We start from the raw sequence: 144,179 nt of genomic DNA on the forward strand, positions 1-144,179 counted from the left end.
AAAGAAACAACTCAATTATTTATGTTAATAACATAGAATTTCAAGAGAACACACTGGTCATAGCAAACGCCCTCTTCCAACAACACAAGAGAAGACTCTACATGTGGACATCACCAGATGGCCAACACTGAAATCAGATTGATTATATTCTTTGCAGCCAAAGATGGAGAAGCTCTATACAGCCAGCAAAAACAAGACCGGGAGCTGACTGTGGCTCAGATTATGAACTCCTTATTGCCAAATTCAGACTAAAATTGAAGACATTGGGGAAAACCACTAGACCATTCAGTTCACTTCAGTTCAGTCACTCAGTCGTGCCTGACTCTTTGCAACCCCATGAATAGCAGCACGCCAGGCCTCCCTGTCCATCACCAACTCCCAGAGTTCACTCAAACTCATGTCCCTCAAGTCGGTGATGCCATCTAGCCATCTAATTTTCTGTTGTCCCTTTCTCCTCCTGCCCCCAATCCCTCCCAGCATCAGGGTCTTTTCCAATGAGTCAACTCTTCGCATAAGGTGGCCAAAGTATTGGAATTTCAGCCTCAGAATCAGTCCTTCCAATGAACACCTGGGACTGATATCCTTTAGAATGGACTGGTTGGATCTCCTTGCAGTCCAAGGGACTCTCAAGAGTCTTCTGCAACACCACAGTTCAAAAGCATAAATTCTTTGGTGCTCAGCCTTCTTCATAGTCCAACTCTCACATCCATACATGACCACTGGAAAAACCATAGCCTTTACTAGATGGACCTTTGTTGGCAAAGTAATGTCTCTGCTTTTGAATATGCTATCTAGATTGGTCATAACTTTCCTTTGAAGGAGTCGATGTCTTTTAATTTCATGGCTGCAATCACCATCTGCAGTGATTTTGGAGCCCCCAAAAATAAAGTCTGACACTGTTTCCACTGTTTAGCCATCTATTTAATGAAAGAGAGGCCATTCATGTATGACCTAAATCAAATCCCTTATGATTATACAGTGAAAGTGAGAAATAGATTTAAGGGACTAGATCTGATAGAGAGAGTGCCTGATGAACTATGAATGGAGGTTCATGACATTCTACAGGAGACAGGGATCAAGACCATCCTCAAGAAAAAGAAATGCAAAAAGACAAAATGGCTGTCTCAGGAGGCCTTACTAATAGCTGTGAAAAGATGAGAAGGGAAAAGCAAAGGAGAAAAGAAAAGATATAAGCATCTGAATGCAGAGTTCCAAGGAATAGCAAGGAGAGATAAGAAAGCCTTCCTTAGCAATCAATGCAAAGAAATAGAGGAAAACAATAGAATGGGAAAGACTAAAGATCTCTTCAAAAAAATTAGAGATACCAAGGGAACATTTCATGCAAAAATGGGCTCAATAAAGGACAGAAATGGTATGGACCTAACAGAAGCAGAAGATATTAAGAAGAGGTGGCAAGAATACACAGAACTGTACAAAAACGATCTTCACGACCCAGATAATGATGATGGTGTGATCACTTAACTAGAGCCAGACATCCTGGAATGTGAAGTCAAGTGGGCCTTAGGATGCATCACTATGAACAAGGCTAGTGGAGGCGATGGTATTCCAGTTGAGCTATTTCAAATCCTAAAAGATGATGCTGGGAAAGTGCTGCACTCAATATGCCAGCAAATTTGGAAAACTCAGCAGTGGCCACAGTACTGGAAAAGGTCAGTTTTCATTCCAATCCCAAAGAAAGGCAATGTCAAAGAATGCTCAAACTACCGCACAATTGTGCTCATCTCACTCGCTAGTAAAGTGAAAGTGAAAGTGAGGTCGCTCAGTCGTGTCCGACTCTTTGCGACCCCATGGACTGCAGCCTACCAGGCTCCTTCGTCCATGGGATTTTCCAGGCAAGAGTACTGGAGTGGGTTGCCATTGCCTTCTGCGGAACACAGTAGTAAAGTAATGCTCAAAATTCTCCAAGCCAGGCTTCAGCAGTATGTGAACTGTGAACTGTGAACTTCCAGATGTTCAAGCTGGTTTTAGAAAAGGCAGAGGAACCAGAGATCAAATTGCCAACATCTGCTGGATCATCAAAAAAGGAAGAGAATTCCAGAAAAACACCTATTTCTGCTTTATTGACTATGCCAACGCCTTTGACTGTGTAGATCACAATAAAGTGTGGAAAATTCTGAAAGAGATGGGAATACCAGACCACCTGACCTGCCTCTTGAGAAATCTGTATGCAGGTCAGGAAGCAACAGTTAGAACTGGACATGAAACTGCAGAGTGGTTCCAAATAGGAAAATAACTACCTCAAGGCTGTATATTGTCATCCTGCTTATTTAACTTGTATGCAGAGTACATCATGAGAAATGCTGGGCTCAGTGAAGCACAAGCTGGAATCAAGATTTCTGGGAGATATATCAATAACCTCAGATATGCAGATGACACCACCTTTATGGAAGAAAGCAAAGAACTGAAGAGCCTTTTGATGAAAATGAAAGAGGAGAGTGAAAAAGCTGGCTTAAAACTCATCATTCATAAAACTAAGATCATGGCATCTGGTCCCATCACTTCATGGCAAATAGATGGGGAAACAGTGGAAACAGTGGCTGACTTAATTTTTCTGGGCTCCAAAATCTCTGCAGATGGTGACTGCAGCCATGAAATTAAAAGACACTTGCTCCTCAGAAGAAAAGTTATGACCAACCTAGACAGCATATTAAAAAGCAGAGACATTACTTTGCCAACAAAGGTCTGTCTAGTCAAAGCTATGGTTTTTACAGTAGTCGTGTATGGATGTGAGAGTTGGACCATAAAGAAAGCTGAGCACCGAAGAATTGATGCTTTTGAACTGTGGTGTTGGAGAAGACTCTTGAGAGTCCCTTGGACTGCAAGGAGATCCAACCAGTCCATCCTAAAGGAATCAGTCCTGAATATCCATTGGCAGGACTGATGCTGAAGCTGAAACTCCAATACTTTGGCCACCTGATGCAAAGAACTAACTCATTTGAGAAGACCCTGAGGCTGGGAAAGATTGAAGATGGGAGGAAAAGGGGACGACAGAGGATGAGATGGTTGGATGGCATCACCAACTTCATGGACATGAGTTTGAGTAAACTCTGGTAGTTGGCAATGGAGAGGGAGGCCTGGCGTGCTGCAGTCCATGGGGTCGCAAAGAGTCATACATGACTGAGCCACCAAACTGAGGAGGTATGGGTTCAATCCCTGGGTCAAGAAGTTCCCCTGGAGGAGATTATGGCAACCCACTCCAGTATTCTTGCCTGGAGAATCCCAGGGACAGAGGAGCCTGGTGGTCTATGGTCCATGAGGTTACAACGAACTGGACATGAGTCAACCGACAGCATGCATACATGCACACTCCTTAGTGTTTAACACTCAGTAGAGGAGGCAAAGCCTTATTCAGATTCTATTTTATTAAGGGGCTGTGTACATGTATGTACTTAATACTTCCCCAAACTAGGTCTCAAGCCAGCCAAATATTAGGCTGTGTTTATAAAGTTGGTGATATAAGTATGTGAAGTTCTCTAGCTCATGAAAAGTTTTGCAGCTAATTTAATGATTACACCGGCAATGCTCAGGTTGTCATTTGTGGGCATAAATCTTTCCTGGAATCAGATGCCTTTTTCTCCCTCTTCTTCCAACATGTTACTGAAGAGAAGCCATGGGTAGTAGAGATGAGGGAATCAGTCTCTACATCGATCATGTCTTGCTTTCTGGGAACTTGTTCCTGTTAGGCAGGTGAAGCATCTTCAAGTCCCAGCTTCTGGCAAATTTGGAGGGAGGGCAAATGACTTGTTCTACTTGTTCTACTATTTTTCTACTTCTAGAATTTTCTAAGTCTACCTCTTTGATAATGTCACCCTGCTTCTTCTCCCCTTTTTTTATGCTTGAAGTATTCAAGGAACTCTCCACATAAAACATAAGTTGCTAGCTAGTCCTACATCTGCCTCTGCACGGATATTCTCCATGTGCATCCTTCAACCTCAAAATCTCTTCCCCTTCCTCCCTGCTCCCTCCATTACCTGTGATGTGATCGCATCTCTCCCCCCTGTTCTCTGCTTCATCTTCTGTGCTCTCCTCCTTCTACATGTCTTCAATGTCCTTAGTTTCAAGCAATTTCCCCCTTTTGTTTTAACTGCAGGCAAACTCTTTATTCTCCCCCATCCCCAATTTCTCTTTTGTCTCTATTACTCCCTTGAATACTAAATTTTGTTGTCTATTTCTCTGAAAGAACAGGCTGGTCTTAAAACACACTTGCCCTTTAGTCATTTGCTACGTAAAATCTCACACTATCTGCTGCCTGCCCCATAATTCCATGGAAACTCTCATGGAAAAGTCATCTGAAGACCTCCTAATTTGTTGCCGTTCAGTCACTTAGTCCTGTCTGTCTCTTTGCAACCCCATGAACTGCAGCACACCCCATGGAGATTTGACCTCCTAATAGAGAAACCCAGGAACCTATTTCAGCCTTCATCTTCTTAGACACACCTGTGTGATTATCCCCTATAGACAAGTCTCTCCTCTGCAGGATAACTATCTGGGCTTTGTTACAGTGGAGCTTTACTGACCTAGTTCCCACTCTCATCAGCTCCTTCTGCGCCTTTCTTGCTTTCTTTTGGCATCTAGCCTTGGAAAAGAGGGAGCTCCTTCAGGCACTGCACTGAGAATGTCTATTTTGGTGCCCCACACTCCTTCTGTTTGCCTTTTCATTCATTCCCTGGTGTTAGCTTTATACATGTGAACTCCCAACATTTGTTACATGAGACATGAGGTCTCAAAGAGGGCCCTTGGGTTGTATCTGTTGACTCTTAAATCATTTATTTATTCATTCACTCAACAAGATGATGGTTGCATGGTGTTTTGTTTGTGTTTGTATGTTTGGTATTAAGCTGGAATGTTTTTAGTTTTAGGTATCTAAGAACAGTGGCCATGCATATTTAGCTAACTTTCCACTATTTGGTAATGATATTTGTGATTTGAAAGCTTCATCTTTCTTACTTAAGTCTCACAATAACATCTCAAATGGCCCTATTCCCTCATGATCCCAGCTTTTCACCAATGACTTGGTTTCTGGATGTAAGGGTAGCATGTGGGAAACTAGTCAAAAAGAAACAGTGCTTCTAAAGCCATGTGTGAATCAGCAACCAAAGTTTGCATTTTTGAAATAGTTTTGGCAGTTGGGAGAATGATCCTGAGCCCGTTAGGACTGTTATCTCTGAGTGGAAAGAAGGAGTCATCTGAGGGTGAGGTGGAGCAGAATGAAATCAGTGGAGAAGAGATAGCAATTAGACAAACTCAACAGCAACGTGGGAAAGGTTAGAAACAAATATTCCACTGAAGTTGAATGTGATTTAAAGCCAGAAAATTCCTGGGAAACCACATAAGGCAAACCTCTCATTTCACAGTTCAGGGACCCAGTCAGTTCAGTTCAGTTGCTCAGTCGTGTCCAACTCTTTGCGACCCCATGAACTGCAGCATGCCAGGCTTCCCTGTCCATCACCAACTCCCGGAGTTCACCCAAACTCATGTCCGTTGAGTCAGTGATGCCATCCAACCATCTCATCCTCTGTTGACCCCTTCTCCTCCTGCCTTCAATCTTTCCCCACATCAGGGTCTTTTCCAATGAGTCAGCTCTTCTCTTCAGGTGGCCAAAATATTGGAGTTTCAGCTTCAAAATCAGTCCTTCCAATGAACACCCAGGACTGATCTCCTTTAGGATGGACTGGTTGGATCTCCTTGCTGTCCAAGGGACTCATGAGAGTCTTCTCCATCATAGTTCAAAAGCATCAGTTCTTTGGCCCTCAGCTTTCTTTATAGTTCAACTCTCACATCCATACATGACCCACTGGAAAAACCATAGCCTTGACTAGATGGACCTTTGTTGGCAAAGTAATGTCTCTGCTTTTGAATATGCTGTCTAGGTTAGTCATAACTTTCCTTCCAAGGAGTAAGCCTCTTTTAATTTCACAGCTGCACTCACCACCTGCAGTGATTTTGGAGCCCAGAAAAATAAAGTCAGCCACTGTTTCCACTGTTTCCCCATCTATTTCCCATGAAGTGATGGGACCAGATGCCATGATCTTCGTTTTCTGAATGTTGAGCTTTAAGCCGGCTTTTTCACTTTCCTCTTTCACTTTCATCAAGAGGCTCTTTAGTTCTTCCTCACTTTCTGCTATAAGGGTGGTGTCATCTGCATATCTGAGGTTATTGATATTTCTCCCAGCAATCTTGATTCCAGCTTATGCTTCCTCCAGCCCAGCGTTTCTCATGATATGCTCTGCATATAAGTTAAATGAGCAGGGTGACAATATACATCCTTGACGTACTCCAGGGACCCAGAGAGGCTGTTATTTAGTCAGTTACACGAGTAAGTCATCAGCAGAACCACACCAGGATCCAGTGCTCAGGTCCTGCTGCCTTGAGATGCTACCAGATCACAGGCTTCCCAGTGCTGGCCTGATGGCCTCTCTGGTGGGCCTTTTACACTCAGAAAGTCTTTTTAAAATTTTCTTTGTATCTGTTTTTATTTTTGGCTATGCTGGGTCTTTGTTGCTCCATGGACATTTCTCTTGTTGCAGCAAGTGAGGGCTACTCTCTAGTGGCCATGCACAGGTTTCTTATCGTGGTGGCTTCTGGTACCGCAGAGCACAAGGTCTGGGGCATGCAGGCTCAGGAGTCGCGGCTCCCAGGCCCTAGAGCACAGGCTGTGGTTGTGGCGCATAGGCTTAGTTGCCCCAAGACACGTGTGATCGTCCTGGAGCAGGGCTCAAATTGTGTCTCCTGCATTGGCAGGCAGATTCTTTACCTCTGAGTCAACAGGGAAACCCCATCTCAGGATTTTTTAAAAGCATAACCAGTAACAATTTAGCAATACTTTCACAGAAAATCGAAGAAAGCAACAACTTTGCGGGAGCTAAGTTGTCCACATTCCATGTAGCTTTTTTCTTCCTCCAGAGTCTTTCTATCACCCAAGATGAGATGACCCATGTGTTGTCTCAGCCATCATCCCGCCTTGTGGTTTCTAGACCTTAGACTTCATTCCTACACGTCAGTCAACTCCCAGGCCCATAGTCCAGATATTGCCACTGCCAGTAAAACTTCACTCTCCAACATCCCTTTCCAGTTCTTCCACTGCTCAAACTAGTTATGTCTGTTCTGTGAATCTTCTAGACCCACTCTGCCTCCCTATCCTCCCACACTGCTCTTGGCCTCAATTTTCTCATCCAGCTTGGACCACATAGTCAGTCATTTCAACCACATCTTTGCCAGAATCTATGAGTCCCTCACCCTCATAGTCTCTGAGTGCTGGGGTCAACAATTCATAACCCTCACTTAACTCCATTTCATCTATTTGCTGTTCATGAACTGCTGAATTCAGTTTAAAAAAAATAACAAAGCTTTAAAAAATTAGTCACTGGAGCATATTTATCATTTGCACTCTCACTTGGGCCCTAATTTTAGCAAATGAGCCTTTTTATCCTCTTCAGCCTCTTTCTATCTCCCAGATTGTGGAGTTCTCACTTCAGCTCCTTCATTTCCATGGCATGACCCTCAGAGATGAACTCATCTCCTAAAGTACTAGAAACGGACCCAGTGATGTACTGCCTTCAAATTTTACCTTCCCACCTCCAAATAAATGCATCTTTACCCGCCCTAACCTTCTTCATTCATCTCTCAAAAAAGCTATTTAGATACAAACACTTACGCTTACTCCATTTCAATAATGAGGGAATCCTCCTTATTGCACAGAGATGTTAAAAATCACCATTGCACTGGGAGAAGTTAAGGCTTTTGCTTTGCCTCTTTTCACTTCTGATCGACTGTCTAGGTCTATTTTTTTCTAAGTTTTACAAACACACACATATGTGCGTGAATTTAAGAACTGTGTATAAACCAGTAAAATGAGTGTCTTTGGTTAGTAGTGGGTTTTCTTTACAGAGCTCAGGTGAATGTTGGCACATGTGAGGTCTGAGCATTGTGTTCCCACAAAGTCTAGGGGTGAGTCACACTAGTTCCACCAGTAACGAAATGCTGACTCTCAGCAGTTAACACACATGGTCAGCCTACTGACGTCACATGAAACGGGAGTTTTTCATAATCCTAATCTTTTTATTTTCAAAGTCTCTAAATTAACAATTCAGCTCTCGGGTCACTTTACAAGATATTCTGGGTACCTATGAGCTCCAGGTATGTTTCAAGAATTTATTTTAACCAAGCAGCAACTATACTCGTGGTATTTTCCCATGAACACCATTTCCACTGGGAGAAATTACTTAGCCATCTGCACATCAGGAAGATGGACATTTTGATGGCCTAGAATCCTGGCAAAAAAACCACAGTCTATATTTCACATAGAAAGACTGAGAAAAAATACAAAGGTATGATATCCCCTAAATTAATCTCAGTATTTGTCTCTCCTTATCAAATAAACACAAGAGATCATTTGAATGTTCCTTGAATTATATCTAGATTGCCATTAGACCAAAAAAAAAAAATTGAAAACAAAACTGTATATATTAGAAGGAGATCTTATGTATGTAATTTCTTTGACTAGATCCCATTTTCAGTTTAGTTATTTTCAAACTCCAGGCTGATGGCCATAGCAATGCTCTGTCTTTCATAAATCTGGGGAAGATACACACTCAGACTTCCTAAGGCTTCTCCTAGGCAGTTGATCCTGACCTTGGGGGCCCTTAATCCACAGAGGGGGATGGAATGGAGAGACTAAGCCATCTGTTACTGTGTTTTATCATGAGTTGTTCATAACCTACTTATTACACTTGGCGTATGACATGATGTCCACAGCTATACTTCTTTCCTGAATTTGTTTGGAGTTGATGGATGATGGCCCCTGAGCCAGCCCCCATGAATGGCGCTTTTTCGCAAAACTATTTTGCTCAGTGTCAGAAATAACTTTGCTTAACTTATTACATTTCTTTATTGAGTCTAAATAAAGATGCGTGTCATCTGATAGTTTATGAAGTAATGCACACATGCTCTTAATATGGCAAGCAATGCATAGAACTTGGGGGAATTTAAACATTCAATCTCTCACCTTCTCTCTCTGTTTCACACCAAAAAAAAAAAAAAAAAGAAGAAGAAGAAGAGGGAAACTTATCTTATTTGGGAGTTAATAGGAAACTCTAACAATTTCAAGTAGGGTTTAAGGGTTTTGTGTGCTCTATCTTTTAAGAATAGCCATAAAATGAAAATCTCTGGGAAAGTTTAAGCAAGTTTGGGCTTCCCTGGTGGCTCAGATGGTACAGAATCTGCCCATACTGCAGGAGACCCAGGTTTGATCCCTGGGTTGGGAAGATTCCTTGGAGGAGGGCATGGCAACCCACTCCAGTGTTCTTGCCTGGAAAATCCCATGAACAGAGGAGCCTGGTGGGCTACAGTCCATGGGGTTACAAAGAGTTGGACAGGTCTGAGCGACTAACACTAACTAAGCAAGTTTAGAACTTATGAATCTTTAGTTCCTACAGCATTTTGGAGATTCTCAGAAAGAATAGGAATCTCTTCTTTTGTGCTTGCTTTCAGGGTTTCCACTCATTTTGCTGTGATCCTGAGCACTTCTGTACACCAGATCTCAGGACAATAAAGGAAACAAATTAAATGTGGCTCCAGTGGTTTTGGACTGAACCAGTAAGTTATCTTTATTAACACATGCAGAGGAGAAGTTCTCATTTTCATTGCATTGCTTCCTTGATGACAAAGGCCGTAACAGCACTGAACCAGCACCAAAGAAATCTCCAGCCTTCGGCAGCAGCTTCATTTCCCCGTGTGCTCGGTGCTGTGATGACTTGGCACCATCCAGCTCACCCACTCCTGGCTTCCAAAAGCAGCCCCATCCCCCTTTTCTAATGCTGCCTCTCTTTGCTCACCCTGACATTTTCTTGGCTTTAGCTGAAATTTTGACACATAAATCCCACTTGTCAAATGATATTGTAAAACAAGCATCCAAGTGTCAGCACATGGCCCTATAGTCTGGGGACCAGAGAGTAGAGCGAGGAACACCTCGACAGCAGCTTTCATCTGCCTCCAGCCATCTGCAAGTAATTTGAAACCAGTTTCCAATGCAGCTAGGTTTTTTTTTTTTTTTTTTTTGGCCTAGTAACACATGCATAGCAAAAAGAAAGGGCCGGAGTCATCAGAACCTGTTAACTCTGTAATGAGCGGATAAAACTGTATATTTTTAAAACCTGCATCAGACCCATCCAGTAGCATTCAGCAATTGGTCTAAAGTCTCTTTTTACTTACAGTCTCATCAAACAACTCTAGCCCATTAAGATACCACATTTGCAAAACACTCCCATCTCCTGGCCCCACATCTCTGAACCTCAGCATGGCTGAGACCCTGATAGGACTTCTGTGAACCTTCTGAGTCTGGGACACTTCCCTGTCACTTAAGGATAAAAATAGAGAGTTGCAGTCAAGATGTGGAAATACTTTATAAAAAAGTACTTTCTTTTTCTAACCCAGTTCTTAAAATATCTGTGATTATTCTTTATTCTTAGCAAGCTTATGGGAATTTTGGTATGGTTTGCAAGAACGATGAAAAAAAACTCCTGCAAAGCAATGAGGAGAAACTCAAGAAAGAGAGGGTATAAGGAGGGAGTGATGGCAAGGAAATGCCAGTCAATCCCAGGTCCTTGCCTGGGCCAATTCAACCTCATTGAATATCAGTTTCTTTATCTGTAAAATGGGAACACTAATAGGTACCTCATAAAAATGGCTAAATCGAATCAGAAAATTTATCTAAATTGCTCAGCAAATGCTATTATTATTTTCTTTCTTGCACTTCTCCCTCAGTAGTAAGGAAGAAGTACAGAAACCAACCAGAGGTAGTTACTGAATTCATTTGTATGGACCCTGCAGGAGCCACAACCTGGCCAAAGATCTCTGCCTTGCTTGTAGGGTGGGGGGTGGGGGTGGGGGTTGTTCTTTTTCTGTTGGGGTTTAAGTAGCCAAATATTGAAATGGAAACTGAGATCAATACAGCACAAGCTTTACTTAGTGTCCAAAAAATGAAGAAGTGGAAACTAAGTTCCCAGATCAACCTCTTGCCCACCTACTAAGGGATTTAATTTTAAAGAGTAAATATGAGGAGGAGTGAGGTTAATGATGGGGAGGTGAGGCGTGTGCCTTAGTCGACCAGGGAAGAGGCAGGGCTTTTTCAAGAAAGTGGACTGTTGCCCCTTTTCACCCTTTTCTGGTCCTTATTGTCTGGTCCTGGTCACTGGTAGGTGTGTCATTTAATATGCTAATGTAGTCAAATCAGCATATAATGAGATTCAGGGCCCACTGCAGGTGAGATTCCTCACCATCTTGGTTGTAGTTGGCCGCATCTGGTGTTTTTGGTTTGTATTTTCCTTTATTATTTCTGACCCCTTTAACAAAGATTTATGTTAACCCCTCATGATATATAAATGATGACCACCCAAACACATACTGACACAGCAGGACGCAACTTCTCTCCCTCCTGCCCATCATCACCAGTATGTTCAGATCCTTTGAACTTTTAAAAATCAAACTTGCAAACCAACCTAAATTTTGTAAAATGGTATTAAACAACTTTTGCATATGAAAAAAGAAAAGATTTATGTTAACTCCTGCTAAAGGTGGGTGTTAGTGGGTTTTCAGCAAAGACCTGGAGGAGCTCCGGCAACAGTTTTGCTGTGAATCTAAAGAAGCTTAAGCGTCATGGCCTGTCTCACCTGGACCTTCATATATCAATAGACTTGTAAAATTTTAAAAGGTAAAATATGTTATTGTTATTTTAAAATAAAATATTATTTTAAAAAGTGAAAAGTAAAATTGGTAACAAACCAGCTTTTAAAAGTCACCAATTCAAAAAGAATTTAAGCTCAATCTTTGCACAAGTTTGAAATAACCTAAAATCTACAATTTTAATATAAAAGAGACAATAGAAAATTTTCCAACTTTGACAAGAATCCTCAATTTTTACATAACAATACTATTAACAAGTTGTAAAGTGGAAAGAATGTTATGAAACAATAATTAAACATTCTGAACATCCATGCTGAAAGAAATATTAAGTTATTTTCTTTTCTCTTAGTAAAAGACCATCAAACAAAAGCATTATCATAAAAAGGAATAATTAAAGAGTATTATTAAGAGCTGGGCATACACACTGAGGAAACCAGAGGGGAAAGAGACACGTGTACCCCAATGTTCATCGCAGCACTGTTTATAATAGCCAGGACATGGAAGCAACCTAGATGTCCATCAGCAGATGAATGGATAAGAAAGCTGTGGTACATATACACAATGGAGTATTACTCAGCCATTAAAAAGAATACATTTGAATCAGTTCTAATGAGGTGGATGAAACTGGAGCCTATTATACAGAGTGAAGTAAGCCAGAAAGAAAAACACCAATACAGTATACTAACACATATATATGGAATTTAGAAAGATGGTAACAACAACCCTGTGTACGAGACAGCAAAAGAGACACTGATGTATAGAACAGTCTTATGGACTCTGTGAGAGAGGGAGAGGGTGGGAAGATTTGGGAGAATGGCATTAAAACATGTAAAATATAATGTATGAAACGAGTTGCCAGTCCAGGTTCGACGCACGATACTGGATGCTTGGGGCTGGTGCACTGGGACGACCCAGAGGGATGGAATGGGGAGGGAGGAGGGAGGAGGGTTCAGGATGGGGAACACATGTATACCTGTGGCGGATTCATTTTGATATTTGGCAAAACTAATACAATTATGTAAAGTTTAAAAATAAAATTAAATTAAAAAAAAAGAGTAAATAATTAAAGACCAAAAATGTAGGGAAAACATTATTTTAAAGGTGTGTCATGAGGTTAATTAATGAAAATATATTAAATTTTTGGAGCTTGTAATGAGGTAATCATTGTTTTCAAATATTGTAATTTGTTTTGGTTGGTCATACTGATGCCAGCTTCTATACGCTGACATCAAATTAAAACTCAAGGACAAAGTTTTGGGTAAAGTTGAAAAGAACAGTTTTATTGCTTTGCCAGCAAAGGGGGTCACAAACCTGTATGTCCTAACCTGGAGGAGGTAGTGAGGAGTTTCATAGTAATAATTCAAAAAGGGTGTGATCAGCTCGTGGACAATCTTCTGACTGGTTGGAGTTGAGGTAAGTGGGAGTCAGCATTATCAATATTCTGGTTCCAGCTGGTCTGGGGTCTACTTGCTTGTGGGCAACATCCAGTTAACTTCTCCAACCTGATGAAGATTTCAGTGTCTGCAAAAGAGCTCAAAGATACTGTTGTTGGCACCCCTTGAGGGGTCCAGGGCCCTGTCCAGCGGCTGCACTGTCGTTTCCTGACTGTGCCTCACTTGTCTCAGCATCCCCTCCCTCCCTGATTGGCAACTGTTTGAACCTGCCCGTTGGAACTCAGGAGAGGTCATGGAGGCTGAACAAGACTATTTCCTGTCATCAAGAAATGGCGAGCAGGTGCCCCGCAGGATCCTGCTCAGTTTCATCATTATAAATTAATACTCACTTCCATATCAAGCTTTTTCATAATTTTTATTCTTTTCTTCAAAGAAGACTTTCAAACTGTACAAGCTTCTGGCCTCAGGACCCCCAAGGGGCCAAGGAACGAACTACACTCCTGTGAACACAGGCCGCCCAGGCAGACACTTGGGAAAGCGTCCTCTAGTTTATTTCTGGACACAGCTACCCCTGCGGCCCTCACATCTAATCCTGGCCTCCTCCTCCCCTCTGTGGTCTGGCCCTCCTCCTTCAGGGTCACCCCCAGGAAGGCCAGAAGCCAACACTGTCCTCTGCACCCTGCTTCCCCTCTTTGCCACTCTGCCACGGGCAGGATTCACCTGTGCAAACTCACCCTCTGGGACCTTGCTGAAGTCCAAACCAGAAAGCCCATCAGAGTTTACTATGTGACAACCAATTAGCTGACTAAATGCTAGACTCTAAATGAGCCATGCAATTATGTTGTTACCAAGTTTCCCAAAAGTCTCAACAGTCCGTCTAAAAGAAAGAACACCAATGCTCGGAGGCCTCAGGACGGGAGGCACTTCTGGGCCCCTCAGCACCAGAGCTTCTTTTTAAGCTGGCTGGCAGTTAGTTGGAGATCTTTCCAGAATTTAACATACTGTAGCTGGTCCAGAGGAGTCTTTAAAGACAATAACTCCTTGTTTTGTTTCTGTTTTTCAGAACTTTTCACAGACTATTACCAAGATGTTTAGATAATGTAGTCATCCCAGAGAACAAACCCATGGGCTTCAGTTTACAAAATTCTGTACAGTCCCCACTATACTCTGGGACCAGAAGGAAAACCATCCCCGCAGGTTTTTTCTACTGCCAGACCATCCCCTTAGCAGCCCCACCCCCAGCTGTGTAGTGTTCCATCACTCACCATTAGGACTATCACAGTTTAGTCACCAGTCACCTTTTCAACCTCACTGCCACCCACACGGACGTCCATCTGATTCAGTAGTCCCCAAACTCGGCTGATGAGCGGAGTCGCAGGCGAGCATGTGACCCGCTCAGCACCTGGGCCTCACTGTGAACTCACAGAGTCAGGGTCTCAGGGATGTGAGGCTGGGGATGTGTGCCAGGCCCCCAGGGAATGTCAATGATTCATTTATTCTTCATTCTCAGATATATTTCCCATGCTAGTTGCTGGCCAGTCTCCCCCATGCCTTTTTACCAGCTTTACCATTTGGTCGCCCTTCTTCCATAACCTCAGTCTTCCATCCTGCTTGAAGAAACTCCACTCCTCTGTGTTTAAGGACCAGAATATTCATTCAGCAAGTCCCCATCACTGTCCATGTTGCCTGGAACAATCTACAGACCAAAGGTCTTTCTGGGTCACATGACAACCAAATTGATCTTTGCAACATACAGATCCACGTACACCACTGGGAGCCTATCCTGGGCCTTGCCTGTTGCAGCCTTTCCTGGTTCCAGGTCCCCTTTGGCACCATCTTCCACCTCCATCTCACAGGACCCTCCAACCCACACCTCCTCAATTCTGCAAATGGGCCATGTTATTGCCCTTGTCCCGTGGCATTTGCACGTGCTGTTCCCCTCATACTTATTGCCCAGTCAGGGGACTAAGCATCTTCTTAAAACCAATGATGTCTCAGCAACCAGAATGTGAACAGAAAACATTTTGAGTGTATTCAGAAATTAAAAAGAAAGCACTAAAATAGTTATCACAGGAAAAGAGCACAGCTTTGTTGGCCTTCCTACATTGTTTGAATGATCAGTGAAGTCTTTATTTTTAAACATATGCTGTAAGGAGGCTGCTGGGAAGGAAAGCTCCAGCATTTTGTTCTGGGCCCCATTCCCAGAGTTTCTCATTCAGCAGATCTGGGATGGACGTGAGAATCCATCCCAGAATTGTATGTTTAACAATTTCCCAGGTGCTGCTGGCATCGATCATCCAATATTTACAACTCTGAATACACAACAGAGTCACTAGCTGAGCTCCTAAAAATACAGTTGCCTGGGCTCACCCCAGACCAATTAACTAGGAATCTCTGGGGACAGAGTCCAGGTACTTTTATGTTAAGCTTCACAGGTGATAGTATTACACAGTCAAAATGGAAGACCACTAGTCTAGGAGTTACAGTCTTAATTTAGGCAGAGGATTCCTACTTATAGAACATTTCTCTCCTTCAGCTAGTTAACTTTTACCTAATTTTTAGATGTCAACTCATGTCACTTCCTTTCTTATAAGCCCTAAGGTACCTGTGTCTCTTTCTTTGGGAGGCTGTCTCAGATTGTAACAGCAGGTCATTGATATGATGGTGTCTAATGAAGTGCATAGCACATCACAGCTCTTCAATAAATATTTATCAAATGAATAAACCATAAATTACCTAGTTGCTACTCATTTCTTTTGCATCTTGTGAGACCAGTTCTAAGAAACATGTAGAAAGAACTTTGCAACTTAGCTGGCAGCTCAGTACGTAGGAGGCAGATCCATCTCATCCCACAGGGCAGCAAGCATGCAGGTGCGTAAGGCTCAGGGCCTTGAACCAGTACCCACATTATGGACAGGAAAACCCCCTGGTCCAAGAAAGAGCAAGGAAGGTTCCTTCCTTCTGTAAGTTGGTGCCCAAAAAGTCATCCATGAGAAATCAAAAACCCAGATTTGCCCATGTGTTGGTAAGAAGCCCAAACTGACAGTTCTATAACACCAAGCTGAAAAATTTGTGGTTGGGAACAAGTGTGACGTACAGGGTGGGGGGCGGGAATTTTTCAAGACCTTTTCACAATAAAAAATTTTTTACAAAACTCTTGAGAATACAAACCATTATGTTTAGAAACTTGGTGCGGAAGAATAAGCAACACCAAAGGCTAGAAGGACAGTAAAGACAGATTTTAAATGAATATGCTTTAAAAAGACTAAAGATATAAATTAACAAGTTAACACTTTAATAAAAGAAGAAGACATGAATAAAGGGGCATTTAGAGCAGCTGCAGTGTTGAGTGCATTGAGGCTCAAGAGACATCTCAGTGAACCAGAAAGGCCTCCAAGAACCCCAGGAACCCCAACCCTAGGGCCTCCCCAGCCCCAAAGGGGCAGAGTACATAGTAGAGAGGGGGACAGTCCTAAACGGAGGTTTGTTGCTAAGAAACAGGAAACAGAGGTGAAACCTTGCATGGCTGGAGGCCCGTGGAGGCAGAGGAAGGACCGTGGTCCCTGGGCAAACGTGCAGGAGCAAAGGCTGATGCTGATGCTGAGATGCACTGGGCCAGGGAGGGCCAGGCACCACCATCTGACCAGAGCCTGTCTCCTTACCCCAGGGAGAAAATAAAGTCATCCCGGCGCAGAAAGGGAAGAAAGCAGCATGGGGAGAATGGAGATTGGCTGAGTATTTACTCAAAGGGGCTAATTCAGAAGCGACTGACTACCTTCAATTGTGAAGTTTGTTATGTGCCATCGAGGGAGATGGGAACTGAGTTAACAGACATAAAGTTTCTACAGAAATACAGTTACTGTACAGTCGTGGCTGACTTTGCTTTTTGTAACTCAAATTTTTATCTAGATACAAGAGGGCTTTTGCTGTTTTGCAATGAGAGGAATCTTGCCACCATGGGAATCACATCACCCTTGGATTTGTCATTTTGCAAGGAAGATACTGGTCTCCTTGTAAATATTGTGCTGTCATGATACAAAGGACAGTGCCTTGCCAGGATGGGGACATAAATCTCTACAAAAGATTTTCTCATTCCTTGCCTGCCTCCCCAGCAGCAGGATGTGGGGGACATACATGCACCCTAACTCCTACTGCCTTATGGACATAGCAGCAGGCTCTGGGCAGGTACAATTTCACTGCAGATGGACATGGTGGCATGGCGCTCATACAGTCAGCCTTGAGACCCAGTGATGCCAGGCTGTCTTTATTTTAGTTTTTATAAATTTATTCATTTTAATTGGAGGCTAGTTACTTTACAATACTGTAGTGGTTTTGCCATACATTGACATGAATCAGCCACGGGTGTACATGTGTTCCCCATCCTGGAGTTCTGCTCTCTCTTTATGCTGAGGAATCCTGTGTCAGAGTCTGCTAAGCTGAAGGTCAAACTTCAGGCCCTAGAGAATTCACACTACGGAGCCCCTTAGCACCAGTTTTTCCCCTCAGTGCCACTTGCTCATCCCACCCCACACCCATACCTCTGCTGGTCCTGCCTGGACCACCTCCTGTTTGTACATCTATGTGCAAATAACCTCTTGAACTACAACCACTAGGTCAGCACCTGATGCCTATGTGCCTCCTGGATTTCTGAAAAACTCTGATAATCTTTCAGTTTGATCTGTGCCCCGTGCACCATGACGAATATTGCAGGTGTTGGATACTAGGGGTCCTCTGAGTCACTGGAGAAAGAGGGGGATCTCAGATGTAATTCACCTAAACCAGAAGTGCTTCATCAGTGTATCCATGAGCTGACTGTAAGACTGCTCGGCAGCAGCAGATGGGGTGAGCCCAGGGGATGCGCTAGCCCCATTTTCTCCACAGGCAGCCTTCCAGGCGGACCATGGCGCCATCATCCCCTTTCCACTTGCTGTCACCGGATTTCTTGACTAGGTAGAACATAAGGCTCTCCCCTCGCTTTAATCCTGCCTGGTAGCCCATTTCTGTTCATAGTTGGACCCATATGAGGTGCCAACAAAGGAGAATAAGATGAACTCAGGGGCTTCTAATCTTTATTAGTAACATTTTCCTAAATAAACACTTTTTAAAATGTCATCACTGAAGCCTCAAAGAGAAAGAGAAACTTTAAAATATGCCTAAAAGACATATAAGTAGATTTGAACAAATAAAAAGATACACGTGCTCTCGGAAAGTGTGTGTCAAAGTCATAAAAATGTCACTTCTGTCCAAGATTATTCCCATTCTTGTTAAGTTTACTCTAAAATATTCATATTTTTGGGTGCCTCTTATGGCTTTTATTGATGATGCGGGGTTTTCTAATGCAAATTCGTATCAGAATAGAACTGGAGTCTCCCTTTCTCTTGAAGTTTCAATGATGATATTTTTAAAAGTCCCTATTTAGGAGGATTTCTGTTCTTTAAAAACACCTATGAAGCATAAGACATACATTTGGAGAAAATATTTGCAAAAACACATGGCTGATATAGAACAGGTATTGAGAACATATAAATAACTCTCCAATCTCAACAGTAAGAAGCGAAACAATCCAATTTTTAATTATTGGGAAAAAATATTTGAACAGATTCTTCACCAAAGAAGATATACAGTTGGCAAAAAAGACATGTAAAGATACTTGATAGTATTTATTCTGTGAGAAATGAAATTAAAACCACAGTGAAGTACTACTTTATAACTGTCATAATGGCAAAAAGAGAGAGCATGAAAAAAAGTGGAAAGAAGGAAAGAAGGCAGGCAGAAGGGAGGCAGGGTGGGAGGAAGGAAGGAAGAAAAAAAAGTAAAAGAAATGTTGATAATGTGTTGATGAGGACGCAGGACGTGTGGAGCCACCAGAACTGGAACTCTCTCACTTTGCTACAAGGAATGCAAATTGCTACAGAAACTCTGGGAAAAGTCTAAAAGTCTCATAAAGTTAAAAACACACTTAGAGAATCAACAATTTCACACCTAGCTATTCATCTAAAAGAAACAAAAATCTATGTCCATACAAAGGTTTTGTTCAAAATCATGCCAATGTCTAAATGCTAAATGGATTTTTTTATATGTGTGGTATATCAATACAATGAAATATTACTCATCCATAAGCAGGAACCATTAAAGGATCTGCTAATTTCTACAGCATGGATTAAGATACACTCTAATAAGTGAAAGAAGCCAGATCCAACACTCCATGACGAGTGAGTCCACCTCAACAACATTCTGGAAAAGGCTGAACATAGAGAAAGCAAGGTTACTGGCTGCCAGGGGCTGAGAGCTGTAGGGGTGGATGAATATACAGGAGGATGAGGAAACGTAGCAGGTGAAGGAAATGCTGTGCAATTCGGTCGTCCTGTGGCTACATGACTATATACAGTTGGGAAACCCTCAGAGAACTCTGCCAGGGAGAATTTTACTGTGTATAAAATAAAGTCCACTTAAAAACTGCAAACATAATCAAACAGAGAAATCAATTGAATTTATCTTGGAAACTATTTCTATGATTTTTACATCCTCTGAAGATATATTCAAGGGTAGAAAGAACTGAATGAAATTTTTAAATTGGTATGCTTAATATCTGCAGTAAAATTGGTATTTTAATTATGAAATTGTTTTATATACAGTGCAGGATAGCACAATTAAGTAAATATATTAATATTATTAGGAACTAATATTGGAACAAAAGAGAAAAGAAGTATTAATATTAAATTAAAGAAATTAAAAATTTTATAGTTTTCATTTTTAATTGAAATTAATATGAATTTACAACTTATATTCTTTCTGGTGTTGTCTGCCCAAAGATGGAGAAGGCAATGGCAACCCACTCCAGTACCCTTGCCTGGAGAATCCCATGGACGGAGGAGCCTGGTAGGCTATAGTCCATGGGGTTGCTAAGAGTCAGACACGACTGCGCGACTTCACTTTCACTTTTCACTTTCGTGCATTGGAGAAGGAAATGGCAACCCACTCCAGTGTTCTTGCCTGGAGAATCCTAGGGGAGGGGGAGCCTGGTGGGCTGCCGTCTATGGGGTCGCAAAGAGTCAGACACGACTGACGCAACTTAGCAGCAGCAGCAGCCACCCAAAGAAGCTAGAAATAATGACACCCTGACAGAAATGAGCAGAGTTAGTGCTTAGCTATTGATTTCTAAAGATCATTCCACATTATGCAGTGATTTTCATAGTGATAGCTAATTCAGGGTCTGAGGCAAGGAAAATACAGCGGACAGTGTACATTAAGAAACAACAAAATGTTCAAACACTAATGGCACCAAATCAAAGAAACATGGGAGCCTTCTTGAATTAACTTCTATTAACCAAATTTGGAACATCTGAATGTCAAAAAGAACAGTGATAGCAACAAATTATAATGAGCTGAATTTTTTAATGAGTTCATTATGATATTGGAGAAGGAGCAAGATTGAGAAATAAGAAAATCTCCTTTTTATAGAAGTATAACCAGCCAATATAGGAAGAAGGAATAATAGAATTGGAAAAATTACCATTTTGCAGTCACCAAGTAATAATTATAACAGGCAAGAATTATTGATAGAACAAGACAGTATAAGATGAAATTGATCAAACACATCATTCATAGTCAAGTCAACAATCCCCATAGATTGTTTACTAATCCTGAAGGGGAAATGTACCTCTCTATGAAGAGAGTACTCTGGTCACTACTTTAAGCGATCAAACTTAGGGCCACTGGCAGTGGGACAGTCTGACATCATGTACCTCCTGATGTAAAGCGTTAAGAAATTCACAACACCGACATAATGTTATTGCCAAAGCATTTGAATCGAATAATGAAAAATCATTCAGGTGAACTCACAAGGTTGAAGATGCCATAAGAAGACTAGCCTGGAATCCTCAGAAAAGTCACCGTCATGAAAAGAAAGAAACAGAAATGTGAGGGACCTGTTCTAGATTAAAAGAGACTGAAAATGCAGCCAAATGCAACATATCAATCATTGAATTTTATATCAGTAATTTAATAAATACAATAAAAGACATTTGGAAGCTAATTGGGGGAATTTTAATGTGGACTTCATATCCAATTATAGACATGACTGATGTGGAGATGTATGATAATGGTGCTGTGGTTATGTCCTAATGCTTAGGAAATGCATGATAAGGTCCACAGATGTGAAGTGGCGTAGTGTCCGCTCCTTGTGTGTTAGTTTTTCAGTCGTGTCCGACTCTTTGCTACCCCACGGACTGTAGCCTGCCACGTTCCTCTGGCCATGGAGTTCTCCAGGCAGGAATACTGGAGTGGGTAGCCATTCCCTTCTCCAGAAGATCTTCCTGACTTAGAGGTCGAACCCAGGTCTCCTGCATTTCAGGCAGATTCTTTACCATCCAAACCACCAGGGACCACCATCTGCTCCTTACCTGCAAATAATTCAGTAAAAATACACAAATAAGTAAAAAAGAAAAGTGTGAATAATGAATAAATCTAGATGTAAGGTATACGGATCTCTTTATTTTAATAGTCTCTATCTTCTACATAATTTAGAAATTTTCAAAATAAAAAATTTGGAAGAAAAAAAATAACTGTCTCAATCAACGAAGCAAAGGCCTGAAGAAATGCATTTGCCACATATTGAACAATGCCTTCCATATTGTGGTTTGGAGAAAGAGGTTAGCGTCTGAAGTTACTGACCTGTGGAGGGCTTTGGTGCTGTTGGGAAAACCTGAGGCCCTGATTCCAGGCCAAGGGTTTCACTACCTAAGGCCAGAGAAATGCAGACTTTGCATTTTCCCAACTGAGAATCTGGAAGGTGCACTCAGTACTGAACAGCAGAGGTCTGTGCTTCCCAGAATTTTAAGCAAAGGCACTGGGCCAAAAACTTATTAGTTTTCATTTTAGCTAAACCACTGGCAAAAAATGGATGGCTCCCCTCAAATTCCTTGGGAATGGATGGAAAGTACAGGCTTCCTTGGAAACCTGCAGCAGGATTTCTGTGGGATTGCTTTGAGAAATGATTCTCATTAATTAATTTAACAAACATAATTTGTCATCACTCATTTTTACCTATTCATTCACATCACGTTTAATCAAATTTAGAGACAAGAGGAGAAAAGTTTTGGTATGAAATTATACTTTTTTTTTTCCTTTGACAAGCATTTGTGAAAGTATGGGCTTTTTGTTTTCTGGTGTTTTTTTTTTTCCCCTCTTCTTTTAGATGTTTTATGGAGAGCTAGATGTTCTTCAAAGAATATTGTGGGGAGAGAGGGCCCTGGCTGGACAGTGAGATGAAAAAGCAAGTTTTCCAATGAAACAAATGGAGAAAGTTCTCCAAACCGTGCATATACCAAGGGCCCATCCCAAACAAAGATCTCAATCCACTCACTCTGCTCCAATTGTAAGAAGATGCCTTCAATGTTCAATTTTAATACAAGTCAAGCCAAGCTTCTGGTTGCTCAATCTTTTTAACCAGGTGCCAAAAACTTGGCAAAATGTATGGAAATGGATTTCTCTTGTATGAATGACCACAAGAACTTTGATGTTTATGCCAAGTCAAAAGAATCTAGGTTGATTACCCTCTCTTCCGAAAGACCATCCCTTTTTTGGTAAAGAGCATTCTTCTTGATTTATTCAGTTTGGAAGAACACCATGAACTTGGCACTCCAAACCTACTTATTAAAAATTCCTTCACTTTTTTATCAACCTTAAAAACCAGAAATTCCCACACAATAAATTAATTAACTTTTGCAATTTTTTTCCTGAAAAAAATCTGTTTTTAAGATAACCCAAATGTAATGCATATTGGCATTTTCAGTGTACTGTTTCTTTTTAAAAAGCCATAAAATTAAAACAAGCCCTTTGATACTAGATTTCATAATTTGAAAAATAAGTTTGCCTTGTGCTTCCCAACCCACCTGAGGTTTCTTCTGACAAACTCTTGCACAATGTACCGCCTGTTATTCTTAAGACTTCTTTGTATAATGTAAAAATATGACTAACTAGATATTCCAATGAAAATTCATATAAATACCTTGGAACATAACATTTTAATGAGTTACTATTAATACACCTAGCACCTCATCCCCTTAGCATTCATTACACACATCTTGTCTTAATTCAACAGCTCACATTTTTTTTAGACTTTGAGCACTTAATTAATTTCTGAATCTCAGCTGACGTTGTCCTGAAAGGGTGAAAGAATTAAGTACTTTGATGTCACTCCAGATAAGACAAGAACATGTTTTAAAATATCTGTCTGACATGTGGGATTGGAATTTAAGACATTTTTTATATAAAATTCCTACACAGCAATTGGGAAGTTCGTCATGGACCCAGACACTAGAAAAACATCTTTGTTTTTTGATACCTCTGCAAGGTAAATTTCATTATTTCCTCATTAAGAATTATATAGGGTTGTTACACAGCACCTATTATCATCACATGTAAAGAAAAAGCTGGAGGCATTGTTTATTGCAGGCATAGATACAGCCAATGAAACATGCTAAACCACTTAAAGCAGTTCATTGACACTGGCAAGGAGCAGCAATTTAGAAGAGCAAATGACGTAGGTTGTATATTGTACAGTTCTCAAGGTTTCTCTCACCCCGCCCTCTACTTTTCTTTAGAACAGATTTCTACATTGAAAACATGTCAAGAATTGGAAGCAACAGTTTGGTTTTTTTGTTTGTTTTTTTTTTTCCTCAGTTCAGTTCAGTTGCTCAGTCCTGAGTCTTTGTGACCCCATGGGCTGCAGCACGCCACGCTTCCCTGTCCATCACCAGCTCCTGGAGCTTGCTCACACTCATGTCTGTCACATCAGTTTGGTTACATGCCCATCTCAAAGTGGACTTTTCAAATTTAACCAGTTCAACTTATTCAAAATGTGAAGGTCTATCCAACAATGATTACATATAGGTTTTGGTTACATCTTTTGAGCCTGAACAGTAAGCAAAAATCAAGCTAAACATTTGCAAAGAGCAATTCTATCATCACCAAATTCCAATATGAAAAAATAGTGCTATATCATTCACATATTTAGTGTTCAGTTCAGTTCAGTTCGGTCGCTCAGTCGTGTCCGACTCTTTGCGACCCCATGAATCGCAGCATGCCAGGCCTCCCTGTCCATCACCAACTCCCGGAGTTCACTCAGACTCACGTCCATCGAGTCAGTGATGCCATCCAACAATCTCATCCTCTGTCGTCCCCTTCTCCTCCTGCCCCCAATCCCTCCCAGCATCAGAGTCTTTTCCAATGAGTCAACTCTTCACATGAGGTGGCCAAAGTACTGCAGTTTCAGCTTTAGCATCATTCCTTCCAAAGAAATCCCAGGGCTGATCTCCTTCAGAATGGACTGATTGGATCTCCTTGCAGTCCAAGGGACTCTCAAGAGTCTTCTCCAACACCACAGTTCTAAAGCATCAATTCTTAGGTGCTCAGCCTTCTTCACAGTCCAACTCTCACATCCGTACATGACCATAGGAAAAACCATAGCCTTGACTAGATGAACCTTTGTTGGCAAAGTAATGTCTCTGCTTTTGAATATGCTATCTAGGTTGGTCATAACTTTTCTTCCAAGGAGTAAGCATCTTTTAATTTCATGGCTGCAGTCACCATCTGCAGTGATTTGGGAGCCCCCCCAAAATAAAGCCTGACACTGTTTCCACTGTTTCCCCATCTATTTCCCATGAAGTGATGGGACCGGAAGCCATGATCTTAGTTTCCTGAATGTTGAGCTTTAAGCCAACTTTTTCACTCTCCACTTTCACCTTCATCAAGAGGCTTTTGAGTTCCTCTTCACTTTCTGCCATAAGGGTGGTGTCATCTGCATATCTGAGGTTATTGATATTTCTCCCAGCAATCATGATTCCAGCTTGTGTTTCTTCCAGTCCAGCGTTTCTCATGATGTACTCTGCATATAAGTTAAATAAGCAGGGTGACAATACACAGCCTTGACGTACTCCTTTTCCTATTTGGAACCAGTCTGTTGTTCCATGTCCAGTTCTAACTGTTGCTTCCTGACCTGCATACAAATTTCTCAAGAGGCAGATCAGGTGTTCTGGTATTCCCATCTCTTTCAGAATTTTCCACAGTTTATTGTGATCCACACAGTCAAAGGCTTTGGCATAGTCAATAAAGCAGAAATAGATGCTTTTCTGGAACTCTCTTGCTTTTTCCATGATCCAGCGGATGTTGGCAATTTGATCTCTGGTTCCTCTGCCTTTTCTAAAACCAGCTTGAACATCTGGAAGTTCACAGTTCACATATTGCTGAAGCCTGTTAGTTTTGACCAAATACTACCGTTAATTTTATGTTCTAGGTTAAAAAGTAAAATTCACAAGCACTCAATGAATAGATTTCCTTTAAAAGATATAAGTCTTAGGATATGGATTTTAGCAGAGCAGAGCACTGTGTAATGTGATGATCATCATGTATCATTACTGAATCAGCAGGTCTCACAGGGTAACATTTCATCACATAGTGGATGAGAGCAAGACCAAACTGGATTTTGTCCTAACATTTATCGTTCTGTGACTTTGGGCAAGTTAATTAGCCTCCTTCTGCCTTAGTTTCCTCATCTGCAAAATGGAGATAATAATACCTTCTCTTAAGTGGACTATATGAAGATTCGAATGAGAAAATGTCTGTAATATCATTAGCTTGGCTATCACAAAATGAACAGTTTCTAGAAGACCTCTTCTAGATTAGTACTCAATTTGGTTCACATAACAAATACGTCAAATCATTCTAATTCATCCACAGACACTTCCTTGAGAAACCTTGATTTCTTTCTGACCTCATCTGACTCCTGTCTAGCCTGCTGAGGCTTCTTCATTCCCAAAGAGAAAGGCAGTATTTGCATGCCAAGTGCTTTACATTTGGAAGCTCATCATTTCTCCCATTAATCATGAGGCAGGAACCATGATTATTCCCATTTTACAGATGAAGAAACTGAGGCTAAGGACTTCCCTAAGTTTACACAAGCAGTTAAGTAGTGGGGGCAGCATTAAGATGTGTGAAATCTGACATTAGATAATAATCACCAATTTAAAATCTGCTTGGCCTATGTTATTTAAATTATGTGGTAGAGGAGAAAACAATATTTAGAACGTGGAGAAGAGGAACTGACTGCTGGGTCTGAAACTAGGAAGTGAGGCTTGGAGTTCACATTTTAGCACCTGCAGGACAACAGAAGCATCTTGTGATTCAAGAGCACGGGGTCTCTTGGCTGAGAATGGTAGTGAGTGCTCTGCTCACACGGCCCACATTTGAATCACTTTCCAAGTCTGCTGTTGATTCTGCCTCTGGTCCTGAAGTGTGGAAACAAAATCCAGATTCATGTAGCTAATTTATTGTGCTCCAGGTTAGAGATAGATTGTAATACGGAGAGGACAGTGAGATTAAACCTTTAGCATTTCTACCTCAACAAACAGAGCTACCTCGAGATTTTTGACCAAATGGCAGAAACTGCTCTGGGTCTCATCATTGTGCAGTTTGCACTTGATGGACTGTGGAGAAGTCCTGGTGCTTTGTGTTTATTAACTCATATAATCTTCACAAGAATCCTAGATGAGGAAATTGAGGTGGGAGAGCCTTGAACAACCTGCTTCACTTTGCAAAGCCCACAAATGGCATGGGCAGGGTTGAAGCCAGTGATGTAAGAGCACTGCCTCGTCTCCGGAGCCCCACCGATGTCGTGCCTGGAAAGGAAAACGCCCAGCACCCGTGGCTCACTACACACACTCACACACCATTACACTTTGCCTTCAACTCAAGGTTTGGGGTACCTTTAGCTTTGAAAAAAATAAAAGCAATTGGTTGCCAGGGACTGTGGGGAGAGGAGAATGGGGAGTCAGTGTTTAATAGAAATGAGGCTTTAGTTTGAGAAGGTGACAAGTTCTGAAGATGGATGACCACTCTCCACCCAACAAGGTGAATGTACTTAATGCCACTGAATTCTTCACTTTATTACAAATTGAGTATGCATTGAGTACTCATTACATTTGTAAAATATATGTTATTGTTGTTCAGTCGCTCAGTTCTGTTTGACTCTTTGCAACCCCATGGACTGAAGCATGCCAGACTTCCTGGTCCTTCATTATCTCCCAGAGCGTGCTCAAACTCATGTCCATTGAGTCAGTGATGCCAGCCCACCATCTCATCCTCTGTTGTCTCCTTCTCTTCCTACCCTCAATCTTTCCCAGCATCAGGGTCTTTTCTAATGAGTCAGCTTTTTGCATCAGATGTGTTGGAGTTTCAGCTTCAGCATTAGTCTGTCCAGTGAATATTCAGAGTTGATTTCCTTTAGGATCAACTGGTTTGATCTCCTTGCAGTCCGAGGGACTCCCAAGAGTCTTCTCCAACACCACAATTTGAAGGCATCAATTCTTTGCACTCAGCCTTTTTTATTGTGGAGATCTCACATCCGTACATGACTACTGGAAAAACCACAGCTTTGACTATACAGACTTTTGTCAGTCAAGTAATATCTCTGCTTTTTAATATGCTGCTATGATTTTCATAGCTTTTCTTCCAAAGAGCAAGTGTCTTTTAATTTCATGACAATCTAGAGGGATGGAATGGGGAGGGAGGAGGGAGGAAGGCTCAAGAGGGAGGGGACAAATGTATACTGAGAGCTGATTCATGTTGATGTAATGACAGAAACCAACACAATATTGTAAAGCAATTACCCTCCAATTGAAAATCAATTAATTTAAAATTATTGTGATGGTATATTTTGTGTTATGTATAAATTTCATACACATAATTTAAAAAAAAAAGCAGGAGCCAAAGGAGAAAACTTACAAGAGGGTAATCTAGCCAGAAGTATCAATTGTGCCAAGGCGTCTTGGGCCATAGGAGAGATGACAAGTGAGCTACAGTTTCTGCTTTACTGGGTATTGATAGGACTGGTCTTAAGAATGTGAATGTTTGCTGTCCACTCTTTCCCAAAGGAAATACAGGACAAAGGTTTGTTAAACCCCTGGGAAATGAAGCAGGTTCTAATGAAAGAGGACTTATTTCAGTAGCTGAGAATAGAGTTTTCATAGAAAAATGATGGTCATTGTCCAAAGTGGCTTTGGGACTTAGGTGGCCTTATCATCTCTCACTGTTGTTTTGGAGAAAAAGTGATGAATCTCTAATATTGTCCCTGCTCGTTCATTCAAAATTATAGAAGACACTTCAAGTGAAAACAGCTTTTCAGATTTAGAAGATCATTTTTGCCCACTAATCGAAAAGATAGTAAAGGCGAAGAAAACCTCTGGAGAGGGCTAAAATGCAAATCTGTGGCACCTAGGCCTTTTGCCCATAAGGATCCCATCCCTCAAAGAATCAACTCCTTACCTTTGAAGATCGAGGTTTTCATGCCAACCAAGATAAATAAAACTACAATTTTTTTTTTTCAGAATGTCTGTTAGAAATAAAATTCCAAATACCCGCTGGTTTTTTAAAAAATCCAGTCTTAAAAATGTAAAATAAAATGTAATACCATGTTATTACTTACAGTTGTCATTGGCAAAGCTTCTAGCTGCCTTCTGAATTTTCAAGCACCACCCAGAATTGTTTTTCTTTCAGAAAAGACTTTTTTCCCCCACAAGATTTTATGACGATCTCTAAGTAGAATTGCATGCAACCTTGTGAAGGGTATATTTTATTCATTTTTACTTCCAGTTTGATTTTTTAAATGCTAAATTTGTAAATTTCCAGAAAGAAAAAGCTGTGTATAGTGCAACACTTGCATTAGGCTGAAGGATTTACACTGTGTGTATTAGTGTGGCCCTGTGATCTGGCAATCATATCTAAATCCCTCATCCCTCCTGGCTTCAATGGGAACTTTATCTTTGGAACATAAGTGCTGGAAAATCTTTTGTAATACTTTAGCTTTTATTGTGTAAGTCTGTTGATGGTGATAGAGATATTCAAGAAAGGGTGAAACAGGGTTTACATTGACACTTTTTGTAAGACCTGCACTCTTTCCTTGAACCTTCCTCTCATCTGTCTATTCAACAAACACACTGAACATCGTTCATGGGCCAGACTGTTTCAGGCAATGTCAAGACAAAGGGGAACAAAAACAGATTTGGTTCTAACTCTGTGAAAAAGAGTTTTTAGTAAGGGGGTTAGGCCTGATAGTACTGTTAGGTAGGAGATTAGGTGTGAGAAGAGAGGGGTGGCCTCACTGAAAAGGATTCAAGCTGATCCCAGGAGAGCTCTCAGGTATGCTACAAAAATAATCACAGAGACTTTTTGCACTCCTACAGGTGCACCCTAGGCACACAGTGAATACAAACTAACCAGAGGGGCTTCTCCAAGTAACCTTAGGCAGCTAGGGGCCCATTAAGGGCTCATAAATATTCTACCTCTGATTATAGCAGACTGAATTATGGGAGGGCATAAACAATAGAGCCGGCTGTTGTATAACTTGCAACTGTCAGTGGCCTTGAGCATGAGCCCATTTGCACTCCCTTCCATTGACTGGTGATAGATACAAGCGCTACTTTGCACAAGGCATAATGAAAAGTAGGAGACTGGACGTATAAAAAGGGGGAAGCCAAGAGAGGGAAAAGGAAGAAGATGACTCCTTTGGGGTCAGCCTACTCCCATGTGTTGTGAGTGTCTGTCTAATAAAAGATCTCTCTGCTCGAGCTGAACTGAGCTGTAACTTGTCTGTTGTTTTAAACCCTTTAGCCTGTCGTCCCAAATTTTTGTTGCAGTGAGACAAGAACCAAGGAAAAGAAATAAATGGAAATGTATCAATTAAACAATAATTCATTAAACTATGGATTACTTAATTATCATTTTAAATGCTCCAAAGAGAACTAGAGAGTGTTGTGAAAGTTTGAGTGGAGAATCCGGCGTTGTTGGAACGTTGCGGGGAAGCCTTCTTCAAGAAAGGAAGGCATGTGCTCCGTATATCCTGCAGGTCTATGTCAGAGCCCCCAGTACCACCCTTGAGAAGTGCCCGTGGGCCTGTTCCCAACCACGCTCAGGGTGTTCTGAACTGCAGAAGCCCTGTATGAAGCCCCTCAAGCCTGATTCTAAGGTCCTTGCAGCTCTCTGGGCCTTCCATCCCATGGCAGCTGTAAGCAAGTGTGTCCACCCCCCAGGTTTCAGGGGGACCAGGAGGGGCACAGTGTGAGTGTGCATGGACCTTGACATGCCCACAAGGATGCTCACAAATCCTTTCATGATGTGCAAAGGAGCCAAGGGTGGGGAAAGAGGGGAGCAGCATCTAGGTCACCAGTCAGGAGCCAGAGTCATCTGCAAGTGGAACTCGGTAATGCTGACCCTGTTTGTGACACCAACTGTCTCAGTGTATCTCACTCACTGTATCTCACTGTGCGCACTGTTTATTGAATCCAGAGTAGACAAGGTGCAAACAGGGAAGCTGGGAGAAAACTCAAGGAACCATAGGAACTGCAGATGCATTTATTCTCTCCCAGCTGGCGCAGCAGCCATAGCAGTAGACACGCGGTATTCTCTCCTCTCGTGGCTGACCCAATGCACGATGAGCAGTAATGCCACAGCTTTTGGGGATGGAGCTCATACAACCACTCAGCACACAGTAACCCATGACCAAGCAAGCACCCCAGGACATGCACGCACAGGGCTGTAAGTGATCTCTCATCACTCGGAGTCATGACCTCAAGGACTGCTACATAGTCATTTACAAAACGTGGTGCAACAGAGCCTGACCACACCATCTTGGCTAATTTGCTCTCTCCCCATATTCTACACCTTCAGGATCTCTTGTCCCACACATTATGCAGATTCTGCCCTCTGCAGCATCCCCTGAGGGCCCAACACCTCCACTTGACCCCAGATGCTGCCACAATAGTAGAGGCTACAACAAATAGTTACATCCTCAATGCACAGCAAAACCCAACGCCAGGTGTCACCTGGAACTCATGTTGCAGTCCTTGCCCTCGCGGGGTTAGAAGGGCCACCCACCGCATGTGGAGTGCCTTTATGTTCCATGGCCAAGTCCAATCCACCATCTGTCTTTGTGAGATTGCAGGAAAGCCTCCACAGGGGCAACTCTACCCCTGTAGGGCTTTTATTAAGGACCCGCAAAAGCCCCACAGGTGCTGGGTCCACTTCAAAGACGGTATCTCTTGCAGCAGTCACAGTCCCCCCACGTGATTACACTTTTCAAAATCTGAGGACACAGCCTTTACAATATACTGTCTACATCATAGAACAGCCTTTACAAAGTGGTGTCTTGCATTCCATCCCTCTACTTCTCCCAGTAAGGACCCACCAAACTCCCATATGTGCCAGGCCCACACCTGTGCCCCAGAGTCGCAAGAGCCAAGCTGCCAAGGCTTCCCTTTGATTTTGCCAAAACTGCTTACCCAGTCAACCAACCCTGCCTGAGTGAATTCAGTCACACTGGGGGCCGTTGAGGGTGCCCCCCTGAGTCACAGGCTGCTCAGGCTTCACTTTCTGCTGCACAACAGGCCTCACTGCCCAGCAGGGACCCACAGTCTCATAATGTTCATCCTCATCATCACTTACCACCTCACTGTCAGAGAGGCTGTGTTCTTCAGGGCTGCGGGGTTGTTGCTCTAATGTCAGTATACGTTCCTCTAGTTCTTCCAAGCGTCTCTGTACGTTGTGCACTGGCACAGCATCACGGAGAGTACCATCCATGTTTGTCTTCAAGGCAATCAAGAAAACCCACCCCACCATGCCAGTGGCAGTCCCTGCCGCCTTGTTCAGCAAATGGGAACTCACTACCCGTAGCATCTTTTCAAGGCTCTCCTGCCCACCTCCCAGTCTTCCACTGGAGCCCACACTGAGAGGATCGCAGCCACGTGGTAGCACATGCTATCTGGGGGCCACGGCTTCCTCCATCCAGCGGAGCCTCAGGCTGCCCTGCCTGTGGTGTGTCCTGCTGACGACGCCCGCTGTCTCACTGTGTCTCACCATGAACACTGTGCACACCCATGGTAGACAAGGTGCGAGCATGGAAGCTGGAAGAAAACTCAAGGAGCCATAGGAACTTGAGATGAATTTGTTCTCTCCTGGCTGGAGCAGCAGACACACTGTATTCCCTCCTCTCGTGGCTGACCCAACAGACGCAGCCATGACACAGCAGTAATGCACTGCTTTGGTGGGTGGAGCTCATGCATCCACACAGCACAGAGGAATCCATGGCCAAGCGAGTGCCTCATGATGTGTATATGCAGCGCTGTAAGTGATCTCAGTTGTTACACAGTCATTATTTGCAAAAGGTGGGGTGATAGAGCCTGAACACTTAGCCATCTTAGCTAATTTGCTCTCTCCCCACAAACTCCAAGGAGTCTGAGAGTCCAAATCCCATCTATGATGTCCATCTTTACTCTTGCCTTGAGCCCTGAAAACGTTAGAGGTGGTCCCATTTTACCTGGGCTTTGCAAGTTGAATTGGGATTTACAGGCAAGGAGACGAGGAATGATGCAGGCCGAGGGGACCACATGGGAGCCGACTGCGCAGTAGGAAAAGATGATGTTGTGTGTGAGGAACTGAGAGGAAACCGCCACATCTGGGAATCACAGTGTCCTGGTAGCCTGACTGCAGAGCTGTCCAGAGCAATGAGCATCCTCGCAAAACAGCAAGATTCTAAAACCGCAGAGAGGAATTGATTCATTCTACCTGTAGAACAGGATACTGTTTCACAGAAGAGGAGATGTTTAATCAGGAAGATTTCAATAAGCCCAGAAGGGAAAAGATAGCTATTCTGCTTGACGAAAGGAAGGAAGGCATAGACTAGAGGACAGTGTGGAGGGAGAGCAGGCCCCCAGTGTAGCAAAGGATGGATGGGTCTAGCGTGGAGAGTTGAGCCTGGTGACACTCAGAGCTGAGTCAGATTAAAAGGGATTTATGGCATCTGCTGAGAAGTTGGCCCTGTACTTGGTAGTATGGTATTTCTCAAAGAGTGGCCTTGGACATCAGAATCCCCTGGTCTTTGTTAAAAATAAGGGTCCTGGGCCCACTCCAGACTTAATGAATTGGAATACAAACCTTCCAGGAGATTCCTGTTTATGTTCATGATTGAGATACTATGAAGCACTAAAGGAAATTTCTCAAGCATATAATTTATACAAAGAGCTTTCTCTTAGACAAGTGCCTGGCTACATCCATACTGTTGAGAAAACCAAGAAGATTCTCTTTCAGAAATTCAGAGATATGAGTTTCTTGGGGGAAAAATTGGTATCACACATTTATTGGGTATATATATTAAGTTAGTAGGGATCAGTCCCAGAGCAAATATATTTTTGTTTGTATTATACTCACTGTTTCTTAGGATCCTGATATACAAGAGGCAAAAGATACAAATTCTCCTCAAAATAATGACATTAGTTTTTCTCCATTATGTTGTATCTATTAGAAAACTCCTAACCTAAAGTAGCCTCAAGTTTTGTGAAACACTATTTAGATAATAATGTAAATCACAAAACAATGACTGGTGTGAAAATCGCTAAGACTTCCAATTTCTATTAATAACGGTCAATGAAATACAATACTTTCAAACTTTCTTGCTTAAGATGCATCATCTTAAAATGTTATGTGTTGCTCAGTACAAGGTCCATGGGTTTAAAATTTTACAGCTTTACAACTCCCTTTTCAATAAGCTTGTGTTTAATAAAGATAATAAACAGATTTTGCCAAAATTGAAACACATTGCACAGTCCCATTTTGTTGCTTATTATGCTTCATACTATTTATGGAACATAACACCTTCAAAGAACATTTCACAACATGGGAGAATTCTTTTAACATGACATAAGAGGAGGAAAACATACTATATCAATATACAGACACACCCATACATAAATAGGATATATACATATATATACAGTCATTGTGTGTGTGTGTGTTCAGTCATGTCTGAATCTTTGCAACCCCATGGACTATATAACCCACCAGACTCCTCTGTCCATGAAATTTTTCAAGAAAGAATACTGGAGTGGGTTGCCACTTCCTTCTTCAGGAGATCTTCCTGACCAAGGGATTGAACCCATGTCCCTTGTTCTCTGGCATTGCAGGCAGATTCTTTACCTACTGAGCCACCAGGGAAGCCCATATTTAGTCTTCAGTTCACTAAAACTATCCCTAAGTGTAGATAAAAGGTTAGAAGAATATAAACTAGCAGATAACTCTGAATTCAGGGATGGTGGCATTATTAGTGATTTCTGGTTCCTTCTTTGTGCTTTTTTGTAATTTTGAAAACCTCTAAAATGAACTTGCCTTAGTTAAAGGTGAGTTCAAAGCCCAAAGTGTGTGCAGGGCTTCCCCGGTGGCTCAGATGGTAAAGAATCTACCTGCAGTGCAGAGTCCTGGGTTCAATCCCTGGGTGGGGAAGATTCCTCCAAAGGAGGGAATGGCAACCCACTCCAGTATTCTTGCCTGGAGAATTCCATGAGCAGAGGAGCCTGGCAGGCTACAGTCCATGAGATTCCAAAGAGTCAGACATGACTGAGCGACTAACACACACACACACACACACACACACACACACACACAGTGTGTGCATGATGATGAAGTTTGATAGTGCAAGCAGCAGGAGTGACACAGCAGTAGGTGATGACCACCTTGGGCTGTGAGAATGATGAGACTACCCCTTGCCCAAAGCAGAACTAACTTCTTTTGTGCCCCCTTCTGTATCTCCTCCACTAACAGCGAATTTCATGAACTCATACCTCTAAGGTGGCACCTAAGGCAGAGTCTGGCTCAGAGATGTTCAATGGTGACTTCAATGAATGACTAGTCTTAAGTTCTACAGAAACTTGTACTGATATCCCAGACAACAGAACCAGACTCTGGGTTCTGTGATTGGGAGGTACCCTCCTCACTTTGGGAACTGAGCCTCAGCTCAGGATGGATGAATGGAAATGATGATTTTGTGTTCCTTCCCGGAGAGCTGTGGACAGAGCCAGGTGGCAGGTGCTAGAGTCTGAGGAGAGGGATCCCTGTTTTAAAATAACCATACTAACTCCTGGCATTTTACCATCATGGCTTCATTCCTTGAGGTCTAAATTCTTATAACAGTCCCTTATTAAATTTCATATGCCTCTGGGGGGGTGTGTTTAAGCCACTGTCCCCAAGATTTCCAGGTCCCAAGATTTCCAGGGCTGGAGCTGGTTAACGAGAACGGATTGGGGTTCTCCTTTGTCATAAAGCACTCCAATTAAGTGGTAGGGAGGGCTCTGGGTCCTGTGTCTCTTGGACTTGAGAAGCAAGGTGAAGACCCAGGTGGGGCATACAGCAGGTAGGCTGCTCTGGACCTCAGCGCTTCCAACCACATAGGTAGGTGGTTCCACTTTCTCATCCATTTCCATTGCACCTAGAACTAGGAATACAAACTTACTGATAAAGTTTTTGGGGGTTGATTTTCCCTGGTATGACTTGATTATTTGTTTTACTTGTTTGATTTGTTGGGCTTGTTTTTTTTTTTAAATAAGATTGGTTGTGACTTTTTTGCCTCCTAAGCATAAATGTTCAGTATTTGGGCCTCAATTATGCATGTTAGCATTTAAGTTATTCGTGTAGTAGCTATTTTTTTCCTTCAGTTCAGTCACTCAATCATGCCCAACTCTTTGCGACCCCAGGCACTCCAGACCTCTCTGTCGATTACCAACTCCCAGAGTTTACTCAAACTCATGTCCATTGAGTCAGTGATGCCATCCAGCCATCTCATCCTCTGTCATCCCCTTCTCCTCCCATCCTCAATTTTTCCCAACATCAGGGTCTTTCAAATGAGTCAGTTCTTCACATCAGGTGGCCAAAATATTGGAGTTTCAGCTTTATCATCAGTTCTTCCACTGGACACCCAGGACTGATCTCCTTTGGGATGGACTGGTTGGATCTCCTTGCAGTCTAAGGGACTCTCAAGAGTCTTCTGCAACACCACAGTTCAAAAGCATCAATTCTTCGGTGCTCAGCCTTCTTTATAGTCCAACTCTCACATCCATACACGACTACTGGAAAAACCATAGCTTTGACTAGATGGACCTTTGTTGACAAAGTAATGTCTCTGCTTTTTAATATGCTGTCTAGGTTGGTCATAACTTTTCTTCCAAGGAGCAAATGTCTTTTAATTTCATGGCTGCAGTCACCATCTGCTATGATTTTGGAGCCCAAAAAATAGTCTGTCACTGTTTCCACTGTTTCCCCATCTATTTGCCATGAAGTGTTAGGACCAGATGCCTTCATCTTTCATTAATTAACTCTTCTTTCATTAATTCATCTTTCATTAATTAATTCGCACATATTTAATTCCTGTAATGTCACTTCAAATTTCAAGATCTTCATATCTGAAGTATTTTTAAAACTGCTCTCTGAAAGGCCTCTTGTCAACCTGTGTCTTTCTGGAAATGCCATGGCTAGAGAAATACCCCAAATTTTCCCACTTTTGTATGTATTATTTGTCACCATGGAAGAGCTAAATGGTGTTCTGGGTTGAGTAAGATTGCCTGAACAGTTTTCAAATATTTGGGGTTCAGAAAAACCCAAAGTGTGTTTTGCCAAAGCATTTTCTTTCCTTTTCATTTTTAAAAACCCATGTTTATTTCAAGGAGCATTTATTCCATGTGTTTTTAATGTATTACACTCAGTTCATTAAAATGCTACTCTATAACAGTTCCTTGGCAAGGGGTCCACAGAGCCCTTCTGCTTTGAAAGGGTAGGTGTGTGTTCCTGCTCCACCCGCGGCTGGAAGAGCTCAGCTGCTTCTTGGAGCCTGCAGGGTCCAGGGTCACAGGGCCTGGAACGGGGCACTTGCTCCCGAGGCCCTGGTACCCGGGTGCCCTGACAAGTTCTACTGTGTACTTGGGCCAGTTAGTGATAAGGAAGGTCCTTGACATCTTAGTACTCTGGTCAGAATTTAAGTATTTAGGAATTCTTTCCTGTCCTGCCTTCATGAATCTTGGGACTGCTGAGGATTCAAGGCCCAGGCTGCAGCACCCCCAACCTTCTTAAATGTCAGAACTGAGACTGAAGGGGCATTAGAAGCTGAGAAGCACTGTAGTGGTGAGGTGTGACCCAACCCCCTAGAAAAGTTCATACAGATCTGGTGAATTGAAGTTGCTTAGTAAGTAGCAACTCCTGGACTTATTCTGGATGCATTGTCCTACTCTGAATGTCACTGGGTTTCTAAGAGGAGGGGGGATGCTGAGACAGTCCTAAAAAGAAGAGTAGTTGACTGCCTGACTTTGATGCCTAGTAGACTAGCTTCCAGTAGAATGTTTCCAAATATAAATGCTTCCAAAATAAAATATCTCTATATACGGCCAGCTATTCTTCATTAACACAGTCTTACCATGTGCGAAAAAGCAAGAGAGTTCCAGAAAAACATCTATTTCTGCTTTATTGATTATGCCAAAGCCTTTGACTGTGTGGATCACAATAAACTGTGGAAAATTCTGAAAGTGATGGGAATACCAGACCACCTGACCTGCCTCTTGAGAAACCTGTATGCAGATCAGGAAACAACAGTTAGAACTGGACATGGAACAACAGACTGGTTCCAAATAGGAAAAGGAGTACATCAAGGCTGTATATTGTCACCCCGCTTATTTAATTTATATGCAGAGTACATCATGAGAAACACTGGACTGGAAGAAGCACAAGCTGGACTCAAGATTGCCAGGAGAAATATCAATAACCTCAGATATGCAGATGACACCACCCTTATGGTGGAAAGTGAAGAGGAACTAAAAAGCCTCTTGGTAAAAATGAAAGAGGAGAGTGAAAAAGTTGGCTTAAAGCTCAACATTCAGAAAACGAAGATCATGGCATCTGGTCCCATCACTTCATGGCAAATAGATAGGGAAACAGTGGAAACAGTGTCAGACTTTATTTTGGGGGGCTCCAAAATTACTGCAGATGGTGATTGCAGCCATGAAATTAAAAGATGCTTCCTCCTTGGAAGGAAAGGTATGACCAACCTAGATAGCATATTCAAAAGCAGAGACATTACTTTGCCAACAAAGGTCTGTCTAGTCAAGGCTATGGTTTTTTCCAGTGGCCATGTATGGATGTGAGAGCTGGACTGTCATGAAAACTGGCACCAAAGAATTGATGCTTTTGAACTGTGGTGCTGGAGAAGACTCTTGAGAGTCCCTTGGACTGCAAGGAGATCCAACCAGTCCATCCTAAAGAAGACCAGTCCTGGGTGTACATTGGAAGGGTTGAAACTCCAATACTTTGTCCACCTTATGCGAAGAATTGACTCATTGGAAAAGACCCTGATGCTGGGAGGGATTGAGGGCAGGAGGAGAAGGGGACGACAGAGGATGAGATAGTTTGATGGCATCACCGACTTGATGCACATGAGTTTGGGTGAACTCCGGGAGTTGGTGATGGACAGGGAGGCATGGCATGCTGCGATTCATGGGGTCACAGAGTCGGACACGACTCAGTGACTGAACTGAACTGAACTGAACCATGTGTCAAGCACTGGGCCCCACTTTGTAGATGAGCAAAATGAAGTGCTGAAAAAACCAACTTGCCTCAGGTCAAAAGGACAGTGGGTTTGTTTTGCCCTCAGACGTGCTATGTTGTTCCATAGGAGGGTCCAGGCCAGCCAGTCCCTCCATCAGAGGAAACACCCAAGGAGATGAGCCCTGGAGGATAGAAAAGCAAGGATTTTGATAGGACTTGAGAAGACAGCAGGGCTGGGGAGAAAGGGAATTTCCAAGGAGACTATTCTGTCCATCTTTTCTCAACTCTTCTCTGTCAAAGGAAAAAAAATGTGTTCTAGTTCTCATTTTCCCTCTTAAAGTACAAGTCACAGAATGGAACACAATACTGAGGGTGTGGTCTGGGCACCACCAAAAGGCAGGGCTGCCTGGCACCCTGCTTCTGACACCCAATTAACAAAGTCCCATCTTTCTCCTTCCCAAGCCCCACCCACTGTGCAGTTATATCCTTGTGTTCTTGCCTCCTATTCAGCTATCAATTAATAAACAACATTTATCCTTTTATAATTTACTAACTTATTTACTTATTTTTCCCATTTCCAAGCCCCCACCTCAGTTACAGTAAAAGTGGCCCACACACTTCCTCCTGCTCCTGAGTTTCCAGTGATCTCATCTCACTGGGTGTGTTTACTCATTTCAGGTTCTTCCTCTTTCATAGGAAATGTGAACAAGGCCGGAGTGCAGGGGTTCTATTTTCTGAGCTTATCTATCTGTTTACTGCTCTGTTGTTCCTGTTCAGAACCCCAAGCTTTCTTTTTCTTCTCATTCAGTGAATATTTTGAAGAATATCTCTTTTCAATGTCTCCTATATTTTTAGAAATGACAGCTCATTCTGATGCTGTGTCTGTCTAGCATTTTGTCTTAGACTGGCCCATGATTTTTTCCCATCACTTCATGGCAAATAGATGAGGAAACAATGGAAACAATGAAAGACTTTATTTTTCTGGGCTCCAAAATCACTACAGATGGTGACTACAGCCATGAAATTAAAAGATGCTTGCTCCTTGGAAGAAAAGCTATGACAAACCTAGATGGCATATTAAAAAGCAGAGACATTACTTTGCCAGCAAAGGTCATTCTAGTCAAAGCTATGTTTTTTCCAATAGTCATGTATGGACGTGAGAGTTGGACCATAAAGAAAGCTGAGCACCAAAGAATTGATGCTTTTGAACTGTGGTGTTGGAAAAGACTCTTGAGAGTCCCTTGGGCTGCAAGGAGATCCAACCAGTCCATCCTAAAGGAGATTGGTCCTGAATATTCATTGGAAGGACTGATGCTGAAGCTGAATCTCCAATGCTTTGGCCACATGATGCAAAGAACTGACTCATTGGAAAAGGCCCTGATGCTGGGAAAGATTGAAGGCAGGAGGAGAAGGGGATAACAGAAGATGAGATGGCTGGATGGCATCACCAACTTGATGGACGTGAGTTTGAGTGAACTCTGGGAGTTGGTGATGGACAGGGAGGCGTGGCATGCTGCAATTCATGGGGTCACAAAGAGTTGGACACGACTGAGCGACTGAACTGAACTGAACTGAACAATTCCATTTATTGCTTCCTTTGAGTGCTGAGGAAAATAGCAAATCAAATGAAGGCTCTACAATGAGCAAAATGAGCTATTATGTAAACTTCAAAACAAATGAAATCTTCTATCTCTATCACATGGTGCTTCTGTGATGGTTTTGTAATCCACAGGAGGAAAGAGTTACCCATTTATTGGAGGTGACAGGGTGCTCAAATTTACTTCCTTAGCTATGTCTTTCTGATTACTTTCTTTTCATTGTCTCCCAAGTTCTTTCTACTGTCTTTCCATATAAAATTTCACAGAATCATAACTTCTTGTGTTTACAAAAATGGTCCAGAGTTTGGAGTAGAAGACCCTGATGTATAAACACTCTTGCCAGTCCTGTATATTCATATTATGGATGTAAGTACTTTCCTCACAGGGCTGTTGGGAGAATTAAGCATAGCAATGTTTGGGTGAGGGGGTATGCATGCTAGAAAGCACAGTTGAAATGTTTGCAATTATTTTTACTGAATTATTATTACTCTCCCTCTCCAATGAAACATGTCTGTGGAATGAGATATACCTCTCCTTTACAGAATTCAAAACTTGAGTCTTATTCTGTGACACTTCTGAAAACCATATTTACCTCCAGGGTCTCTTTAAGAAAAAAAAAATACTTCTTGAAGACGAGAATCTTTAATTTTGGAGCACCAGGCACCAAGTGTATACTAGGATCAGGGTTTAGGTGTTTGGGGAATATAGCTTTTCCTTCTTCAACTTGTATTTTTTTCCTAAAAAATGAAGCCCTCCATGAGAAGGAGAACTAACTATAGAAAACTGGCCACCTGTATTTAGAAAAAATAATACATTTGTTTTATTATCAACTAAACAAAGAGAAACAGAAAGAGAAAATAAATCATTGCAGTAGTATACAACTTAGATTTCCAAAGTTAAAACCATAATATTTATTTCTAAATATCTTTATTAGATGTAATTCACATACCATAGAAATCACCCATTTAAAGTATACACTTCTATGGCTTTACTATATCCAGAGATATGTACGCCATCACCATAGCCTAAATTTAGAACATTTTCATCACCCCAAAAGAATGAAGAAGTGCATCACCCTGTACTCACTAGCAACTACTCCCCACTTCCCCCAACTCCATATCTGTACAGCCCTTGTTCATTGTTGTTTAATCACTTAGTTGTGGTCTGACTTTGCCACCCCATGGACTGCAGCACGCCAGGCTTCTGTGTCCTTCACTGTCTCCTGGAGTTTGTTCAAACTCATGGCCGTTGAGTCAGTGATGCCATCCAACCATCACATCCTCTGTTGTCTCCTTCTTCCGCCCTCAATCTTTCCCAGCATCAGGGTCTTTTCCAATGAGTCAGCTCTTTGCATCAGGTGGCCAAAGTACGGAGCTTCAGCTTCGACATCAGTCCTTCCAATGAATATTCAGGACTGATTTCTTTTAGGATTGACTGGTTGGACCTCCTTGCAGTCCAAGGGACTCTCAAGTTCCAACACCACAGTTCAAAAAAATCAATTCTTTGGCACTTAGCCTTCTTTATGTTCCAATTCTCATATCCATACATAACTACTGGAAAACCATAGCTTTGACTATATGGACCTTTGTTGGCAGAGTAATGCCTGCTTTTTAATATGCTGTCTAGGTTGGTCATAGCTTTTTGTCCAAGGAGCAAGGGTTTTTTAATTTAAGCTTTTCTTCCAGGGAGCAAGGGCCTTGTAATTCTACAGCCTTAGGCAACCACTAACCTGTACTTTGTCTATACTTAAGCTTGACAATAGTAGTGATTTCATATTAATGAAATCAGTATGTGGCTTTTTGTGTGTGACTGGATTCTTTCATTTAGTATAATGTTTTTAAGCTTCATCCATATTGTAACTTGTCATTATGTTGTTGTTTTTAAATTACAGGATAATATCCCATTGGGTATCATACTTTATTTATGCATATGTCAGTTTGAGGTAGTCCCAGTTTTTCACTAACATGGATAATGTCACAGTGAACAATCCTGTACAGGGTTTTGTGTTTCCACAAATGGAAAATATGGGCATGGTATTTCCCTTTCTAGGAATATGTTTAACTTTGATGAACTGCCAAACTGTTTCCCTGAATGTCCATACCATGCTACAGTCCTGTCAATTTGTCTACATCCTTGTCAATACTTTTCTTTTCTGCCCTTTTACAGCCATCCCTAGAGAGGGTGAAGTGGTATCTCACTATAGCTTTGATTTGTGCTTATCAAATGACTTGTGATATTAAAACCTTTTTCATTTCCTTTTGCCACTTATATACCTTTTTTGGAGAAAAGTCTATTCAAATCCTTTGCCAATTATATGAGTTGTCTTTTATTATTATTTTTAAAAATACTTTTTCAGAGTGAGTGATGTAAGCCAGAAAGAAAAATACCAAAACAGTATACTAACGCATATATATGGAATTTAGAAAGATGGTAACTATAATCCTGTATGCAAGACAGCAAAAGAGACACAGATGTATAGAACAGTCTTTTGGACTCTTTGAGAGACGGCGAGGGCAGGATGATATGGGAGAAGGGCATTGAAACATGTAAATTATCATATGTGAAATGAATCACCAGTCCAGGTTCAATGCATGATACAGGATGCTTGGGGCTGATGCACTGGGATGACCCAGAGGGATGGGATGGGGAGGGAGGTGGGAGGGGGGTTCAGGATGGGGAACACATGTACACCCGTGGTGGATTCATGTTGATATATGGCAAAACCAATACAATATTGTACAGTAAAATAAATAAACAGAAAACAAATACTTTTTCATTATTTATTTTTTAAATTTTGTAAGTTGGATTTTCACTTTTCTTGATCATTTTCAATGCAACTTTTTTCATGATGTGGTTCAATTTACTTATTATTGTTTTGGTTGCTTATGCTTTTGGTATAGTAAGAAACTATTTCCTTAACCTATATCATCAGGAATTATTCCTATATTTTCTTCTAAAAGTCTTATTGTTTTACCTCTTCAATTTTTGTCTATAATCCATTTTGAGTAAATTTTTGCACATGGTGTAAGAAAGTAGTTGAGCTTCATTTGCATGGGCATATACAGTTGTCCCAAAACCATTTGTTGAAAAGACTATTTCCTTCTGATAAATTGCCATAGTACCCTTGTTGAAAATCAGTTGACCATTAATGTAAGAGCTTATTTTTAGACCCTCAATTTCCTTCCATTGATTTATGTTTAACCTAATGCAATTATCATGCTCTCTTATTACTGTAGATTTGTAGTAAGTTTTGAAATTGAGACTGTGAGTCTTCCAGCTTTGTTCTTTTACTTGATTTGGCTATTCTGGATCCCTTCCATTCCCATATGAATTTTATGATCAAAGGGCTTTCTGCAAAAAAGGACATTGGTATTTTGCTAAGGATCGTATTGAATCTTCAGATAAATTTGGAAAATATTGCTATCTTAACAAGATCAATGTTCTGATCCATGTAGATGAGATTTTTTTAATTTATTTAGGTCTTTTAAAATTTCTTTCAATAATGTATTCAATATACAAGTATTGTACTTCTCTTGTTAAGTTTATTCCTAAATGTATTATTCTTTTTCATGTTATTCTAAATAGAATTGTTTTCTTAATTTCTTTTTTTTTATTTTTTAATTTTTTTTACTTTACAATATTGTGTTGGTTCTGCCACACATCAACATGAATCCGCCATGGGCATACGCGTGTTCCCCATCCTGAATCCCCCTCCTACCTCCCTCCCCGTACCATCCCTCTGAGTCATACCAGTGCACCAGCCCCAAGCATCCTGTATTGAACCTGGACTGGCAATTCTTTTCTTATATGATAATATATATGTTTCAGTGCCATTTCCCCAAATCGTCCCACCCTCTCTTCATTTCTTTTTCAAAATTGCTAGTACATAGATACACAGATAATTTTTATACATTGATCTTGTATCCTAAAACTTTCTGACTTTGTCAGTTTATGTAGTTCTTTTGTAATTTTCTAGGATTTATCATATATAAGATCATGTCATCTGTAAATAAAGATAGTTTACTTCTTCTTTTCCAATGTCATCCTTTTGATTTATTTTTCTTGTCCAAATGCCCTAGTTTAAAGCTCCAATATAATGCTGAGTGGAAGTGGCAAGAACAGATATTCTTGTCTTGTACCTGATCTTAGAGCAAAAGAATCTAGTCTTTCACCATTAAGTATGATAGTAGCTGAGGGTTTTTCATAGATGACCTTTATCAAGTTGAGGAAGCTTCTATCTGTTCCAAGTTTGATCAGTAGTCTTATCATGAAAGATATTGGATTTTGTCAAATACTTCTTCTGCATCTATTGAGATAATCATATGAGCTTTTCTCTCCTTTATTCTGTTAGCATAGTTTACTACACTGATTGCATTATTTCAATAAATTCCACTCGGCTGTGGTATATAATCTTTTTATATGTTTCTGGCTTTGGCTTAGTAGTATTTTTTTGAGGATTTTTGTGTCTATATTTACAGGAGATACTGGTCTGTAGTTTCTTTTTTGTACTTTTTGTCTGATTTTGATATTTTTATCATAAAATGAGTTGAGAAGTGTTCATTCCCCTTGATTTTTTGAAGTCCTTTGTAAAAGATTATATTAGCTCTTCTTTTGATAGAATTCACCAATGAAGCCATCTGAGCCTGAGCTTTTCTTTGTGTGAAGTTTTTATTAGGTTGGTAGAAAAGTAATTGTGGTTTTACATTGTAGAAATTTGCTGTTTGATATTGGGATACATACTTAAGTAAATGTGGTTCTGTTATACATCTTTTTAATACACACTCCTTGTTCTATGTTTTTTGCCAATGACTTATTACTTGTTGTTCATTTTATATTTATTTTAGACTATAGAAATGATGCTAGACCAAAAGTAAATTTGAGCGATTTTTTTATTCCAGTTCAAAATGGATCATAAAGACAACTAGCAACCCCTTTGGCCCAGGAACTGCTAACAGATATACAGTGCAGCTCTGGATCAAGAAGTTTTGCAAAGGAGATTGAGAGCCTTGAAGATGAGGAGCTTAGTGGCCAGCCGTCAGAAGTTGACAATGACCAACTGAGAGCAATCAGCAAAGCAGCTCCTCTTACAACTACGCAAAAAGTTGCCAAAGAACTCAATGTCGACCATTCTATGATCATTTGGCATTTGAAGCAAATTGGAAACATGAAAAAGCTGAACCTCCTCAGCGCTTCACAAAACCAAACTAGTACTGAAAAAATGGCCATGGTCACTGTTTGTTGGTCTGCTGTTGGTTTGATCCACGACAGCTTTCTGAATCCCAGCAAAACCACTACATCTGAGAAGTATGCTCAATAAACTGATGAGATGCACTGAAAACTGCAACACCTGCAGCCATCATTGGTCAACAGAAATGGCCCAATTCTTCTCCACACCAACACCTGACCACACATTACACAACCAACGGGTCAAAAGTTGAACAAATTGGGCTACAAAGCTTTGCTTCATCCACCATATTCACCTGACTTCTCGCCAGCCAATTACCACTTCTTCAAGCATCTGATAACTTTTTATAGACAGCATATTAAAAAGCAGAGACATTACTTTGCCAAAAAAGGTCCATCTGGTCAAAGCAATGGTTTTTCCAGTAGTCATGTATGGATGTGAGAGTTGAGTGCCAAAGAACAGATGCTTTTGAACTGTGGTATTGGAGAAGACTCTTGAGAGTCCCTTGGACTGCAAGGAGATCCAACCAGTCCATCCTAAAGGAGATCAGTCCTGAATATTCTTTGGAAGGACTGATGCTGAAGCTGAATCTCCAATGCTTTGGCCGCTTGATTCAAAGAATTGACTCATTAGAGAAGACCCTGATGCTGGAAAAGAGTGAAGGCTGGAGGAGAAGGGTATGACAGGATAAGATTGGGTGGCATCACCAACTCGATGGCCATGAGTTTGAGCAAGCTCCAAGAGTTGGTAATGGACAGGGAAGCCTGGTGTGCTACAGTCCCATGGGGTCGCAAAGAGTCAGGCATGACTGAGCAACTGAACTGAACTTATCTCACCTAATGTATTTTCCTCTTCACTTATGAAGAAAAATCTCCTGGCCAAAAGAAAATATGATACAGATTTGGGTTTTACAGAGGAGTCTTTCCATTTCATTCTACTAGGTCTTGTTCATTTTCAGTACAACATTAAGCAACTGATTGATCAGAAGTTGAAATAGAAGTGTCTGACTGGCTGCCTACAGCTACTGTACGCCCTCTCCTTTCCTATTAAATCTACTAGGCAAACTTCTTTTGGTGGAATTCTCAAGCCAATATCCCTCCATTTTGAAAGAAAATATTTTGACACATTCCAGAAAACAAAAATGAAGCTTGCATGGGAAGCCTCATGAGCAATTTGAGTGGAAGAATCCAAGGTCCTTCTTCACAAGATTGGAGATAAATATTTGCCCAAAGTGATTACTCTCAATTGCACTACTTACGAGCTCAATCTCTATCCCAACTATGCCATTAAATCCTTGCCCTCAATGGAAAGCGGTGCCATGACCTCAAGTCCTGCACTTGTCACCCCATAAGACATTCAGCTTCTATTTCCTCTCTTGCCATGTAGGAGGGCATTCCATCTGCTCCTGGGACATGGATGCCTTGCCTTGTTCTGATCATGCGCCCTCTGTAGATATACTCTATGACTGCCCCAGAATCAGCATCACCTGAAAATTTATTAGAAATGCAGAATCTCAGCTCAACTCAGGTCTACTGAATCTGAATTTGTATTTTTATTTAACAAAATTATATTTTTATTTAGCAGAATTACCTGGTGATTCCCATGCACCTTAAAAGCTGAGAGGAAATGTTCTAAAGCAGTGGTTTCCAAACTTTAGTGTGCACCAGAATCCTCTAGTGGGCAACAAAAATTGTGGGCTCCTTTCCCAGGGTTTCTGATTCAGTGGGTCTTGAATGGAGCTTGAGAATTTGCCTTAAAAAGTTTCCAGGTGATGTTGGTTCTGTTGATCTGGGAACCCTACTTTGAGAAACACTTCCCTAGAGGTCTCCCACACCACCAGTGACTAGACCTGTAGAGGAGGCTTTAGAATCTAAAAGGATATGATCTGCAGCTGATTATAAACAACTCATAATATGAGTGGCACTGCTTCCTTGTTTTTCTCTGCTTTGCCACATTCTCCTGCCACCTGCTGGAAATCTGGTGGTCTGGTTTTCCTCTACCATCTCCCAGTTTGCATCAGCGCATCCTGCCCTCCCTCACCTCCATGCTGTAACACTGCAGGGGTCTGCCAGGTTCTGTCTGACCTGATGTTGATGGGAGAGACTTCTTTCCTGACCTTCCTTGGGTCACCGCCCAGTGAGTGAGCCCCAAGACTGCACACTGCTGCCCTCCCGTCCTGGCTCTGCCATTTGCCACTTTCCTCCATGCGGAGTGATTTTAAAATCCTGAGGAGGAAGTCAGCTCAGGCTCTGCAGCCATGGATCTCTAAACTTCATGCACCTCACTCCCTGTGTTTCTCTTTAGCATAGTCAGTTGTACTATTTTCAAGAGATTTCTATCTCTGGCATTGGGAAAGCTCTAACACAATTTTGGCAATTACAGGTTTGACAGAAAGGACCCACAGCTAAAGTTGGACATTACTGGGAATGCTGACTGGCATGGCCTTAGACTCTGGGATAGAGTAGGGCTGGAGAGCCAGTGTGGTCTATTCCCTACAGGCAAGGAAATTTTGAAAGTGTGCCTGTTTCCCTGAGGAAGAACCTAACACCCTCAAATCCATTGGAAAAGTGGTCTTGTCATGTGCATGCTTTTGGGCCAATTTTTCAAGCCACAGCTTAAATCCATCAAAAATGTTTAGCTAAAAAACGTTCAAAGTGTGGTTTATAGGAGTCCCACTTCAGCCTCGTTCAGCAATGGACTAAGGCTGAGATAGTCTAGAGAGCACTTCCAAATCTATTTTTTAGAGCAATTTCTTCTTCCAAGGCAAGGAAGACTATTTTCTTTATATAAAAGCAATACCCCTTTACCCTTGCCCCCAAAAGCAGTTTCATGTAAAGCTCTCCCATTTGCCTGAATGAGAAAAACATCTTTAATACCATAGTACAAATGTGATTTCCTCACTGGTGAATATGACATTTTTGTGGGTTCACAAAAAATAAAACTCCTTTTCCTTTTGGCTGAAAACTGCTTATGAAAAGGAAAGGCGGTTTTGGGTTTTGGTGCTTTCTTTCCCAAGCAGGACATGGGTTGTAGTTGTTTTTGTTTTGTTTTGCTTTTTTCCCCGGTGGTGAGAAACCACCTCTATGTTACATACACACAGTCAATTTTCACCTGTAATTGGTTTCACACTAAATTTCCCATCTGGATGATAAAACCATAGTTTACCTGGTGAACTGGTAACATGTTATTCTGGACCAAACTTTTCAGCACCTATAAAACTGTCATTCTCAGAGGCATTTTCCCCACAAGCCAGGAACCATGTGGACCTTTTGCAAAGAAACGAAGTGAAAAATCACTCAAATCACTCAAAGTCAAAATAAAAGCAAATGATGGCCTCTTGGGGCCCAGTTGCCCCCGGTGGTTGGGCTTCACAGGCTTTCCTCCCCACCCCCAGCATAGCACTTTGTCTCCTCCACCTCACCCAATGCTTAAGAAACCCACAGCTAAGAGGAAGGGCAGTGAGTCCTGTACTTATCAGGGGAAATGGTCCTTTACAGATTATGGATTTAGCAGACATTTCATGTCTTTTACACTGGATTTTTGTTTTCTGGGTTTTGGTAAATTCCTTTTCTTGTGGGCACCTTCATTCATTGAGATGCGGAAGGGGGAGAGGGGCCCTGACATCAGTGAAATGCTCTCAACACTCCGCTGTTGAGAATGAGGCTGCTTCCTGAGTGCTGTCATCTTGCAGTGAGGTAGGACCAGAAGTGGTGAAGTGGGGCAGGAAGTCAGTGGCCTGAACCTGTGGGCATGTCAGAATCTGGTGCACTCGGTGACCTGGTATCTCTCTGGAGTCAGTTTTACCCTCTAAAGTGAGGAAAACACAGTGGAGTTGCTTCTAAGATGGCAAGAAAGTCAGGTTCCAAATTCTGTACTTAGGTGAAACAGATGTACAATCAAATTTGCACTTGAAAATCTCCAGCTTGGAGCAGCTGTTTCTTTGAGCTTACATTCATTTCAGTTCAGTCACTCAGTCATGTCCAACTCTTTGTGACCCCATGAATCACAGCACACCAGGCCTCCCTGTCCATCACCAACTCCCGGAGGCCATTCAAACCCATGTCCATTGAGTCAGTGATACCATCCAACCATCCCATCCTCTGTTGTCCCCTTCTCCTCCTGCCCTCAATCTTTCCCAACATCAGGGTCTTTTCAAATGAGTCAGCTTTTCGCATCACGTGGCCAAAGTATTGGAGTTTCAGCTTCAACATCAGTCCTTCCAATGAACACCCAGGACTGATCTCCTTTAGAATGCACTGGTTGGATCTCCTTGCAGACCAAGGGACTCTCAAGAGTCTTCTCCAACACCACAGTTCGAAAGCATCAATTCTTTGGTGCTCAGCTTTCTTCACAGTTCAACTCTCACATCCATACATGACCACTGGAAAAACCATAGCCTTGATTAGATGAAACTTTGTGGACAAAGTAATGTCTCTGCTTTTCAGTATGCTATCTAGGTTGGTCATAACTTTCCTTCCAAGGAGTAAGCGTCTTTTAATTTCATGGCTGCAATCACCAGCACACAAAAAAATCATTGCTCCAGAGATACAAGGGAATTTAGGAGCTCTCTATCAGGAACTTAAGATAAGAATCAAATATATATATATATATGTGATACCATAATATGACAGGAAATTTACAAAATAAATTACAATGAATCCATGAAATAGAATGCAAGTACTGACATTAAAAATTAATATTGCAGAAGGCCATTTATTGCTATGGGAAAAAGGTCATGATTACAGAATAAAGAGTATGCTGTCTAGCATACAGTTGGACCTCGACATCCATGGGTGGGCTCCACATCTGCAGATTCAGCCAAACATGGATTTTAAATATCTGGGGAAAAAATCCAGAGAGTTCCAAAAAGCAAATTTTGAATTTGTCATGCACTAGTCCATGGGGTCGCAAAGAGTCGGACATGACTGAGTGACTTCACTTTCACTTTCATGCATTGGAGAAGGAAATGGCAACCCACTCCAGTGTTCTTGCCTGGAGAATCTCAGGGACAGGGGAACCTGGTGGGCTGCCATCTATGGGGTTGCACAGAGTCGGACACGACTGAAGCGACTTAGCAGCAGCAGCAACTATATGCATAGCATTTACAACTATTCATGTAGCAGTTACAATGTATTAGCCATTATAAGTAACTCAGAGATGATTTAAAGTACAGTGGAGAATGTGTGTAGGTTATACACTAATCTATGCCATTTTATATAAAAGACCTGGAACCAATCCCCAAAGGATGCAAAGGGATGATTGTATAAATTTTTCAAAAGTAGTTATGGTGTGTGTGTGCATGCCAAAAAAAAAGGTCTAGATGGGTTACCCCCAGAAAACTATTTTTGTTTGTCCTTTTCTGTGTTTCTCAAATTTCCTACATAGAGGGTGTGTTAGCCTTGAAATTGAGGGAGAAGCATTTTTAAACAGTAAAACCAATCATTTTAGTTGCATAAATCTTTTAGGTAATTTGTGCAAGTGAAAGAAAAGGAAAAAAACGTTTTGCTCACCATCCAATTCTGTAAAGATTAACCTGCTGTGGTTGTTAACCAACCGTGCACTCAGTGCTTCGGACAGAAGAGATTAGGAGACAACAGGATGCTCTGTGCTTTGGAGAGAATTAGACGTACCTTAGAGAATTAGACGTACCTCTTGAGCCTGGCCTCCCCCACATTGAAGGAGTCTTTCCCTTCCAACTTCTTTACACAGGTTAGATTTTCCTCTTGCAAAAGAACATATTAAAGTTTCCATACTACTAATATACCTATTTTCATTTTACATCTTTGTTCTCTGGTAAGGTAAACTGTGCATGTAAAAAATGAAGGACTAAAACATTTGAAAATTCTGGAAGAATGTAAAATTATGTACTATTCGTGCTTGTGGGTTCGTGTGGAATTGGAGAGTGGTGGTCGCAAGGAAGTCGACTTACCTGGACAAGTGGCTGTCGGTCCTCACTGCGAATGGGTCACCCACTGCTCAGTTAGTTCAGCGTCAGTGTCAGTTGCTCAGTTGTGTCCAATTCTTTGCAGCCCCATGGACTGTAGCCCGCCTCTCTCCGTGGGATTTTCCAGGCAAGAATACTGGAGTAGGTTGCCATTTCCTTCTCTGGGGCATATTCCTGATCCAGGAATCAAACCTGGGTCTCTTGCATTGCAGGCAGATTCTTTACTGTTTGAGCCACCAGGGAAGCCTCTATTTAATGGTAATCTAAGTATAAAATGTCATGATTTATATATATATATATATATATATATATGAATTGAGGAAGTACAAAACCCCATAAGCATCTAGTTTGAATTTTTAATAGCTCTTTAAAAAATAACTTGTAATATTTGTTATTTGAACTTACAACTTAAATAGTTCTAGCAAAATAATGTGGGTTTTCTTTTTTTTTATTATGGTTTTTTTTAATTGAAGGATAATTGCTTTACAGAATTTTGTTGTTTTCTGTCAAACCTCAACATGAATCAGCCATAGATGTACATATATCCTCTCCCTTTTGAACTTCCCTCCCATGTCCCTCCCCTTCCTACCCCTCTAGGTTGATACAGAGCCCCTATTTAAGTTTCCTGAGCCATACAGCAAATTCCTGATGACTATCTATTTTACATATAGGAATGTAAGTTTCCATGTTACACTTTCCATACATCTCAACCTCTCCTCCCCTCTCCCAATGTCCATAAGTCTATTCTCTATGTCTGTTTCTCCATTGCTGCCCTGTACATAAATTCTTCAGTACCATTTTTCTAGATTCCGTATATATGCATTAGAATACGGTATTTATCTTTCTCTTTCTGACTTACTTCACTCTTTATAATAGGTTCTAGATGCATCTACCTCATTAGAGTGGACTCAAATATGTCCCCTTTTATGGCTAAGTAACAAGGCTATGGTTTTTCCAGTGGTCATGTATGAATGTGAGAGTTGGACTGTGAAGAAAGCTGAGTGCCGAAGATTTGATTCTTTTGAACTGTGGTGTTGGAGAAGACTCTTGAGAGTCCCTTGGACGGCAAGGAGATCCATCCAGTCCATCCTAAAGGAGATCAGTCCTGGGTGTTCACTGGAAGAACTGATGCTGAAGGTGAAACTCCAATACTTTGGCCACCTCATGCGAAGAGTGGACTCATTGGAAAACACCCTGATGCTGGGAGGGATTGGGGGCAGGAGGAGAAGGGGACAACAGAGGATGAGATGGTTGGATGACATCACCGACTCAATGGACATGAGTTTGGGTGAACTCCGGGAGTTGGTGATGGACAGGGAGGCCTGGCGTGCTGCGATTCATGGGGTCGCAAAGAGTCGGACACAACCGAGCAACTGAACTAAACTGAACTGAACTGAATATTTCATTGTATATTTGTACCACAACTTCTTTATCCATTCATCTGTCGATGGACATCTAGGTTGCTTCCATGTTCTAGCTATTGTAAATAGTGCTGCAATGAACAATGGGATACATGTGTCTTTTTCAATTTTGGTTTCCTCAAGGTATATGTCTAGGAGTGGGACTGCTGGGTCATATGGTGGTTTTATTCCTAGTTTTTTAAGGAATCTCCATATAAGGTGGGTTTTCATATTCAATGAAACCTAGAACATTCTTTTTTTGTTTTTTGTTTTTAGAAATCATCACAATCCTTTCTCCAGGGAAGAAAATCTGTGGTGTGGCCTTCTAAATGTTTGTGGGTTTTTTGGCCTGCTTTTTATTTTTAATTGGAAGATAATTGCTTCACAATGTTGTGTTGGTTTCTGCTGTACAACATGAATCAGCTATAAGTATACAATATATCCCTCCCTCTTGAGACTCAAATCCCACTCCTGCCCTAAATGTTTCTTAGATGAAGTTGAATTCCAGAAGTTTCATATTAAATTTCATGTTTCAATCTGTCCAGATTCCTTAGCTGGTAAAAAGAAATGCTTCACTTCTGGCAATTTTGTCTCTCTCAAGACTTTGCAGTGTTCATTGATAAATGATTTAAAATGCATTTTATCTTTAAAAGAAACGTATGGAAGATGAATCTTTTAAATATATATTAAATCTCTTTTTGCCTCAACCAAAAGCTTGTACACTTCCAAGGAATAGCAATTTCAATCTGAGGAACATTGTGGAAATTTTTCTCAAAGCTTATTGCAGTTATTTTCATCCATTCTTGCCATTTAAAGTCTCATTAAATTCAAAGGTAGCTACGAACTACCACTTACTAGAGTACCATGATGGATCCTAGGGATGGTGCTGAGAAGCAACCAGCAGATCCAAGGCAGTGAAACTTCATAATTCTACCTCGCTCCCTGCTACACAAAGTTGTACCTTTCTAGGTAAAACACGCCTAGTCTCTCACTGTCCAGGTTGATTCCACATGGACTTAGAAAAGACAATGCTCATACGTAAATGTGATGTAAAATATGAAAGCAATTAAACACTATATCTTGGTTTTAAATTCTTGTGCTGAAACAAAAGCAACACCCCATCCCACTAGTGAACTTACCTTTTTTTTTTTTCCTTCCCTAAAATGCAAAATAAAAACTGCTGAAGAGAGGAAGTTAGGAAGCAGAACTAAGAGGTAACTGTCTTTGTAGTGTGAGTTAAGGGAATCTCTAAATTTTCCCAAGCCAGAATATCTTCTGAACTGGAGGAGCTTCATCTAGCTTAGATGCTGCCAGAACCCAGGTATCTACTAGCCCCTTATCTGGGAAGATGGGTACAGGGAGTGAGAGATGACAACACATTCTAGGAGAACAGTAGCTTTTCTTTTCTTTTTAAATAGTTTATATATATATATATATATATATATACACACACACACACACACACACACACACACATAGCATTATAAAATAACAAATGCCAGTTACATATTTAAACATAAATATGAGAAGTTATAAAAAATTATGAAAAATCTCACTACATTAACAGAAGTAAAATGAATATTTTGGGGTGTCTTTCACATTATTCTATAGCCATCTGTCCCTCTGTCCATCTGATTTCACTTGCTTCACTAACATCAGATATGAACACAATTGTATGTCTTTTATCTTTCAAATTATTCTTATATATGAAAAAATCTTGAATAAACCAAGAACACTGGCATTCCCTCAGTCTGAGAACTTAGTCTTTCCCTGCAGCCTTATCCATTCACAAATAAATGGGTTTAACTCCTGGTACACAGAGTCGCAGCTGGACACTGTCGCTCCTCCCCCTAGTCCAGTGGACTTACAAGTCACCGCTACTGCCATGCCCTCGATAGCTTAGATCCCTACACAGTCAGCTGCAGTAACGATCAGCTGGTCTCCAAGGTTTCAATTCTTCCAGGTTTTACTCACAAGTCCAGCTTTTTACACTGTTTCAGGATGACTGGACCTGGCATCTTCTGAGTCAGATTCAGTTTTCATTCAAGAACTCTTGGGGTCTGATGTGAGCTTCATCTGTTTAATGATTGCTGAATATTCTGCTATACACATGCAACCATTTAATTAGACTTTCTCCTCTTATTGGATATTTTAGGCTTTTATTTCTGATTTTCTGAATATTATTTAAAAAAAACATACTAAACATCTTTGTTCATATGCTTTTGAACACATCTCTGATTACTTTCTAAAGATAGAATTGAAATTGACCAGGACCCAGTGGAGCCTTCCCAAATACAAAAGCCTTTTTTTGTACCTGATTTTTGTTTGTAAGAAAAAGTCTTCAGCCTTCTTGACTTTCCCTGTCTTCCAAATGGCAAATTCAAACAGTTAACCAGTTATTGAAGGAAGGGAATGCAGAAACATAGGAAAAGCAGTCAAGCAATAGTGCAGCAATGGGGCAGGGTCCTGGTTCCTTCTTGGGGGATGTGCACAGCAATCTGATGCATATCTCTGGGTTCTACAGGAGGTGAGGCCCTCACCAGGTGCCGGATGGTAACTTCGGGCTGAGCAAAAGCACGTGGATCTCAGAAGATAGATGAATGTGATTCCTGGAGCACCAACCTGTTCAGTTTAGTTCAGTTCAGTCGCTCAGTCGTGTCTGACTTTTTGAGACCCTATGAATTGCACCATGCCAGGCCTCCCTGTCTATCACCAACTCCTGGAGTTCACCCAAACTCATGTCCATCAAGTCAGTGATGCCATCCAGCTATCTCATCTGTTGTTCCCTTCTCCTCCTGCCCCCAATCCCTCCCAGCATCAGAGTCTTTTCCAATGAGTCAATTCTTTGCATGAGGTGGCCAAAGTATTGGAGTTTCAGCTTCAGCATCAGTCCTTCCAATGAACACCCAGGACTGCTCTCCTTTAGAATGCACTGGTTGGCTCTCCTTGTAGTCCAAGGTACTCTCAAGAGTCTTCTCCAACACCACAGTTCAAAAGCATCAATTCTTTGGTGCTCAGCTTTCTTCACAGTCCAACTCACATCCATACATGACCACTGGAAAAACCATAGCCTTGACTAGATGGACCTTTGTTGGCAAAGTAATGTCTCTGCTTTTGAATATGCTATCTAGGTTGGTCATAACTTTCCTTCCAAGGAGTAAGCGTCTTTTAATTTCATGGCTGCAGTCACCATCTGCAGTGATTTTGGAGCCCCCAAAAATAAAGTCTGACACTGTTTGCAGTGTTTCCCCACCTATTTGCCATGAAGTGATGGGACCAGATGCCATGATCTTAGCTTTCTGAATGTTGAGCTTTAAGCCAACTTTTCCACTCTCCTCTTTCACTTTCATCAAGAGGCTTTTTAGTTCCTCTTCACTTTCTGCCATAAGGGTGGTGTCATCTGCATAGCTGAGGTTATTGATATTTCTTCTGGCAATCTTGATCCCAGCTTGTGCTTCTTCCAGCCCAGCGTTTCTCATGATGTACTCTGCATATAAGTTAAATAAGCAGGGTGACAGTATACAGCCTTGACGTCCTCCTTTTCCTATTTGGAACCAGTGTGTTGTTCCATGTCCAGTTCTAACTGTTGCTTCCTGGCCTGCATATAGGTTTCTCAAGAGGCAGGTTAGGTGGTCTGGTATTCCCATCTCTTTCATCATTTTCCACAGTTTATTGTGATCCACACAGTCAAAGGCTTTGGCATAGTCAATAAAGCAGAAATAAATGTTTTTCTGGAACCGTCTTCCTTTTTCCATGATCCAGTGGATGCACCACTAACCAATCAGAAGATAAGACATAAACTCTACAGGCCTCACCCAAAATTTGCCATTAAAACTCTTTCCTGAAACCCACTGGCTAGCACAAGCCACTTCCTCTCCTTACTTGGCCCTGCAGTAAAGCTTTCTCTTCTCCAGACTCCAACGTTTTGGTTTGTTTGGCTTCGCTGGGCATCAGACACAAGAACTTGGGTTCAACAAAAGAATTCCTACATCTTTATGTATGAACTTTTTAATGTTGTTTTATAAATATTGTAAAATTGCTTAGTAGAATCTTCCAATCAAAACACTGAAACATGTAAAATATCATGTATGAAACGAGTTGCCAGTCCAGGTTCGATGCACGATACTGGATGCTTGGGGCTGGTGCACTGGGACGACCCAGAGGGATGGAATGGGGAGGGAGGAGGGAGGAGGGTTCAGGATGGGGAACACATGTATACCTGTGGCAGATTCATTTTGATATTTGGCAAAACTAATACAGTTATGTAAAGTTTAAAAATAAAATAAAATTAAAAAAAAAAAAAACCACAGTGAGAAGTCACTTCACACTTGTTTTAATGACTATCTTTAAAGCAATAAGAGATAACCAGTTTTGGAGATATGTGGAGGAAAGGGAACATTTGTGGACACTATTGTAAATTGATGCAGCAACCATGGAAAACAGATTGGAGGTGTCTCAAAATATTAAAAGTAGAACTGCCATATCATCCAGCAACTCAACTTCAGGGTATTTATCTGAAGGAAACAAAATTAGTATCTCAAAAAGATATCTCATCCCTGTGTTTACTGCAGCATTATTTACAAGACATGGAAACAACCTTAGTGTCCATCATGGGAATAATATATATCTATATATATATATATACACACACACACATACATTTTTCTTTGTATATATATATTATATTATTCAGCCATAAACATAAGGAAATCTTGCTATTTGTATTCATAACAACATGAACAGACCTTGAGGGCCCTGTGCTAATGAAATAAGTCAGTTAGAGAAAAACAAATATTGTATAATAGCATTTATATGTGGAGCCTTAAAAACAAACAAACAAACTCATAGAAAACAGATTGATGCCTACAAGAGGCACAGGGTGTGGGGTGGACAAAATGTATGAAAGTGGTCAGAAGAAACAAATTTCCAGTTATAAGATAATAAATCCTGAAGATATGATGTACAGCATGCTGACTGTACTTAACAATGCTGAACTGTGTATTTAAAAGTTTTAAGAGAGTAAATCTTAAAAGTTCTCATCATAAAAAATCTGTAATTATATGTGATGATGGATATTAACTAAAGTCATTTATGAATCATTTCAGAATACATGCAATATCAAATCATTATGTTATACACCTAAAACCAATACAAGGCTATATATTAATTATAGCTCAACTAAAAGTAAGTTAAGATAAAATACAAGAGTAACAGCAAAACGAAATAGTTAACAACAAAAGGAAATTGGAACATAAATAAAGTAGAATGAATGAATGAAAAATCACACAAGTGGAAGCAAAAAAATCAAATGCAAAAGCAGTGATGCCTTCTTCTCCACATGCGAGGCTGATGTGACCAAATGAATCGATGAAAGAAATGCATCACAGTTAGGTTTTATATTATGTGTAGGTATTCATCTAATAACTGATATTATTTTTAAAGGAATTTAATATAATAGAAATTTGATTGAAGTAATCTCAAAAAAAGTACTCCTGGCAGCAGTGTATAAGACCTCTTAATAGGGTTCAGTGTTATCATAAAAAAAAAACCTTGTTAATCGGATATATGAAAATTGGTGGCTTATTATTCCAATTCTCATTCTTAAATTGTGAACATAAAAAGTACATTTGTCAGCTCTTGTATGCCCTTTTTCTGACTACTGTGTTTCAGAGAGAAGGCAAAGTTTTTTGTGTCCTATAGAATCAGGGATCATCTGCTTTACTTGTGCACCCCAGTCAGCACTCAGAAAAGTCGAGGATACTAGGTGTTCTGGGGAAGCAGTGAGCCGATTTCACATCTCCATCAACTGACTGAGCTATTATTTTGCTTTGGATTGCAAAAAAGAAGGTATTTTTGAAATTCTTACCTAAGAATCCTGGTTTTCCAATCATTTTTTCATTTTTTTAATCCCCTATTTTATTTCTTTAATATTTTGCCTTCTGATAGAAATAAATGGCTAAGAGTTAGTACCAGCACAAGATAATAAAGCTAGCAATTCACGCAAGGAATTAGAAAATTTAGCCTTTTAAATTAATCGCAGCTCATGTGGCTTCACCAAATGCTATGACATGAAAAACTGATACCTCACCTGATGCCATCAAAATAGGTACAGTCCACCTATGACTATTTTGATCCTGGCCTTTTTGTAAATGCTCATGTAAAACTGTTCTGAGACAAATTCTTCTGGGGACTTACTCTGATGTGATTCATAGACCATTTTCATGGCGTTTTTATTAGAAAAATGACAGAGGCCAGTTAAGAGGATTTTAGTAACAATTAAGATCTTGTTTTGTAATTAAAGAACATTCCCAAACTCTGGGACATTTTCCTAGACATTGCTATGTCCAAACGAAAAGTCAATATTCCAGAAGAAAATGTGTTCCACCTTTAGAAGAGTGTTTTAAATCTTAAGCCTAAGTTTTATTTTATTGTTTTGTTTTTTTGAGGCTTAAACTTTTCAGGCATGTAAAATGAAGAGAGACTCTTCAGAACCCTGAGAAACTCACACACTCAAAGATGGTCACTTTTTTATTTGGAAGATTCATTACTTGGATTTTCCAGTTTTAGTTCAACTAGACCTTCCATTTATAAACTTCAAAGTCCATTCTTTTGTTGTTGTTGTTGTTGTTTATTGACAATGTCTCTTCTGCCACAAACATTGTCCATGACCCAATTCCAAGCACCCCCCTTAAAAACGGCACTTAATTAAACCAACAAAAAAACTAGCAGGGTAAAGAATTATAGGGTCAGAAACACGGGGTCCCAGCATTATAAACAACATGGAGATAGATCATAGAATTCTGTCAAGTATCCCAAATCTAATTTATGTGGTCAATAATATAATTCTTTCCATCTCTGTGAGAAACTTATCCACCACACTCTTGTGAATATATAGTTTGAGTACAATTTCTCCTCTAACCACGCCCCCATTAAAATGTAACACATGTCTATAGCAAGCATTAAATCAAAAAACAAAGTACAGGAAATTGTTTTCATGTGTTGCCTGTGCTTTAAAAGAATGGAATAGAGGAAACTTTGCAATTAATGCTATTGTAATGCTTTATGGCTCAGTATGAAGAACTGTGCCCATTTCTGACCTACTCTCTGCTCCTCTCAAGAAATGATGCAATCTCAATCATTCCTGCTCCCAGGTGAGCCATGACGTTTGCATTTGGTGAGTGGTATCTAAACAGACTTTCTTACATGAACTAAAAGTCAAGAATATTTATGTGCACATTTTTCCCATGAATGTTATTATAACCAGACACAAAATCTAAAGTGCTACTACAAGTTATAGCTGCCTGTACCAATTTCTCAATAAAAGCAGGAAGCTCCTAAAAGAGCAGCAGTATTCTGGAAGGTGCTAAGCGTGCTCCAAGAAGAAAGAAGGAAAGGCACAATTGCTTGTAAAACCAGCGTTGAGTGTCAGCCTCTGACTCTCAAGCGAGCTGTGTCAGACTCCTGGCAATGAACAAGAGCTAGGGCCGTTCCCCACTCCTGCCTAGCCAGGAGGCACAGCCTGGCGCTGGCGACATCATGGTCAAGACACTGTCTCCTGCAGCTGGGACAACTTAAGACACTGAACAGTATCTCTGTCAGATGGGCGTCCAGTTGACCTAAATAGAAGGCAGAGGCATGGAGTCTGGTCTAGCTTTTAGAGAAGGGGCATATATGCATCGCTAGTTTGGTTTGTTTGTTTGTTTTTCTCTAATGCTCACTTGTGATAAAAGCAAAATTCCCACTTACTTAGATAATCTATGAATTGAAAAAACTATTGATTTTTTTGTTCCCTCCGTGTATGCAATCCAATTAGATGTGCTGCTCATGAGATAAATATATGTGACACAGAAGCTCCTTTACTTACAAAATGGCTAGTTTCTGGAAAGTTTTGTCAAATTCAGCTGTTTGTAGCACCAAAGTGATTTTCATAGAAGGGACAGTTATCCCCATTTGGTGGCAATGGACAGACATGGTTCTTATGCTCTGGCTCCTATCTTCTGTAACCATGAAAATGTGCAAGTTGAAAGCTTGTAAGAGGTAAGTTCCCTAGGGCTGGCTGCTGTTACAAATTACCACAAACTGGGTGCCTTAAAACAACGGAAATGTATTCTCTCACCTTTCTGGAGGCTACAAGTCTCTGAAATTCAGGTGTTGGCAGGGTTGGTTGTTTCTGGAGGCTCTGAAAGACGATCTGCTCCAAGCCTCTCTCCTCAGTCCTGCTGGTTGCTGGCGTCCTTTGGTGTTCTTTGGCTTGTAAATGTGTCCCTTCAGTCTCTGCCTCCATCTTCCCATGGTGTCCTCCCTGTGTATCTGTGCCACTCTGTCCAAATATCTGCTTGCTAGAGCATTAGTCATTGGACTAGGCCCAGCCTAATCCAGTATGACCTCTTTTTAACCTGATTACATCTGCAAAGACCCTATTTCCTCATAAGATCACACTCATAGGCAAAAGGGGTTAAGACTTCATTGCATCTTTCTTGGGGACACAATTTAATCCATAATACCCATCATCTCCCAAATATAGTGTTTACATTCAACTAAAATTGTTAAAGTTGTCTTTGTGTAAATGAATGAACAAATGTTGAAAACTTATTACTTATGTCTTACAATCTACTGGTATCTTAACATACAAATCTACTTAATTTGAGAAACATGCATATTCTACTGTGGACATAATAGTAAAGCTTTGTGTACATATACATTTTCAAATTTGCTTATTGAAGTGTCATTGATTTACAATGCTGTGTTAGTTTTAGGTGTATAGCAAAGGAATTCAGTTTTATATATATGTTTTATTCTCTTTCAGATTCTTTTCCATTATCAGTTATTTCAAGATATTGAGTAGAGGTTCCTGTATTATACAGTAAGTCCTTGTTGTTTATCAATTTTATATACAGTCATATACATCCATTAATCCCAAACTCCTAATTTATCCTTCACTCCTATGTACACATACATTGTTTGTGGAGATAAATATGAACACACTCATTCCACCCACAGAAGCACACACAGACACAACCTTTTTATACTACACCCTGCATGAGAACTGATGACGCTTTACCGGGGTGCTTCTCGTGCTACACACACATTCACATCTACATGCTAGGCGTATCTAAGAAGGCTCAGTTATCTTTGAGCACATTCCACAATTCCGTATCTGGCACTGATAAAGGACATTTTTCCATTAATCAGATTCATAGTACAAGCTTATTGAAAAGTGGTGGAAAGGGTCATCAAACAGCATATTTCAACTTATACTCCTTTTTGTTTCTTTAATCAGATGTTCATGGATATCATGGCTAACTATTCACCAAGCCTGTTTCTTCATCTTGTGCACATACCTAGATGATATTTTTTTAGCCAGGTGAATGTGACTGTAGACCTGACTTCTACTCCATGGATGTATGCAGAAGGAATGTGTGCCATCCCAGGCGTGGCTCATAAAAGCCTCCTGCACATAGTCTCCCTTCCTTTGGCTTGAGTCAGACAGGCAAAGCAAACCTGGAAGCTCTATGTTGCAGGGGAAAGAACCACAAGATGAAAGAAGCCTGCATTTCTGAATCACTTCTTGGTGATCATGAATTTTCATTCTGCATGAAGCCCATGCAGCTGATGACTTCCATTGAATTGCTGGATTCTGCACGTGTTAATAGTTTCCTTCCTATGTGCCTGCTGCCATGTGTATTTCTCTCTTATTTAAAGTCTTAGTCTTATCTCCTTGACTAAATGGTAAACATGTTGAGGACTTTTGCTTTGTTTCTTACAACTCCTTGTTTAGAGTCCAGCACTACTGAAATGCTCAGTATGTTTATTGATCTGTGGGTGAGCTGATTCCTAAGAAAACCAAGGGCAAATTTTATCAGATAAATAAGTTTGGGTGTGAAAAAAAAAAAGTGAAAATGTTAGTTGCTCCGTTGTGTCCAACTCTTTGTGACCCCATGGACTGTAGTCTGCTAGGCACCTCAACACAGAGATCAAACCCAGGTCTCCTGCATTGTGGTCAGTTTCTTTACCACCTGAGCCACCAGGGAAGACCCAAAATGTTAGTCGCTTGGTCATGTCTGACTGTTTGTGACCCCATGGACTGTAGCTCTCCAGGCATGGAATTCTCCAGGAAAAAATACTTAATAACTTTCAAACTGGTTTCAAGGCCATAAATGAATACAAAGTGCATATACATACATATATATATTTAAAGTATAAACATTAAGAACCATAAATGCTGTGAAAATCTATTTACATGTGTTGCTCTCTTTATCCAAGAAGATGAAAGAGGTTTTATTGAATTTCTTTCAGAGTATTTTGAGAGAAGGCAGGACATTCTTAGATACAAATTTATTTTGAGCTGAAACTTTCAATGTATTTGCTGCCATACCTCTGCTAATTTATCAAATTACGGTTAAAATTAAAGGTGAAAAAAAACTCACCCTATTTTTCAGATTTAATCACAGTAAATAGGCTCACAAACTAAATTCAGGCCATCTGTAATTACTTCTTATCCCTGTGTAAATTCTGTTTTCCAACTGGGTATTATACTAATGAAAATATAACTTAAGTCCAAGTCAGATTGGCTTCAGTTAGTTTAAAGGGCCTCTGTGAGGACCGAAAAGCTGTCTTGTAATACAAGGAGATGAATGGAAAGACAAAAACTAATAGATGGTGAGGATTCATCCCTTTAATGGCTAGTGTCTTTTTCAGAACAGCTTTTCTTCATTTTCTAGTAACATGATTTACCCCTTTGGGTTGATGAGAAGTCAGAAAACCTGGACTTGATCCACTATAGTGTCCTCCTGTCCTCAGACTTTCTGGAAGCCAAGATGACAAGTGATGATCACGGGATCCAAACACATCTGTTCTGAAATTGTTCCACCTGAGGCTGATGGGACAGACTTCTTTACTTTTCTGGTGGCAGAGTTGTTGGGCTGACTTGAAGGATGACTTTTCCCTTCACATGGAGACAGAGGATGAGGCCAATGTAGATTACAAAAAAAAAGCAGAGATGACAAACAGAAATAGAGAAAAACATAGTCTTAGCAGCACTGATGGAATGCCTTGATAGGATTCAGAGATGATGTTGAGTAATTCCTGAGGCCAGTATTATCCTTTGTCCTGAGGCTGATTTTGTAAGCCTATGAACCCCCATTACTGAGTGAAAGCTAGTTTGTGCTGTACTTTTATCACTTGAAACTAAAAATGGTTTCCGTATTAGTGGTCCTCAGAGCTGAAGTTTTCTTTTCACTCTGGCATGGCATACTGATTTCTGCTAGTTTAGTTTTCTTCTGCCCTTAGTAATCTCACTTTTCACCATTGCTCTGACTATTTTTCCAAACTGTTTTCCAACAAAATCTTAAAGGGTGTACCTTGCACTATATATTCATGATGAATGTTCTGGAAGGTTAAGAATAATATATCTTTGTATTACAGAAATCTTAGAAATGTTTGTGTATACTCTTCATAAAATTCTGGATTTTCTACCTTATGGCACCCCACTTCACAAGGCACTCCATTTAACAAGCTAGAAAATGGCTTGCAAAGTAGACTCACTGGAATTATATCGCTCCAGGAGACATCTTTATTGTTTTAGTAAAAGAATGTTTGGCTGGAACATAAAACAACTTTTAATGTTCTTTCTAGCATCCTGTAAGGATTGAGATTCTGGGAAAGTAATACAATAAAAATAACAAAAATCACATTTTCCAGGATTCATAAGTATTAATAGTTGAGAGCCAATCATACGGTAAAAGATTACTCACTGAATTTAGAATTAGAAGACATCTGAGACATATTTGATAATAGTGAAAGGCGCATAACCCTAAGGGTCTCAAACAAGTTTAATAACCATTAGATTGAAACTAAAATTGATGATATGAATGGCTAAGTCAGCATTGGAAAAGACTCTGATGCTGGGAGGGATTAGGGGCAGGAGGAGAAGGGGACGACAGAGGACGAGATGGCTGGATGGCATCACTGACTCAATGGATGTGAGTCTGAGTGAACTCCGGGAGTCGGTGATGGACAGGGAGGCCTGGCGTGCTGCGATTCATGGGGTCGCAAAGAGTCGGACACGACTGAGCGACTGATCTGATCTGATCTGATGTTATATATTGTTATAAATATATATATAAGTTATAAATATTTATATTGTTATAAATATTCATTTCCAATGCTTATGACTAAGAATTTGAGAAGAACCAATAGCATAACATTAAAATATTTACTAATCAACTTTCTGTTAACATTCAGTTCAGTTCAGTCGCTCAGTTGTGTCCAGCTCTTTGCGACCCCATGAACCTCAGCACGCCAGGCCTCCCTGTCCATCACCAACTCCCAGAGTCCACTCAAACTCATATCTATTGAGTCGGTGATGCCATCCAACCATCTCATCCTTTGTTGTCCTTTTCTCCTCCTGCCTTCAATCTTTCCCAGCATCAAGATTTTTTCAAAGGAGGAAGTTCTTCACATCAGGTGGCCAACGTATTGGAGTTTCACCTTCAGCATCAGTCCTTCCAATGAACACCCAGGACTGATTTCCTTTAGAATGGACTGGTTGGATCCTTTGCAGTCCAAGGGACTCTCAAGAGTCTCCTCCAACACCACAGTTCAAAAGCATCAATTCTGCTGTGCTCAGCTTTCTTTATAATCCAACTCTCACATCCATACAAGACAACTGGATTAGTCCCCACCAAAACATCCCAGTCAACTTCACACTGGCATTATCTTCTTTGTCTGGTCCTGATGATTTCCAGTTGCAACATGAAATTGCAAGTCTTGCCAAAAAATTTTACAAAGGTGAGGAAAGGTTTTTGAGAGAGTTGTTGAATTCCATTGAAAGCTGTTAAAAAGGAGACTCTAGCAGATTTAAATGCATTAGCAATCAAACAAGACAAAAATTAATAAATATAGGAATGCAAAATAAAATGATTTGAATATTAAAATAAAGTGACATTGATGAAACTCTTTTCTGTTTTTTTAAAAAATAAATTATCTGTGTACTATTATCCTTCTGCCATAATGTCACTGTCACCAAAATCCTATTTTTATCCATTCTTTGCATTTCCTAAGAATTTCAATATAGATAAACTTAAGTGATAATCTAAATTTTGCTTAATAAATAAAAATTATTTTCATATTTTTAGTTTTATTTTTTTAAGAATAGTTCTCAAACAAACATCACTTGTCTAATTCACTTAGAAAAGCTGGTCTGCATTTTAAATGAATTCATTTTGAGTGGCCCTTTCTTGGTTCCAATTTTCTTCTGGTAATAAGAACCCTTGTGTCTCTCTGACAACACTTATCACATTGTTGATGCTTATGTTTTCCATACCAAACTGTGAACTCTTTAAAGTCTGGTAACTTCTTTAATTCATGCTTGATTTCTCTAATGCTTAACTGAGTACCCACTCATAGTGCTGGTGGAATAAATGAATAGATGAGCAGATGAATCTAACATGCATCAGCCAATGGCCCTGGCATTTCCATTTAAGATTGATGTCCTGGGTCCTGGAGGTCTTATAGTCTATTTCTAGAGGCAGAGACCTGCACAAAATAATTTCTTGAATCCCTTAAAATTTATCAATCTCTAAACTATTTTGCATTTGGACCCCTTTGAAAATATAATCTTGAAGTGGACTTAAACATAGATAATCATAACTCACATGAAAAATGTTTCCAATATATCCAAGGGATATCTCACAAAACTATTTCTTGTCACTAAGAAGGGCCAACTTTTAGATGAGAAATCTACATGCACATCTTCCAAGAGTTATGATACCTGTTTGAGAATGGTCTCATGTAGATTCAAGGAGCCAGTGGCATGATAAACTTCTGCCCAAAAGGTCTTGGGACAGCCCAGAAAGTGGCTCAGAAGCTGGCTGGACTTAGAATGAGGTTGGCCCCAGAAGGGTTTGCACACTCAGCCCACAGTTACTGACATGCTTCTTTGATTCACCTAATGGAAAGTAACCCTAAAGGGGGCCCTCTCTGGCTGGCCTGAAACTATATGGCTCAGACTAAACATATTAAATTCATTACAGCAAATTGGTCTTTGGCCCCTGGTAGTTGCAGGGCTACAGGGAGGACAAAAATCTTTGCTGCTGTCAGGACATTGGAAATCTGCCACTAGAGATACAGATGGAGGTAGGGATGGACTTTCCACAGATTCAAAAATGGGACTCATTATCCAATTAAAACAGATTGATTTAATGGCTTAGAGGATGATATAATGTGTCCAGGAGGGACCCATAAAAGGCTTTGTGAGCTCAAACAAGCACTCTGAAAAAGCACCCTGGGAGTTTCATGCAATGCTATATGGCCCTGCATTTGGAGGCAACTGAATGCCACACACACAGGTCAATATTAGTATGAATACTTTACATAATTTCTTTACCCTAAAGAGAGACCAATGAGGGCTGATACAATACAACTCAATTTACTGATCACCTACTATGTCCCAGGTGTTTTTCTAGTCACTGCTCTATCAACATGTCTTAAAAGCACTCTAACGTCTGAAACAGGTTTCTAAAAAAGGCCAAGGGAGGAAGTCTACAGTATTTGGATAACTCTGGTTTAGTTGACTCCTAAACTAGCTGTCCATCCAATTTAGATGTTTCTTTGGATTAGGAGGCAGTGACCATAAAAACTGTAATAGGCCCAGGAGGAGCTGGAAAGAGCAAAGTGTATTTAGAGTTGTGCGACCATCACTGCTGCAGAAAGGTAGAGGAACCAGAGATCAAATTGCCAACATCCACTGGATCATCAAAAAAACAAGCGAGTTCCAGAAAAACATCTACTTCTGCTTTATTGACTACGCCAAAGCCATTTACTGTGTGAATCACAACAAACTGTGGAAAATTCTTCAAGAGATGGGAATACCAGACCACCTTACCTGCCTCCTGAGAAATCTGTATACAGGTCAAGAAGCAACAGCTAGAACTGTACATGGAGCAACAGACTGGTTTCAAAATGGGAAAGGAGTATTCAAGGTTGTATATTGTCACACTGCTTATTTAACTTATATGCAGAGTACATCATGCAAAACTCCAGGCTGGATGAAGCACAAGTTGGAATCAAGATTGCCAGGAGAAATACCAATAACCTTAGATATGCAGATGACACCACCCTTATGGAAGAAAGTGAAGAAGAATTTAAAAGCCTTTTGATGAAAATGAAAGAGGAGAGTGAAAAATTCGGCTTAAAGCTCAACATTCAGAAAACTAAGATCATGGCATCTGGTCCCATCACTTCATGGCAAATAGATGGGGAAACAATGGAAACAGCGACAGATTTAATTTTCTTGGGCTTCAACATCACTGCAGTTGGTGACTGCCACCATGAAATTAAAAGATGCTTCCTCCTTGGAAGAAAAGTTATGACCAACCTAGACAGCATATTAAAAAGTAAAGAGATTACTTTGCCAACAAAGGTCCATCTAGTCAAAGCTATGGTTTTTCCAGTAGTCATGTATGGATGTGAGAGTTGGACTAAAAACAAAACTGAGTGCCAAAGAATTGATGTTTTTGAACTGTGGAGTTGGAGAAGACTCTTGAGAGTCCCTTGGACTGCAAGGAGATCAAACCAGTCAATCCTAAAGGAAATCAGTCCTGAATATTCTTTGAAAGGACTGATGCTGAAGCTGAAACTCCAATACTTTGGCCACTTGATGCAAAGAGCTGACTCATTTGAAAAGACCCTGATGCTGGGAAAGATTGAAGGTAGGAGGAGAAGGGGATGACAGAGGATGAGATGGTTGGATGACATCACTGACTCAGTGGACTTGAGTTTGAGTAAGCTCTGGGAGTTGGTGATAGACAAGAAAGCCTGGCATGCTGCAGTCCATGGGGTCACAAAGAGCTGGACATGACTTGAGCACCTGAACTGAACTGAACCATCACTGTAATCAAATTTAGAACATTTTTCAGTTCAGTTCAGTTCGGTTCAGTCTCTCAGTCGTGTCCAACTCTTCGCGACCCCATGAATCGCAGCACGCCAGGCCTCCCTGTCCATCACCAATTCCCGGAGTTCACTCAGACTCACATCCATTGAATCAGTGATGCCATCCAGCCATCTCATCCTCTGTCGTCCCCTTCTCCTCCTGCCCCCAATCCCTCCCAGCATCAAAGTCTTTTCCAATGAGTCAATTCTTCACATGAGGTGGCTAAAGTACTGGAGTTTCAGCTTCAGCATCATTCCCTCCAAAGAAATCCCAGGGCTGATCTCCTTCAGAATGGACTGGTTGGATCTCCTTGCAGTCCAAGGGACTCTCAAGAGTCTTTTCCAACACCATAGTTCAAAAGCATCAATTCTTCAGCGCTCAGCCTTCTTCACAGTCCAACTCTCACATCCATACATGACCACAGGAAAAACCATAGCCTTGACTAGACGGACTGACCCTCAAAGAAATCCCATGTTGGAGAACTGATGTCATCAAGATGGTGATATAGGTTGTTCCGTCCTTCAGTCTCCTTCACAAGAGGGCCAGCCAACAACTATCTGTAGACAAGACACCACTGTGAAAACCCCAGAACCTGAGAAGGGGAGGCTGAAGCACCCTCTGGACCCCAGAGACCAAGAAAGGCTACATTAGAAGGGTAGAGGAGTACACTGACAGCATTCCCCAGGCCCGTGGTGTCACCTGTGAGAAAAGAAAATCTGAGGTGGACATCCAGTCCCCCGGGGTAGTGAAACACTTCCCAGGAGGTACACTAGGGTCTTCCTTCATAGGGGTCACTGCGGAAATCTGCAGGGCTTGACCAATGAAGAGCAGACAGAGATGAAGAGCAAAGTTTACAGCAACTGTGCTCGGATCCTGGAGACAATGTTACTGCTTTCAGCTGCATCTGAGGAGATTGCCCAGCTATTGGTTCTGCCCATCTGTAGAGCTAAGTCATGACCCTGTCTGTCCAAAGAACTTAGTTGGTAGTTTTGCCTGATTTGGGTCCCTAGTCAATGGGCAATATCATCCATGGAATTACTTCTGTGGCCCTGCCTGGGCAGAGAAGCAAGTTTGAAGACCTGCCCAGTGGCAGAGGGTAACCCTAAGTCCCAACCCACAAGAAAGTTGCTCAAGGAATCTGGGCAGCTGCAGAGCCCATCTATAGCCAGCAGCCTTGCCACTAGCCTTGCCCAACTGCTGAGTATAAGCCTCTAGTCCCATAAAACCAGAGAACCTAAACAGTGACCATGGGCTTCAGAGACTAGCCTACCATACTGCCCAGCCCTGAAGCATAGCTTAAAACACCATTCAGGAGCAGAGTCCAGCATTAGGGCCAGTCCAATTACTAAACACAGTCTTTGGCCTCCCTCAGTCAGGGAGCCCAGCCAGTGACCTCACCCAAACTTGATGCACAGCTTACAAGAACTCAGACCGAAACCATGCCAAACTACAGAGCACAGTTCTGAACCCCTCTCGACTGCAGGATACAGTGGGAAGCCCTGTCTGACAAGAAACACAGCCAGTGTCTGAACCCAAAAGCAGAGCACAGCAAGAGATCTAGCTGATCACAAAGCCCAGCCTGCAGCCCTGCCTGGTGGGAGGGCACAGCTTGAGTCTCCACCTCACCAAGAGCCACTCGGGAGCCCAATGAAGCCTTGCCCTATCAAAGCCCAACCAGTGGCACTGCCCTGCCGTGGAACAAAGACCACAAACTTGCCTGACCCAGATAATGGTCTCAACTGGCCACAGAGAAGAGTCAGCAGCCCCATCCAACAAAGGAGCTCACCCAGCAGCCATTCTTGCATAGAGAGCCAAGGCACCAGTCACATCCAGCTTTCAGAGATAGAAGCACCTTGCCCCAACTTCACAGTATGAACAGCGCTTTTGCCCAATTACACATCCCACTAGCCTACCTACAGGAATAACTAGATGACCCAACTAGTACACCATGCTGAACCTACTGGTGAAGCTCTTTCCCTGCCAAAGCAAACTTGTAAACTCTAGCAAAAAGGTCTACTTACACAAATATGGAGATACCAACATGACTATATAAGGATAATAAGGAATCATGAAACAGAAATCAATAAAGCTCCAATCAGATCAGCTCAGTTTAGTTACTCACTCATGTCTGACCCTTTGTGACCCCATAGACTGAGCACACAAGGTTTCCCTGTCCATCACCAACTCCCAGAGCTTGCTCAAACTCATGTCCCTTGAGTCAGTGATGCCATCCAACAATCTCACAGTCTGCCAGCCCCTTCTCCTCCTGCCTTCAATCTTTCCCAGCATCAGGGTCTTTTTTAATAAGTCAGTTCTTCGCATCAGGTGGCCAAAGTATTAGAGTTTCAGCTTCAGCATCAGTCCTTCCAGTGAATATTTAGGTTTGATTTCCTTTAGGATTGAGTGGTTGGATCTCCTTGCAGTCCAAGCGACTCTCAAGAGTCTTCTCCAACACCACAGTTCAAAAGCATCAATTATTCGATGCTCAGCCTTCTTTATGGTCCAACTCTCACATCCATACATGACTACTGGAAAAACCATAGATTTGACTGGATGGACCTTTGTTGGCAAAGCAATGTCTCTGCTTTTTAATATGCTGTCTGGGTTTGTCATAACTTTTCTTCCAAGGAGCAAGTATCTTTTAATTTCTTGGCTGCAGTCACCACCTGCAGTGATTTTGGAGCCCAAGAAAATTAAGTCTGTCACTGTTTCCATTGCTTCCCCATCTATTTGCCATGAAATGATGGGACTGGATGCCATGAATTTTGCTTTTTGAATGTTGAGTTTTAAGCCAGATTTTTCACTCTCCTCTTTCACTTTCATCTAGAGACTTTTTAGTTCCTCTTCACCTTCTGCCCTAAGGGAGGTATCATTTGCATATCTGAGATTATTGATATTTCTCCCAGCAATCTTGATTCCAACTTGTGCTTCATCCAGCCCAACAGTACATCACATGATGTACTCTGCATATAAGTTAAATAAGTAGGGTAACATATACAGCTTTGATATACTCCTTTTCCAATTTGGAACCAGTCAATTGCTCCATGTCCGGTTCTAACTGTTGCTTCTTGACTAACATACAAATTTCTCAGGAGGCAGGTAAGGTGTTCTGGTATTCCCATCTCTTGAAGAATTTCCCACAGTTTGTTGTGATTCACACAGTCAAGGCTTTAGTGTAGTCAATGAAGCAAAAGTAGATTTTTTTCTGGAATTCTCTTGCTCAGAAAGAATGAAGATGCTAAGCCAAAGTGAAAAAAGCATCCAGTTGTAGATGTGGCTAGTGATGGAAGTAAGGCCCAATGCTGTAAAGAACAATATTGCATAGGAATCTGGAATGTTAGGTTCGTGAATTAAGGTAAATTGGAAGTGGTCAAACAGGAGATGGCAAGAGTGAACATCGACATTCTAGGAATCAGTGAACTAAAATGGACTGGAATGGGCTGATTTAATTCAGATGACCATTATATCTACTACTTTGTGCAAGAATCTCTTAGAAGAAGTGGATAGCCCTCATAATCAACAAGAGTCTGAAATGCAGTACTTGGGTGCAATCTCAAAAATGACAGAATGGCCTCTGTTCATTTCCAAGGCAACCATTCAATATCACAGTAATCCGAGTCTATACCCCAACCACCAATGTCAAAGAAGCTGAAGTTAAACAGTTCTATGATGACCTAAAAGACCTTCTAGAAATAACACCAAAAAAAAAAAAAAAAAAGATGGTCTTTGCATTGTAGGGAAATGGAATGCAAAAGTACAAAGTCAAGAGATACCTGGAGTAAAAGGCAAGTTTGGCCTTGGAGTATAAAATGAAGCAGGGAAAAGGCTAACAGAGTTTTGTCAAGAGAATGCACTGGTCACAGCAAATGCCCTCTTCCAACAACACAAGAGACAACTCTACACCTGGACATCACCGGATGGTCAATACTGAAATCAGATTGATTATATTCTTTGCAGCCGAAATTGGAGAAGCTCTATATAGTCAGCAAAAACAAGACTGGGAGCTGACTGTGGATCAGATCATGAACTCCTTATTGCAAAGCTCCAATAACTGACCCTAAAAAAAAAAATCTATGAACTGTTTGACAAAGAATTAAGAATAATCTTCTTAAAGAAATGCTGAAGAGAGTTCTTTGAGCTGAAATGAATAGACAATTATAACAAGGAAACATAAAAACATAAAACATGCTTGTAGAGGTAAGAATATAGTCAAATTCAGAATATTCTAATATTGTAATACAGTGGTGTGTTAATCACTTAAATCTAGTTCAAAGTTTAAAGGGCAGAAATGTTAAGAATAGGAATAGCTATCATAATTTGTTAATTGGATACACAATATAAAAGGAGACAAACTATGACATTGAAAACACAAATTATAGAGTGAGGAGTAAGTATAGAGGTTTTATATGTAATAAAATTAAGCTGCCATCAGCATAAAATACTGTTTATCTATAAGATGTTTTATGTAAACCTCATGGTAATGACAAAGAAAAAGCCTACAGTAAATGCATAAAAGATAAAAGAAAGGAATCAAAGCATATTGCTGTGGAAAATGATCAACCCACAAAGAAAGACAGGAAAAGAAAAAGAAAGGAATAAAGGAACTACAAAACAGCCAGGAAACAATAATATAGCTACAGTAAGTCTTCAGTTCAGTTCAGTTCAGTTGCTCAGTCATGTCCAACTCTTTGCGACCCCATGAATCGCAGCACGCCAGGCCTCCCTGTCCATCACCAACTCCCAGAGCCTACCCAAATTCATGTCCATCGAGTCTGTGATGCCATCCAACCATCTCATCCCCTTTCATCCTTTTCTCCTCCTGCCATCAATCTTTCCCAATATCAGGGTCTTTTCAAATGAGTCAGTTCTTCGCATCAGGTGGCCAAAGTATTAGAGTTTCAGCTTCAACATCAGTCCTTCCAATGAAAATCCAGGACTGGTCTCCTTTAGGAAGGACTGGTTGGATCTCCTTGCAGTCCAAGGGACTCTCAAGAGTCTTCAACACCACAATTCAAAAGTATCAATTCTTCGGCACTCAGCTTTCTTTATAGTCCAACTCTCACATCCATACATGACCACCGGAAAAACCATACCCTTGACTAGACGGACCTTTGTTGGCAAAGTAATGTCTCTGCTTACCTATCAATAATTACCTTAAATTTAAGTGGATTAAATTCTCCAATCAAAAGACATAGAATGGCTGAATGGATTAAAACAAAAATATTCAATAATATCCTGCCTATACGAGATTCACTTTGGCTTTAAGGACCTACATAGGTCCTTAAAGCTAAGCCTTCATAAGGCTGAGACTAAACAAAAGGAAAAAGATATTTCAAGCAAATGGTAACCAAAATAGAAAGTGATAATGAGTTTACCTATATCAAACAGAACAGAGTTTAAGCTAAAAATGGTCACCAGAGACAGAGGTCATTATATAATTACAAAGGAGTCAATTCATCACTAAGATATAACAATAGTGATTATTTTTGCAAACAACATTGGAACAGCCAAGTGTATAAATAAAATACCAAGGTCAGGGGCGGCAGCTGAGAGGAGCAACCCCACATCCAAGGAGTAGTGGAAGCGGGCGCAGGAGGGTGGAAAGGAGCTACTCCACATTCAAGATCAGGAGGGGTGACCTCATCCAAGGTAAGGAGCAGTGGCTGCGCTTTGCTGGAACAGCCATGAAGAGATACCCTACATCCAACATAAAAGAAACCCAAGTAAGATGGTAGGTGTTGCGAGAGAGCATCAGAGGGCAGACACACTGAAACCATAATCACAGAAAACTAGCCAATCTGATCACATGCTAGCCAATCTGATCACATGGACCACAGCCTTGTCTAACTCAATGAAACTAAGCCATGCCATCTGGGGTCACCCAAGACAGACGGGTCATGGTGGAGAGGTCTGACAGAATGTGGTCCACTGGAGAAGGGAATGGCAAACCACTTCAGTATTCTTGCCTTGAGAACCCCATGAACAGTATGAAAAGGCAAAATGATAGGATACTGAAAGAGGAACTCCCCAGGTCGGTAGCTGCCCAATATGCTACTGGAGATCAGTGGAGAAATAACTCCAGAAAGCATGAAGGGAGCCAAAGCAAAAACAATACCCAGTTGTGGATGTGACTGGTGATAGAAACAAGGTCCGATGCTGTAAAGAACAATATTGCATAGGAACCTGGAATGTTAGGTCCATGAATCAAGGCAAATTGGAAGTGGTCAAACAGGAGATGGCATGAGTGAACATCGACATTCTAGGAATCAGTGAACTAAAATGGACTGGAATGGGTGAATTTAACTCAGATGACCAAATACCTACTAAAGTGGACAGGAATCCCTTAGAAGAAATGGAGTAGCCATCATGGTCAACAAAAGAGTCCAAAATGCTGTACTTGGATGCAATCTCAAAAATGACAAAATGATCTCTATTCGTTTCCAAGGCAAACCATTCAATATCACGGTAATCCAAGCCTATGCCCCAACCAGTAACACGGAAGAAGCTGAAGTTAAATGGTTCTATGAAGACCTACAAGACCTTTTAGAACTAACACCCAAAAAAGATTTGCTTTTCATTATAGTGGACTGGAATGCAAAAGTAGGATCAAGAAACACCTGGAGTAACAGGCAAATTTGGCCCTGGAAAACAGAATGAAGCAGGGCAAAGGCTAATAGAGTTTTGCCAAGAGAACACACTGGTCATAGCAAACACCCTCTTCCAACAACACAGAGAAGACTCTACACATGGACATCACCAGACGGTCAAAACCGAAATCAGATTGATTATATTCTTTGCAACCAAAGCTGGAGGAGCTTTATACAGTCAGCAAAAAAAGACTGGGAGCTGACCGTGGCTCAGATCATGAACTCCTTATTGCCAAATTCAGACTGAAATTGAAGAAAGTAGGGAAAACCACTAGACCATTCAGGTATGACCTAAATCAAATCCCTTATGATTATACAGTGGAAGTGAGAAATAGATTTAAGGGACTAGATCGGATAGAGTGCCTGATGAACTCTGGACTGAAGTTCATGACATTGTACAGGAGACAGGGATCAAGATCATCCCAGTGGAAAAGAAATGCAAAAAAGCAAAATGGCTGTCTGAGGAGGTCTTACAAATAGTTATGAAAAGAAAAGAAGCAAAAAGCAAAGGAGAAGAGGAAAGATACTCCCATTTGAATGCAGAGTTCCAAAGAATAGCAAGGAGAGATAAGAAAGTCTTCATCATCAATCAATGCAAGCAAATAGAGGAAAACAGCAGAATGGGGAAGACTAGAGATCTCTTCAGGAAAATTAAAGATACCAAGGGAAAATTTCATGCAAAGATGGGCTCGATAAAGGACAGAAATGGTATGGACCTAACAGAAGCATAAGATATTAAGAACAGCTGGCAAGAATACACAGAAGAACTATAGAAAAAAGATCCTCACGACCCAGATAATTACTCACCTAGAGCCAGACATCTGGGAATGTAAAGTCAAGTGGGCCTTAGAAAGCATCACTATGAACAAAGCTAGTGGAGGTGATGGAATTTCAGTTGAGCTATTTCAAATCCTGAAAGATGATGCTGTGAAAGTCCTGCACTCAATATGCCAGCAAATTTGGAAAACTCGGCAGTGGCCACAGGAGTGGAAAAGGTCAGTTTTCATTCCAATCCCAAAGAAAGGTAATGCCAAAAAATGCTCAAACTACCACACAATTGCACTCATCTCACACACTAGTAAAGTAATGCTCAAAATTCTCCAAGCCAGGCTTCAGCAATATGCGAACCATGAACTTCCAGATGTTCAAGCTGGTTTTAGAAAAGGCAGAGGAACCAGAGATCAAATTGCCATCATCTGCTGAATCATGGAAAAAGCAGGAGAGTTCCAGAAAAACATCTATTTCTGCTTTATTGACAATGCAAAGCCTTTGACTGTGTGGATCACAATAAACTGTGGAAAATTCTGAAAGAGATGGGAATACCAGACCACCTGTTCTGCCTCTTGAGAAACCTATATGAAAGTCAGGAAGCAACAGTTAGAACTGGACATGGAACAACACACTGGTTCCAAATAGGAAAAGGAGTACATCAAGGCTGTATATTGTCACCCTGCTAATTTAATTTATATGCAGAGTACATCATGAGAAATGCTGGGCTGGAAGAAGCAGAAGCTGGAATCAAGATTGCTGGGAGAAATATCAATAACCTCAGCTATGCAGATGACACCAACCTTATGGCAGAAAGTGAAGAGGAACTAAAAAGCCTCTTGATGAAAGTGAAAGAGGAGAGTGGAAAAGTTGGCTTAAAGCTCAACATTCAGAAAACTAAGCTCATGGCATCTGGTCTCATCACTTCATGGCAAAGAGATGGGGAAACAGTGGAAACAGTCTCAGACTTTATTTTTGGGGGCTCCAAAATCACTGCAGATGGTGACTGCAGCCATGAAATTAAAAGATGCTTACTCCTTGGAGGGAAAGTTATGACCAAACTAGACAGCATATTAAAAAGCAGAGATATTACTTTGCCAACAAAGATCCATCTAGTCAAGGCTATGGTGTTTCCAGTGGTCACGTATGGATGTGAGAGTTGGACTGTGAAGAAAGGTGAGTGCCGAAGAATTGATGCTTTAGAACTATGGTGTTGGAGAAGACTCTTGAGAGTCCCTTGGACTGCAAGGTGATCCAACCAGTTCATCCTAAAGGAGACCAGTCTTAGGTGTTCATTTGAAGGACTGATTCTGAGGCTGAAACTCCAATACTTTGGCCACCTCATGTGAAGAGTTGACTCATTGGAAAAGACCTTGATGCTGGGAAGGATTGGGGGCAGGAGGAGAAGGGGATGACAGAGGATGAGATGGCTGGATGGCATCACCGACTCGATGGACATGAGTTTGGGTGGACTCCGGGAGTTGGTGATGGACAGGGAGGCCTGGCGTGCTGTGATTCATTGGGTTGCAAAGAGTCGGACACGACTGAGTGACTAAACTGAACTAAACTGAACAGAATAAAAAGGAAAAATAAACAGCAATAAAATGATAGTTGAGGATTTTAATGCTCCATTCTCCAGGTAGTCAATAAGGAAATAAACAATTTGAACAACACTCTTGACCAATGGACCAAACAGATGTACATAGAACATTCTATCCAACAGCAGCAAAGTATACATTATTCTTCAACACCTACAGAACATTTTCTAAGATAGATCATAGGTTCGACCACAAAATAAGTCACAAAAATCCAAGAACATAGAAATTATATCAAATATCTTTTCTTATCATAAATGATATGAAACTATAAATCAACAGCCAGAGGAAAGTTAGAAAATTTAACAATAAAGAAAATTAAGAAACACACTCTTTAAAGTGTTGCTAAAGAAAAAAAAATTTTAAAGCTTAAGATAAAAAAAAATTTAAACAACTTACCAAAACGTATGGCATGCAGGAAAAGCAGTTCTGAGATAAAAAATTTATAACTAGAAACTCATATTTTTTTTAAGTCTTAAATAAACAACCTAACTTTAAACCTCAAAGAACTAGAAGAATAAACTTAACCCAAATTTATCAGGAGGATGGAAATAAAGATTACAGCATAAATAAATGAAGTAGAGAATAGGAAAACAATAGATAATATAAACAAGTTAACTCTTTGGAAAGAAAATAAACTGATAAACCTGTAGCTAGACAAACCATTAAACTTAAAGGACTCAAATAAAATTATAAATTAAAGAGCAGAAATTACAACTGATACCACAGAAACACAAAGGCTCATAAGAGACTACTACAAACAATTACACATCAACAAATTAGACAACCTAGAGTAAATGGATAAATTCCTAGAAATATACAACTTGCCATGACTAAATCTTGAAAAAATAGAAAATTTGAACAGATTGATACTGAAAAAGGGTATTTCCTGGTAGTCAAAAACCTCCTAAAAAAGGACCTGATGGTTTCACTGGCGAATTACACTAAACATTTAAAGAATTGACATTAATTCTTCTCAAATTTTTCCAAAAAATTCAAGTGAACACTTCCAAGCTCATTTTAAAAGGACGTTATTAGTCAAATTCATCTACCATAGCCAGATAAGGATGCTAGAAGAAAATAAAATTATAGGCCAATATCCCTAATGAGTAACATGCAAAAATTCTCAACAAAATTCTAGCAAACTGAATTCAACAGCACATTACAAGGATCATAAACCATAATTAAGTGGGATTCATCTCTAAGATGTAAGAATGGTTCAAAATATGCAAATCAATAAATGTGTTACATTACATTAATAGAATAAAAGGTAAAAATCATGATCATATTGATAGATGCAGAAAAACACTTTGACAAAATTCAACATGATTTTATGATATAAACTTAGAACAAATTAGATTGATAAGGAATCTACTTCAACATAATAAAGACCATATATAGTGAGCCTGCAGCTAACATAGTTTAAAAGGTAAAAGGTTGAAAACTTTTCTTTAAGACCAGGAACATAACAAGAATTTTCATTCTTACCACACCATTCTATATAGTACTGGAATTCTAGCCAGAGCAATCAAGTAAGAAAAATAATTAAAATTTATTTAAATCAGAAAGAAAGAAGGAAGACAGTACATGTTTACAGATGACATAATCTTATATATAGAAAACCTTAAAGGTTCTACCAAAAAAAAAAAAACTGTTGGAACTAATAAATGAATTCAGTAAAGTTGCAAGATACAAAACCAACATACAAAAATCAGTCACATTTCAAAATATTAACAATGAACTATTTTTAAAAGACAAGCAACTCCTATAGCTCAATTCCAGAAAAATAAATGACCCAATCAAAAAATGGGCCAAAGAACTAAATAGACATTTCTCCAAAGAAGACATACAGATGGCTAACAAACACATGAAAAGATGCTCAACATCACTCATTATCAGAGAAATGCAAATCAAAACCACAATGAGGTACCATTTCACACCAGTCAGAATGGCTGCAGTCCAAAAGTCTACAAGTAATAAATGCTGGAGAGGGTGTGGAGAAAAGGGAACCCTCTTACACTGTTGGTGGGAATGCAAACTAGTACAGCCACTATGGAGAACAGTGTGGAGATTCCTTAAAAAACTGGAAATAGAACTGCCTTATGACCCAGCAATCCCACTGCTGGGCATACACACTGAGCAAACCAGAATTGAAAGAGACACGTGTACCCCAATATTCATCGCAGCACTGTTTATAATAGCCAGGACATGGAAGCAACCTAGATGTCCATCAGCAGATGAATGGATAAGAAAGCTTTGGTACATATACACAATGGAGTATTACTCAGCCATTAAAAAGAATACATTTGCATCAGTTCTAATGAGGTGGATGAAACTGGAGCCTATTATACAGAGTGAAGTAAGCCAGAAAGAAAAACACCAATACAGTATACTAACGCATATATATGGAATTTAGAAAGATGGTAACAATAACCCTGTATACGAGACAGCAAAAGAGACACTGATGTATAGAACAGTCTTTTGGACTCTGTGGGAGAGGGAGAGGGTGGGAAGATTTGGGAGAATGGCATTGAAACATGTAAAATATCATGTATGAAACGAGTTGCCAGTCCAGGTTCGATGCACGATACTGGATGCTTGGGGCTAGTGCACCGGGACGACCCAGAGGGATGGTATGGGGAGGGAGGAGGGAGGAGGGTTCAGGATGGGGAACACATGTATACCTGTGGCGGATTCATTTTGATATTTGGCAAAACTAATACAATTTTGTAAAGTATAAAAATAAAATAAAATTAAAAAAATAAATATAAAAGCAAAAAAAAAGAAAGAAAGAAAAAAAAAGATAAACAATCCCTTTCACAATAGGATCAAAAACAATAAAATACTTAGTAATAAATTTAACTAAGGACATGAAAGATTTATACACTGAAAACTGTAAAGCACTGTTGAAAGAAATTGAAGAAGATGCAAATAAATGGAAAGATACCCTTTGTTTATGGATTGGAAGAATCAATATTGCTAAAATGTCCATACTACTCAACGTCATTTTTAGATTCAATGCAATCTTTATTAAGATTCCAATGATAATTTTTAAAGAAATAGAAAAAATAGTTCAAAAATTCATATGGAACCAAAAAGACCTAGAACAGCCAAAGCAATCTTGAGAAAGAAAAACAAAGTTGGCGGCATCACATTTCCAGATTTCAATCTGTGTATAAGCATATGGTAATCAAAACAATATGGTACTGGCATAAAAGCAGAAACATAGATCAATACAACATGATAGAGAAATGAACCCACATGTATATGGTCAACTAATATTAATATTTGATGAAGGGACTGAGAATATCCAATGGGAAAAAGAGAATCTTTTCCATAAATGGTGCTGGAAAAATTGGATATTCACATGCAGAAAAATAAAACTGAACTCCTATCTTAAGTCACCGAAAGCAGGGGAAATTGGCGACGGTGGGGATACAAACTTGTAGTTATAAGATGAATAAGTTCTAGATAGGTAATGTACGCAATGGTGACTATAGTTAACAATAATGTGTACTTAAAATGGCACCCCACTCCAGTACTCTTGCCTGGAAAATCCCATGGATGGAAGAGCCTGGTAGGCTACAGTCTGTGGGGTCGCAAAGAGTTGGACACGACTGAGCGACTTCACCTTACCTTACCTTAAAAGTTCTTAAACGAGTAGGTCTTAAGAAACTAATACATTGTAAATCAACTATATTCTAATTTAAAATTTTTTAAAAAGATTTCATGTCAGACACACACACAAATGGTAACTATTTGAGGTAATAAGTGTGTTAACTAACCTTATCGTGGTAATCATTTCTCAGTATAAACATACATCAAATCATCATGTTATACACCCAAGCTTACACAATATTGTATGTCAATTATATTACAGTAAAGTCTGGGGGGAAAGTGCTCCAAAGGTTACAAAAAGGGGTATTTGGTCAGAATGCCAACTATGCGCCCTGAACACAAAGAAATTATACTGAAATGAAATATAAGGATTTAGGTAAAACACTACTTGTCTTTAAAGCTAATTGGAACAGGCTACCACCAATATTTTTAAAACCTCACACTTATAGATTAGTTGGGCAGATCCATCTTGAAAATTTTGTGTTTAGATTTGGAAACTGCTCATCAAGATTTCTGGGGTCTTTCTCCATCTCTTGAAGCTAGTTCTGCTCAAGAGGAAAATTTAGAAGATTTTGTTGCTTTGAATGTCGCTTTCATGAGGTTATGGATAAGGTGCAATTTCAGGTTGAGCATTTAACCTAGAATGGGAGATGAATGAGTTCAGGACTGTTTCTGTTGAAAGAGCTACTGAAAACCTTGGCTGTGCGAGCTGTAAAACATAACATCTATTACTGTATTAAATATTCATAATTTTTCTCTTTAAAACAAAATTTTGTGTTGCTTTAAAAAAAAAAGAATCTATAAAAGATTAGTAAAATAGAAACACAAGTTTATAAATATATAAAAAGCAAGATTGCTAAGAGTCTGCACTCCAAATGCAGGGAGCCCAGATTCAGTCCCTGGTTAGGGAGCTAGATACCACATGTCTCAACTAATAGTTTATGTTCCACAACTAAAGATTCATGTTAAGGAAATTAAATGGAAGTGTTCTTGTTCAGGCTTCAGAGCCAAGAGAGCAGAGTGGGCCTCTGACCTCACTTCTGACCTGCCTGGACACTGCCCCAACTACATGCCTGCTTGTGAGTGCACTGATTGTTACCAGTAATATGAACGGTAATATAGATAAGACACGGAGTGGGTCTTGGAATTCTTGAGCCCCTGGTGGAGGTCTGGCCAACCACACCCAGGGCTTAACAAAATCCTGTGACTGGCAAGATAAACAACATTGTAAAGAAGATTAATGTGAAACCAGAGCTGCATTTTGCTCACATGATGATACCAGTTTGTGTCCTGGGATTATAAGTAGGAACTCCCCAAATCTGCAATTTTGAAGTCTCACCCATGGAACAGACACACTACCCAGGACCTTTTCCCAGTTGGGAGTGCAGCACGGGAGTTCCCAGTGCTGCTTGAGCCTGGATGCTAGTCACCTCAATTAGTTGATATATGTGCTGGTACTCTCCTCCACTGTTGCTGTTTCTTTTCTCTTAATGATTGTATATTGAAAGTAAGTTAAATAATTCTCCATTAAGTATTGAAATTATTTATTTGTATATAATGCATGGTTTCTTTTGTTCATGAATCCTTTGAACCTGAAACAAAAATTAAAATTTTGGCAAAACAATTCCATGTACCACGATGAAGATCAAAGCTCTTGTGTGCCGCAACTAAGACCTAGTGTGGCCACATGAATAAATAAATAAATAAAATATTTTTTGAAAAATGATAGATTGCACATACACTACTTCAAAAGTGTAAGCTAAAAATTTGCCTACAAACTTCCTTGTAATCAAACCAAAAAGGGCACAATAATTTACATTACTCTCATTTTGGAAAGGCAGACTCAAACCAATTTTTTAAAAAAGAATAAAAAAGTCTTCTAGATGCTAGAAGAAATTTCTCACATGGAACATTGTCCAGAAAGCATTAAGTGATGTAATAAACAATACTCATATCTTTTTTGTACAACAAATTAAAAAATGAATGCCATCTGTTTGTTTCTTGTAGAAAATTTTGCTAAAAGCTAAAAGAATACTATTAAAGCAAAACTTGGAGTGGATAAAATATGCTGCATTCCAATAGCCTAATTTGAGCCAAGATTAGAACTTAGAGAAATAAATAGATCCTTCAAAAGTAAGTGGATAGTTTAACTCTTCATTTTAGAGATATCACACTTTTTCCTCTCTTCCCTCAGTATTTATAATTCTAACAATAATATCTCCTACAAGACAGTAATTTTCAGATAAATTGGACAAAGGCAATGGAAAGGCACTAACATATATTCTGAAAGACTGATCTTCAAGGACTAGGCCTGTCCAACCACTTGAGAATTTCTGGCTCAGATAACTTCCCTATATACAGTTGCTCTCATTTTTATTTCTGATGGGGGCACAGAAGACTTTTTGAAATTATTTTCTTAGATGGGAGTCTGGGTACCAATTGCAAGAACATCATATAAAGAAGGTCCGATTGCCAGGAGAACATTGATAGTTCCACCAGGGTTCTCCCTAGAAGGCAGATTTCAGGAGCATATGTGAGCAAAGTAAGGAGTTTCCTGATGAATATCCACTCTGGCATTTAAAAAAAAATCCAATTCAGGCTCCAAAATCTCTCATTCTAGAAAAGGCAGAAATGGTACTGGCCTCAATGGTCATCAAAGTGTAGAACTGACTTCCAAGAAAACCCCCAATAATGCTCCTGCAGAACCTGCAAGGATGATGCCATTTCTCTAAAGGAGTGAACTCCACTCTTTACATCTGTTCTGCATCTCAAGCTGCATGGGGCAACAAAGGTAGATGATTTCTGCTGGACAAGACTTGACTAGGGAAGAAAGATATGAACCCAAGTGGTATTCCCTTTCAACCCAGGAAAATGATGACTAGAGAAAGAGGAAAAAAGGCCTTCAGAACTTTCTATAGAAGCAGCAAAATGACATGAAGCCACTGCACCAAGAGACTTCTCACTTTCCCCACTTGTATCCTTTGGATCAAATTGATGGCAGGCATCTAGAAATTATTGTTTAATAAACATGATGTCTAAGACATTGAGTGGGAATTAATTAAAGGAAGGCCACTTCTTTTGAGCTTGGAATATTAAACAAACCAACTGAATAAATAAAGGTATATTAAGGTATTTCCTTTGTCATCCACCTGGAAAGCATATGCATAGGACAATCTTCAGTGATCTTTTTTAAATGTGCTCAGCCCATTAAATTTATGATGTGGAAAAATGGAGATAAAAGAGCAGAGACTCAAGTCATGGTGATTGAATTTGACCATAATGTGAAAAATAGTTTAGGCCATGAAAACTACTATTTAGCTCAAGAGATCTGCCATCTTCCTACTAATTACTTCTCTCTTTATTTTGCTTCTATGTGCATGAAACTAAGAATCTAAGTTTCTTACTGTGGAGGAGGCAATCCTGAGCAGCACACAAGCACAGAGGTGCTCAGCACACCAGGTGGAAATGGATGTCTGGTAGAGACACTTGCAGTATTTCACTCAACTCTCACTTCCACTGAACAACTCCATGTGACTTGGCCTCTTCAGTACCTCATCTCCATCAAGTCTCTTTTTTCAATGCACTGGCTGTGGCCTCAGCCACTGTCTTCACTTCCCTGGCTACTGTAATTGCCTCCCAACTGATCTTCTGGCTTCCTCTCCAAGCTCTTTTTCACTTCATTCCCCATAACAGGACTCCAAATCTGAGCATGACATTTACCTGGTTAGAAACCTTCAATTGCTTTCCATTATGCTTAGGACCAAAGCACACACACAGATAACAAACAATCAAAAGAATCTCAGGGTTAGGGGCCTATATGAAGCCCTCTCCTTCCTGCTCTATACTGGGCTTCCTTCAGGTTTTCAAACACACTCTACTTCCTGCCCCAAAGGGGTCACATGCATTGTTGCTTCCACCTGCCAACTCCCTTTGCCTGAGTTACACATCCTCCAGGTCTCAGCTGAAATATGATTTCCTCTTTGACTCCGGTCTTCACAGACTTCCTACACAAATTAGGATTCTCTTTATCAATTTTCATAGTCTTTCTCCATCAGAACTCAGAGCACTTGAATTACTTATTCAATTGTCTTCTCCAATAATCAAAAGCTTCATGAGAGAAGCCACGAAGTCCTTTCTTCAAATTTGTAACTACAAAATCTAACATAGAAACAAATATTATTATTTCTATTTAAGAGATTAAAATAACTGAAGAATTGAAAGTTGAAATTATTTGTCCAGGGTCTTTAAGCTAGTAAGCAGAACTGAGCATTTAATCTTTATCCATTAAACTCAAACATTTATATTTCTATTTCACTTGCCTCCTTTGTTTTATGAACAAAGAAATATTTTATTCTTTGAATAAAATATAAAATATTTTGAATAAAATATATAAGAATAAAATACTTAGGAATATATCTACCTAAAGAAACTAAAGACCTATATATAGAAAACTATAAAACACTGATGAAAGAAATCAAAGAGGACACTAATAGATGGAGAAATATACCATGTTCATGGATCGGAAGAATCAATATAGTGAAAATGAGTATACTACCCAAAGCAATCTATAGATTCAATGCAATCCCTATCAAACTGCCAACAGTATTTTTCACAGAGCTAGAACAAACAATTTCACAGTTTGTATGGAAATACAAAAAACCTCAAATAGCCAAAGCAATCTTGAGAAAGAAGAATGGAACTGGAGGAATCAACCTGCCTGATTTCAGGCTCTACTACAAAGCCACAGTCATCAAGACAGTATAGTATTGGCACAAAGACAGAAATATGAACAAAGAAATAGAGAAATGCAAGAAATGAGTATTGAATGTGTAGTATGTTCTAGATTTAGGCTGCTTTCATTAATCCTCACTACCCCATGTGCTATTCTGACCTGTCTCCATGACTAAATGTAAATCTCTTAAGATCAGAGACTGTATGTTCTTTTTTTGTTTTTCTTCTGTATACTTAGCATGTAGCATTTGGTTCTAAACACAAGAGGAGAATTCTGTGCCAAGTGATTGTGAGTATTTACTAACTGAAGAGTGATAGTTTGGAAAACGAATTTTTGAAAGTGAGAGGTTGGGAGGGTCTGTAGGAGAGAAGTCTGATGAGGATGATAAGGTAGTTCATGTCCAAAGACATACACACATACATCCTCTGCATGGAAATATAGCAACAATAGATAAAATAAAGAGAAACTATAAGACCATAGTTGGGATAAAAATAAATGAGGCAATCCATTGCCCAGAAATTGATCATAAAGGCACACTGATGAGTGGGGCTGCTGGACCTGGGACTGGAAGATGGGAAGTAGCAGTGGGTGCTCAACAGAAAACTGACTCCTATGGAGTGACTCTGGCTAAAAATATTTGCTAGTAAAGTGAAGCTAAGAAAGAGAAATCAATAACAGGGATATGAATTTACCCAAGATGAAGTTAATCATATAGAAGAGTGTACGGTCAGGCTACTCAAGGTGGCTATTCTCCTGCTCTCTGCACATCACCTGCCTGACCAGGACCTGCTTCCCCAACACCCGGCTTACAGGGCTGACCTTCCTACATACTTGCCCCAGGCCTCAGCTAGTGACTGTTCTTATCAAAGTGTGGTGAGGAACTTGCTCCTCTTCTGGCTTCCCTGGTAACCAATGAATCACTCTGACGTCAGCACCCCCTATAACTGATCATTTTACAGTCCTCCCCTGGAGTGAAACCTGCTGCAGCCTTGTCTTGCCCTCCATCCAGTGCACACAGTGGGTTGTTTCTCCAGCACCTTGCTTCTGACACATAAGCCCCCCCATCCATTAAACCACTGGTGTCTCTATTGCTGACAGATTAGCTATTTCTTTGGTCTTAAAGATGAGCCAGTACAGGCTCAGGAGGCTGCAGCCCACCAAATAATCTGATAAAATATTAATAGACATATGTTTAGAAACTCAAAGAGATAGGAAATAAGAAAAAAACTAAGATAAAAGATATAGAGAATAAGAAATAATACAACGAACTAATCTTTAACCTTAAACCTTTAACCATATGAAATGAAAATGTAATAGATTGCACATATACTAGACAAAAAATAGTTGAGAGATTTAGAAAATTACCTAATGATTTAAGTGCTTAATGGTTTAAGGAATAGTGAATTCAGAAGCACTGAAATCAAGACCATGAGAGAGAAATCCACTATCATTATAAGAAATTTTGACACAGCTCAGTAAGACAGTGATAGATTAAGCAAAGAAAAAAGTAAGAAGGACTTAAAGCCTGAACAAGAAAGCTAAAAAGCTGAGTTAATAGATGCATTTATAGAATCAACCACATTCTAGGGCACAAAATATATCAACAAATCTTAAAAATTCAGCATTAAATAGCTCATATTATCCAATCATAAAATGATTAAATTACAATCAAATAAAAATATTATTTTAAACATTCACATTAGAAATTTAAAATCCAAATCTTAGCTTACTCTTGATGTAAAGAGAAATCACAGTTATTTAGAATAAGATGTTAATAAAATTAATTCACATAAACTTTATAGGAAGCAGCAAAATGGTACTTGTATTAAATCTTTAAATAATAAAAGTTGAAAATAAATACACGAACTAAAAACCTAGGAAAAAATGAAACTAAAATAAGCCTGTAAAATGTAGAAGAAAGAAAAAATAAAGATGAGAGTGAATATTTAAAAATAAAATATTTTTTAAAGTATTAAGAAAATCAAAAGCTATTCTTTGGAAAAATCTAATAAAATACACAAATCTCTAGAAAACCAATAAATTACATAGTGGGAATATGCACAAATAAATATTATCGTAAAAAAGGGAACATAATTATGGAAACAGTAGAAAGTTTTAAAACTCATAAATAAATATTAAATACAACATCAATTCAAATTCATTCTTTAAAACAGACAGTATCCTATAAAAATATCATTTATTAAAATAGTCTCAGACTTCCCTGGTGGGTCAGTGGTTAAGACTCCATGCATCCAATGCAAGGGGCATGGCTTTGATCCTTGATCAGGGAACTAAGATCCCATCTGTTGTTCAGCACAGCCAAAAAATAAATGAACAAATAAAATAGTCTCAGGGAATAACAGAAAATCTGAAAAAATCAATAACCATTAAAGAAATTGCCTAAGTAATCAATTCTTCCATTAGTAAGAGTGATGGTGGGGTAGAAAGACAGAAGGAAATTGTTTTGGAAGTAAGATGTAATGAATCTACAGGAATGAATCTATAGATAACTTGCATTTTGTAAAGACTGTTTCAGAGAACTGAATTAAATAAAGTTGTTCAATCCTTCTAGAAGGCTAGCTGGACCCAAAATGAAAAGGGACAATACAATTACAGCTTAAGAATTGTGAGTATTATGAATAGAGATGCAAAAGTCAGCTGAATTTAGCAAAATTTTCAATATGACCAAGTTTAGTTCCAGGATATAAGAATGGTTGAATACCAGAAAACCTACTAATATTTTATGTGATATTAGCAGATAAAAGGAAAATTTTTCTATGATGCAAAAATTTGATAAATTTCAGAATTTACTCATTCAAGATGGAAATTCTTGCTTGATAAGCTAGGCCTAAAGGGAAAGTTCTTTAACCTAAAAGGAATTTCTGTTAAAAACTTGCATCAGACAGCACACTCAGCTGTAAACTGCAATTCCATCACAATTAAATAAGGAATAAGATAGATTTAATTGCCATTTGCTTTTCAGTCTTATGCTGAGGATACCATCCAATGCAACTAACCAAGACAAGAGAGGAAAACCTTAGGAAGTAGAAAGATTGAATCAAAACACTACCCTCCTTTTCAGTTTCCCTCTGTTCATCCAACCCCATCCATAGTAGATTTTCTGATATTCATGCTTGAACTAAACTCTACTTGGTCATAATGAAAATTCTGCTAAGTTCAACTAACTTCTGCATCTCTATTCATAATATTCATAATTCTTAGACTATAATTGCATTGTCCCTTTTCATTTGGGGTCCAACTAACCTTCTGGATAGAAGGCTAATTTTCTTTCATTTTCAACTTTCTTCACAGGTACCCTTACTTCTTCTAGGGAATCAAGTCTCCACTCCATTCTGCTCTGAATCAAAGACACCCTCTCCTCTAAGTGTCACACAGACAGAAAAGTGGTTAACTTGCCATTCTGTGGGTTGGGGAAGAAGAGATATCAGAGAGGTTTTCATTCTGATTTATAAGTTTGATTTTTCTATAAGCAGCTGAAAATTTCAGATAACTTCTGACAGGGTGGAAATTAACTTTCTCCTGAAATCCTTCATCAAATTAAAAATGAGATTTTTTTTTCTCAGTTATATAACTTTGTCATTACTGTCATTTGTCCTTTATCTGGGCTCAATTACAAGGCAAACCTTGGCAAAGAAGACGTCCATAGTAATCACCTTAACCCAATTCTTATGACTTTTTCCTGTCTAGGAGACAGGGGTGTGTGTGTGTGTGTGTGTGTGTGTGTGTGTGTGTGTGTGTTAGTAGCTCAGTTGTGTCTGACTCTTTGCAACTCCATGGATTTTAGCCTGCCAGACTCTGTCTATGGAATTCTCCAGGCAAGAATACAGGAGTGGATTGCCTTTTCCTTCCCCCAGGGAATCTTCCTGACCCAGGGATCAAACCTGGATCTCCCACATTGCAGGCAGATTCTTTACCATCTGAGCCACCAGGGAACCTTTGTATCAACATCTGTCCTTGAAAAGCATAGTTGTTCTTTGACTCAGCAATCATACTCTTAGGAATTTACTCCAAGGAAACTATCAGATGTAATACAAGGATATTTGTCCCAGCATCACCTATAATAGAAAATATTTTCAATTAATATAAATTTACAATATAGAAATCAGTAAATTATAGGCCATTAATCTCATAAAATGTTTTTCAGCCAATAAAGAAAAAATGATGCTGTAGGAAAATATTTATCAACATGAGAAAAATATTCTTGATATCTTGCTAAGTTAAAAAGCAGCTTGTACAATTTTGTTTGATAAATGTTATTATTTACATAGTCACCTGTGTGGGAAATTATTGAGATGATCTATAACCAAAACTTTGCTTATCTCAGAATGGTATGATTACAATTATTTCTGTTTTATTTGTTTGTTGTTTTTCATTGCGTTTTTTCATGTGTTCCAAATAAGAAAGTAAAAAAAATTAGCCCCTGATAGCTGTCAGTTGGGAGCTGGACTGCCTCTAATAGCCAGATCTTAGTGTTCTACTGAGGAACATAAACCGTTTCACACCTTCATCTGTGACCATGATACAGCAAGACAAAGACAAAACTATTCTCTAAACATGCCTGAGTACAGACAAAAACAAAAACACTGCAAACCACAAACAGCCAAACACAGGGACTGTGACTTCTTTGCCATTTATAACATTAGCCCCATCTGCTCCTTCCTAGATAAAAGCTATTAAGAACCCCAGTCAAAAATTTTCCCTTTTTCCACTTCTTAACAGCATCAATTCACAGCAAACCTACAAAGTCCTTGAACCCTACCCCAAATCACCTAGCACAGCTTAATTTCATAACAAGCCCTGAAGCACAGCCCTGGGGTGCTTCCCAGAGGCCTCCTTGGCCACGAGCAGATCAGTCTAACTGCTTTCCTACAGTTCTGTTTCTGCTGGCCTTTGGCCAAAGGTGGTCTTTGGCAAAGATGTATGCACAGAGTACGTATCCTTTTGTAATTAAAATTATACATATTTTAAAATCAAAATTAAATAATCTCCAGGTGACTTTTGACCTCTTACCAAGAGGTATACCCTCAATTTTCCCTGGGTTCTTGAGTTTACAACCAGCCAGCCCTCTGGCCCAGCACAGGAGGTATCCATAGGTATCATCATAGGAGCTCTATAGGTATCATCAGCCAGGCTTGGAGTTGGTTCTCTGTCTCTGTGGTCACAGAGATCATCATTCTTGCCCTACCTACCTCATGACAACAGTGTAAAGAGGTGACACTGTTTGTAAGTTATAAGCAAACTTGAAAGTAGCTAAAGCGATAACCATTTAATCAATACAGATTTGTCAAGTGACTTCAGCATATATATATAATAATGTTCTGCTGCTGCTGCTAAGTCGCTTCAGTCGTGTCCGACTCTGTGCGACCCCATAGACGGCAGCCCACCAGGCTCCCCCGTCCCTGGGATTCTCCAGGCAAGAACACTGGAGTGGGTTGCCATTTCCTTCTCCAATGCATGAAAGTGAAAAGTGAAAGTGAAGTTGCTCAGTTGTGTCCGACTCTTAGCGACCCCATGGACTGCAGCCCACCAGGGTCCTCCATCCATGGGGTTTTCCAGGCAAGAGTACTGGAGTGGGGTGCCATTGCCTTCTCCAATATAATATCAAAGAGCTCCAACTGAAAAGGAACTGAATCCTAAGTCTGTCTCTAAGAAAACAGGGAAATAACAGAATGGCATTGTGGGAAAATTAACAAGATGGCACCAGTCAAGCCCTCTGGCCCCCTGTTCTGTAAACAATGATTTTGCAAGGTTATGTAACAGCTGAGATCACTTATAGCAATGCACATGCGTGTCACAAGGTACTCACTTGGTCATGGGTTACTCTGCGGTATGCCTGTGTAAGCTTTACCCGGAAAAGCCCGGAAGGGTTGTATGCAGTTATGTTGTGTTATGTCTGCTGCTACGGCATCAGCCAGTAGAGAATAAACATGTCTGCGGTTCCTACAGCTCCTCGCATTTTTTTCCAGCCTTGTAGCTCACACCTTGCCTACCCTGGGTTCAGTGAACAGTGCATACAATGTAAACAATAAGACAGTTGGTGACATACAGAGGATCGGCAACATGGGCATTCAGTTCAGTTCAGTCACTCAGTCGTGTCCAAATCTTTGCGACCCCATGGCCTGCAGCACACCAGGCTTCCCTGTCCATTACCTCTCAGAGCTTGCTCAAACTCATGTCCATCGAGTCAGTGATGACATCCAACCATCTCATCCTCTGCCATCCCCTTCTCCTCCAGCCTTCAATCTTTCTCAGCTTCAGGGTCTTTTTCAATGAGTCAGTTCTTCGCATCAGGTGGCCAAAGTATTGGAGTTTCAGTTTCAGCATCAGTCCTTCCAATGAATATTCAGGACTGATTTCCTTTAGCATTGACTGATTGGATCAAGGATCATTTAAAATAATAGAAAACATCAACAATGATTCCCTCAGAAATCATCAAACAGGATAAATTCATTTATTTTGGACTTCCCTAATTCAGCTTAATAGGGAAAATCAATTTAAATCTAAGAAATTTAAAAATAAAATTATTTGTCCCAATAGCAATTTTTCATACAGTTTTCTAAACCTTGGCATCAATTTTCATGCAGAACTATGAGTCAACTACCTCTGACTCAATTGACTGTTTTATTAAATCTGTAAAAGAAGGGAAGAAAATAAGAGAAACAACACAATGTGTTAATATGTACTTCTATGCTAGAAACAATCATTTCTTAACTTCTAAGAGGGTAAGAATAATAGGGCAATGATCAGAAATGAAGAAATGCAGGGGTCAAAAAATAATAACTTGGATAGCTTTTAAGAGCAACTAAACCAAAATGAATAGATACCTCAATGCTAGTGGCATAGTTTACTATGTGAGCTGTTTCAAACATTTTAAGAAGGTATTCTAAATGAGGTTAACATTGGAGTATTAATGAAACTAAGGATTTCTCATAATGTTTTCTTTCTAAACATGATGAGTTTTATTTTTCTTTTCTGTTTTCTTAAAAATAGAAATCAGCTGTTTTCATTTATAAATATTTTATTGAAAATGCATTATGAGGGACTTTTAAACCAGCTCTTAAACAAACAAATGGAATCCTTGACCTTCTTTGCAAAAAATCAGATGTTTCTTATCTCACTTTTTAAAATGTAAAAAGGGGACTAGTCTGTGGTCATAAATAAGGTTTCACAGAACTAAGATGCCAAGATTAAAATCTTTCTCCTACATGGCTATTTAATGCATTAATTGCTAAGGGAAAAATAAGTTCAAAACCAGACTCCAAGAATTGATAAGGGGTTACATTTAAGCTATGTAAAAGACTACAGGGATCCCCTGGTCCCAGCAGGTAACTGTTTGAGTTTTCAGGCTTCTTGTTTCCACTGTAGATGATTAAAAATGCTTTGGTGGGCAGATGGGCCATCTGATGCAGACGTGATGCAGCCACTCACAGAGCTGACAGTGGCACCATGCTGGTTTCCAGACCAGCGCACCGCCTCAGCACCCCCCACCACCCAGAGCTGTGCGTCTCATAGAAACACCCTCTGTGCAGGAGCCTAGTACCATGCTTTGTTTTTTCCCTCCTCTTACATTCCCTGTTTAAGGTCCTCGTTTTTCCACTTATAAGTATCTGGCAAAGATTACAAAATAAATGAAATAAAGAGGAAAATAGTGTCATATTTCAAGATACAGGATAGGTTTGTAAGGGGACAAAAATCTCATCATGTGATATTTGTATCTAAGTAGAAAGCATCACATAATAATCTATCTTCTGCATCTTTTTTTTTAATAAAACACTCCTGTTTGCAGACAAATCTTTTTGGTCAGTGTTGTACACAATAGGTTGTATCTTCCTTTGGCAAGTTGTCCTTGACACCTGTGATACCAGGACACTATAATTGGGGATTGTTTTCAAAGTAGATACATGTCAGTGTTTATGTCAATTTTTAAATTGAAGATGATGAAAAGTGAGGAAATACGTGGTGACAGTCACAGCCTGAGTCAATTCATGTTTAGAGATTCACACACTCTATTTCCTTTTGCACTGTGTCATGACGCTGGAGGCGTGAGGTATTAGGATACATGTAAAAGATGTGTATCCTCATCACCAGAATGACTAAATAATGGAGGGCACAGACAATGCCTTCTCCTCTTCCAGAAGTTAGCAAATATATGAGTCTTGTGTACCTGGAAAAATGTCACTTCCTGTTATCGAATTAAGTCATATGGGCCCTGTTTGGGCCATAGCTCAGCCCAGGCAGGGGATGGTTCTCCTTCTGTTGGGGTTTGAGTAGTCAAATAACAAAACTCAAGCTGAGATTGATGTGGCCAATGGCCAAGGAATGAAAAAGTAGGAACTAAGTTCATAATCAACCTCTTGCTCATCTGGTGAGGGATTTAATTTCAAAGAATAAAGGTAAAGATGAAAAGAGGAGGGGTGAAATGCAGAGGTGTGTACATTAGTCTACCTTGGAAGGAGAAGAAATTCTTTGAGGGAATGGGGTGCCACACCCTTTTTTTTTTTTTTTAATTTTATTTTATTTTTAAACTTTACATAACTGTATTAGATTTGCCAAACATCAAAATGAATCCACCACAGGTATACATGTGTTCCCCATCCTGAACCCTCCTCCCTCCTCCCTCCCCATTCCATCCCTCTGGGTCGTCCCAGTGCACCAGCCCCAAGCATCCAGTATCGTGCATCGAACCTGGACTGGCATCTCATTTCATACATGATATTTTACATGTTTCAATGCCATTGTATTGGTTTTGCCATATATCAAAATGAATCCGCCACAGGTATACATGTGTTCCCCATCCTGAACCCTCCTCCCTCCTCCCTCCCCATACCATCCCTCTGGGTTGTCCCATTGTACCAGCCCCAAGCATCCAGTATCGTGCATCGAACCTGGACTGGTGACTCGTTTCATACATGATAGTATACATGTTTCAATGCCATTCTCTCAAATCATCCCACCCTCTCCCTCTCCCTCTCCCACAGAATCCAAAAGACTGTTCTATACATCAGTGTCTCTTTTGCTGTCTCGTATACAGGGTTATTGTTATCATCTTTCTAAATTCCATATATATGAGTTAGTATACTGTATTGGTGTTTTTCTTTCTGGCTGACTTCACTCTGTATAATAGGCTCCAGTTTCATCCACCTCATTAGAACTGATTCAAATGTATTCTTTTTAATGGCTGAGTAATACTCCATTGTGTATATGTATCACTGCTTTCTTATCCATTCATCTGCTGATGGACATCTAGGTTGCTTCCATGTCCTGGCTATTATAAACAGTGCTGCGATGAACATTGGGGTACACGTGTCTCTTTCCCTTCTGGTTTCCTCAGTGTGTATGCCCAGCAGTAGGATTGCTGGGTCATAAGGCAGTTCTATTTCCAGTTTTTTAAGGAATCTCCACACTGTTCTCCATAGAGGCTGTACTAGTTTGCATTCCCACCAACAGTGTAAGAGGGTTCCTTTTCTCCACACCCTCTCCAGCATTTATTGCTTGTAGACTTTTGGATCGCAGCCATTCTGACTGGCATGAAATGGTACCTCATTGTGGTTTTGATTTGCATTTCTCTGATAATGAGTGATGTTGAGCATCTTTTCATGTGTTTGTTAGCCATCTGTATGTCTTCTTTGGAGAAATGTCTATTTAGTTCTTTGGCCCATTTTTTGATTGGGTCATTTATTTTTCTGGAATTGAGCTTTGGAGTTGCTTGTATATTTTTGAGATTAGTTGTTTGTCATTTGCTTCATTTGCCATTATTTTCTCCCATCCTGAAGGCTGTCTTTTCACCTTGCTTATAGTTTCCTTTGTTGTGCAGAAGCTTTTAAGTTTAATTAGGTCCCATTTGTTTATTTTTGCTTTTATTTCCAATATTCTGGGAGGTGGGTCATAGAGGATCCTGCTGTGATGTATGTCAGAGAGTGTTTTGCCTATGTTCTCCTCTAGGAGTTTTATAGTTTCTGGTCTTACATTTAGATCTTTAATCCACTTTGAGTTTATTTTTGTGTATGGTGTTAGAAAGTGGTCTAGTTTCATTCTTTTACAAGTGGTTGACCAGTTTTCCCAGCACTACTTGTTAAAGAGATTGTCTTTAATCCATTGTATATTCTTGCCTCCTTTGTCAAAGATAAGGTGTCCATATGTGCGTGGATTTATCTCTGGGTTTTCTATTTTGTTCCATTGATCTATATTTCTGTCTTTGTGCCAGTACCATACTGTCTTGATGACTGTGGCTTTGTAGTATAGTCTGAAGTCAGGCAGGTTGATTCCTCCAGTTCCATTCTTCTTTCTCATGATAGCTTTGGCTATTCGAGGTTTTTTGTATTTCCATACAAATTGTGAAATTATTTGTTCCAGCTCTGTGAAGAATACCGTTGGTAGCTTGATAGGGATTGCATTGAATCTATAAATTGCTTTGGGTAGTATACTCATTTTCACTATATTGATTCTTTCAAGCCATGAACATGGTATATTTCTCCATCTATTAGTGTCCTCTTTGATTTCTTTGACCAGTGTTTTATAGTTTTCTATATATAGGTCTTTAGTTTTTTAGGTAGATATATTCCTAAGTCTTTTATTCTTTTCATTGCAATGGTGAATGGAATTGATTCCTTAATTTCTCTATTTTCTCATTATTAGTGTATAGGAATGCAAGGGATTTCTGTGTGTTGATTTATATCCTGCAACTTTACTATAATCATTGATTAGTTCTAGTAATTTTCTGGTGGAGTCTTTAGGGTTTTCTATGTAGAGAATCATGTCATCTGCACACAGTGAGAGCTTTACTTCTTCTTTTCCAATTTGGATTCCTTTTATTTATTTCTTTTTCTGCTCTGATTGCTGTGGCCAAAACTTCCAAAACTATGTTGAATAGTAATGGTGAAAGTGGGCACCCTTGTCTTGTTCCTGACTTTAGAGGAAATGCTTTCAATTTTTCACCATTGAGGATAATGTTTGCTGTGGGTTTGTCATATATAGCTTTGATTATGTTGAGGTATATTCCTTCTTTTCCTGCTTTCTGGAGAGTTTTTATCATAAATGGATATTGAATTTTGTCAAAGGCTTTCTCTGCATCTATTGAGATAATCATATGGTTTTTATTTTTCAATTTGTTATTGTGGTGATTTCATTGATTGATTTATGGATATTGAAGAATCCTTGCATCCCTGGGATAAAGCCCACTTGGTCATGATGTATGATCTTTTTAATGTGTTGTTGGATTCTGATTGCTAGAATTTTGTTAAGGATTTTTGCATCTATGTTCATCAGTGATATTGGCCTGTAGTTTTTTGTTTGTTTGTTTGTTTGTTTGGCATCTTTTTCAGGTTTTGGTATTAGGGTGATGGTGGCCTCATAGAATGAGTTTGGAAGTTTACCTTCCTCTGCAATTTTCTGGAAGAGTGAGTAGGATAGGTGTTAGCTCTTCTCTAAATTTTTGGTAGAATTCAGCTGTGAAGCCATCTGGACCTGGGCTTTTGTTTGCTGGAAGATTTTTGATTACAGTTTCAATTTCTGTGCTTGTGATGGGTCTGTTAAGATTTTCTATTTCTTCTTGGTCCAGTTTTGGAAAATTGTACTTTTCTAAGAATTTGTCCATTTCTTCCACGTTGTCCATTTTATTGGCATATAATTGCTGATAGTAGTCTCTTATGATCCTTTGTATTTCTGTGTTGTCTGTTGTGATCTCTCCATTTTCATTTCTAAGTTTATTGATTTGATTTTTCTCCCTTTGTTTCTTGATGAGTCTGGCTAATAGTTTGTCAATTTTATTCATCCTTTCAAAGAACCAGCTTTTGGCTTTGTTGATTTTTGCTATGGTCTCTTTTGTTTCTTTTGCATTTATTTCTGCCCTAATTTTTAAGATTTCTTTCCTTCTACTAACCCTGGGGTTCTTCATTTCTTCCTTTTCTAGTTGCTTTAGGTGTAGAGTTAGGTTATTTATTTGACTTTTTTCTTGTTTCTTGAGGTATGCCCGTATTGCTATGAACTTTCCCCTTAGGACTGCTTTTACCGTGTCCCACAGGTTTTGGGTTGTTGTGTTTTCATTTTCATTAGTTTCTATGCAAATTTTAATTTCTTTTTTGATTTCTTCTGTGATTTGTTGGTTATTCAGCAGCATGTTGTTCAGCCTCCATATGTTGGAATTTTTAATAGCTTTTCTCCTGTAATTGAGATCTAATCTTACTGCATTGTGGTCAGAAAAGATGCTTGGAATGATTTCAATTTTTTTAATTTACCAAGGCTAGATGTATGGCCCACGCTGTGATCTATCCTGGAGAAGGTTCCATGTGCGCTTGAGAAAAAGGTGAAATTCATTGTTTTGGGATGAAATGTCCTATAGATATCAATTAGGTCTAACTGGTCTATTGTAGCATTTAAAGTTTGTGTTTCCTTGTTAATTTTCTGTTTAGTTGATCTATCCATAGGTGTGAGTGGGGTATTAAAGTCTCCCACTATTATTGTGTTATTGTTGATTTCTCCGTTCATACTTGTTAGCATTTGTCTTACATATTGCGGTGCTCCCATGTTGGGTGCATATATATTTATAATTGTTATATCTTCTTCTTCGATTGATCCTTTGATCATTATGTAGTGACCATCTTTGTCTCTTTTCACAGCCTTTGTTTTAAAGTCTATTTTATCTGATATGAGTATTGCTACTCCTGCTTTCTTTTGGTCCCTATTTGCATGGAAAATCTTTTTCCAGCCCTTCACTTTCAGTCTGTATGTGTCCCCTGTTTTGAGGTGGGTCTCTTGTAGACAACATATGTAGGGGTCTTGTTTTTGCATCCATTCAGCCAGTCTTCGTCTTTTGGTTGGGGCATTCAACCCATTTACGTTTAAGGTAATTATTGATAAGTATGATCCCGTTGCCATTTACTTTATTGTTTTGGGTTCGAATTTATACACCTTTTTTGTGTTTCCTACCTAGAGAATATCCTTTAGTATTTGTTGGAGAGCTGGTTTGGTGTTGCTGAATTCTCTCAGCTTTTGCTTGTCTGAAAAGCTTTTGATTTCTCCTTCATATTTGAATGAGATCCTTGCTGGGTACAATAATCTGGGCTGTAGGTTATTTTCTTTCATCACTTTAAGTATGTCTTGCTATTCCCTCCTGGCTTGAAGAGTTTCTATTGAAAGATCAGCTGTTATCCTTATGGGAATTCCCTTGTGTGTTATTTGTTGTTTTTCCCTTGCTGCTTTTAATATTTGTTCTTTGTGTTTGATCTTTGTTAATTTGATTAATATGTGTCTTGGGGTGTTTCGCCTTGGGTTTATCCTGTTTGGGACTCTCTGGGTTTCTTGGGCTTGAGTGATTATTTCCTTCCCCATTTTAGGAAAGTTTTCAACTATTATCTCCTCAAGTATTTTCTCATGGTCTTTCTTTTTGTCTTCTTCTTCTGGGAACCCTATGATTCGAATGTTGTAGCGTTTAATATTGTCCTGGAGGTCTCTGAGATTGTCCTCATTTCTTTTAATTCGTTTTTCTTTTTTCATCTCTGATTCATTTATTTCTACCATTCTATCTTCTACCTCACTAATCCTATCTTCTGCTTCTGTTATTCTACTATTTGTTGCCTCCAGAGTGTTTTTTATCTCATTTATTGCATTATTCATATATATTGACTTTTTTTTATTCCTTCTAGGTCCTTGTTAAACCTTTCTTGCATCTTCTCAATCCTTGTCTCCAGGCTATTTATCTGTGATTCCATTTTGATTTCAAGATTTTGGATCAATTTCACTATCATTATTCGGAATTCTTTATCAGGTAGATTCCCTATCTCTTCCTCTTTTGTTTGGTTTGGTGGGCATTTATCCTGTTCCTTTACCTGCTGTGTATTCCTCTGTCTCTTCATCTTGTTTAAATTGCTGAGTTTGGGCTGTCCTTTATGTATTCTGGCAGTTTGTGGAGTTCTCTTTATTGTGGCATTTCCTCGCTGTGCGTGGGTTTGTACAGGTGGCTTGTCAAGGTTTCTTGGTTAGGGAAGCTTGTGTCGGTGTTCTGGTGGATGGAGCTGTATTTCTTCTCTCTGGAGTGCAATGAAGTGTCCAGTAATGAGTTATGAGATGTCTATGGTTTGGGAGTGACTTTGGGCAGCCTGTATCTTGGAGCTCAGGGCTGTGTTCTTGTGTTGCTGGAGAATTTCCTTGGTATGTCTTGCCCTGGAACTTGTTGGCCCTTGTGTGGTGCTTGGTTTCAGTGTAGGTATGGAGGCGTTTGATGAGCTCCTGTCAATTAATGTTCCCTGGAGTCAGGAGTTCCCTGGAGTCAGGGTTTGGACTTAAGCCTCCTGCTTCCAGTTATCAGTCTTATTTTTACAGTAGTTTCAAAACTTCTCCTTCTATACAGCACCATTGATAAAACATCTAGGTTAAAGATGAAAAGTTTCTCCACCATGAGGGTCACCCAGAGAGGTTCACAGCATTACATGGAGAAGAGAAGAGGGAGGAGGAAGCTAGAGGTGACCCGAATGAGATGAGGTGGAATCAATAGAGGAGAGAGTGGGCTAGCCAGTAATCACTCCCTTATGTGCACTCCACAAGTGGACTGCTCATATATGTTCAAGGAGTTATACAGAGAAGAGAAGAAGGAGGAAGGAGACAGAGGTGGCCAGGAGGATAAAAGGGGGAAATGAAAAGGAGGGAGACAGATCCAGCCAGTAATCAGTTCCCTAAGTGTTCTCCACTGTCTGGAACACACAGAAATTCACGGAGTTGGGTAGAGTAGAGAGGGGTTAGGGAGGAGACACAGGCAACCTGGTGGAGAAAAAGGAGAGTCCAAAGTGGGAGAGAGCAGTCAAGACAGTAATCTTGCTCCCTAGTAAAAAATGGGTACTGAAGATTGGGTTCTTAAAGGTCAAAATTGGTAACAAATACATAAAAGCAAAAATTAAAAATCTAGAGTAGAGTTTGGAATTTCAAAAATACAATGTTAAAGAAAAGAAGAAGAAAGAGAGAAAAACAAAACAAACAAACAAAGTCGCAAAAGTTATACAGAAAATATAGGTACAAAATTGATAACAAATACCAAAAAGCATAAATTAAACGTCTAGAGTAGAGTTTGGAATTTCAGATATACAATGTTAAAGAAAAGAAGAAGAGAAAGAAAGAGAAGAAAAAAAAGTCACAAAAAATAGAAAAAAAAAATAGGTACAAAATTGATAACAAATACCAAAAAGCTAAAATTAAAAATCTAGAGTAGAGTTCGGAATTTCAAAAATGCAATGTTAAAGAAAAGAAGAAAAAAAAAAAAAACAAGGTCACAAAATTTATAAAAAATATATATATATGAAGCTTGCTTTAAAAAAAAAATAGGGTGTTTTTTTGTTTTGTTTTTTTTTTTGCAAAGTACTAGTAGGTTATAAAAGTGAAAATTAAAGGAGTAATAGAGGACTTAAAATTTTTTAAAAAATTAAAAAAAAAAGAAAGGAAGAATGATCGTAAAAATAGTAAAAATATATCTAGGACTTTCTCTGGTGTTATTGTGGGTATTGTGGGGTCAGTTCATTTTCGGCTAGTTCCTTGGTCCGGCTTATATTTCTCAAGATCTATAGGCCCCTTCCTATGTAGTCAGTACTAACCACAGGGTTTTAATCTATTGCCTGTAGCTTCCAAGGCGGTTCCCTCTGTTATAGCTTCTTCTGTTTGCTGGTCTCTTCAGTGTCTGATTTCCTCCCTGACACAAAGGGGATGGTGGTGGACACTTTTTTTTTTTTTTTTTTTTTTTTTAGGCTCACTTGTTCAGTTGCGCTGTGGGGAGGGAGGGACACTGCAAACAAATAACACTGGCATGTGCTCGCAGTGCCTTAGCCACACTGGGCCTGCCCCCACTCATGGCACGTGTAGCCTGCCTGCCTACACTGCTCAGCCTCTAGGTTGCCCCGCCAGGAACCATCCACGGCTGGCCCTGGGCTGCTTGCACCTCCCAGGTCTAAGCCACTCAGGTTCAAGCACTCGGTAGCCCTCAGAAGCACAGACTCAGTTGGGCCTGCGTTTTGTGCCCTTCCCAGGTCTGAGCAGCTCAGGTGATGAGGTGTTTGGTGAGCGTGGTTGCTGCGACTTATCGCCTCCCCGCCGCTCGGTTATCTGGGTGTACAACCGGCACACCTTCTCAGGCGGATGTTGACCATCCAGAACCCCAAGAAGTTTTAGTTAGCAAAGAAGCCTGCTTAAAGTTTTGTAGATAATGTCTCTCTGGGGCTGCGATTGCCCCCTTCCGGCTCTGGCTGCCTGTCACCGGAGGGGGAAGGTCTGCAGCCGGCTATCTCTGTTCAGTCCTTTGTTCTGTGCGCGGGCCTGGCGGTGTCTTAGGTTAGGGCTGGCTTTTCGCATGGTAGATATCCCACAGTCTGGTTTGCTAGCCCAAATTATTTTGTTCAGATAGTGCTCGGGGTATTCAGGCCAGATCCTTACTCTAAGCGCTGCAGCCTGTGCCACGCCTCCCTGCCCAGCCCCGCTTGCTAGTGCCACACCCTTTTTATCCTTTTATGGCTCTTACTGTCTGGTTCTTGCTGCTGGCAGGGGTGTCATTTTGTTAGGGGAAGCACACTGATTGAAACCGCCCACCCTGGTCAGGCACCATAGTAACCATTTGCGTGAGTTGTTTTATGACAGGTGATCCCGATAAGGAATACGGAACCAATAAGCCACCACCAACCAGAAGAGTTTGGGAAAGGTGGAAAGGAGACACCACGTATCTGTCCATTTCCCAGAATCCCTCTCCCTAGCATCCATCTTGGCTGGGCGATGTGGATTCAAGAAAGACTCTGAATTAGAATGATTGGCCAAAGACCACCGGGAAACTAATCCCATCACCATAAAACCTGAGACTGCAAGCACACAGCAAAGTAGTTCTCCTGGGTTCCCTTACCCTACTGCTCTCCACCCGGGTACGCTTTCCCAATAACATCTCTTGCTTTGTCAGCACATGTGTCTCCTCGGACAATTCATTTCCTAGTGTTAGACGAGAGCCTGCCAATGATGACTGCTGTACAACCCTAGGGGACTGGCTTGGGAATCTCCCTCTAAATTAGAGGCCCTGGGAAGCTCTAGGGGGCAGAGCCCATTCAGTGCTGCACAATCTGAATTCCTGGGCTGACCTGAGACAGCAGCCATAGGCCCTCTAGCTGTTTCCACTGAGCTTATTATATGCAGATTGCTATGAGACTTTAGGGGTAGAAAGACAAAGAGGAGTTCTTACCTTATTTATCTCTATGGCTTATTGTCTGTCTCAAGCACTAGTGATTTTCATGTGTTGTTAACCACTCTGCCCAGTTCCTGGAGGTGGTCCTCAGGAAATAGTTTGAATGAGTAAATGTTTGAAATACTGGAGACTCCATCATCTCTAGGTAGCAGTTTTCTTAGTTCTTTAATGCATTGCCCCCATAATATTTCCTAAACTACCCAATGGCCAACTTTGTTTCTAGCCCTGTTTTGCCTTTATTATGATTTGTTAAAATCCTTTAAGCTAGACTCCAGCAGTATGTGAATTGAGAAGTTCCAGATGCATAAGATGGGTTTAGAAAAGGCAGAGGAACCAGAGATCAAATTGCCAGCATTCATTGGATCATAGAAAAGCAAAGGAATTCCAAAAAAAAATCGACTTCTGTTTCATTGACTACATTAAAGCCTTTGACTGTGTGGATCACTACAAACTGGAAAATTCTTAAAGAGATGGGAATACCAGACCACCTTACCTGTTTCCTGAGAAACCTGTAGATGGGTCAAGAAGCAACAGTTAAAACCTTAATAAACACCACACTGGTTCAAAATTGGGAAAGGAATATGTCAAGGATGTATTAATGTCACCTTGCTTATTTAACTTCTATGCAGAGTACATCCTGTGTAATATCAGGCTGGATGAATCACAAGCTGGAATCAAGATTGCCAGGAGAAATATCAAGAACCTCACATTTGCAGATGATACCACTATAATAGCAGAAAGTGAAGAGGAACTAAAGAGCTGCTTGATGAGTGTGAAAGAGGAGAGCGAAAAATCTGTCTTAAAACTCAAGACTAAGACCACGGCATCCAGTCCCATCACTTCATGGCAAATAGAAGGGGGAAAAGTGGAAGCAGTGACAGATTTCTTTTCTTAGCCTCCAAAATCACTGTGGAGAGTGACTGCAGACATGAAATTAAAATATGCTTGCTTCTCACAAGGAAAACTATGACAAACCTAGACAGCATATTAAAAAGAAGAGATATCACTTTGCTGACAAAGGTCTGTATAGTCTAAGCTATGGCTTTTCCAGTAGTTATGTATGAATGTAATAGTCAGACTATAAAGAAGGCTGAGCACCAAAGAATTGATGCTTTCAAGCTGTGGTGTTGGAGAAGACTCCTGAGAGTCCCTTAGAGAGCAAGGAAATCAACCCTAAATATTCATTGGAAGGACCGATACTGAAGTTGAAGCTCCAATACATCGGCTACCTGATGTGAAGAGCTGACTCATTGGAAAAGTCCCTGATGCTGGGAAAGATTGAAAGTAAAATGAGAAGGGGGCAGCAAAGGATGAGATAGTTAGATAACATCACCAATTCAATGGACATGAATTTAAGCAAACTCAGGGAGATAGTGAAGGAAAGGGGAGCCTGGCGTGCTGCAGTCCAGGGGGTTGCAAAGAATCAGACACAACTTAGCAACTGAAAAACAACAACAACAATGATTTGTTAAACATGTTTCTCTTCCATCATTGAAACCATCATTTCAGTTTTATGGTTAATATAGAGACAAGAGAGAACAATCTTGTCTTTTGTTGTTTATTTCAATTAAAAAAAAACACAAACATGAATATACCAAAGGGGGAAAAAAATGTAAGACTCTTCTCAATGGGCATGCTATGCTCCATTTTTCTTATCATGTATTGGTCTCTGGAGATCAACTTCTTCCAGAGGAGACTGAGGATGGGAGCTCCATGTAACAAAGCTTTGAAACAGTGTGAGATGAAGAGATGTGCCTTTGGCCTAGTAGGAATGGAGCTTTCCAAATTTGTGGTTCAACTTTACAATGAGACAGAACTGATGTCTGTTAGGAAAGTGGTTTATTTTCTCTAGAGGTTATATTGAAATGTTCACTGGCATTTCATTTAGTGATAATGAAAATGGCAAAAATAAATGTGCATTAGTCTATTTTATTTGAGATGGGCTCAAAGATCTCTCCAACATGCTGGACACACCATGGCCTTACCAGCCAAGAGGGGGATGACTAAATAGGAATCTGTTGCAAATACTCAATAAGTACATATGATCTGAATTTCAGAAACAGAATTTCCAATCCCTGTAATTCTACTGCACACCATTATTGGTGGAGGTTGCCAAACTGAGAAAAATTAAAGTACAAAGCAGTTGAACACACCCTTACATAATACATAGCTTTTATTCTGCCAGCAATAAAACATTCTCAGAGGACCCAGAGACCTACATTCCTAAGGACCATGCCTGACATTGATTGATTGTTTTCTAATACATTTTCCAAGCTACCTGGTCGAATGTGTTCACCGCAAATCTGGCTCAAATTCTAGCCAGTCCTTCTGAGTCATCCCGCCTGCCTATCCTCATCTGCACTGTGCTTTCTGCTCAGCTGATGTCATTTCAATCAGACTTTCTAATTCACCCTTTGGGTTGACATGACGCTCTGTAAAGGCCCCTCCTGCCTGTCCCATGGGTTCTGCATGGTAGCTCCCCAGCTGTTGAGGGTAGAGACCCTATGTCTTCCTATCCTGAATTCACTTAGTATTCCGTATACAACAGGAGCCCAGTGAGTGCAGTGAGAGGACCTGTGGCCACTGTCCCGCAGCTGGCTGGGTTTGGGACCATTGGGTAGTCTCCCACCAGGGGAGGTTCCCAGGGCCTCTAACTTACAGGGAGGAGCCCAAGCTGCTCCCCTAGCATCGCACAGTCACCACAGCTGGCAGTAAAGGCATGTTGCAGAACGAGGAGTCAGGTGGGTGTTCAAAAAGAAAGACCCGTCAGGGGAGGGCCTAACATGGATGCATAAGATGGCTGCATGGGCCTCAGTCCTTCCGGCTGCTTGGCCTTTACCCTGATGGTCAGAGAGCAGAGCCCTAGGGAGCCGAGTTGGTCCCCATTGCTATGGTAAACCACCACTCGCTCACCTTCTATCCTCCCACAGAGCAGCTCTTACTTCCTTTTTCCCTTCTGACTCTTCTCACTTCACCCGTCCTCCCCTTCTTTTCTTTGCTGGCTTCACCATTCATGGAGAATTTCCCACAAGGCTTTATGTCCAAGGCCATGAAGAGTCAAAGGTGAGCACAACTTGATCTCTGCCCTCTAGAAACTTAAACCACCTTGGGGAGATGAGGCCTGAACCTGTGCAGGAGCCAGAGGATACTTCAGATGGGTAGAGCGTTTACTGAAGAGACATTTCACAAAGATGTTGATAGTGTCAGGAGAACTGAAAAGGATTGAGAAAACCCAAGAATCAGCAGTACAGGGAAGACAGGACCACCTTAAGCCCAGAGAAGCAAAGAAAGAGTCAGAAAGAATTATGTCGGGGAAGAGGGGCTGGCCTGAAACACATTGGCCGCAGGGTCTCCGTGTGGATGCTTCCTTGCTCCTCAGTTCCCTCTGTCTCATCTGCTGCTCCCCTTCAATCTCTCCCTATGGCCCTAACTCAAGCCTTTATTCTCTACTGTCTCTTTTCTCCATCAGAAGACTCTGCCCCTTCCTGATATTCATAGGCACCCTCATCAAATAAACTGTACAAAATAGTGCATTTATAAATGCTTATACAAATGGATTTAAAGTCATATTCTCATTTAAGAAAATAAAAAGCTATGCTCTCACATTTATCTATACAAGTTCAGAGAGAGGATTTTGTGTCTAAAATGATGGACAACAATGAGAGGGCCAATAGAAACCAAAGAATACAGAAAACTCCAAAGACAGGCCATAGAAGCCCAGAGCAAAAATAATCACTAATTTCACAGTGCAAGATAAATTAATAGAAAGAAATCCAAAAAGATGAGAAGACGAGATGAGACAAATGAGATAGGGTTGTGAGGGACCTATACAAGTGCTTTTTGAATTCATGGAAAATCCCTGGTGGCTCAGAGGATAAAAAATCTGCCTGCAATGCAGGAGACCCAAGTCTGATACCTGGAGAAGGAAATGGCTACCCATTCTGGTATTCTTGCCTGGAGAATTTCATGGACAGAGGAGCCTGGCGGGCTACAGTCCATAGGATTGCAAAGATCTAGACATGACTGAGCAATTAACACTATTCCTACTACATTGCTTCTATCTCCCAAGCAACTCATCTGTAAAATGGTTCATGTCAAGTACATTTGGTTATGACCAGCATGGGAACAATAAAAGTCTTAGTAATCAAAATTATACTGTTTCCTAAACATGCTATATTATCCATTTTATATTTAGTTACACTGAGCTTGACACATGCAGAATTCCACCAAAACTCCCTTGTGTAATTTCATGAGAAGTACATTTCACAAAAATTCTGCTTGGCTGATCTTGAAGGAACTGTTCTCTGAGCCCATTTGCTAGGCTGCTGTCTGGAACATGGTGTGGGACTGGGATGAAATCCATCATGGTATTGGCAGGTGGTTAGCCAGCTTTGGACAGAATATTTCAAATAAACACCTGTATGTTACTTTAGAATCTTCTGCAGTTTTGACTTTAATAGATTTGAAATATTTCAAACATGTTTAAAGTTCACATGTTTTTAGGTTTTACACCAAGGCTCAAACTGGAGCGAGTGCTTTTTTATTTATTTATTTTTTCTCCTGCTATTTCAATGAGAAACTGCAAGACTTGCTTTCAGTTCCATAGTCACCATCGAACAGCAGTGCATGTGGACCATCTCCCTGGAGGAGGCTGACATGAGAACTGCAGCACAATCCAGAGGTTTGCCACATCCATCTGTTTGTTTGATTGTGACATTTCTGCGTACTCCTCTGACATCACTAACTTCCAAGCCACCCTCAGAGACCTGGCTCTCAGCTTCTCCTTGGCAGCTGTGAAGACTGGACATCATACAGAAGCCTGCCAAAAAGCCACGTAAGTGCCTCTAGAACTGAAATTCTGAGCTCTTCTCCATTAACAGACAAACAGTACTGACATTTGAAACATGCCATTAATTAAATGCCCAGACAAGTAGAATATCATCTTGGTGCTGACTGAACAAAAGAATACATATTTAACTGAGTCTGTAAATATCTTACCTATAGGAAGAGATAGAAAAATGTGGTCATTATGATTGATTTTCTGCTATTTCTTAGAAATATACTAACCCAGCAGTCATTTTATTTGTCATATCACAATGGAGTTAATGATGTTTTGGTTTTGGTTTGTTAACACCAGGGGTGGCTTGTGTTTGGGATTTATGCACTACAGGATTTTGTCCATTTTGAGAGATTTTTTTTCTGTGACTTTCCCAAGCCCATTTTTAACATTTCCATGTTTCCATCCTATTGATCCCTCCCCCACAGCTTGAATGTCCAGGGCAGGAAGTTGAGCAAGTTGGAGGCCTAAGCAATGTAGAAATCCATGGAAAGGTGGCTGGAAAGCTCAGTATCCCACAGCAAAGTATCTGATGGCAAGTACATTTGGTTATGACCAGTGTAGGAACAATAAAAGGCACAGTAATCAAAATCACACTGTTTCTTAAACATGCTTTATTATCCATTTTGTATTTAATTATGTTGAGCTTTGACCCATGCAGAATTCCATCAAAATGGGTTTCCTGATTACTTGCTCGTCGCTCTGAATTGATGATCTGGGATCATCATAATGATAATTACTTTGTAGTTCAAAAAGTGTTTCTGGGCACAATATTTTTCCAGACCCTCAACCTTGTGAGGTAGGCATTACTACCATGAACATCTCAACAGATATTTGAACAGCAGACCTCCAGAAGACTAAGGATGTCTAAGAGAACAGGGCAGGTGTGCTGTAGCCCAGAGCTGAGGAGCTTTAGCTGAGTGCAGAGAATCAGATGTGGGCTCCTTTGCCGATCTTGTATATAACTCCGTCTTCAGAGAGCCAACCTCTTGATGCCTGGGGCATCAGGCATCGATACCTTTGGCTCAGGATGCTCGTGGCACATTGCTTCTTAAGATGCAGACTTCTCCCACCTGCCACCCCACATGTCCATGAATATTCATTTTCTCCAATATGAAAAAGCTCTGCTCTGCAGATGAGCTCTAGGTCTTTGCCACCATTACTCATGATGCCAGGGCTTCAGACCTCCGACCTTCATGCCCTTCCTTCTACTCCTCTCTTTTTTCTCTTGTTTCCCCATGCTTCTCTGAGTCCTTCAGCTTTCCTTCCCATGCAATCTTGGGCAGGTTATTTCACTTTACTTGTGCTCTAGTTTCCCAATATGTAAAATGAAGGTGATAAAAATAGCATTGACTTCCTGCAATAGTTATTAAGTTTGAATGAATTAATACCTGGAAACAGGTATCTAGTACATATTAAACACTAAGTAAATGTTATTTGATACTGTTGTTTCACTTATATATATAAACATCCATATAGAGATGTTTCCTTCAGGTCAGTTACTGAGTTAACCAAAAAAACACTCAAGGGGGTTGATCCTTTTAAAACTTCTAATGTGGGTTCTAGGGTTGCTGTTTGGTTTGGGGTTTTTTCCCTCTGCTAAATTCCTTCTTCAGTTTTTGGATATTAACCGGGGCCTTGTTTGAGTTGCCAGGCATTCAGTTTCTGAATAAAGTTTCCTGAAATAATAGGAAAGCAAATTTATTCCTATGAGTACATTGCTTAAGCCCGCAAGAGTTTCATTTACTTTGAAATGATATCCAAAGAATGTGTGGGAGCTGAAGAAAACTGAATAAAGAAGCCCCCAAATGATTAAAAGTTTTAGAAAGAAATGTGTGAATATACCCAAGGTTCTATGGCCTTGAGAAAAGGAGGTTAAGGAGAGATTTGACCACAGTCTTCAAATATTTCTGTACTTATTAAGAAACGGATCCTAGCTGGCTTCTCTCTCAAGACTCAGATAAGAAACTAGTCAAGTTTGTTTATTTTTTAATAATTTCTTATTGAAGTATAGTGAATTTACAGTGTTGTGTTAGTTTCAGGTATACTATTGAGTTATATATATAATATATAATTGAGTTGTATATATAATATATATATATTATTGAGTTGTATATATAATATATATTGATTGAGTTGTATATATAACATATGGAGGCTAAATAACACACTTCTTAATAACCAATAAATCACAGAAGAAATCAAAAAAGAAATCAAATTATGCATTGAAACGAATGAAAATGAAAACACAACAACCCCAAACTTATGGGATTCAGTAAAAGCAGTGCTAAGGGGAAGGTTCATAGCAATACAAGTTTACCTCAAGAAACAAGAGAAAAGTCAAATAATTAGCCTAACTTTACACCTAAAGCAACTAGAAACAGAAGAAATGAGGAAGCCCAGGGTTAGTAGAAGGAAAGAAATCATAAAAATTAGGGCAGAAACAAAGGAGACCATAGCAAAAACCAACAAAACTAAAAGCTGGTTCTTTGAGAAGATAAATAAAATAGACAAACCATTAGCCAGACTCATCAAGAAAAAAAGGGAGAAGAATAAAATCAACAAAATTAGAAATGAAAATGGAGAAATCACAGCAGACCACAGAGAAATACAAAGGATCATAAGAGACTCCTATGAGAAACTATATGTCAATAAAATGGACAACTTGGAAGAAATGGACAAATTTTTAGAAAAGTATAACCTTTGAAAACTGAACCAGGAAGAAATAGAAAATCTTAATAGACCCATCACAAGCACAGAAATTGAAACTGCAATCAGAAATCTTCAAACAAAAGCCCAGGACCAGATGGTTTCACAGGTGAATTCTACCAAAAATTTAGAGAAAAGCTAACACCTATCCTACTCAAACTCTTCCAGAAAATTGCAGAGGAAGGTAAACTTCCAAACTCATTCTATGAGGCCACCATCACCCTAATACCAAAACCAAAGATGCCACAAAAAAGAAAACTACAAGCCAATATCACTGATGAACACAGATGTAAAAATTCTCAACAAAATTTTAGCACACAAAATCCAACAACATATTAAAAAAATCACACATCATGACCAAGTGAGCTTTATCCCAGGGATACATGGGTTCTTCCATATTCGCAAATCAATCAATGTGATACACCACATTAAAAGATTGAAACATAAAAACCATATAATTATCTCAATAGATGAAGAGAAAGACTTTGACAAAATTCAACATCCATTTTTGATAAAAAAAAAAAAAACCCTCCAGAAAGCAGGCATAGAAGGAACATACCTCTACATAATAAAAGCATATATGATAAACTCAGAGCAAACATTATCCTCAATGGTGAAAAATTGAAACCATTTCCCCTAAAGTCAGGAACAAGACAAGGGTGCCCACTCTTACCACTACTATTCAACATAGTTTTGGAACTTTTGGGTACAGCAATCAGAAAAGAAAAAGAAATAAAAGGAATCCAGACTGGAAAAGAAGTAAAACTCTCACTGTTTGCAGATGACATGATCCTCTATATAGAAAACCCTAAAGACACCACCAGAAAATTACTGGAGCTAATCAATGAATATAGTAAAATTTCAGGATACAAAATTAATATACAGCAATCCCTTGCATTCCTATACACTAACAATGAGAAAACAGAAAGAGAAATTAAGGAAACAATTCTATTCACCATTGCAATGAAAAGAATAAAATACTTAGGAATAGATCTACCTGAAGAAAAAAAGACCTATGTATAGAAAACTATAAAACACTGATGAAAGAAATCAAAGATGACACAAATAGATGGAGATTTATACCATGTTCATGGATCAGAAGAATCAATATAGTGAAAATGAGTATACTACCCAAAGCAATCTATAGATTCAATGCAATCCCTATGAAGCTACCAATGGCATTTTTCAGAGAACTAGAACCAATAATTTCACAATTTGTATGGAAATACAAAAAACCTCTAATAGCCAAAGCAATCTTGAGAAAGAAGAATGGAACTGGAGGAATCAAGCTGCCTGATTGACTTCAGACTATACTACAAAGCTACAGTCATCAAGACAGTATGATACTGGCACAAAGACAGAAATATAGATCAATGGAACAAAATAGAAAGCCAGAGATAAATCCATGCACCTATGGACACCTTATCTTTGACAAGGGAGGCAAGAATATACAATGGAGAAAAGACAATCTCTTTAACAAGTGGTGCTGGGAAAACTGGTCAACCACTTGTAAAAGAATGAAACTAGACCACTTTCTAACACCATACACAAAAATAAACTCAAAATGGGTTAAAGATCTAAATATAAGACCAGAAACTATAAAACTCCTAGAGGAAAACATAGGCAAAACACTCTCCAACATAAATCACAGCAAGATCCTCTATGACCCACCTCCCAGAGTAATGGAAATAAAAGCAAAAATAAACAAATGGGACCTAATTAAACTTAAAATCATTTGCACAACAAAGGACACTATAAGCAAGGTGAAAAGACAGCCTTCAGAATGGGAGAAAATAACAGCAAACAAAGCAACTGACAAAGAATTAATCTCAAAAATATACAAGCAGCTCCTGCAGCCTAATTCCAGAAAAATAAATGACCCAATCAAATAATAGGCCAAAGAACTTAAACAGACATTTCTCCAAAGAATACATACAGATGGCTAACAACACACGAAAAGATGCTAAACATCAGTCATTATCAGAGAAATGCAAATCAAAACCACAATGAGATACCATCTCACACCAGTCAGAATGGCTGCTATTAAAAAAGTGTACAAACAATAAGTGCTGGAGAGGGTGTGGAGAAAAAGGAACCCTTTTACACTGTTGATGGGAATGCAAACTAGTACAGCCACTATGGAAAACAGTGTGGAGATTCCTTAAAAAACTGGAAACAGAACTGCCATACAACCCAGCAATCCCACTGCTGGGCATACACACTGAGGAAACCATAAAGAGACACGTGTACCCCAATGTTCATCACAGCATTGTTTACAATAGCTAGGACATGGAAGGATGTCCATTGGCAGACGAATGGATAAGAAAGCTCCGGTACCTATACACAATGGAATATTACTCAACTATTAAAAAGAATGCATTTGAATCAGTTCTCATGAGGTGGATGGAATTGGAGCCTATTATACAGAGTGAAGTAAGTCAGAAAGAAAAACATCAATACAGTATATTAACACATACGTGAACTGTGAACTTCCAGATGTTCAAGCTGGTTTTAGAAAAGGCAGAGGAACCAGAGATCAAATTGCCAATTCACTGGATCATCGAAAAAGCAAGAGAGTTCCAGAAAAACATCTATTTCTGCTTTATTGACTATGCCAAAGCCTTTGACTGTGTGGATCACAATAAACTGTGGAAAATTCTGAGAGAGATGGGAATACCAGACCACCTGACCTGCCTCTTGAGAAACCTATATGCAGGTCAGGAAGCAACAGTTACAACTGGACATGGAACAACAGACTTGTTCCAAGTAGGAAAAGGAGTATATCAAGGCTGTATATTGTAACCCTGCTATTTAATTTATATGCAGAGTACCTCATGAGAAACGCTGGGCTGGAAGAACCACAAGCTGGAGTCAAGATTGCTGGGAGAAATATCAATAACCTCAGATATGCAGATGACACCACCCTTATGGCAGAAAGTGAAGAAGAACTAAAGAGCCTCTTGAAGAAAGTGAAAGAGGAGAGTGAAAAAGTTGGCTTAAAGCTCAGCATTCAGAAAACTAGGATCATGGCATTCAGTCCCATCACTTTATGGCAAATAGATAGGGAAACAGTGGAAACAGTGGCTGACTTTATTTTTCTGGGCTCCAAAATCACTGCAGATGGTGACTGCAGCCCGGAAATTAAAAGACGCTTACTCCTTGGAAGGAAAGTTATGACCAACCTAGATAGCATATTAAAAAGCAGAGACATTACTTTGTCAACAAAGGTCCATCTAGTCAAAGCTATGGTTTTTCCAGTAGTCATGTATGGATGTGAGAGTTGGACTATAAAGAAAGCTGAGCACAGAAGAATTGATGCTTTTGAATTGTGGTGTTGGAGAAGACTCTTGAGAGTCCCTTGGACTACAAGGAGATCCAACCAGTCCATCCTAAAGGAGATCACACCTGGGTGTTCATTGGAAGGACTGATGTTGAAGCTGAAACTCCAATCTTTTGGCCACCTGATGCAAAGAGCTGACTCATTTGAAGAGACCCTGATGCTGGGAAAGATTGAGGGGAGTAGGACAAGGGGACAACAGAGGATGAGATGGTTGGATGGCATCATCGACACAATGGACATGAGTTTGGGTGGACTCTGGGAGTTGGTGATGAACAGGGAGGCCTGGCGTGCTGTGGTTCATGGGGTCACAAAGAGTCAGACACGACTGAGTGACTGAACTGAACTGAACTGAACACATATATATGGGATTTAGAAAGATAGTAACAACAACCCTATATGTGAGACAGCAAAAGAGATATAGATGTCAAGAACAGACTTTTGGACTCGATGGGAGAAGGCAAGGGTGGGATGATTTGGGACAATAGCATTGAAACATATATATTACCATATGTGAAACAGATCACCAGTCCAGGTTCGATGAATGAGACAGGGTGCTCAGGGCTGGTGCACTGGGATGACCCTGAGGGATGGAATTGGGAGGGAGGCGGGAGGGGGGTTCAGGATGGGGGACACAGGCACACCCATGGCTGATTCATGTCAATGTATGGCAAAACCACTACAATATTGTAAAGTAATTAGCTTCCAATTAAAATAAATAAATAAATTAAAAAAAAAAAAAAAGAATTCATGCTTCCACTGCAGAGCGCATGGGTTCAATCCCTGATCTGGGAACTAAGATCCTACATGCTGCATGATGTGGCCAAAAATAATTAAAATAAAATTATATAATTATTATTATGTATTCAGTATATGTATGTGTGTGTGTGTGTGTGTGTATATATATATATATATATATATATATATATATATATATATATATTAGTTAGTGTTAGTTACTCAGTTGTGTCCACCTCTTTGTGACCCCATGGACTGTAGCCCACTAAGCTCCTTCGTACATGGAATTCTCCAAGCAAGAACACTGCAGTTAGGTAGCCATGCCTTCCTCCAAGGGATCTTCACAACTCAGGGATAGAACCCAGGCCTCCTGCCATTGCAGGTGGATTCTGTACCATCTGAGCCATCAGAGAAGCCATACACACACACACAGAAACACACACACACACACACACACACACACACATATGTATATTTCTTTTTCAGATCCTTTTCCATTAGAGGTTTTCAATGTTTTTTCTTGAAGTCATTCTCTGTGGTGGGGTTCTGTGATGAAGAGTCATGACTACATTAGATCCTCAGATCATTTATCCAGCTCTAATTTTATTTCCTTGTTGAATCTGGAATGGGTCAACAGGGCTGCCTTCCTTTTGAAGACTTGGAGAAGAATCTATTTCCTTGCCTCTCATCTCCTAAAGGCTGTCTGCATTTCCAACTCATGGACTCATCTTCTACCTCCGATTCCAACAGTGTAGTCTCTTCCAGTCTCTGCTCCATCATCACACTGCCTCATATGCTTCCTCTGACCCTCCTACCTCCTTCTTATAAGACCTCTCGCTCTTTTAGAACTATATTGGAAACACCATGATAATCCAGGGAAATTTCCCAACTCAAGGTCTTTAACTTAATCTCATCTTCAAAACCCCTTTTATTTAAGGTAACATAGTCACAGGTTCCAGAGATTAGGATGCAGACACCTTTGGGGCTTACATTATTCTTCCTTCCATACCACCAATGGGTTCACACTACACAGATGCCAGAATCACAGTGACTCTCCATTCTCCCATTTCCTGGACACCTGAAGAGCTGCCTCCCATCTCTGCCCTTACCCTAAGAACTGTCTCAGATATTTATTGGAACCTCTAGGGATATATTTCATATTCTTGCCTCCAGGACTTCGTGGATGGGGAGTGCAGAGGGTGCCTCTCTGAGGACAGTGTGTCTGTGTCTTCTTGGAAAACACTGATTTCCTACTACTCTCATGAACTGGCTTAGAAAAGAAGTCACCTAAAGTGTTTTCCTCAAGTTGCAGTCCTAGAGACAATGAACAGCAGATTCATCTAGCAAATGTGATAAATTGTACTATCTTGGCTGAACATTCAACCTACAGAATGAGACAATGTGTGTGTACAATTTGCTTTAAAACTCTGCTTAGGAATGAGCTTTTTCCCAAGGTAGTGTTTTAATAAGGTTTGAGATTCTTTGGCTTAACAAACAATATTAGCATTGTACAGAAAAGCAAAACATCTTCCTTTTGTCTCCTGGAAACAATGTTTCATCTTCCTTAGCATTTTTTTTTAGGTATTTCCATTTCCCTAGAGCATCCCTAAAGCTTCAGTCAACAAAAAACTCTAAATCTGGTCATCACTACCATTATCAGTTTATGCCAGATTCTCCCAAACAATTATTTGTGTGTCTGTGTCCAACTCTTTGTGACCCCATGGACTGCCAGGCTTCTTCCAGGCAAGGATGCTGAAGTGAGGCATCATTTCTTCCTCCGAGGCATCTTCCCAACCCAGGGATCAAACCCTCCTCTCTTGCATCTCCTGCATTGGCAGGTGGATTCTTTACCACTAGCACCATCTGGGAAACAATATTTGGCTTAAATATTTGTTTCCTCAAAGCACTCTTGTGTATATGTTTATTCTTTAAGTAAGTCAAAGAAAAATATTTCTAAAATGTATAACTCTAAGGCAACTTGAAATGTTACAAAACCAAGGCAGGCAATCACTGGGTATGTAATCTATTTAAGAATAAGGATACAGTTGTCTAAAGATACATTAAAAAGTCAACAAAAGGTTGTGAACTTGACTAATCACTGCACAACACTGATTATATTCAGCTGTGGGCATGTTGGAAAAGGCCAAAATATGCAGTCTGTGAACTGACTCCTATTTAGCTGATTACTTATCTGCATCACAGCAAAGGAAATTTGGGAACTGTGGTCCTACCACTCAAAACCCTTGAAGACCAACAGTCTTTGGGGAGTGGGCCAAAGATTTGAATGCTTTTTGCTAGTATAATCCTGCTTAAGGCTCATTCCAGGAAACATACCCAGGGCACCATTGATTCAATATTTTGGGTCATTTAAATTGTGCAGCTGGGTCATCACACACTTAATCCTGGGGAAAGGTGAAGCAAACAGTTATTAATACAGCTCAAGATGTCAGTGGCCCATGGCCAATATTTGACATGGCCGTGATTTGATCCCCATGTTAAACACACAAACCGAGAAACTGCTTAAGCCTCCTCTATTTGTTCTGCTTTTCTAGAAATCAAGCTTTTGTGTTAGCAGTAGGCAGATTTTGAGGTGGCCCCACATTTTCTGTTTTTGAGTGACTCTCCCCTCACACAGTTCCTTTAAGGAAACCCCACTCCAAACTGTCAGACTAACATGTTGGACAATTTTGCCGTGTTTTCAAAGAGCTCCCAAAAGAAAATTATGCTTGTCAGTGTATAAACTCTGCCACAGGGAGAGGCTTTGTGAATTGAAAGCCTTGCCTTCAGAATTTTCAAAATGATGGCAAATTTAGCCAAATTGGGCAAAAGTGAATCAGGTTTCACAAATTTTGGAATGTTTATTTAAATCTTTAAAACACATGTTGCCACAGCTGTGTTTAGCATAAAATTATGATGAAAATAATCTTAATGAAAATGACGGCATATTTATATAATGCCTTCCATCCAACCAGAGCCAAACCCACGACACAGCTGATCTCATTAGGCCTGACTAAATCCCCTTTGAGCTACAACGTAAATATTAGTTCCAATTTGCAGATGAAGAAATTGGGACATGGGCAAGATTATTTACAGCTAAGTAGATTAAGTTATAGCTAGCCTGACTCTCCATCTGTGGAGTAAGTTGCCATTAAATCAGACTCTGAAGAGGGGGAGGGAGGAAAAGTCCTCTCTCCAAGGTCCCCACGTGGGTTGCCTGTCCTAGCCATGGGGGCAGAGCACCATGCCAGAGATGTTATGCAGTACTCTCTCTAGAAATTCACTGTATAGATCTACAGGCAGATATTATCTTCTCAAAACATAGCAGCGAGGGTGAGAGTTGAGGTGACAGGAAGTTTTCCATCTTGGGTTTCATTGATAGGAAACAAGAGACAAGAAGAGGCTAATTCCAAGCCCCACACAGCAAGGACCAAGAGTCAGCACCCAGCCTGCTCTTCCTGGCATCATTAGTCAGTCTTCCGTCTGTTTGGAATGTTGGGGAATGGTAAAAAACATTTTACAAAAGGTCCATTGTTAGCTCAAACACTTCAATTTGGTCTATGGAATATTGTCCTTGCCTCAATCTAGATTCTTTCTAAGTGATAAAGCTAACCCAAGCAAGCAAGCATATTGCAGGTTAGTTCCCATGGGTTTCTGCCAGCAGATGGGTAAAGTTCTGCCCGTCAACTCCTAGAAGGCAGCTGTGAGATGTTACCTTATAACATAGGACTCAAACCCCCAACCCAAGAAGCACCTGAACACTAGAGATGTATCAATTACCAGTTTTGACTCTCCTTTTAACACCATATTTTGAATTATAACTTTAAAGTAGAAAAGAAAGCTCTGCTTCATCTCTGCCAATCAGTACTGATGTTAGGTATGTGTTTTCCAAACTCAATAAAAAGTTGCCTTTCTTCTACTCAGAAAAAAATTTCATGAAGCCATTTTTGCCAAAACCTGAATAAAATCTGTCCAAGAAAAGACACTGTCTAGAATCAGAGAAAAACAACTCTTTTGAATGTCGTATCAGTTCACTTCAGTCACTCAGTCGTGTCTGACTCTTTGTGACCCCATGAATTGCAGCACACCAGGCCTCCCTGTCCATCACCAACTCCCGGAGTTCACTCAGACTCAAGTCCATCGAGTCAGTGATGCCATCCAGCCATCTCATCCTCTGCCGTCCCCTTCTCCTCCTGCCCCCAATCCCTCCCAGCATCAGAGTCTTTTCCAATGAGTCAACTCTTCACATGAGGTGGCCAAAGTACTGGAGTTTCAGCTTTAGCATCATTTCTTCCAAAGAAATCCCAGGGCTAATCTTCTTCAGAATGGACTGGTTGGATCTCCTTGCAGTCCAAGGGACCCTCAAGAGTCTTCTCCAACACCACAGTTCAAAAGCATCAATTCTTTGGTGCTCAGCTTTCTTTATAGTCCGACTCTCACATCCATACATGACCACAGGAAAAACCATGGCCTTGACTAGATGGACCTTTGTTGGCAAAGTAATGTCTCTGCTTTTTAATATGCTAGCTAGGTTGGACATAACTTTCCTTCCAAGGAGTAAGCGTCTTTTAATTTCATGGCTGCAGTCACCATCTGCAGTGATTTTGGAGCCCCCTAAAATAAAGTCTGACACTGTTTCCACTGTTTCCCCATCTCTTTCCCATGAAGTGATGGGACCAAATGCCATGATCTTAGTTTTCTGAATGTTGAGCTTTAAGCCAACTTTTTCACTCTCCACTTTCACCTTCATCAAGAGGCTTTTGTGTTCCTCTTCACTTTCTGCCATAAGGGTGGTGTCATCTGCATATCTGAGGTTATTGATATTTCTCCCGGCAATCTTGATTCCAGCTTGTGCTTCTTCCAGCCCAGCGTTTCTCATGATGTACTCTGCATATAAGTTAAATAAGCAGGATGACAATATACAGCCTTGACGTCCTTCTTTTCCTATTTGGAACCAGTGTGTTGTTCCATGTCCAGTTGTAACTGTTGCTTCCTGACCTGCATATAGGTTTCTCAAGAGGCAGATCAAATGGTCTGGTATTTCCATCTCTCTCAGAATTTTCCACAGTTTATTGTGATCCACACAGTCAAAGGCTTTGCATTGTCAATAAAGCAGAAATAGATGTTTTTCTGGAACTCTCTTGCTTTTTCCATGATCCAGCAGATGTTGGCAATTTGATCTCTGGTTCCTCTGCCTTTTCTAAAACCAGCTTGAACATCTGGAAGTTCACAGTTCATGTATTGCTGAGTCCTGGCTTGCAGAATTTTGAGCATTACTTTACTAGTGTGTGAGATGAGTGCAATTGTGTGGTAGTTTGAGCATTCTTTGGCATTGCCTTTCTTTGGGATTGGAATGAAAATGGACCTTTTCCAGTCCTGTGGCCACTGCTGAGTTTTCCAAATTTGCTGGCATATTGAGTGCAGGACTTTCACAGCATCGTCTTTCAGGATTTGAAATAACTCAACTGGAATCCCATCACCATAGACTCTATCTAAATTTGAACTCTCAGAGTGCCACACTATATTCAACTTTAGTAAAAATACACATACTCATACATGGAGGGAAGCTTTTATTTCCATACTCCTTTTTGCCATGAGAGTGATGGAAATAGTATGTATTTAACACTCTATTTAATTTATATTTTAATAGTTAATAATAATCAAGGCTTTTCCTACATATGGACCCAGCCTCTGACAGGCCTGGGTTATTGATTCACTTAAAACATGACTAGGGAAAGTCATTCAAGCTTTCTAAACCTCAGTTTTCTCATATGTAAAATGGATATAAAATGGTTGTGAAAATTAAACTTGGACACAGAGCTTGCCCAAAGTAGGCCCTGGATGAATGAAAATTTCCTCATACTATCTTTCCAGTCACCATTCCTCTCCTAAACCTATAAAGATTTCCAAAATCAGTGTGCATTTAATAGACAGTGTGTGTATATGTGTGTGTGTGTGTGTGGACTAGATATATTAGAATATCAATAGCAGTCATCCCTGGAAAGTAGAATAATAAACAATTTTTATTTTCTCCTCTGTACTTTTCTAATTTGCAAAATTCACCGTCATGTAAAATGAAGATATACATTTTTAAAGGCTAATTTTTAGAAAAATCACTTTGAAGACCTACTTTGAGAAAAACAAAATTGAGTTGTAAATATTTAGAGCTAACAAAAAATAATATTAGAAAAGGTTAACTGCAAGTTTTCTTATATATGAAAGAAAATTGAGGCCCAGAGAGGCCATTTCAACCAAAGACTCTAAGTTGATTTGAGGCTGTAACCCACTTCCTCATGTAACTGGTACCCCAGAGCTCTCCAGCCTGTGAGCACAGATGAGGTAGCAATTTGACCCTAAGTCAATACCCCCGTCTGTTCAATGCCTGCCCTGCTCAGTGATTCCACTGATTTGCACAGATCTGTACAGGTCAAGTTAACTGGTCTCTATAAAGATATACTGATCACATACCAGTAGATACTGGTCACATACCAGGATGTGAGAGTTGGACCGTAAAGAAGGCTGAGCACCAAAGAATTTGGTGCTTTTGAATTGTGGCACTGGAGAAGACTGTTGAGAGTCCATTGGACTGCAAGGAGATCCAACCAGTCCATCCTAAAGGAAATCAACCCTGAATGTTCACTGGAAAGACTGATATCAAAGCTGAAGCTCCAATACTTTGGCCACCTGATGTGAAGAGCTGACTCATTGGAAAAGACCCTGATGCTGGAAAAGATTAAGGGCGGGAGGAGAAGGGGGTGACAGAGGATGAGATGGTTGGATGTCCATCACCCACTCAATGGACATGAGTTTGAGCAAATTCTGGGAGATAGTTAAAGACAGGGAAGCCTGGCATGCTGCTGTCCATGGGGTCACAAAGAGTCAGATACCAGTTAGTAACTGAACAACAACAATAATAAATAGTGGTCATTAAATTATTTGATACATGTACATCTTATATTGAAGGCCTTACCACTTCTACCTTTGTCAGGGTCCCATAATGGGAGGATGAGAAGCAGGGCCCTCAGGGGAGATGAATAAGGCACTCATCTAGGCACCAAATTTAAGGGAGTGTCAAAAAGCTCAGTAGTCAAGGCAATTTTTGATTTTTAAAAATCAAAATCAACAGGAAAATCCTTAATGAAAAAAATATCAAAATTTTAAGCACAGATAGTGCGGTATAACAGAAAATACATATTGGTCTTTGTCTCTGATTCCTGGCAAAGAACTCCTAAAGCCCTTGGAATTTCCTAAGTGACAAGAGCATATTTTGTTATTCATAACATGCCTTTTCAATCACACCTGAGTTTATCCTAAGGAGGTGACTCTGGTAGTCAGTAGGAACAAGTGTGGGTACCTTGGACACCCCACTTGCAGCTGGCATCTCAAGTGGGAAAGTCTTACTGGTCTGGAGCTTATAACCCATGGTCTGCTTAACTGTCAGAATTGAATTAAATTGAATTGTTGGACACCCAATTGGTGATGGAGAGCTGGAGAGCTAGTGTGGAAAAAATGACAAGTACACAGTGTTGGGAGAAAACACACACGTTTGGTGTCATGAGTGATATAAGAAAACACTGCACAGATAGGATCAGCTGCACTACTGAGCCAGACCATAATGGAGACAGAGGCAAGAGGAAGGGTAGTCATACTGCTCCCATCCTCATGGAAAACTTTGGTATTTTGTTTATCATGGATTGCTGGCATTAATTTTTTAAATGCTGCACTAAAACATTTATCCAGATGACCAAAGTTCTTGGCTAATTAAATGAATAAATAGAATAAATGAATAAATAAAATATGGTTAGAGTAACCAAGAAGTCTATAACTGAAGCCAAGATTGGACTCTGGATTTCTTATCTGAATGAGTCATCACGGAGAATGAACTGCTCCACAGTCAAGTAATTGCCCTCTTCCCAGATCCCAGGAATATGAGGCTTTTCTCATTTGTAGACTGTCCCAGCTTCTCAAAATCCACGTCCAAGAAAACAAATCCAAAACAGCCAATAGATTTAACAAATGGCACCACTAAAATGCAAAGGACTTGAGTCCTGATGAGGTTTTCACTGAATGTGGTGAGAGGTCTGCCTGGGACATATAACAGAGCAGGTGCTGCATCCTGGAGCTCCCACCAAGGTGACCAGGAAGCAATCACCTGAGGGCATCAAGACTAGAAAGGAAGTCTAGAGTAGGGTCCAGGGAAATGGACCAAGTAGTCCTAGGTCCTGCAGTAAGAGACAGACAGCAACTCATGGCCACTCAGGTGATGGCAGCCCTGGTTAATCCCTTATGTTGGAGAAGACTCTTAAGAGTCCCTTGAACTGTAAGATCAAACCAGTCAATAACAGTCCTGGATATTCATTGGAAGGACTGATGCTGAAGCTGAAACTCCAATACTTTGGCCACCTGATGCGAAGAACTGACTCATTGCTAAAGACCCTGATGCTGGGAAAGATTGAAGGCAGGAGGAGTAGAGGATGACAGAGGATGAGATGGTTGGATGACTTGATGGACATGAGTTTGAGAAAGCTGCAGGAGTTGGTGATAGACATGGAGACCTGGTGTGCTGCAGTCCATGGGGTCACAAAGAGTCACACACAACTGAGTAACTGAACTGAACTGAGAGCCTGAAAGCAATCAGCTTAGAAAAGAGCAATTCAGATCCCATCATATGCATGGTTTTTGCATCAACCTTTGGCGAAAATATATTAAAAGGCATTTTCTTCACTGTGCTTCACATAATATCTACGTGGCTCTTGATTTCTGGAACTCTTCACATAACCTTCAAATCTCTTGGCAGCAACACTGGAATACCACAGCTTTTGCTAACACCCAAAGCACCAGGCTTCTATGTGCTGGAAATTCCAGTTTGCTGTGTGAAACCACTGTCTCAGTGGTTTGGAGCAATGTCTCAGGCAGTTTGGAGCAATGACTGACAGGACTGACAACAATAATTCTAGAAGCCAAAAGTTGAGGTTCTACAAAGAGGATCACATTTTCTACTCAAGGCCAGTTGTTTTCCCAAGCTCTGAAATTTAGATTTTGAATTTTGCCACTTGAAAGATTTTTTTCCACACCCCTCTCACCCCTTTAAACCAGTTCACTCAGTCTTTACAGCCATTTTGAACACTTATGGAGCACTGGAAGTTTTATGAGACGTGGTGATGTTATTTGTTGAATTCTTTTTTTTTCTAAACTGTCTTGATATTTTTTTCTCCTATTTTTGTAGTACCTCAGGATGCCACAGAACTTTTAAAATACTTGATCTTACCTCTTGTTCATTTGTGGTATTGTTGCTGTTTGGTAATTTGACTTGATTTTGCTTTAGGCTGGGTTTGGTTGAGAGGGAATTGCTATAACAGGAGTTTTCCACTCAGCTCAAAAGTTTGAGCTGTGAAAGCTTGTGTTTCAGTCTCTATACTAAAAGCAAGGAGAAAATGAGGTCCACATAGGTTGAGGATCTAACCAGTGTCACCCAATGATTTCAGGCTGACCCATGGATGGGACTACTCTCTTTAAACCACACAAACAAAGTCTGGTCCACAAGGCTTCTGCAGAAAGAGACAGAGTTGTAGCAGGTATTAAAACCTCTTTCCCCTAAAACACAGTGACATTCCCAGGGGGCTATATGGAGCCTGAAATAGGGGCAAGAGGCATGGATCTCAGCCTATCACTGTCCCGAGAGTTGGCAGCTGGTGAGGGCTAGTCCTCTTCTGTCGTGAGGCTCAGCTACTCCAGGTGTCTTCTGAGACACTCCTCCCAAAAGTCTGCTCCATGGATCAAGAGACCCAGAGACTTCAGCATCCTCTAAAGGCTTTTGGTGTCCTTCTCAACCAGTATCCTTGGCTCCATGGCACGGCTCACAATCACAGAACCTCATGCCCATCCCCTACCCATCTCCTAGGAAGACATTCTTCTCCCTGCCTCCGGATGGGCCACTTCCTTCAGCTCTCAGCCCTGGGCTTCATCTCCTATGAGAGCTGAGATAAACTGCCTTCGTCTCCATGAAGAGACAAAACAATGCAAAAGTTATCTGCTTGTTTCCTGGAAGCTGTATAAAGTAAAGCCAGCAGTATTGGTCTAGTTGTAAAAATAAAAAATAAACCAGTCTTTTATTTCTTATAAATCAGTGTTTTCTATGTCTTGGGGCACTTATAAGGAGAAGGGCACTCCATAGGGCATCTCTGTCTACATTGGCATCCCCAGAAAACTTCGAGCCTCCCCTCCCCTCCACCTACCTCTTAGCTTAAACTCCATCTGTAAAACTCTTCACTAAGTACCTAGAACCCTGGGCTTTAGTGACCTCTGCTTAGTATTATAAAAATCCCTTAGGGCAGGAGCATATACCATCCTGATCCACTCTAAGAAATAAGGGGCAAGGGAGTAACAGTGGAAGGATAAACACAGATTAACATTGATTTAAGTTATCCTGTCATATCTGGATAATGCTTATGGGGAGAACAGATTTTATGGGTTAAAGGGAAAAATATTTTAAAGCATCACTCCAGAGCTTTAAATTGCTTTATGCTAAATAATATTTTAAAGTTATCATATCCAAGACCATAAATAATACTTCAGAAAAGTTTGATAATGACCTTTTTTTTCTACTTATATTAAACATAATGCCAATTTCTTTCTTAATGTTCTTGTTTTATGAAATAAAAGACTTCTCTAGTTCTGCTTCCTTCCCTCCTGCATTAGTTTCCCTATGACTTTTGTAACAAATTATCATAAAGCTGGTGGCTTATAAAGCACAAATTTACTGACTTACAGCTCTGGGGGTCAGAATTCATAAAATCAAGGTGTCAGCAGGGCTATGTTCTTTCTGGCAGCTCTCAGGGAGAAACTGTCTCCTTGCTTGTTCATCTATGGAAGCTGCCAGTATTTCTTGGCTCTTCGCCCCTTCCTTACATCATTCCTCTTGTCATCGCTGCTTCCATCTTCACATCTCTTCCTCTGACTCTGATTCTCTGTCTCTGTGTTTCACTTATAAGAACCCTTGTGAATTCACAGGTTCATCTGGATAATCCGGAATAATCTCCCCATCTCAAGATCTTTAGATTGATCACATCTGCAAAGGCCCTTTTCCATGTAAGGTAACATAGAGACTCTGGGGATGAGAACATCTTTGGGGGGGCATTATTCAGCCGACCACACTCCTGAGCCACTTTGACCATATTTTGACATCCCTAACCTTGCACTCACTCCTTCCCTGCCACCCTGGCCTCTGGCTCTCCTGGTGTCATGTCAGACACCAGAGCATCCCTGCTGTTTCCTCTGCCAGGCGTCCCTTCCCTAGTGAGCTGCCTGAACCACTCCTTCTGCTCCTCCAAGCCTCTACTCAAACATCACCTTCTCAACAGCCCTCTTTAATCCACCTTATTTGTAAATTTATCTTCCTCTCCCTTCTCCAGATACTTGCTATCCCTTTGCTTAATTAATTTTACTCCACAGTAATCACAATCTAACCCACTGTGTATTTTATTCATTAACTTTTTTTCTGATTAAAAAAATTTTTTTCCTTTTAATGGGAAAATAATTACAATATTGGGATAGCTTCTACTAGATATCTCTTTTACCACTTTCAAATGTGGGCTCTGTGAGGGCAAGGATTCTTTCTTTTTCTGCTGAATCTTTTGGACTTAGAAAAGTACCTGGCACATAACAGGCCTTCAAAAATATTAGATAAATAAATTGGTCTGGGTCATTTATTAGAGAATCTCCCACATCAATATCTTTAAGTTTTACATGGGGCTAGTTAGGCTCTTAATAAAACACATTTTCTAATTTTTGCAGCGTGCTAAGTTGGTCACTCACCTAGAGCCAGACATGCTGGAATGTGAAGTCAAGTGGGCCTTAGAAAGCATCACTATGAACAAAGCTAGTGGAGGTGATGGAATTCCAGTTGAGCTATTCCAAATCCTGAAAGATGATGCTGTGAAAGTGCTGCACTCAATATGCCAGCAAATTTGGAAAACTCAGCAGTGGCCACAGGACTGGAAAAGGTCAGTTTTCATTCCAATCCCAAAGAAAGGCAATGCCAAAGAATGCTCAAACTACTGCACAATTACACTCATCTCACACACGAGTAAAGTAATGTTCAAAATTCTCCAAGCCAGGCTTCAGCAATACGTGAACCGTGAACTTCCAGCTGTTCAAACTGGTTTTAGAAAAGGCAGAGAAACCAGAGATCAAATTGCCAACATCCGCTGGATCATAGAAAAAGCAAGAGAGCTCCAGAAAAACATCTATTTCTGCTTTATTGACAATGCAAAGCCTTTGACTGTGTGGATCACAATAAACTGTGGAAAATTCTGAGAGAGATGGGAATACCAGACCACCTGACCTGCCTCTTGAGAAACCTGTATGCAGGTCAGGAAGCAACAGTTACAACTGGACATGGAACAACACACTGGTTCCAAATAGGAAAAGGAGGACGTCAAGGCTGTATACTGTCACCCTGCTTATTTAACTTATATGCAGAGTACATCATGAGAAACGCTGGGCTGGAAGAAGCACAAGCTGGAATCAAGATTGCCGGGAGAAATACCAATAACCTCAGATATGCAGATGACACCACCCTTATGGCAGAAAGTGAAGAGAAACTAAAGAGCCTCTTGATGAAAGTGAAAGAGGAGAGTGAAAAAGTTGGCTTAAAGCTCAACATTCAGAAAACTAAGATCATGGCATCTGGTCCCATCACTTCATGGGAAAGAGATGGAGAAACAGTGGAAACAGTGTCAGACTTTATTTTGGGCGGCTCCAAAATCACTGCAGATGGTGACTGCAGCCATGAAATTAAAAGACGCTTACTCCTTGGAAGGAGAGTTATGACCAACCTAGATAACATATTAAAAAGCAGAGACATTACTTTGCCAACAAAGGTCTGTCTAGTCTAGGCTATGGTTTTTCCAGTGGTCATGTATGGGTGTGAGAGCTGGACTGTGAGGAAAGCTGAGCACCGAAGAATTGATGCTTTTGAACTGTGGTGTTGGAGAAGACTCTTGAGAGTCCCTTGGACTGCAAGGAGATCCAACCAGTGCATTCTAAAACAGATCAGTCCTGGGTGTTCATTGGAAGGAATGATGCTAAAGCTGAAACTCCAGTACTTTGGCCACCTCATGCGAAGTGTTGACTCATTGGAAAAGACTCTGATGCTGGGAGGGATTGGGAGCAGGAGGAGAAGGTGATGGCAGAGGATGAGATGGCTGGATGGCATCACCAGCTCGATGGGCCTCAGTTTGAATGAACTCCGGGAGTTGGTGATGTACAGGGAGGCCTGGCGTGCTGCGATTCATGGGGTAGCGAAGAGTCAGACACAACTGAGTGACTGAACTGAACTGAACTGAAAACACCGTCAGGCCCGCTCATAGAACAAAGGACTGAGCAGAGCTAGCCGGCTGCAGACCAGCCTATCCCCCTCTGGTGACAGGCAGGCAAGGGCAGCCAGAGCCAGAAGGGGGCAATCGCTGCCCCAGAGAGGCATTATCTATCAAACTGCAAGCAGGCTTCCTTGCTAACCAAGACTTCTTGGGATTCTGGACGGTCAACATCCGCCTGAGAAGGTGCGCCGGTTGTACACCCAGAAAACTGAGCAGCAGGGACGGGGGAGGCGATAAGTTGCAGCATCTGCTCTTCCCAAACACCTGGTCACCTGAGCTGCTCGGATCTGGGAAGGGCACAAAACGCAGGCCCAACCAAGTCTGCGCCTCTGAGGACTACCCAAGTGCCTGAACCTGAGCGGCTTAGACCTGGGAAGTGCATACAACCCAGGGCCGGCCTCGGACGGTTCCCGGCAGAGCAACCTAGAGCCTGAGCAGTGTGGACAGGGAGGGCAAATGCGCCGTGAGCAGGGGCAGGCCCAGTGTGGCTGAGGCGCTGCGAGCACATGCCAGTGTTATTTGTTTGCAGCGACCCTCCCTCCCCACAGCGTGACCGAACAAGTGAGCCTAAAAAAGTGTGCACCACCACCCCTGTGTCAGGGCATAAATTAGACAACTGAAGTGACCAGCAAACAGAAGAAGCTAAAACAGAGGGAACCTCCTTGGAAGTTACAGGTGCAATAGATTAAAACCCTGTAGTTAGTACCAACTACATAGGAAGGGGCCTATAGACCTTGAGAAATATAAGCCGGTTCAAGGAACTATCCAAAAATGAACTGACCCTCACACTGCCCACAACAACACCAGAGAAATTCCTAGATATATTTTTACTATTTTTACTATCATTTTTTAATTTTTAAGTCCTCTATTACTCCTTTAATTTTCATTTTTATAACCTACTATTACTTTGCAAAAAAAGGAGAGACCCTATTTTTTTAAAGCAAACTTCATATATATATATTTTATAATTTTTGTGACTTTTTTTTTTCCATTACTATTGTATTTTTGAAAATCCAGCTTCTACTCTAGACTTTTAATCTTTGCTTTTCGGTATTTGTTTCAATTTTGTACCTTTAAGAACCCAATCTTCAGTACCCATTTTTACTTGGGAGCGAGATTACTGGCTTGACTGCTCTCTCCCCCTTTGGACTCTCCTTTTTCTCCACCAGGTCACCTCTATCTCCTCCCTCCCCTTCTCTTCTCTACCCAACTCTGTGAATCTCTTTGTGTGTTCCAGATGGTGGAGAACACTTAGGGAACTGACTACTGGCTAGATCTGTCTCTCTCCTTTTGATTCCTCCCTTTATCCTCCTGGCCACCTCTGTCTCCTTCCTTCCTCTTCTCTTTTCTGTATAACTCCGTGAACATCTCTGAGTGGTCCAGACTGTGAAGCACACACAACGAAGTGATTACTGGCTAGCTTGCTCTCTCCCCTTTTGATTCCACCTCATCTCATCCTGGTCACCTCTGTCTCCCTCCTCCCTCTTCTCTTCTCCATGTAACTCTGTGAACCTCTCTGGGTGTCCCTCATTGTGGAGAAACTTTTCATCTTTAACCTAGATGTTTTATCAATGTTGCTGTATAGATGGAGAAGTCTTGAGGCTACTGTAAAAATAAGACTGAAAACCAGAAGCAGGGGGCTCAAGTCCAAATCCTGAGAACACCAGAGAACTCCTGACTCCAGGGAACATTAATCGACAGGAGCTCATCAAACACCTCCATACCTACACTGAAACTAAGCACCACCCAAGGGCCAACAAGCTCCAGAGCAAGACATACCATGCAAATTCTCCAGCAACACAGCCCTGAGCTTCATTTTTTTTAAATATAAATTTATTTATTTTAATTTGAGGTTAAATAATTTACAATATTGTATTGGTTTTGCCATACATCAACATGATATACAGGCTGCCCAAAGTCACTCCCAAACCATAGACATCTCATAACTCATTACTGGACACTTCATTGCACTCCAAAGAGAAGAAATCCAGCTCCACCCACTAGAACACCGACACAAGCTTCTCTAACCAGGAAACCTTGACAAGCCACCCGTACAACTCCACCCAAAGCGAGGAAACCCCACAATAAAGAGAACTCCACAAACTGCCAGAATACAGAAAGGACACCCAAAACACAGCAATATAAACAAGATGAATAGACAGAGGAATATCCAGCAGGTAAAGGAACAGGATAAATGCCCACCAAACCAAACAAAAGAGGAAGAGATAGGGAATCTACCTGATAAAGAATTCCGAATAATGATAGTGAAAATGATCCAAAATCTTGAAATCAAAATGGAATCACAGATATATAGCCTGGAGACAAGGGTTGAGAAGATGCGAGAAAGGTTTAACAAGGACCTAGAAGAAATAAAAGAGTCAATATATAATGAATAATGCAATAAATGAGATAAAAAACACTCTGGAGGGAAGAAATAGTAGAATTTCTTCAGAAGAAAGGATTAGTGAGGTAGAAGAAAGAATGGTAGAAGTAAATGAATCAGAGAGGAAAAAACAAAAATGAATTAAAAGAAATGAGGACAATCTCAGAGACCTCTGGGACAATGTTAAACACCCCAACATTCAAACCATAGGAGTCCCAGAAGAAGAAGACAAAAAGAAAGACCATGAGAAAATACTTGAGGGATAATAGTTGAAAACTTCCCTAAAATGGGGAAGGAAATAATCACCCAAGTCAAAGAAACCCAGAGAGTCCCAAACAGGATAAACCCAAGGTGAAACACCCCAAGACACATATTAATCAAATTAACAAAGATCAAACACAGAGAACAAATATTTAAAGCAGCAAGAAAAAAACAACAAATAACACACAAGGGGATTCCCATAAGGATAACAGCTGATCTTTCAATATAAACTCTTCAGGCCAGGAGGGAATGGCAGGACATACTTAAAGTGATGAAAGAAAATAACCTACAGCCCAGATTATTGTACCCAGCAAGGATCTCACTCAAATATGAAGGAGAAATCAAAAGCTTTATAGACAAGCAAAAGCTGAGAGAATTCAGCACCACCAAACCAGCTCTCCAACAAATGCTAAATAAAGGATCTTCTCTAGACAGGAAACACAGAAAGGGGGTATAAACTCGAACCCAAAACAATAAAGTAAATGGCAACAGGATCATACTTATCAATAATTATCTTAAATGTAAGTGGGTTGAATGCCCCAAGCAAAAGACAAAGACTGGCTGAATGGATACAAAAACAAGACCCCTACATATGTTGTCTACAAGAGACCCACCTCAAAACAAGGAACACATACAGATTGAAAGTGAGGGGCTGGAAAAAGATATTCCATGCAAATAGAGACCAAAAGAAAGCAGGAGTAGCAATACTCATATCAGATAAAATAGACTTTAAAACAAAGGCTGTGAAAAGAGACAAAGGATACTACATAATGATCAAAGGATCAATCCAAGAAGGAGATATAAAAATTATAAATATATATGCACCCAACATAGGAGCACCACAATATGTAAATGCACCACAAATGCTGATGAGTATGAAAGGGAAAATTAACAATCACACAATAATTGTGGGAGACTTTAATGCCCCACTCACACCTATGGATAGATCAACTAAACAGAAAATTAACAAGGAAACACAAACTTTATCTGATACAATGGACCAGTTAGACCTAATTGATATCTATAGGACATTTCACCCCAAAACAATGAATTTCACCTTTTTCTCAAGCACACACAGAACCTTCTCCAGGATAGATCACAGCATGGGCCGTAAATCTAGCCCTCATAAATTGAAAAAAAAAATTGAAATCACTCCAAGGATCTTTTCTGACCACAATGCAGTAAGATTAGATCTCAATTACAGGAGAAAAACTATTAAAAATTCCAACATATGGAGGCTGAACAACACGCTGCTGAATAACCAACAAATCACAGAAGAAATCAAAGTATGCATTGAAATGAATGAAAATGAAAACATAACAACCCAAAACCTGTGGGACACTGTAAAATCAGTACTAAGGGGAAGGTTCATAGCAATACAGGCATACCTCAAGAAACAAGAAAAAAATCAAATAAATAACCTAACTCTACACCTAAAGCAACTAGAAAAGGAAGAAATGAAGAACCCCAGGGTTAATAGAAGGAAAGAAGTCTTTAAAATTAGGGCAGAAATAAATGAAAAAGAAACAAAAGAGACCATAGCAAAAATCAACAAAGCCAAAAGCTGGTTGTTTGAGAGGATAAATAAAATTGACAAACCATTAGCCAGACTCATCAAGAAACAAAGGGAGAAAAATCAAATCAATAAAATTAGAAATGAAAATGGAGAGATCACAACAGACAACACAGAAATACAAGGGATCACAAGAGACAACTATTAGCAATTATATGCCAATAAAATGGACAACTTGGAAGAAATGGACAAATTCTTAGAAAAGTACAACTTTCCAAACTGGACCAGGAAGAAATAGAAAATCATAACAGACCCATCACAAGCACGGAAATTGAAACTGTAATCAGAAATCTTCCAGCAAACAAAAGCCCAGGTCCAGACAGCTTCACAGCTGAATTCTACCAAAAACTTAGAGAAGAGCTAACACCTATCCTCGGAGAAGGCAATGGAAACCCACTCCAGTACTCTTGCCTGGAAAATCCCATGGGTGGAGGAGCCTGGTAGGCTGCAGTTCATGGGGTCGCTATGAGTCAGATACGACTGAGCGACTTCACTTTCACTTTTCACTTTAATGCATTCAAGAAGGAAATGGCAACCCACTCCAGTGTTCTTGCCTGGAGAATCCCAGGGACGGGGGAGCCTGGTAGGCTGCCGTCTATGGGGTCGCACAGAGTTGGACACTATTAAGTGACTTAGCAGCAGTAGCAGCAGCAGCAACACCTATCCTACTCAAACTCTTCCAGAAAATTGCAGAGGAAGGTAAACTTCCAAACACATTCTATGAGGCCACCATCACCCTAATACCAAAAATGCCACTAAAGATGGCACCAAAAAAGAAAACTACAGACCAATATCACTGATGAACATAGATGCAAAAATCCTTAACAAAATTCTAGCAATCAGAATCCAACAACACATTAAAAAGATCATACATCATGACCAAGTGGGCTTTATCCCAAGGATGCAAGGATTCTTCAATATCCGCAAATCAATCAATGTAATACACCACATTAACAAATTGAAAAACAAAAGCTATATGATTATCTCAATAGATGCATAGAAAGCCTTTGACAAAATTCAACATCCATGTATGATAAAAACTCTCCAGAAAGCAGGAATAGAAGGAACATACCTCTACATAATAAAAGCTATCTATGACAAACCCACAGCAAACATTATCCTCAATGGTGAAAAATTGAAAGCATTTCCCCTAAAGTCAGGAACAAGACAAGGGTGCCCACTGTCACCACTACTATTCAACATAGCTTTGGAAGTTTTGGCCACAGCAATCAGAGCAGAAAAAGAAATAAAAGGAATCCAAATTGGAAAAGAAGAAGTAAAACTCTCACTGTTTGCAGATGACATGATCCTCTACATAGAAAACCCTAAAGACTCCACCAGAAAATTACTAGAGCTAATCAATGACTATAGTAAAGTGGCAGGATATAAAATCAACACACAGAAATCCCTTGCATTCCTATACACTAATAATGGAAAATAGAGAAATTAAAGAAACAATTTCATTCACCATTGCAATGAAAAGAATAAAAGACTTAGGAATATATCTACCTAAAGAAACAAAAGACCTATATATAGAAAACTATAAAACACTGGTCAAAGAAATCAAAGAGGACACTAACAGATGGAGAAATATACCGTGTTCATGGCTTGAAAGAATCAATATAGTGAAAATGAGTATACTACCCAAAGCAATCTATAGATTCAATGCAATCCCTATCAAGCTACCAATGGTATTTTTCACAGAGCTAGAACAAATAATTTCACAATTTGTATGGAAATACAAAAAACCTCGAATAGCCAAAGCTATCTTGAGAAAGAAGAATGGAACTGGAGGAATCAACCTGCCTGACTTCAGGCTCTACTACAAAGCCATAGTCATCAAGACAGTATGGTACTGGCACAAAGAGAGAAATATAGATCAATGGAACAAAATAGAAAGCCAAGAGATAAATCCATGCACCTATGGACACCTTATCTTTGACAAAGGAGGCAAGAATATACAATGGAGAAAAGACAATCTCTTTAACAAGTGGTGCTGGGAAAACTGGTCAACCACTTGTAAAAGAATGAAACTAGACCACTTTCTAACACTATACACAAAAATAAACTCAAAATGGATTAAAGATCTAAACATAAGACCAGAAACTAGAGGAGAACAGAACATAGGCAAAACACTCTCCGACATAAATCACAGCAGGATCCTTTATAACCCACCTCCCAGAATATTGGAAATAAAAGCAAAAATGAACAAATGGGACCTAATTAAAATTAAAAGCTTCTGCACAACAAAGGAAACTATAAGCAAGGTGAAAAGACAGCCTTCAGAATGGGAGAAAATAACAGCAAATGAAGCAACTGACAAAGAATTAATCTCAAAAATATACAAGCAACTCCTGCAGCTCAATTCCAGAAAAATAAACGACCCAGTCAAAAAATGGGCCAAGGACCTAAACAAACATTTCTCCAAAGAAGACATACAGGTGGCTAACAAACACATGAAAAGATGCTCAACATCACTCATTATCAGAGAAATGCAAATCAAAACCACTATGAGGTACCATTTCATGCCAGTCAGAATGGTTGTGATCCAAAAGTCTACAAGCAATAAATGCTGGAGAGGGTGCAGAGAAAAGGGAACCCTCTTAAACTGTTGGTGGGAATGCAAACTAGTACAGCCACTATGGAGAACAGTGTGGAGATTCCTTAAAAAACTGGAAATAGAACTGCCATACGACCCAGCAATCCCACTGCTGGGCATACACACTGAGGAAACCAGAATTGAAAGAGACACGTGTACCCCAATGTTCATGGCAGTACTGTTTATAATAGCCAGGACATGGAAGCAACCTAGATGTCCATCAGTAGACGAATGGATAAGAAAGCTGTGGTACATATACACAATGGAGTATTACTCAGCTATTAAAAAGAATACATTTGAATCAGTTCTAATGAGGTGGATGAAACTGGAGCCTATTATACAGAGTGAAGTCAGCCAGAAAGAAAAACACCAGTACAGTATACTAACACATATATATGGAATTTGGAAAGATGGTAACAATAACCCTGTATGAGAGACAGCAAAAGAGACACAGATGTATAGAACAGTCTTTTGGACTCTGTGGGAGAGGGCGAGGGTGGGATGATTTGGGGAAATGGCATTGAAACATGTGTAATATCATATGTGAAATGAATCGCCAATCCAGGTTCCGTGCATGATACAGGATGCTCAGGACTGGTGCACTGGGACGACCCAGAGGGATCATATGGGGAGGGAGGTGGGAGGGGCTTCAAGATGGGGAACACGTGTACCCCCATGGCGGATTTATGTTGATGTATGGCAAAACCACTACAATATTGTAAAGTAATTTGCCTCCAATTAAAATAAATAAATTTATATTAAAAAAATAAAGCTGAAACTCCAATACTTTGGCTACCTCATGCGAAGAGTTGACTCATTGGAAAAGACTTTGATGCTGAGAGGGACTAGGGGCAGGAGGAGAAGGGGACGACAGAAGATGAGATGGTTGGATGGCATCACCGACTTGAGGGACAGTAGTTTGAGTGAACTCCGGGGGTTGGTGATAGACAGAGAGGCCTGGCGTACTGCAATTCATGGGGTCGAAAAGAGTTGGACGCGACTGAGTGACTGAACTGAAGTGAACTGAAATAAGTTTTGGGAGCCCACTGGAGGAAGGTTTCTGGGCCCTTGCTATCTATTATACATTCATTCATTTAATCCTCAATTTGTGCCAGATACTCTCCAATTTACTTGATCCAGGAAACCAGTTAATGGCTGGGCAGAGGAAGAGAGTTCTCCAGGTTGAATGGACTGGGAGAAAGGACTCATGGGTCAAGTGCTCTTTAAACACCCTTCCAAGCAGTCCTCCTAATTTTAGGTGCATTACACCCTCAGTTCCAGGAGTACCAGGTGCCATTGCCTCCTAGGATTCTGGGAAACTCTGCAGTAGACGTTTCCATTTAATATATTGTCTTTCACTTTTCTTTATATCTTTTACCACTCGTTCGATTGCTTTCCAGCATCCTAAGTTTGATTGCTCTTGTCTCCTCTTTGCTCATCCTTCCTTTGGTGTTTACACCCATAACAAATCCTTTTAACGTTATTTTTATTAGTTTTATGAAGTAATAAGAGTAAATGTACACCCAGCCCACCATCTTCATTAGAAATGCCCCATATTTCCTACTTTGGGATTTTGGATCAATATATTGATCTACTGTATGTTCTATGCATGCTTATTTTCTTAATGTGAATTCTAGTAGAAATTATGCTCCATGTCACGTCCCAGTTCGCATTTATGAATAATACCTCATAATTGACTATCGCTTTACATTACATGGGGCATTTTTTAAATTTGTCTAACTAATTCTGTGAGGTGCTCGAGGATCCAAGACTCAGAAGAACTAGGGGACAACGTGCCCAAGATCAACACAGCCAGTCAGTGGCGGGCCTCATTCTCAAACACATCTTCCGGCTGCTGACTCTGCCACGTGGTCTCTCTCTTTGTCATTCTACCTTTCCATTTCACAAGAAAAACACATGGGGTGGGGCAGTGTTTCTTTTCATAAATTTGACACAATTCAGAAAGCTGCTGAAAAAAAAGGTATATTCCTGAATGTGAATCCCGGAAGACTGCCCACTCCGGTCCTCAGCAGGGAAGACATTTTGCTGGCCTGTTAGGATGGCCCATTTGTTGTAGTTTACCTAGAATGTCTCGTCAGTACTGCCTACCCCATGCAGTGGCCTAGTGGTGATTCGGCTTAAGCTGAGAGTCTACCCACTCGGTCTCTGTGGTCCTTTCTGGGTCTCAAGTCTTCCAAAATCTCATAGACTCTTCCTCTGATCCCCACGAAGTTCTCACATCTTTGCTCCCATAAGCAGATCTGCACATATGTTTCCCATGACTGTGAACTATGAGAAGTTGTCAGGGCCTTTCAATCACTCTAACAGCCTATAAAAACTTGCTGTATTTTCAGTTTTACTAAATATTTCTATAATTCAAAAATTATGGAAATGGATAATGTTTCTGTTCTTTGGGAATATATTTAACAGCTGTGTGCATACCAGATGCAAATGAATATATCGAAATAAATTGTGCGTTTTATAGACTACACTTCATATTAACTGCCTTCCCCTTCAGACACCTTGGACCCTGCCCCTGCCAGAATATGGAAGATGCTAGAGCACTTTACAGGGGGGCATTTTTTTTCTTGGCTCTACCAAGAGAAAAGGTGAGGTTCTATCCAAGCATTCTGAGTATAAGCACAAGTTGTTTGGCCTAAGCCAGCACTTCTCAAGTTGAAAAGCAACTTGGTAAAGGTGACTCTGTGTTAGGGAGTGGTGGGCATTGGTTAAGCTGTTAGCCCCCTCTAACTCCAGTTTCCACAGTTGAAAAGCAGAGATATTTCACCCAACAGAGTTTACTCAGGGTTAAACATGGTAAATTAGGTCCCTAACAAAGAGATCAGTAACTATAGGGGGATGATTGTCACATACTGCCAAACCTCCAAATCAAAAGCTGAAAAGTTCAGTCTTAGCTTTTCCTGACTGCTGGCAACTCCTTTGCAGGCAGAGGATTTGAAAATGGCCCAGTTGGTCACCACAGCCTAAGGCTTTGAATCTGAAGCAAGTATTACAAAAAACAAGAGCAATTGCAGAAGATTCCTTGGTGGCCCAGGGGCCTCCAGGGTCCAATCCCAGTTCCAGAGTGGGATACAGTGCTTGACATCTCTGTGCATCCTTTCCTGCTTCTTCTTCCACTTCTGAGTCAGTTTCTCTGACCTCCCTACTATTTTGTGACCTACCCATTAGCCCTCTAATAAATGTATTTTGCCTTAAGATAGTTTAAAATAGATAAATTCTCATGTTTATAACAAAGAAAGCTGTTATTAAATACACTTCTGTTCCTTTCTAGAGTTTAAGGATCCCACCTTGTGCATCACACAGGAAAGTTCTAAGCACGTAATGGAGATAACAGCAGAGATTTTCCAGAAAGCTGCTTGGTAGAAACCAACCATAAGTCATATGAATTTGTTTACTTCCTCAGAGCCTCCTCTCTATCTTATTTCTCTTATTTCCAGTTATCCAGCTTTGAAAGACAAAAATCAGACTGGGAATGGAGTTCTGAGCAATCAGGAGGGTTATCAGTCAGGGTTGCTTGGGGAAAACTGTAACTCAGGGCTTTTTTGTAGGGATTCTCTCATTGATAAGGATTGGGGAACACTCAGCAGACTGTCACAGGGAAAACCATAGTTCTTGTAGCCAGATGGCAGAGACAAATCTCCACAGAAGACTTCCATGTACCAATCCTGGGACATCAGCAATGGCTCTGGTTTCCCAGACAGGCAAGCAAGAACTCACTAAGTGAATTCACTGGGCCAGTGTTGAGACCTAGGCCATGAATCAAGAGTACATCATGCAAAATACCAGGCTGGATAAATCACAAGCTGAAATCAAGATTGCTGGGAGAAATATCAACAATCTCAGATATGCAGATAATTCCACTGTAACGGCAGAAAGTGAAGAGGAACTCAAGACCCTCTTGATAAGGGTGAAAGAGGAGAGAGAAAAAGCTGGCTTAAAACTGAACATTCAAAAAACTAAGATCATGGCATCCAGTCCTATCACTTTGTGGCAAATAGATGGGGGGAAAAGTGGCAACAGTGGCAGGTTTTCTGGGGCTCCAAAATCACTGCAGACAGTGACTGCAGCCACAAAATTAAAAGATGCTTGCTCCTTGGAAGTAAAGCTGTGACAAACCTAGAAAGTGTATTAAAAAGCAAAGACATCACTTTGCCAACAAAGGTCCATATTGCCAAAGTTATGGTTTTTCCAGTGGTCATGTATGGATGTGAGAGTTGGACCATAAAGAAGGCTGAGCACTGAAGAATTGATGCTTTTGAATTGTGGTGCTGGAGAAAACTCTTGAGAGTCCCTAAGACTGCAAGGAGATCAAACCAGTCAATCCTAAAGGAAATCGACCCTGGATATTCATTGGAAAACTGATGCTGAAGCTGGAGTTCCAATACTTTGGACTTTTCCAATGAGCTGACTCCTTGGGGGAAAAAAAAACCTGATGCTGAGAAAGATTAAAGACTGAAGGAGAAGACGGTGGCAGAGGATGAGATGGTTAGATAGCATCACTGACTCAATGGACATGAATTTGAGCAAACTCTGGGACACAGTGAAGGACAGGGAAGTCTGGCATGCTGCAGTCTATGGGGTTGCAAAAAGTCAGACACGACTGAACAACAACAGCAACTCACAGGAAGAAAAGTCATAGTTTGTCTGCCTGGATCTAAACTCCAGCTCTGCATCCTGCTAGCAGAGGGACTTTGAGCTCATTACTAAAGATATCAGTGTCCTCCTTTCCACATTTGTGAAATGGGAATAATAATAGCATCTATTTCACAAAGCCCTTGTGGGGATTCAGTAAGTCAGAACATCTCAAGTGCTTCCTACAGGGCCCAGAACAGCTTTGGCACTCAATGAATTGTGGTCATTATTGTTGAAATTTTTCAGCTGCCAAATAAATGGACAACATGTAACTAATTGCCTTATAAGATGGCCATCAAGTGCTTACTTTACAAGAATTACTAGCAGTTGTACAATGGTCAGCAACTTACAAAGAACTTCTTTGCATAGGGAGTAATGGTTAAGAGCTTAATCGTGACATCAGAAGAGCTTGGGTTCAAGCCCTAATCTGTCACTTCACAGCCCAGTGATTTTGGGCAACTTCTCTGAGCATCCATTTACACATCTCTGATATAAAGTTAATAATACCTACTTCTTGGAGCTAATTTGAGGATTAAATTAGATAATATACATAAACAACTTAGTTCAGTGCCTGACACATGGAAAACACCCAAGAATTATTATCATCTTCCCAACAAATCTATGAGGCAGTATATTTTTTATTTCTAATTCTCTAGATGAGAAACCTGAGGGTAAAAAGAATAAGTCACCCCTCCAGGATCATGTGACCCAGAAAAGGCAGGAGAACAACTTCAAATCCTACATTTTTCATCTAACCACCTTTGGCCCTCCCTGGTCAGCATGACATTGTGATTTCTACTTTTGGTGGGTAAACTGTCAGGCTGTGTCCAATTTTCTCAATTAGGTAAAGAAGTTTCCATGATGCTCAGATTATACTAGCATCATTTCTGTCTCTGCCTGTATCCTTTCGAGTCAACCGATCCCAACTTGCTGGGCAGATGATTGGGAGTGTGAGCAGAAGCTAATCCATGTTCCTATCATAGAAAGGACAGCCTTTATCCAAAACTGCATTTTGTCAGATTCTCTCTAGGCATTTTCTTTCTTGTCAATGAGCTCTCTGGTGTTTGAGACCTCTCATGGAGTACACTCTTGTCACCCTGTCACCCTTCTTTATGTTAAACAGGATCATTTCAGGCCTGGAAACACATCAGTTTCCAAAGTGAAGAGCCAGTTTCAGAGCCATAAATTAAAAACATGGAGAAAATGTTCTATCCTGTCAGAAAGAACTCCATCTTCCTCAAACTTGCTTTCCCGTACTTCATCCCTGCACTTTCTCTCAGTGGACTTGACAGAAAAATTGTTTGGATGTGTCATGTGCTGTCATCCTGGGCCAACAAACTGATGGTTCAACACAAAATGACTGAGCAGCCCAGGAATCTCATGCTGGAACTACCTCACACTGGAGTTAAGGGAACAAGTCATCCCACCTGGGAATTTTAAGCAACAGTTCGGCATCACCCTAATTTGATCATTGATTTCTTAGTGAAGATAACATCTCTGGGAAGAACAGGGATTGGGAGGGGTGGGCAGCAGGAAATACCTTCTCATGGCCCTAAACACAAGGTTCTTTTCACCAAAGGAGGGGGAATCTTCTCCAATGGAAACAAATTTCTCTCTGTCTGTCTCTCTTTTCCCCTCTCTACTTGCTCTCTCTCTCAACCCACAAAAATGCTCAAAAGAGCTAGAAACATCCAACAACTCCAAAACAATGCAGGGAGTCAATTTATTATTGTACTTTTAGGATTACTTGTTTGCCAAGTGAGTGAAGTGAAGTGAAAATCTCTTAGTGGTGTCCAACTCTTTGTGACCCCATGGACTATACAGTCCATGGAATTCTCCAGGCCAGAATACTGGAGTGGGTGGCTGTTCCCTTCTCCAGGGTATCTTCCCAACCCAGGGATCAAACCCAGGTCTCCCGCATGTGGGCAGATTCTTTACCAGCTGAGCCACAAAATTGTTCATTATTGAGTACTTTAGTAATTACAGCACAGCTGGCTGGAGGACAGCCTCTTGCCTGGGTGACCAGGTCTAGTTCCCGATGCTGTGTGACTTTGAGGAAGTTGTTTGACCTCTCTGGGTCTCAGTTTCTCCATCAGGGAAAACAGGTGGTGGGTGGTGAGGAAGAGTTGGATACTTTAGTATTTAATGATGTGCATATTTTATGGACCTCAACTTGGGAAATTTTGGCTGCCCCCTGAGAAAGAACCAAAGAGGAACTCTTCTAAAAGTCTTCCTTCAGAAGAAGGATGAGTATTAGTTTATATGGAGAAACTCTATTAGAACTAGGGGTATGAGTACATGGCAACTACAGAAGTTAAGAAATTGATACAATTCCAAGTAAACTTAGAGCTGGAATCTCATGGAGATCCACTGTTGATCCCTTCCTTCTTCCAGGATGAAACCTGAAGTCCAGACAGGCAAAGAGTCAGAAACGCCTGAGCTCTTCCCACACACAGGAGGCCACCACCTGGTTAGAATGACTCAGCTTGTGAACTATGGTGCCATTCACTATTTGGCAATCAGACTCTCAGTAACGGAATGATAAAAGGATTCCCATCATTGCTTTTGCAATGTTAGAGAGGACCCTCTCACATATGCATTTTTGTGAGAGGGAGAAAAAAAAAGATCAGCTAAACAGACATTTCTCTGGGGGATGTGGCCCTGACACTGAGCTGGGGCTCCTGGGGTAAAACAAGCCTAGGGAAGTTACTGGTTGTCCTCATGTGATGTGTTCTGCCTTGACCAAGGAACATGTCATTTATGTAGGACAGTTAATCCTTGAAATCAGAAAAAATGTTTGTGTCTCCTGGAGTCTTATTTAGTAATTATTTTCCCATTACAAGTAAAATTAATATGCTCAGACACAAATATGCTGCTCTGTTCAGCTGCTAACCTAACCTGTTTCTGTCTTCAGCTCTGAGTGTGTCAACTTAAAGTTTGTGACAACCATCTATTTCAACACTAACTGGCCTTGATTACATTTTTACAAAACAGTTAAATTATTTGTTTATTTAACTGACGGCTGCGTTGCTCACTGGGAACATATATATAAAAAAGTTAAAAATCAACAGATAACTTCATGAACAAAACATGAATACAAACACAAATTACCATTTTATTAGGTTTGACATATATAACAGCTCTCAATATTGCCTGGAGCCATTAGCTAAATAAATTAACTCTTGCACACTGACAGGCAAAAAAGAAAGGAAAGTTCTATTTCATTCGGCGTAAAAAGAAAACCAAATTCACAGTTTAGCATGTGAGAAAGGTACAAACGTCAGTGAGGCAAGGCTCCAATAGCTACCCATTCTTTTTCTATGGAATTGGGCATGAGCCAAATCAGCAACTAAACCATAGACAACATTTTAATCATATAAACCTTTATGCAAGTGAAGTTGCTCAGTTATATGCGACTCTTTGTGATCCCATGGACTGTAGCCTACCAGGCTCCGCTGTCCAGGGAATTTTCCAGGCAAGAATACTGGAGTGAGTTGCCATTTCCTTCTTGAGGGGATCTTCCCAATCCAGAGACTGAACCCATGTCTCCCGCATTGCAGGCAGAAACTTTACCGCCTGGCCCACCAGGGAAGCCCCCCAAAAACCTTTACACACAATTTCAAAAAAGTAATTTGGAGGAGAAAGATTTAATTCCTTCTTCATTGTTTCAGCAGAAAGATGCTAGAGAGTTTTAAACTCTACCCCCTTGGGGCACTATTTTAATAAAGGACTGAATTTACCTAAGTACCTAGTTTTAAAAAATGTGGTTACATGTATTTTGAAAACCAAGCCAAGAAATACAAGACCCATAAAATCCTGAAGCATATTAAGTGACGGTTCCTTTTTCCTTAATCCACAACCACAAATATCAATTAAATGTAATTATATTAAATAGGTTCCCCTACGAGCAAATAAAGATTTGCCAGGACACAAATTGCAACCCAGGTGAACAATAGATAATTTTCTTGACTACACAGACAAATACAGATGGTATATTTCAGAATGTAACATAACATATGTGTATTTACCATAACATATATATTTCTTTCTTTCTTAGCTACTAAATGGCAGTAGGCCAAAAAATACAAATTAAAATATATGAGTTTTTCTTTCTCTTTTCTTGGATGAGAGAATAAATATGGCACTTTATATTAATAACAGCTAATTAAAAGGCTATTAATCAGGGGCAATATTTAATAAGTGGACTTGATGAAGTAAATGCCAGAAATAACCTTGTAGGTTTGAGGGGGGAAAAAAAAACTTATTTAAACAACTATTTTTCTTATTAAAAACAAATGTTTTACTGAGCTCGCTGTGAGAGGAAGAAATGAATCCATGAATAGGAAAATAAAATAGGTAGGATTAAAAAGTATGTTCCTAACTATTTAGGGAGCTAACTAGTCCCATGGAAGAGAAAGGAGAAGGAGCAAAGGGCAAAGACCAAATACAACTTTCTCAATTATGAAAAGAGGCTGCCCGTTCAATGTTTTGGAGAAGGAAATGGCAGCCCACTCCAGTGTTCTTGCCTGGAGAATCCCAGGGGCGGGGGAGCCTGGTGGGCTGCCGTCTCTGGGGTCAC

Source organism: Bubalus kerabau, chromosome 16 (genome assembly GCF_029407905.1).
Source record: "Bubalus kerabau isolate K-KA32 ecotype Philippines breed swamp buffalo chromosome 16, PCC_UOA_SB_1v2, whole genome shotgun sequence".
Taxonomy (NCBI): Eukaryota; Metazoa; Chordata; class Mammalia; order Artiodactyla; family Bovidae; genus Bubalus; species Bubalus kerabau.